Source organism: Poeciliopsis prolifica, unplaced genomic scaffold (genome assembly GCF_027474105.1).
Source record: "Poeciliopsis prolifica strain line A6 unplaced genomic scaffold, Auburn_PproV2 SCAFFOLD002, whole genome shotgun sequence".
In the NCBI taxonomy this organism is placed as follows: Eukaryota; Metazoa; Chordata; class Actinopteri; order Cyprinodontiformes; family Poeciliidae; genus Poeciliopsis; species Poeciliopsis prolifica.
Genome location: NW_026562377.1, coordinates 9,808,227 through 9,951,204, shown reverse-complemented (window position 1 = coordinate 9,951,204; position 142,978 = coordinate 9,808,227). Strand labels below are relative to the sequence as shown.

The following is a 142,978-nucleotide window of genomic DNA, read 5'->3' as shown; positions in this document are numbered from 1 at the left end:
TCCCTTGTATAAATGTATATCTCTATCTGAAAGATTCAAATTTTGATCGTGAATGGAAACTGTTGTTGGCTTTTATCACAGGAATTCAGCTGCTTCCTGTTCTACAGTTCTTATTTCATCTCTACCAGATTCTTCTGAACCTGATAAAACTTTCAAACATCCATTCATTTTTTAAGTCTTTGTGATTAATCTTTTAACTGCATCTGCTTTGTTGTCTGGTAGGTCTCACTGTGTTTCTGAACAGCTTTATGTAAATTGAAAGCATGTTTCTGTGCCATATCGTGTTTATTGTGTTGGTGTTTTGGTTTTGGTTCAATCATTTGTGCTGTTCCTATTTTATATGTCGAATTCAAATATAGGTATTAACATAATTATTTTTACATTGTGCCAAGCCCTCAAACTACAGTCATATTCAATAAATTAGAATATACATCCTGATGAGCCTTGATTGTCAGTTTGAAAGTATCTTTTGGAAATAACTCGTAGGCAAATGCTAAATGCATTTTTTTAAGTTCACATTTCTGTTTTTAAAAATTGTTTTATATTAGTCTTTTGTAATATGCTAGCTATAAATGTAATTTTTCATGACACATTAAAATCATCATAATTTAAAGAAATAAAGATATTAAATATCAGTCTGTTTAATGATGTCTAATTTATCTATATAATGTGTATCAGTTAGTGATAAAGTTCCTGAAATATTATAATTTATTAAATGAGTCTCTTCCTCTCTGTGCATTATGCAGCTTTATTGAAGCTACTAGAACAGCTAATATAACAGATTCATCACAACATATCTGAAATATGTTCAGATTTATTGAACATATTGATTGTTCTGTAGTGAACAACGGTTGGAATTATTTTTACATTTCTTATAAAATATTTATTTCTTTGTGAGTCGATTTGTGCAGAATGAACCTCCATTTGGAAGTGTGTGCCATTTTAACATGGATTGCATTGAGTCATTAAATTGCAGAAATCCATCTTCTAGTGGGAAAAAAATAACTGTAGCCATCTAAAGCTTGAAAGAAATATTTAAATGTTTGTTGGTTTTTAAATGCCAGGAAGAGGCTTCAGGAAAAAAACAACCTTCCCTAAACTTGACATAACTACAGAGCGAAGGTTTAACATTTTCAAATAACTGAAACTGTACAAGAATAAACAAAGTTTGTTTTATACTGACATACTGACAACTGTGATGGGGAAGTCCAAGGAGGGAAAGCACCAAACTGCACCAAATGTTTAACATAATACTATAACACTGCAATACAAGATTGTGGCATTTTCTATTTTTACAAATATTTCACACACCACGTTTGCATGTGCAATAAGTGTGAAGGGTAACGCTGTTCTTCTTTTAATGTTGTGACTTCCTGGGTATGCACTCCACTTGTATTTTTTTAGAGGTGTATTAAAAGACCTCTCTTTCAACTTTAGGAATTTTGGATTGAGACAAGCATGAACGCAGGATGTGGAATGTTTTATTATTTAAGGCTCAGACTTATTTGAAATTAGGCAATTTTAGATCGGGCCGCTCAGGTGCCTGGTGTTTTGCCTGATGCTCCAAGTTTTGATGAGCAGAACTTGAGGAAACTTTTTTGTTTACTGCCTTCAAGCAATAACAACCACAAAAAAAATTAAATTCTAAAAACCAGAAAATCAGTCATTTAGAGTTGTTTTTGCCAACAGATTTTATCCATCAACAGAGCAACAAACTTCATAAAAGAGGGTTTCTCCAGAGAGGCACTCACAGAGTGCATTGGAAAGGTGGAAGCAGACAGCAGAAGGGGAAAAAAAAGAAAAAAAAAATTGATCGTTTGTTCAGCAGGGGATTGGATATATGGAAACACAACAGAAAATGAGAAGGTGGAAAATTGGACAATCAAACACACACATAACAAAGCAGGCAGTTTTGGAGGTTGGTACTGATGTCTAATCAATTTGACTTTCCTCATTCCCAGTTGGGAATGCACACACACGCACACACCTACACACGCACACACCTACACACGCACACACGCACACACCTACACACGCGCACTTGTGCGCAACAGATACTTGCTCACACACACCATGGGAATGACAGCGGGGTACATTATGAATACTGTAATCGAAGGAAACATCTCAGACTGCTCCAGCATGTTAATATTGAATAATCACTCCCTCATTTCTCTCGCTCTCTCTCCAACTCCCCGATATATTGACGGAATAAAAATCAAGGCTGCTAAAAGAACAAATTAGAGGGATGGAAAAGGAACACTTCCCCTCTGGGCGAGAGGGGACTTCAATTACAATGGAGAGCCATGTTAGGCTAAAACGAAATAAATAAATAATCATAATCATAATTCAAAAAACCAGAATACAATAAAAGTTGTCTGGCAGATTTGTTGCTCGCCTTTCCCCAAGAATCAATTTGTCATATTCAGGAATGTACGTATATGAGAAGCAATCTATTTCACACTCTGAAAGAATTACTCATTTCCAATTTTCCTTGTTGACATTTGAGCTGCAAGGGCGGGAGCACTGTTTGCTTGTTTGTGTGTGTGTGAAAGTGATAGCTGCGATATTCTTTCTTCAGTTTCTTTTCTTCTTTAATTTTAATCTTTTTGTCGATTTCATTCATCTGTGTGAGAAACAGAGTGTCACAGCATATAATTGTCACTCTACAACTCCCATATCAATGACAAGTAATGTAAAAACAAATAAGAAAACGCTATTTAATCCAGAAAAAAAACTCAGTTTTAGACTTAGAAAAGAAATCTTGCTTTTAAAAAGAGGAAAAGAACCAAAATATGGGCAGACATCTACAGACATGGGAAATATAAATCAAACCAGAGCTTATCTTTACATATTAATATTTGATTGAAAACAAAAATGTAGGAACAGGCTGATCCACTGAGTTTTGTTTTACAAATAATCTATTTTTTGCACTTTGTTATAGAGTGCAGGCTACTGCTATTGCTCCAACATATAGAAATGACATCTTAGTAATTAGAGCTCATGAGTTAAAACCTCTGTTCAGCATACACCAGGCAGCACTTTGAAGAGCAGAAGATGTTCGACTTTTCTTGGTTCCCATGCAACAGGAGGTCTTGCCCACAGAATCAGCAGCAGTGTTCCTCCACCAGCCAGCATGCAGAGTATCCATGAAAACACACAATGATATTTGTTGTTTGATTATGGAAGTAGTGCTCTCGACTTCAATTACCACATTGGAGACTCGCCTACCAAACTGCTATTAGTAAGAACTTGAATTCGTGAGAGAAGAAATAAAGCCATTGTTTCATGCAGGTCAGCTCAAGTCCTTGTTCTGCTAAGTCTGGTTTTCAACCTCCAACTTCAAGCACACCGTGTTTTGCGGTACAGCCGACCGTCCAACTTCAAATGCATATAGTCCTCCATTAAAATTCATTCTTATTTCTTTTGATACAATCAATAAAAATTGTATTGAAGGGAAAAAAAGACCAAGAGTTGCAGATGCAAACTTGGACACAATATTTCTCAAATGAATGTTATATATTTGAATTTAATGGCAACACCATATGGTCTCATAATAAAAAAATAAACTGACTATTCTATTGATAAATTGTTTTTGAGGGCTTTTTCATAAATAAGTCCAAATCAATTAACTTATGTGATTTTCTAACACCCCTCTGTGTCACACCTCAAATATTTCTCTTATGCTGTCCTGTCTGTCTTTTTTTTCCCCCTCTTGTCCTTCCCCTCCCCTCCCTTCCTCCATCTGCTTGGTTGCACTGCCAACTGGGGTCAATTAATCATCAAATACTATTTGCATATTTACAGTGGGGCTAAGCTAAGCTGATTACTCCTAGTCCAATAGCCGCTGATTCAACAGGGCTTATGCAGCAACATAATGTGATGAGGATTTCAGAAATACGGCTTTAGAGCGATCTGATTGGATCTCAGCCCTGAAAGTCTAAATATGAGAGGAGCACAACATTAGTGACCTTCACAAATCACCTCTTTTATCCACAATCCCCACAGAGACGAATGATTCCCTTTCACCTTTCTTTTTTTTCTCTGTTTTCTTTTTATATGTTCATATGACATAATCAAAAGGAAACAAGTAAGTGCAACAATACATGCACAGACACCTTATGTGTCTCAGCAAAAAATACAAAATAAAGTTTTGTTGTGGGGATAAAGTGGGTGAAATGGATCGTGAAACATTGGCTTGTTAGCTTTTACATCAGAAACACCAAAGAAATTTGCTTAGGTTAAAGTATTACAAGGTAGGACTGTAAAGATTGGTCAAGAAAAACAAAATTTGTAATCGTAAACACGCAAGCGAAATGTTTAGTCCTTCAGTAAGATGGCAAGTCATTGCGATTTCCAAATCAACCTACTTTTGCAACAGCAGATTTGATGTTAAAAAAGAAGCCATGTTGGAGATGCCTACTTTACACCAACTTGTCAATTCAGCCCTGGCTGTCCTTGGAAATGTTATTCTGAGGCAGATGGAAGGCCTCCCAGTCATAACCTGAGTCGTAGTTTTGGGAAAGAAGCATTAAAAGTAATGGTTTGTTAAATTCATCAGATCGCATAGTGTTCAATGGACATCATATTTGACCATTTCTGATGTAACAATGTACACAAATTAACAGTATACATATTTGCAGAAGAAAAATATTAAGGTGTACCAAAACACTCAGTGAAAGCATAACCCCAAACCCAGAAACATCTTGAAAAATTTCACCAAAAGGGAAATTTTGACCAAACATTGACCAATATAAATACTCTAATTTTGTAAACCCATTTTCTCAAGGTTACCATACCATAAGAAACTCATATCAACCCACATCTACAGAATACTGATATTTCAGATTGCAACAGCATTCACACTGAACATAATCAGAAAAAGATCACAAGCATCAGAAAATCATTATGGACAAACTGGCATGTTAGGTTAGAAAAATGTCAGCTGGGGGCTTGTAACTGTGCACAACAAATCAAATAATTTAAGCATGGATTTTCATCTTACAAGATGAAGTTCCTGAAACTAAAATGTTTTTAAGTCTAAATGACAATCTAGCAGACCTTGATGAATTAGCTTATCACAAACATTGACTCTTAAATATTGATCAGGAGTACGAAGAAGATGGAGAATTGGAAAGTAAAAGGTAACTATAAATAAATAAAACGAATGAGCTGATCTTTCATAGTGGAACTATGAATTCAGTTGAATATAAAATATATGACATATAGATTTATATATGATTGCTGAAGTCCCATTTCTTTAGTATGGGTCTTGGCATATTCTAAAATATAATCTTCCTGATAGGCTAAACTGAGCATCTTTGCAAAAATACAAATCTCTTCTGAAGCACAGCTTTTTCAAATATTGAAAAAGAATAAAAGAAACATTTCCAACAGTCAGTTCCAACGCAATCATTTTCATTTAGTCTCCATTTCCTCATCCACTGAGAATCACACTAACTGCTCAGTATTCAGATGAAATTTGGCATGTGGGTTGATTTTCCACTCAAATGATAAGCACACTAAACCAAAAACTCAGTGATGCTGTGATTTTCTGTTGCGTAAATGTTTTACAGGACTGTATCCAAAACTAATTTCAAAATAACTGGGCCTTGGTTTGCTCTCGTTGTGGTTCTGAAGGTCTCATAACAATATTTTCAATTTCCAAATGCAAATTCAAATTCATATGTGATAATAAGCTGTGCATAGTCTTCATAAAATGAAAAAAAAGTCTTTCTGGCATAAATAAGTGTTGCTATTATTCCACTACAGCTGCTCATTATGGTGATCGGTGGGGCATCATTCAGTTGCTATGCTGCTTTGTTCTTTCTGTTTGGATGAGGTCACATATTTTGGATCAATTTGCTTAGAATAGTTCCAGACAATACCCTGATCCATATCAGATGGTATCTTTGTCTCCAAATTAATTTTTGCTCTATTGTTTTTGGGCAGAGTTGATAGTGGAAACAGCTTTACAAAGTATCGTACCGTTATTGGCAAGACAAAAAAAAACATAAGGAAAGTGCAGCAATGTGAAATCGTAAAGAGGCTAGAACACATTACGAGTAGATTAAATTGCATAGAGCGCTGCACGCAGTTCAGTTGTGATCATCCAACCTGTTCCCTCTTCGAAGGCGCCAAATATCGCTTTTCTCTCAGGTAGGCACATGTAAACACAGTTGCAACTTACAGCAAAAACATATTAAAACAATTTATGACTTCAACTATTGTAGTTTATAAAGCCTTCAGCACACTAAAGGACCTTTAGTGCTTTGTTTATAAGATTTCTTTGTTGAGACCTTATAACTGTTGAATCAGAGTGACTTTAACCTAAATTCTTGTAGCACAAAAATGGGCAGAGGCAGCATCAATAAGAAATCTGACCCAAACAAAATGACCTATTGCCCTAAGAAGGTGTGACTATGAAAAAGTTGGACCATGATAAAAGATAAAACAATGCTCAGATTTTAGAATATTTTTCTTATTTGCTAGAATTTAGTCAGAAATAGGATGTTAATAACAAGTGGAGCATTTTTAGGCACTGCAACTGGTTTTGAATCCCACAATTGTGTGGGTTTAAAGTAATCTTTTAATTCTTGCGACCTTTTTTCTTCTAGCTGGAAGCAATGTTAACATTTTGGATTGAGCTAAATTAATAAGGTCACTCCAGTAATTCAATTTGTCAAATAATCTTTGGAGGGAGCTAAAGATTATGGTGACAGCAAGGAGGTCCTGGTGGTTTTTGATAGGCAGTATGGACAATTACCCAGGGCTGCAATAGGTAGGGAAATGTGGTGCTAATAACAGTTTTTTAAAAATAGCTTTTCCCCCACTTTTCCAGTGGTGCCTTGAGTGAGTATCTGCATTGCATTTTCTGCAGGTGGAGCCAGTGAGGAGTTGTTTCCTTCCGACTATGGCAGCAGGTCAGAGGATTGGGATGCCCAGCATTTTCTCGTGGCTGTGTTGTCAATCACATTGAGTCCACTTGGGATAAAGCCAAGTTAATCTAAAATTGAAAGAGTACATATAATAATTGTACAATATTAAGCAAAAAGCATCCTGGAAATTTGAAACTACTGCTGGGAGCAATTCTACAGAACATCAGTGAAGGCTCTGAGGTCTGCTACACACCCCACACAGAAAAAGTACAGCAATTACTCAAGGTAAAGTTTGTCATATAATTTGCCATATTTTAAACTTGGATTGCAGATGTTAATAAGGACATTTTTAAAATTTTTGACTTCAAGTTAACTTGTTTAAGTAAGACTTGCAAAGGACATTGGTGCATTTTGTATTTTTTCAGTGGTTCTTTTATAATTTAAGACATTACAGTTTAAGCAAACTGCAAATCTGAATTTCAACACAGGTATTCAAATATAAAAAATGGCTATGGCTAAAATGAACAATGAAATCATATCTAACTCTTTGATAAGCTAATAATTGAAGTATAAAGATACTAAAATAAAATTAGAAAATCATATTTCATGATACTTGAAACTGTTAAATTAACATACACAATGACTCTAACACCACAACATTGCATGATCTTTTTCAGCTGCTATTCACCTTTAGGCCACTTCATTCACCCAATTTATCTCAACCGCCCACAGGCTTCCCCACCCCTCAATCACCCATTCCTCCCTTGTTTCCTGGCTTATCCCAACACCCCATACAAAGAATCACCTTTTCCCTTTTCTAATTTGGTTCCCCCCATAGCCTCTTTTGCAGCTTCATAAAACAGGGCAGGAGCGTGGTGGTATTACAGTGGGATTAGGTCTCAGCCGGCTTTAATTCCATCTTGTGAAATGAGGTCCATCCTGTAGCCAAAGAGAAGGCTGCTTACAGCCTTTATATGTACACACACACAAGTCCAAGAATCCTCTGACTGTTCACATGTAAGGTTTTAACAAAAAAATAAAATCTATGGGAAAGGCAAACATAGGAATATATAATTGTTGTTTGTTGTGGGGAGACAACAAACAGCAGAGATATGGAGAGAGATGTGGATGAAGAAGAGTTGAGGTATGTTGTGATCATATTGTTTTGTTAATGAGATGACATAAAAGCTTCTGAACTACGAGCAGTGGAAGAGTCAGATGAAGAAAAATGCCATTACTCTAGTCAGAACTGGCTGACATGCAGGACTGGCCTTGGTGGAAGGCATACTGTCTGAGTGCTGTTGTTTAAAAATAACACATGTACCTGGCTTTTGGCAATAAACAACCCAACTAAAGGACATACGAGTGTGACAACTCAAAAAAAATACAGCTAAAAAAAAAATTCCAATATATCAAAAGACAAACATGTCTGTTTAAGCTATGAAGAACATGTGCACTTGATTGTACTTAATTTTAATTTGATCTAAAGTCTAGAAAAATAGATTTGGCTTACAAAAATAGATTACACTTTTTTCCTAATTATCACATGGACTCAATCACTGTGAGGTGAACTCATCCACAACCGTTTCAAACAAGAGAAAGCAGCGTTATCAATCACAGATCTCTCACAGTGATTGATAAGCATGATTAAAGTCAGTGAATCAATCACTGTCACTTTAACAGGGAACACTTCCACTTCCTAAAGTATGCAAATTATGACTCTTTCTTATTAATTTAAAGTTTGGTCTTTGCATTCTCGGTGTGCCTGTTCGTGTGTGTTGCTGAGACAACAGATGTGTGAATGGTGTATTTTCAGTTGTGAAGGTGTGGAGTTTTACTGCCCCCTGGTGACTGCATTGAAGGAAATTTAGAAGTTTTAGGATTTGGAGTGTGTGTGAGTTTTGTTTGAGAGGAAATGCAGAAATATACTGACAGAGCTCAGGTGGTTCACAGGGTCTGAATATGTTCTGCACCGTTTCCGTCAGACAGAAATAGGGAATGTTGGCATTTATTTTCAGACATGGTGAGCAGGAGCTTGTATTCAGGACTGACTCCTTCCCTGTTCAAAGGGAAATCTCCCAGGTCTTGTTTATTTGCAGCTTACTTTTATTTTTTTCATAGCGCAGGTACAATGTATCTGACTGCACTGTAGAAATAAGGGCAGAGACAGAGAAGAGGTAAGTCAAAAAAGCTAATCTATGAGTTCTAGACTATTCAGACACACTATATTCAGATGTAATATTCGACAGTCAATATAACTATTTGAAATTGTCCCATAAAACAAATATCGGCTCATGATTTATTGCATAAAATGAGCGAGCAGAGAACAGATGGACTATGATAGGATTCAAATTTTGTATTTCTGATTAATAAACACTAGCGCTGACCCTTTAACTGTGTGAGTCTGACCAACAGATGTGGGACACGAGGCACAGATGTTAGCATGAGGGACCCTCCACAAACACAAATGTAATTCACTTATTTATGTATTTATTCGGCTGCTCATTTTTGAATGAGATCCACTGAGGACTGATGTTCACAGACATAAACCACAACAACAACAACAAAAAAAAAGCATATGCAAACATTATGAAGAGGTTTATACAAAGCTGAAGAGAGGGTCAAAATATTCTGAGTGAGGTGGCAAGGTGCCAGAAGAGGAGCTGAACTCATTTTTATGCAAATTGGAGAGTCTGCAGCAATTACACAGATACAGCAGTGAGTGTCCACTGGACTGATGTAAGCTTATGGCATGCCATGTTCAACCTGAGATCAAAACCAACAGTTGGCACCAGTGAGGAACATGCAGGCAGAAGGAAAAAAAGCATCTCTCTGACTACACCCATACGAGACCAGACAAGTCTCCTACCAGCTGCATGGAGAATAAAGCAGCATAGCACCTCCTCTGCACATTGCTTTGCAATGCATTCCCACTGTTTCACTGTGGTCTCAGTTACAAGAATGACAAGTTAAATTTTTGTAAACCTTTGTAATTGTGTAAAAGACAGTGATAAGGTGGGAAGTAAAGGAACAGCACCTATTGACCTTACAACGTGAACACTGTTTATCTACAGCTGGCTAGCTCCCTGAGCAGGTAGTTGAAGTAATTTACCAGAAATGATCAAACTATTAAACTCAGAATGGGAAAAAGTATGATCTTCTACACAAAAGGCACTTATAAATTAATCAAATTTGCTTCTGCATTTTTGTGTAAGTCTATGCATCACAATCTAAGTAATAATTGAGTTCTGCAGATAACATTGTGCCTCATTTTAGCAGCTGAATAAATAGCTGCTCCATTACTTAATTTGGATCCAGACTATCACATTGTAAGAATCTAATGCCTGCCCATACTTGTGATCCAAATTTTTTCTTTAAGAATTAATGGAGGATAATTTTGGCAAATATGAGTCATATTGATATGCAAGCTCTAGGCAGTATAGTCATAATAACCCCCAGTGTCAAAACTGCAGTGTTACCCATAGCAAGTCAATGTTGTCCTCAATTCCTACAGAAAGTGCTAAACCTATACAAAGGACTCTTTTGCAATGAAATGCTGCCAGCGAGCAAAAAAGTTTAACAATGAAACAGTAAGTAACTGAATAGCATTAGCTGTTTTGTCAGGAAAGTTTATTAGTTTTAGTAAGGACAAGGAGCATAGCAATTGATGATAACTGTATTAAACACACCCACATTTTTCTTTGAATGTTATTTTATGCTTTTTATCCTCCACACCCCACTCATCATTCCAACATGGAAACAAAATTACTGCCCACAGGGAGGCGAGTCTTTCCTGCCTCAAAGCTCTGACTAGTCACTAAACTATTTAGACTTCATTCTGTCTGAGCTCTGATCAAAACTTTAAGAAAACATTTCCATTAGGATATACCTTTCCTCAATGAGCCAGTTTTAAGATAATAAAACATTTTCTAAGAACGTACGATTGAAGAAAAAAATTGTGTAATGGTTTTTCTATTGTTGAATAATGAATGTTGGCCATAGCTGGATTGAACAGTTTTGTTTTTTAGTTTTTTTCCCATGGGGGTCAGCAGTTCTCTCCTGGAGTAAATTTGTTAAGCCTCTCACTCCTGGGAAGATTCACTATTGTTCCATGTTTTCTTCATTTGTGGACAATTACTCACTTGAGACCCAAATGCTTAGAAATGAATTTTTTTGATAGATGTCAAGATGTTGTTTCTCATCTATGTATTTCCAGAATTTCCATACATTTGGGACATGATGTTATGCTTTTAGCCTGCTTTACAGCGTCATGACCATTCTGTTTAAAAAATGTCTTGATTCCGCAGATCAAAAACTGAACCCCCAAATGTTGTTAATGACATGTACCGCATAATTAACTCTCATAAATTAAAAAAATTAAAATTAAAATGAAAACAAAATGAATTACAAATTAATCACTAATTAATGGAATACATTTTTTAACCGTATTATAAGTAGTACGTATACATTCTATGCATAACTTCTGATCTCTTCATTTGTTTCAGTGATGAACCCTGTTGCAAATGATGCTTAATAAAATGTAATGCATTAGTTTAGTGATTTATCAACAATTTCTTTCAAAATCTAATTGTAGAATAGGTTTTGAATCAAAACAACTGGCCAGAAAAGAAAGCTGTTGTAGAAATAAATGAATAAACATGCAGTAGTTTTCCTGGGCACTCCTAGTAGGCTTGAAGAAAGGTACGATATCGTTCACGACAAATCTATCAAAGGTAATCTGATGGTGAGCAAAATTCCACAAATCCCATAGATTATCGTGGCTGTTGTTTCTAAGACTGCAGCTTTTTTTCTTTATTTTCCTTTAAAGGGCGAAATATTCAGGAAGAAACAGCAGTACTATTAAGCTGCTTTGTTCTTTCATAAGACTGGATTTGGGAGGGTTGGAGCTGGATTTTCCACAAAAGCCCCATCGAGTGGGGACGTTAACATTTTCATTAGAGCAGAGAGGCTGCGAACCGTGAGTGGCATTTCTGAACTGTTTGAAATGGTAAGCAGAGCTTCTTTGGCTTCTCTTATGTTTAGTATTTCTGCAAAAGCCAAAAAAAGTGCTTGCTCTGACTTGTAAAAGAAAACAGGTGCCCTTCTCCTGCACTCAAACACAGCCAGGTACTCTTCTTCTTCAAAGGTGGTAGCTATATGCTTGAGAACAAAGTCTTAAAGAAGGACCAGTCTGTGGTTAAAAAAACAGCATTAAACATATATATCTTAAGGCTGAAAGTGTTATGCCCAGTCAACAAAATAAAGCAGCAATCTTCTTCTCATTCACATAGATCACACAGCAACTTTAATTTGTAGAAACTAAGTCTGGAGGCTATTTAAAAGATGCAGTGTTATAGTGTTATGAAACTTTTATGATGTATTATGCATTCGATTTGGTGATAAAATACTAGAAAATACAAATTATTTAACTGAGGCTTCTTGATATTTTTGAGAATAAATAAGGATTAACCTTAAATGATTAATATTATTTCACAAGAAAGTCAATTATATATGAATCCCATTAAAGACCAATATGTGAGTCTTCTGCAGCCTCGTAATGGCAGAAAATGTGGTGTTTTAACTGAACACAGGCAGAATAATTTAGAAAAAGTTTAATGAAAATGAAAATAACAACTTATAGGTCAAAACTGGAAGTAACAGGGAAGGTAAACCAATGGTGACCAACTTGCTACATGGAAAAATGAAGTTCAGGTGCAAATTGTCACCTGAATATCAGGTGACTATTTGTCTGTGATTTGTGAATGTAAAACAGGTTAAGTCCAAATATTGGATGAATAACAGCTAAAGGTGAACAGGGAGTTGAAGGGAAGTAATGACTAAAGCAGTGAACATGACAACTGGGGAAAATAAACTGGGAAAAAGCAATGAAGTCCCCTCCACATTCAGAGGAAAGCTAGGGGCCAAAGACCTAAATGATGACAGCATTCCTTTTCTTTGACATCTTCAGTTAACCTGCCTTTGAGCCAAATTTCTTTGTATATACTGTATTCAGATCATTATTTTATAAGCCAATCAAAAAAGAACCTTGCTTTGCAAATCAAGCTGTTGGTATTTCACAGCTTAATGGTCAAAATAAAAGTATCAAGGTTATTTTTCAATTAAATTTTCACCTAAATACTTGTTGCAACTCTCAAACTCGACCAGCTTATGTGTAGTTAATTTATTTCAACAGGGACTTGACTCATTGAGGACAGATGGGGTTTGGACAAAAAGCTGATCTGTACCAACTTGAGAATTTTTAATGTATGCTGCCGATGTCAAGATCCAGGCACCCGTGCAAGACGATGATGACATTTATTCAATAAGTTATAGATCTTACCCTAAAGATTAGGGTGATGCACTTAGGCCTTCCAACCTCAAAGACAGGGCTCATCTCATAAGAGAACTCCTGTAATAACAATAAGAAACTGAAATAAATTAAGTTCTAAGAAGTAGAATGCAATTAAAAATGTTTCCATCTGTTATCGAGAAAGGTATGAAAACCTTTTGGCATGACTTTTTCAGTAAAGTGTTACTAAAATATGCATTTTAAACAATACTCATTTTATATTATTTGAAAGAAATTAATTTTAGCTATAAATCTGCCATGAGCATGAATATTTCGTCACTGCACTGTGAAAAGTTGTATTTTCCAAGTCTTAATCGACTCCCAACTGATCAGGCAGATTAGAACAAGAACATGCTGTCTTCTGTCCTGTTTACAAATCAGTCTATCATAAAATCAGTCTGTGAGCATGTCATACAGTATCCAAAGATTTACTCCCTTCTTGCCAAACTCAGAGCCAATTGGTGAGTCGTTGATCTGCAGATTAATACAGCCAGCATCCTTCATCTAAACAACTTAAGTGTAGAAAGGCAAACAAGTTCGGCTAAGAAACCTAACAATGTTCTGTTCTAACATTCTCAGATGTTGGCTCATATTTGCTATAGAATTCTTCAACAAACTTGCATCTTTTTAATATTTATACCTTGACCAAACTTATTCCCTGAGAAGGACAATGTGTCCTCACACAAGCATCTGAGCTCAGGCGAGCTCCTGCAATAATAATCTGATTAGACTGAACATAAGATGGTTGAAAGGACCATTATCTGTTTAGAAATTAAAGTTATGTCTTTTGCAAACCCATCTCTTTGGAATAAGCCCTTTCTTCGCAGCCAGACAGCATCACTCTGTTTTCACCGATGAGCTCTCTGCAGCAGACGGCGGGCTCTTATCCTGCTTTTCAGCTGGGAGGGACGACCAGCCAATTACATCTTCTTCCCCTCTTAAGTCCATTAATCACCTTATTACAAAGGCCTCTCTTCCCTTAAAGGAGAGTTTTGTCCTGCCATCACACTTTATCACATTAGTGCTTAATTAAGAATTATGTCCTAGCATCTTGGTTTTAATTATGTGAATGCCTGGCACCATTTGTAAAGTAACTGTTGGGTGATGCACAGCAGTAGCCACAGCAGCAGCCACTGCGGGAAAAGGCGTGGAGGGAAAACAGGCGCTGGCCTTTTAACTGAAGTAATGAATTTCGTTTTAATGATGAAGGAACACAGGCCGGAGCCTTCAAGTGGCAACGCCTTACTCTGAAGAGCAAAGGAGATGTGAAGAATGTTTGTCACCTGGTGAGGCCAAAGTTGAATATGGATCAATGAGCAAGAGTTGAATTCGTTGACATTAGCAGCTGTGATTCTATCAGGATGATGAAAGGGTTGTTGTGAGCAGGATGTTCATCACTGCCTCTTTTTCTTCACAAAGAAATTCGCTTTGAAAAGGGTGGATAAGAGCCGGTATTCAGAGGAGCTGATGACATTTCTGTGTCTTCCAGAGGAGTTTTAGTTCTTTGGCTGCTGTTGAAAGGTGCACCTCTTATAAAGCACACTCAAATCCGCTGTCAAATCCGCTGTTGGTCGACGTGAGAGCGCTGATTTTATTCAACATGTGCAAAACTCTTGCACACGTATTCTTAGCCTTAGCCCACTGATTCATGTGAAAATTGGAGTACAACATTTTTTAATGTTGTTTTCTGCACCAAAAACAAATCATAATTGAAATGGAAAAAAATTCAAGGAGCTAAAATTTTAAGCAAATTCAGTTCAAGTTTAAAATTTGCTACATTGTTCACTCACAGTTTTTCACATTTTATCAGCGTACAACAACAAACATAAACCTATTCAATTAAAATTTAAAGTAACACTTTATTTGAAGGGGAGTGCATAAGACTGACATGACGATATCATAAACATGACATGACTGTTGTCATGAAGTGACATTTAGTAGAAAATTACACTTTTAATACAAAGTTGTACGAAATGCTGATGTCGATAAAGTGTGATGTGGATATTTCTTCATTCCTCGCTTACTTTCACAACCCTTAAAAAACTATCCCAGTGCAACCTTTATCCTTTGAAATACCTTGGTGAGTTATAGCTGTCCACCTGTGGGTAATTTAGTTTTCCAATCAGTGGTACAGATGCTGTGCTGATCTGTGAAGAACTTTTGCGACCACTTCACAGTTATGGACTCTGTTGTGTAAAGTCCAACAGAAATAAATTGAAGTGTTTGATTGTAAATTGACAAAATGCCTGCAAGACAGTGTGGTGACATGAGATTCTCATGTTATGACAACTTTCAGAAAAAAATCCCATCTGCTGCTAATATACTATATTGCATTGACCATTACAGATGTAATGCTATAATCTGTAATGTTAAAAAGTACCCATATTTTTTGCAAACTAATAAGCGGTGGTTCAGCAACAGGTGTGAGAGGGGCAAAAATAACCCCAGTCACCCTCACACACTCTCTGATCTCCCATTAAAAGGTTTTTAAACTGTAGGAACCATAGGACAGAAAAATGGACTTCCTCAATGGAAGAAAAGACAAAAATATCTTCTAAGTTTGATCTGTAAAACCCCTGGCACACAGAGTGTGAAGTAAAGTTACAGCAGGGATGAGGAAATGTTCTTGTTACTTTCAATCAACAAGAACAACTATGGTTGCAGTCTGAAGGAGGTGGAGTTAGAGGTGTTAGCTATCATCAGGGGGAGGTGGTAGATCTTCATACATGATGAGAGGATGAGCTTGTGCAAAGAATAATGATTTTCAGTGACGTCTTCCTTTTCAGGTTTCACACAAAAACACACTGAATAGATCAGTAAATAGGACAAATGATTGTTTTGTGCTGAATGGATGAAAACATTTCTCACACAACTGTCATATTTCCCTAATTATTCCACCGTGTCTGTACAACAGTCATTTCTCTTTTTCGTAAGCACCCAGAGACCATAATGCATGTTGAGTGACAGCAGGTTCAGTCAAATAACACCCTGTGCTGTAGAACAAATGGCCCCCGTTGCTTTATGCAGCCTATATTCAGCAGAAACGAGCAAAAGGCTGCAGGAGTTAGTGGAGCTCGATTTTGTTTTATGCTTTTCTTTTCCAGTAGCATTCATGTCAAGAAATTTTAATTAATTCTGCACAAGGCTTCCTAGGATTTGTTTTATACCCCACTCAGCAAGTGTTCCTTAAAATGTGTAAACAAACTTTGAAGTGTAAAATCCCCAGAAATCAGCTCCTTTGAAATTTTATTGAATAAATCGCAGATAAATGACTGAATTAATGGTTTTAACTCTGGATTCTTTGAAAATAATATTCCTCTATTACACTGGCAGCGTTTGTGAGCATGCTGATAATGATTTGAGCGTAGAGCACACACGCATTCACACTCAGTAAATGCATGCAAACTCACAACCGTGATATGGAGTTGCACATTTCGCACACACAGACACAGGATGGGAGTCTTCTTTTACAGTCACACAAGCATTTGTTTCCCTGTAGAAGTCACTTTGCATTGTTTTCAGTGAAATTCTAGTGAATTTATCCAGCCACAGGATTGTAGTGACAGGGAGGGACCGTTGAATGTCCTGCTTTGACGACCTCAGAGAAAGATTTCAGAACTAAAACCATGAAGGACAGCTCCATAGGTTTGGACATGATGAGGTGTAAGTATGCTGATGCCTCATCATAAAAAAGCAGAATCCATACTTTTGCTGCATTAAACCTTCGTACAGTATAATTTGTAAATAACCATTAGACAGTTCCTTTTGTGGCATCTCGTACCCACATTCTTAAATGTTGGCTAAAAATATGTAGATAAGAAAAACAAAGAGAGTTTAAAGCAGAGAGTTACAGGAAAATTATGTGAAAACCATCAGTCTCTCTCCCAAATGAAATATATTCGTACTTTCTAAGGTGGAAACAGGTTTCTGAGTGAATCTTTGGAAAAGAACACTTTATGTGTGGACATCTCATCTGAATCAATGCTGATCTCAAAGTGTAAGCTCCAGTCTGACCCTTGACCTTAAGTTTGTGCCCATGTCTATGTTACTTTTATTTATTTTTTTCACATGACAGTGTTACAGCACCAATAGGGCTGGTGAAGCTGCAACAGCATTCATTTTCCCTTCATTGCTTTGGTATAGATGAAGATATTCTTAAAAACACTTTACTTGGAATAATTTTGGCAGAGCACAAAGTGACAAACAACATAATAATTTAAGATGGATTTAAAGCTGTAATATTTTTTGTTTTCCTGTTCTTTGAGGATCAACATGTTTTGTTTAAATTTGTATTTTACTGATAAATTTTCTATTTTATATCTTGGTTTATACAAACATTCATCCTCAAACTGATGTATGTGCATCTAAAAAAATTCCTTTTTTATTTACCATTAGTAATATTGTAGTCTCAGAGTGTGCCGGGGTGAACATTGACAAGAAAAGTTGAATCTACCTAATTTAGCGCAGGTACAAATCAACTGCAACAAAGCTTTTGTTCTTCCAGCCTTTTCTACAGTCCTCTGCACTTCCCCTTTCTTTTCTTCCAACTTTACTGTCACACTGATGTCTAAACTTCAGGATGCACAGCTCTCAGTCTATAATTACCCTGAGCATTGCAATAATTTTCCTCACAGCCTCCATGAATGCACAGAGATGCTCACATCTTAATCAACACCTTACACTGCAGGTCGCAACAGGAAATAAAGCAATCCTCAGACAGGTGAGAGAGGAACAGGAACATAAGGTGCGGGGATGCGTAGTTCAACCTGCAGGGTGCTTACATATAACACCCTGCTGCAGCTTTGACCTTAAAATGAGACAGTTTTATTTCTTCCAGAAAGAATCTCATTTTATTCTGCCTCTGCATGGACAAAATTTGCAAATCTAAAAATATAACTTTGGGGGGCGGAAAGCACTAAAACTGAATTTTGATTGTTGTTTCATGTATTTTTCAGCCTCTGTCTCTCAGACCTGAAATTAGAAAATGATTGACAACATCATTAAGTTTTGCTGCTTTAGAAGATTTGATTTATAGGATGTCTGGCATTCACTGCAGAAATCGGGAGGAAAAAAGCTTTCTGACAGGTTTGATGTTAACTTAGTTCAATAATATAGTTATCAACATTTTAAATGAAATTAATCATAATTGCTAATCAGGAGGCACATCTTTGCGAAACTTCATACTTTTGGCTTACACATATTGTTTCCTTTTTAAGTGATCTTTTTTTTTTTTTTTTGCTTGCAGATGATTAGTATTTCATGGACCTTTTCTCAAAAACAATGCAAAAACTCTACATTATCTGTGGTAATTTTAATAATGTTGAGTTGAATCCCCCCACACAGTTATAGTACTGGATGATTTTCAAACCATCTGTCTTTTCTTCTCGCTCATCTTTGTGGAGAGACCGGTGTCTATCTGCAGCGGGATACACCCTGGTCAGGTCGCGAGTCTGTCGCACAATTTTTAAACCACTTTACAAATTAAAATCCAAAAAGCAGTGCATTTAGTGTATTTGTAGTCTGCACCCCTGAATCAGTACTTTGTTGAATGTTTCAATTACCTTTGCACATCTAGAGACTCTATGGTGACCATTCTACTTTGCAACAAATTACGCTTGATGTGCAGAGTCGGCAAACTGTGATTTTTAAGTTTTACTGCAGATTCTCAGTTAGATTTAGGTATAAACTTTAAGTGGATTATTCCGACACAGATGTGATTTGATTGAAAACATTTATTGCACCTCTGTTTTTTGTGTCTGTTATGCTGCTGGAAAGTGAAACATCACATCAGTCTCAAAAGAGTTTTTTTTTACAGCTTTTAACAGGTTTTCTTCAAAGACTGCTCGGTATTTATTCCTTACATCTTCCTTTCAAGTTTAGCCCTAACACTAAGAAAAGCAGGATGCAACATTTCCATTTTTGGGTTGTGTATTTCACAATGCTCTGTGAAATGTTCTGAGTTTGGGATGTTGTTTTATCAAACCCAATAGAGATACAGGTGCAGCTCTTTCAGAGTGTATCTCTAGCAGCTTTGCTCTTCTAAAGGTGAAGGTAATTATATTAATGTGGCACATTTTCAGCAACAAGACGATACAAAGTTCTTTTAAATAAAATTAATCATAATTGCTAATCAGGAGGTACCACATATTTTTGCCCATTCTTCTTCAAAGTCAGGGATTTAGCTTTGTAACTTAACTCCAATTTAATCTTCGCCACAATTTCATTACTGACCTTTTATGATTAGTATTTCACAGCTGTGTTGAGATTAAATTGTGATCTTTGCTTAATTCAAATGCACATCACACAAAATGTATTACCAAAACTTTTTAAAAAGCATTCTTTTTCCTTCAACTGTGCAGTTATGTGGGACTTTGTGGGCCAAATAAAATATATATGTGTGGTTGTTCCTATTACGACAAAATGTGGGAAAAGTATATGAATAAGGTTGTAAACCAAGAGGTTTCGTCTCTGAAACAAATCTAAAAGGGATGATTGTGTGCTTACAAAAATGACCTTTGTATGCAATTGAAAAACAAACCTATTTAGATGCAGCTGAAGATTTAACACAGAGTAAAGACCGTGACTTGACTCTACAGTAAAATGATGAGCAAGCTCTCCAGTTTAGGGTTTTGTGCAGTAAGGAAATACCAGAAGCAGCTCTGCTGTGGTCAAAGTCTCTACATACAAATGTAATTAAAAACCTTCTTGCAGAGGAATGAGTTAAAGATTCCCTTCGGTTCCAAATACCTTGGCATGGCAACTGGCAGGGCTTTCAACTGGCTTCTAATAAGCCTACTAAAAGGACCTTTAATATGTTTTCTCCCATAAATGATGACAACTCCCTTTAAGGTAACCCCAGTAATGATCTTTATCAAGGAGTCGACAAGAAAAGGTTCACAACGGGTGGAAGAGGAAAAAAACCCCGCCTATGCCGATGGTACTCGGATGGGCTAAAGGCTAATTGTGTCTGAAATGAGATTTTAAGCGTTTGAATTAACAGAGGCTAGAGCACACAGACAGGGAAGGAAAATGGGGGGTATAGGAGCAGGTCACAGGAATCAGCATGTCAGCTCTCACAGAGCCCGTCTCTGTTTATGCAGCTCTGAAAGTCGTGCAGGACGCTGTCTGGTGATTAATTGGAGTTGACTTAGAGGTGCAAACCAAACCATAAGCTGGTGTGGGCTCTTTTTTTTTTTGTTGAGACATTTGTACATCCTCCTCTGCAGTGACTTGGAACAGAGTAACAAATCCCCCCTGCATTTGCAAATAAGACCAACAAATGAGAAAGTGTAACACCAGTCTTATGAATGGATGGCTTTTCCCAAGTTCGGCTGCAGAAAGGACGATTAATTTGAGCATTTAAATGATAAAGAGAGGGGACAAGAGACAGGATCAAGATGTGAGGAACAGTGTTTATTGCTCCAGTAAAGGAGTAAATATGATGTAGCATCTCCAGCTGTGCACTCAGCTCTGTCAGTACGTGTGGTCGGCATGCAAATACAGGGTGATGGATGTATGTGGTCGAGTCTAAAAGGAGCGAGCCACTGAGGGGAGAAAAAGACGAGGCTGTGGTCGCTCAAAGACTAATGGGCCGATTAAGAGCTTCAAGGGGGTGGCCATTTATTTGTTGTGTGTGACTGGATGAAGATTCACTTCATTAATATGGGCTGGCACTTACCACCATTGTATGTGTGTGTACCTCTCTGGCAACCGTGGATCTCTTTCTTTATGTAATTGTGTTTGGGAACATTTTATTTAAACATTTATTTTTCCTTCTGGAACAAAAGTAAATCTTCTGTATTCAAGAAACGGGAGGATTTATTAAAATGTTCTGTCTGTACCAGTATTGGCTTTTGATAAGTTGTACGGGCAGCTACCCAAGAGGGCAGTAAACCCCAGATGAAAAAAAAAAAAAGTAAACTAGTTTGTCAGTTCTCTGGGCAAGTTTTCTTTTGCTTGTATGCATGTGCTGTCAATGGGAAGTTGGAACCCCCCCTGGCTGAGTTGACATTGCACAGGCTGTCCAAGCTCAAAAACTCTCCAATGTGACTAAATTAAAACTATTCTGCAAAGTAGAGTGCAGAATAGTTAATCTCTGTAAAAGATTAATTGTCAGCTATCATAAAAATTGATGACAGTTCTTGGTTCAACCAGTTATTAGGTTTAGAGGGCAACTTCATTTTGATGTAGACCCAGGTTGGATTGGACCTCTTTGTCCTTCTCGTAATTTAAATCACCATTTAATGTCATGTTGTATTTATTAAGGTGATCGCTGTCAGATATGAAAATGAGCTTTTCTGGCCTTTCTTTTTGAAGAAGAGAAATTATCCGAAACAGAGGAACAAATGAACTGTTTAGACAAAGACATCAGGGGAGTATTCTATTTATTTAGGCTTTTACAGCTTGTTTTGTCAAACAGCTTGTGATCCAGCGCGGCCCCCTGGAGGATGCCTCTGTGAATTGTTGTAGATTCACAGCACCCACAGTCATGTCTCTGCTAAGACTTTGATATTTGGTGGAGTTCATACAGAAGAGCAACCACTAATAATTCAGTCGTATCCCCATTTTAACGAAAGACCGTGCTGACAGATTGAGCTCGACTGAGTCATTATGGTCTGATACAGCTTCGGTGATGTGATTTACGAGGCAGAAATGTAATAAAAGCTTAAGGCTATAATGGAGCCTGTCATATCAACCAGCTTGTCAACATAATTGCCACTTTCATCTGCAATTAGATTCAATTGCATTCATGATTTCCATTTCCACATGAGCTATTCAGCTGTGAGATAGTCAACCATTAGGTTTAAGATTTAAATGTCATCCTGAAGGACATTTTGATGGTCACTCTGACACTTGTGCCCACCTACCTTGAACTTCCAGGGATGGGTTGTTTCGTTAGTGGCAGGAACATATTCTGTTCCCTAAACCCTTCTGGCTTTATTGCCTAAAAAGCACAAAATAGTTTCCCTTTCCTTTGTTCAAATGAACCACAGATGGGTCAGTATAAACTTTTGTCCTCTGATGTCCTTTTCAGCTTGTTTCTGCTCAGTTGTTCCCCAGCTCAACTGAATAAAGAAATCAAACTTTTGAGTTGTTAAAGTAATTGCCAAGCTGGCACGTCCCAAGCTCCTCAGCAAAGAGACCAGGGACACTTCAGAATGTTAATGGTCGCCCTTTTCCAACTAGGGCAGTGCATTCCTGGCATATGCTCAGCTCGTCGTCATTGTGTGCATGGAGCAGAGAGAAAAAGAGAGCTAACATCTCTGCAATTTGTCTACAAGATAAAGAGGTCTTGTTTATTTAGTGACCTTGCCTTTAACTCCCATCTACTTCTCAATAGCTCCTTAAAATTTCAGAAGTTCAAAGAATGAGAGAATTTTGGTCATGTGTGGGGACATGAGGGAAAACATTCATGGGCAAAAATCAGGCTGTGATGCCTTTTTATTCTTGTAGATTGATGCTATCAGCATGTATAATCCTGAGTTTTACTCAGAAAATGGTTTAATGTAAAAAAAATAAATAATAATGGTTTTAGTTCTGCAACAAGCAAGTAAATTTATCTGATAAATTTTTAATGAGCTCACACATTTTCAGGACCACTGGAGAAAAAAAAACTTGAAACTTTAATACAGACTGGCAACTGAGAGCAGACAGCGTTAAGGACAGATATGCAATTGTGCAGAAGAACTTTGCTTTTGGAGAAAGATGTCAATTCTAGTGTTTTCCACAAGTGATAAAAATTAGGAATGAGAAAAATTAGTACATCCCAATAAGTAATCAGCTCTTTAATATGTTTACATAATTTGTACCGCAAATATTTGAAGTAAGCAATATCCACCTGTACCAAACAAAATATGTTTTACAGCTGAATTCACACAAAATATTAATGTGTGGCACTAAACTCTGCTGTTCTGGAACATTAAGGTTCCTCATTTCTACAGGGGAGAAGAAGGCTGAACCAAAAGGTTATGCCAGTTTATGCATTTTGTCGTAGTGTGCACTTAACTGCATTACAGGATCTGAGTTACAAGAAATCAGATATTACTCACCTGAGAAAACGTCAAAAGGAGTGTAAGCATCAGTGGTTGTGAATAAAAATCAATTGACGTCCAAATGGCTACCTCTAGCATCCAGTTATTTATTTATTTAAATTGTTTCAAGTGATGAGACAGCAATCATCACTGAAAACAGAATTTTGAATTAGCATTGTCCAGTATAGACTAATTAAAGAACGATTAAAGAAAACTATATGGGCAATAGATTTTTTTTATTATTATTTTAAGATCGGTGCTGGAGCTTTGCAGTAATGAGCTAATAGATATAAAGTGACAGTTGCCAAACTTAGGAAGAGGTTTATGAGTTATTTATTTTACTAACATGTAAGTTGCATATATGATCATGACTTTAGTTTTCAGAAAAACCACCCCAAAAAAACAAAAATAATTTAATTACATTTACAGCGACAAGCTTTAATCATAACAACTAATAAATATCAGGTGTTAGTACCTCTGCATTCCAATTATTTGACCAAGAAAGAATAAAAAAGTTCATTGAATAACACAAAACACAAATGAGTTGGCCAAAAGCAGCCCACTTTAATCCCCATGAGTTAATTTTTCTTTGAATGGATCTCATTTGAAACACACCTCTGCTCAAACGTTTAAATTGCGACAGAATATAGGGAGAAATAATGTGACATTTACAAATGTGAATCACAACACAAGGCCTGCGGTCCGTGTTACAAGAAATCTGTTTGTCAGTAGTTTATGCATTTCTGTAGCACAGAATGAACATATGCAGGAAAAACAGGAAACAGGATTTGTGGTCAGCAGTACAAATTGAGTAATGGGCTTGTAAAACCTAACCAAAAATCAAGGTATTCATATTAATGATGAGCCAAGTTTGTGAATTCACTTCAGAAAAAAGACATAGAAAGAGTAGAATAATAGAAAAACAGACATACAACAAATTACAATATAGTTTTTTTTTACTTACAATTGAAATTCAAATACGGTGCAATATATGGTTTTATTTTTTTGGTTCCTACAAATGTTTCCAGTTGCTGAACTTCCTATGTTTTGGCAGGTTTAAGTACAATTAGGAGCTTCGTGATATTAAACCACAACACTGACAAACAGCAGAACACCAGGGACTAATTGATAATATCAGGAACGTAATTGTGAACATGCCGATTGTGAACGTGGAAAATTTCTGGGTCGTCATACGTGGCCTCTGCTTGTAGGAACCCTGAGATTGTGTTGGTGTGAGGAAAAAAAAAAACCCAACAAATTTAACGGGGAGCCACCACATGATGTTAACACAAAATGTCCTCTGATAACTACGTCACTAAACTTCAATGCATCCTCCAGACAAATCTACTAGTGTTTGCATTCAACATGTTTGCTCTATTACAAATAATTCTTTCAATATTTAACAAAGACATTTAAATACTGAGTTCCCGCTACAATACATTTCTCTTGTAACCCCGTTTCCCCAGTTTATGCCTGAAAATATGACAAGAATACACTTCGACTAAAAGGAGAGCCTGCAGCTGGATGATGCGGGTCCACCTGATGATATCCAGGCTACCACTAGCTGGATTTAAAAACGGATGTTGCTGGTCACTTGAAGGCTGCCATAATGCTTTAGTTTCTGTGGGAAGAACATGGGAGTGTGCCATAATTGAACAGATGCAACAAAGTATGGAACAGACGCCAACCTGGAGAATTATTTATATCAACACGAAGGAAAGAAAAGCACAGCAGCTGCCAAAAAAAAGTCTGAGAAAGAAAAAAAATTCTAATGTTGGAAAAAGAAAACAAACAAAAATAAAATAAAAAAAACAAGTTGCTGCTATGGTGCTGCCCCAAAGCAAGCAGAAGCACCACTGCAGACACGACTGCTCAAAAATATAAAAAAAGACCATGCATTAAAAGAGTGCTTTTATTTTCTGTTTCCTCCTCCTCCTCTCACCTCGGAAACATGTGTCTATTGAAACAGCACTCAGAGTTCCTCTTCGTTAGCTTACTTCCTGTTGGCTCAGCCACTGTCAGCTGACTAATAACATGGTGGAGATGATTTCTAATACACTGGGCCTGGGGCTTCGTCCTGAGGAAAACGTGAGTGGAGGAGTGTCTCCATGTAGGAAACGTAGCCGCTGCTTGGTGTGTAACTGTCGGCCATGTGCTGCGGTGGTGGTAGCGGTGGTGAGGAGGAGGATGGAGCAGATAGGAAGGGGTCAGAGTTCAAAGTGGCCTGAAAAGGGGTGGGCTGATGAGTCGGCGGAGGCTTGGAGACCAGAGGAGGCTCAGCGAGGTTGTCGCCTGTGTCCATTGGGGTCTCTGCGTCCATCTGAACGCTGCTGACGGTAGTGGGGGCTTCCTGATTGGTAGTAGGAGTCATGGAGGGAGGCTCCACGGTTGGCTGAGTGGTAATACTGTGATTCTGCTGTGCGGGTGCAGAAAGTGGAACCGGGGTGTTAGCCCCAACTGAGCTGGAGGGCAGCCGGCGGCGCTTCGCTGCTTGAGCTTCATCAACTGGGCGAACTTCCTCCTGTGGGGTAGGTAAAGCCTGGAAGCAGACAGAAAAACAAATAGAAAACTTCAACAAGTTGAAATAAGTCATCTTTACCACATTTTTATATCCCTGCGCTTCCATCATTCTCGATCCCAGGACGTTTTTACACAAACAGTGACTTAGTGACAGAGGTCAAAGCTGATGAAGTGGGAGGAGTTTCTGCAGATGCAATTGTTTTAGGACTCAGCACTCACATTGAAACTGCTATGGAAAATATCATAAAAGGCAATCCAGATCTCATTGTCAAAATGTGTGTTAATCAAAGCGTTAATTTTTAATCAAAGATAAAATTTCATTAAAAAAATAATTGCTAAAGTTCAGTAGCCCAAAAGACACCTGAAGTTTGAATTTAAAAACATTAATAGACTGTGGTGCCCTGAGGTCTTCAAGAAGGCCGCTCTACAGGCCGTAATAATAAAATTATATCTTGCTGTGCATTTTATTGCTTGTGCACACAGCAAGGAATTTGATATGAGTTTCACATCCATTTAGATTAAAAGCACGTGAAGTACTTTGCATATAATCAGAAGATGGCTTTCTGAAAATCTAAGCAATCTGGGTGGCTTGTACAACAAAAGCAACCGAGTTGAATATGCAGAGCTAGAACTGTTTTTGATTTTAAAACCAATCATTTAAAAAGAATCTCAATATAATTTCTGTAATGCTGATTATCGCCACCATTTTATCAACACTTTTATGTCGAAAACCTCTAGTGGCCAAACAAATGTTAGCATCAGATTATTTTCCAGTGTTTATGCTGAAATGCTAAAATCAACATAGTCAGGGCTGTTTAATGCTGCTTGCTATCATTTATCTGTTGGGGAACTATCAAATAAAGTAGAATTTGCAGTAGAAATACTGCCTCAAAATTCCTTTTTAATTCATGAACAGGAAAATCAGAGTTTAAGACTCATTTGAGTGACTGTGGTGCAGCCTGCGACATCACCTAGTCATCTGTGAAAGACAGTAATGCAGGTTTGTTTTGCTTTCTGGCCATCACAAGCTTGGTTAAGTAAAAAAATAGACATTAGAAGTGAGGTATGAGAACCACAGGACATTTGAACTCCAACATGGTAATGACTTCTTAAGCACAAGGGAGTCACACATGAATGCATTCTCTGTTTGGTGTCTCATTTGCTCTAAATGGACTTTAATTAGACAGCAGAAAGTAAAGTTTGAGTAAAATACTCACCAGTCGAGCTCTAACTCTTTTAGGTAATTCATGATCCAGCTGGAAGATCTCTGACTGTTTGAGCATCAACTGACTTTGATCCTGAAACTCCACCTAAATGAAAGTATTAAACAATGAATTAGTTAGAAATTTCAATCGTTTTTGCTTTTGTAAAACAGAAAATATTTGGCATCACTTTGAAACTGGTAATCATGAGAGGTTAAACTGGAAAGAAACTGCCTTCATTGCACAACAAAGGGGAACACAGCGGGGAATAAATGACAGAGAGGAAATCAGATTTGTTCTGAGTAAAAATTCAAATGTAAGCCAGGAAACCCAACCTGGGCCCGTCTCACTCAGCGCTACAACAATGGAACCATCAACCAACATGTGCTGCTGTCAAATTATCCTTGACCATGGCATTGAACCAAAGCTGCTCACTGACTGGATCAGAGCCTCACTTAAGCTCCTTAAATATAAATGTAGATTTTAACAATATTTCGCAAAAGAGGAAAAAGGTCAGGGTTCTGACTCTGGCTGCTTGAACAGCTGGAGGATTGTTTTTCTTTTTTTTTTTTTGTTTTGTTTTGTTTTAGTTTAGCGCTAAAACATGTCAAAGATACTGAATAGAAAAACTTAATGACACAAAAATGACTCTTGTGGAGGTCATTTAGAAAACTGCAACAGCAATACTAACAGTAATAAAACACCTATGAAAAAGTATTCACACCTTTGTGAATCTTTTTACATCCCATCACAAAGAGGAGATTAATTAATGTGGAAGCATTATGATAACTCAAAAGACTTTAAGCTGTAATTGCAAGGTAAGGAGGTTGGGTAAATATTGTTTTGGGGGGAATGCATATGCGAGTCGCTTTTCAGATTTATGGAAAGAAAATTAAAATTGCCACTCATCATTTTCACTATTATGTGAAAATGTCAGTGTCACATAACGTCTAGGTAAAACACACGAGTGTAAAGTGACATTTTAAAAATAGCATAGGTGAAATCACAAGAGATATTTTAGAAATTATGCAAGTGACCAATGGAAAAAAATAAAAAAATAAGCAGCTGGAGACATCCACTACAACAAATTGGATACAGAAACAAGAATCAAGGCAAAATCTGGAGAAGAATGTTTACATTTTCCTGCTAAACATGCATCTGTGTCTTTCTGCTTCCAAGTTAATTTGTGGATGTCCCTTTGTTTGTAAAAGTCCTAGAAATTAGGTCACTTCCACGTTTCCCCATTTTATAGAACCATTGCATGTTCCACATCACATCTTAAATTTGTTGTTACTGCAGTATCACTGTTTGCAAAGAATGACCCTGGAGTGCAGTAAGTTAGTGTCTGAATAGATGGTTACTAAATTGCTAGCTGTGTCCTTAATATATTTGGAGACATTTTAATGATGCATAAAATCTTTAAGAAGGTCAAGCCAAAACATCACGTCCAGTCAGACACAATCAACATTCATTAAAATGGATTTGAAGTGGAAATGATGAATGATTTTGTCCTTTAGAATTTCTATAGACTTTATCTGGTTTCCACATTTCCTTTTCAAAAGCAAAAAGACAATCTAGTTTCCAAACAGATGAACACTCAATTTTTTGCGTCGTATATTCAAGTTTGTTTTTTTTTTTTTTTTTTTTTTTTTTTTTTTACTAGATCAGTGTCTCATCTGCCAACCAGAGGAAGTGTGGAGTTGGCACTTACGGCATCACAGCAATGGGTCAATCTCCAAATTTGACCTATAAATTCTCCAAAGTGCATCTGTGCGACTTTATTCTTCACTTTATTTCTAAATGTGATTGTGCAACAATTCTCATGCAAGCATTTTTTTGTTATTAAAATTCTGTGTAACCCCTCGTTCCTCTGTTCAAAAAGCAATATATCAGCCTATTGTCACCTACAAAACTTTTTGTCTCACTTAAATTGCTGATGATTCAGGTTAACAGATTTCCACTCACCTGGTAGAGTTTGTGGACATGCTCTTTGACATAGGAAGCATTCAGGTTTTCACCATCCGGTGTACTGACCACAATCAGCTCCCCTGCATCAGGAGGACCGTTATGCAGACAGTCATGACTCTGGAAGAGGAAGGTCAAAGATGAGAGAACTGGAGGACAAATATAAAAGAAAAGCACTGAATTATAGAATTCTGCACAATTTCATTCATAGTTCTAGTTTTACATCTACAAGGGCTATCCTTATTTTCAGCTACTTACAGCTTAGTAAAAAGTTTGAACTTCTGAAATTCAGGGCAAGTATTTAAATTAGATTACTTGTATAGCTACGTTATGAATTCAACCTCCCTAGAAGCAACTTTTAATGATTTAATTTTGTTTCTTGCCATCTTTAAACAGCAAATATTAAAGGTTATCTATATTTGTATAGCGGAATACATTTTCTATACCTTCAGCCGTGGTTTAGTCGCTAGGATATATTTGTAGGCTTTGAAATGAAAATACCATACAGACTATAATCATAAGAATAGCTGCTTGGATTAATGGAGGAGAGGTCCTCCAAATTTTTCATATAAATATTCCAGACAAAACTTTCCTGAGTACTCAGTCTACCTTCCATTGCCTATAGCAAGTGGTTTCTTCATCACAAGAACACAAAGAAAAAATGAGATGGGGAATAAAAGTTTGCAAATACAAACATTTTTCAACATCCTTTTTTCTCTATACTTATTCAGACCTAGTAAATATTGAGATCAAATTCCAGACTGCATAACAACCCTGTTGGTGTAAACACTCACCACTATATTCTCTGGGTACACGTTGTCACAGTATGAGCCTTCTTCAAAGTTGACCTCGTAGAACGTCTGCGTTGCAATGCCAATGATGGTGCAGTGGTAGTACCAACTGTCGGATTTCCGCCCAATCACCTTGAGACCCAGGTCTAGACCCTGAGGAGCAGGTTTAGGGGCTGTCCGAGGCTTCAGACAAAAACAAGACAAGAGTCAGGACTGGGACTCAGCAAGAGCAATGTCTGGGTTATTCTATAATTATTAATCATGTTCAGTCTGGCATATAAAACCAAATATGAGTATCCCCAATTAGAAGTAAAAGTAATATTTAATGCAAGTATTTCAATATTATTTTTTAAAAGGAGTTTGAGATGGGTTTATCCAATTGACATGACACCGGCCTCGCCCCCTTGTGGAAGTAGAGCTGCCAGATTTGTACCATTACTGAACTGCAGTCAGAGAGCACACAAAATAATTCCAAGGGCCATAAATGGCCACCTGGTCACACTTTGAACATTCCTGATTTACACCAACGTAGCAGAAAAAGCAAAAAATGCAAACACACTCACCTTAATCACCTTATTCACCATCTGGATGCCCTTTTTATGTTTGTGGCAGGTGACTGACACCACGTAGGGCCAGTCTGCGGGTTTCATCACCACTCCAGCAATCTGGGCGCATGTGACATGGAAAGAGGTGGCGCAGTTCTCATGTGTGCACTGGATGCAGGCGCCGCGGTTAGGACTGGGGTTTGTTGTGTGGCAGAATACACATTTCTGTAAAGACAAAAAGCACACACTGAAACTTCAGTTCATCTTTAAGCATAGAGACATACTCTTTTCAATGCTGGAAACTCAAATTTTACCACCCATATTGACCAATTTTCCTCTTTTCTATCACTTTCTCTTACTACTCTCCATTTATACTTCATTTGCAGCTATTGGAATATTCTATATTTAAGACTAAACACTCGTTTGAAACTTTAAATCCTAACATATTAAAAAATATTTGACATGTTACAATTTAAGTTTTGTGTAATTGAAAAATCACTATTCCCCTTATCTAACATGATTCTTCAATCAGTGACAATGAAATTAGTATTTAGGATTAGAAGAAATGACTGGACATTCTGGCAAGGGAATACATAACAGCAGGATGACCAGCTCTCTTGCCAAACCTCCACTTCCGTGTGCACTGCGTAGGAAATCTCTTGGACCAGAGTAATCTGCAGAACTACAATTACAAGCAAATAAAATTATGAGCAAAGGACTAAAGCCTTTTTGAATTAGTATCTCTGGTGACCTAAATAACATCAATTCAACTCAAAAATGTTGTTGAATTTATGAGTTGGGTTCCTTACTGCCAGTTACTTGTGGTGCTGACTAACTTAGTAGTTTCCAAAGAGAAGAAACATCACATCATTTGTTTTGACAAATGTTAACTAAACAACACTAACTTGGATCAGTTGAAAACATCTACAATCAGAAACATTCTGTCTTTTAAATTCCCTTCTCTTTCCCTGTTTTATATAGCCTCTCCTTAAAAAATGAATGAAAATTAGAATGACTGAGCAGCTGAGCAACCAATCAATGAAAGAATAAATGTATTTTATCATCATGTCAATATTTCATTTTTGTTCCTGTACAGGTCAGTTTGCCTCCTATGATTGCTACCAGATAGCAGTTTTGAAACATCATGAAGACGGTGATATAAAAGCAAACAGCAAAACTCAGCAGCAACATTAATTGTGTTGCAGCTTGCTGCTGAATGTTCATATTAAGTCAGCAAATAAGACAGTTCACTATACATCTCTTTAAAAGTAAACTGCTGACTTTGGCTGCAAACAAGGCGATGCAATACCTATATAAAAATACATTGAAAGTGTGCATTTTGTTGACTGTGGGATTTTTGCGTTTTAAGGTTTTACTAACAACTTTGTCAAAATGAAATTGGTGTATATAAACTATAAACCTATATAATTTTTTCTCCCAATCATACTTTTGTTGGGAAATATACACCACAATCACTTCAAAAAAGACCCTTGGCTCCACTGAAATCTTATTATTTGGCAAAGGTATACATTTATTTACCTAAGACCTTCAGCAATTCCAAAGAGTACCAGCGTCAAGACTGTACGTCACGCTTCAATGCTGGTTAAGACGCAGAACCTTATTACAGTTTTCATCCTAACCATTTGGAACGGCTCTTTTACAATGAAAATATATTTCTGCATCAGCTTGAAGGTGTTTCTGACATTTGTCATTGTCAGAATGAAGAACAAATCAGTATTGACATCAGTTTCGCCTTTATCAATATATATTTTCTATTTTCATCTTTAAAATCTCTACAAATCTGGAAACTTAATTAGTATTGTAAAAGTAAACATACATATGATATAAACAGCTTATTCCAATTCTTGCATGATCTAAACTTGCATGTTGATTTACCCGGTTTTTACCAGCATGTCATTGCTAAATTTAAAGTCCTTTTGGATTGAACTACTTAAAGGGATAATTAATATAAAGACAAGTTGATGTTAAATCTTTTCTTAGTTCTGGATTCTGCAACTGAAGCAAAATTATGATTTGTTGATTATGATTTACAACTTCTTAACTATAAATACACTGCTGTAGAATGTAAAAAATGTAATCTAATTTTGGCCAAAATCACATCTTTTTAGGATTTTCACCATCCAACGATGGCCTATAAAATCCAACACAACAATGACAAGTTTCCTGAGAGGCAAATGTTGAAGAGTAAAAGGGTGACACGGTGACTGGAGAACACAGCGCAATATAAACTGGTTCCATGTGTGCGTGCTCACATTTGATCAGACCAGTCATCCGAATCATTAGAGCGCACAGCTTCTTCTCAAAGCTTTTTAAGTAGAGACGGAAGAAACCTTCTCTGACAGCGCATCAATGCAAATGTCACCCAGCTTGTCTTTGATAGATTATTCACAGAGAAGATGAGGCTGAGAGGTGACATTATTTGTGCGTTTGTGGTAATGTAGCAGCAAGTGCTACGATCACTCGCCACAGAGCAGAGACTACAAAAGAGGGACTGTAATAAAACAAAAACAGCAAAAGGAAAGAACAAAATAAGTTGTGTTTAAAGATGAGGCAGCAATGGGGAAATTGCCTTCAACCCACGGGATCGATGCAGTTCATTTGGCGCAGTGAGAAATGACAGCTGATTATTCAGCCATTCCCCTCAGCATGTCTGTTTTACTCCACTTCTCAAAAAAAAAAAACTACAATCTATCAATCCACCAGGAAAGGAAGCAGGGCAACAGAGAAAGTGACAGACACAAAGGCAATGAACAGGAAAGAAAGCAATCCGCTTCAGAGTAGGAAAAGACTGGAGGAGCGCAGGAGGCCCTGGAGACTTTATAAGCGTACAGAAAAAAATCATCATGGCGAGCACCAATACAGAAAAGTTTTTACTTTCCCCAGAGACGGCTGGTAATATAAAGAAAGTTGAACTCTGCCTGTTTAATAATAAACTATGGAATGAGACTTGTGCACACCTCGTATTTGTCTCCATCTGCACTTACCAAACTCTTGCGGGTTTCTGGGACAGCACTGACATCCACCGGCTCCCTGTCGATAGCGTTGACAAAGCGAGCTTCTGGCACACCGATGGCACAGATGACGTGGGCCCATCTGAAGTTAAAATCAGACAGGAAAGAAATTTTTAAACAAAAAAAACCTTGCTCTTCTAAGGACAAAATGTCAAACTCTTTTGCTATAAATGCATCTTTCTGATTAATTTAACATTTCAAATATATAAACTTACAAAAGGTCTGCAAGCACTCACCTGTTGTCTGTTGTCATCTTCAGTGCTCCTCCACGAAGGTTGCAGAGGCAGCATTCCTAGAACAACAGATACATTCTTTATAATCAAAGGTTTGAGCTGAAAAATCCTAATTCTTTTAGTACACCTCACATTTCTCTGGATATTTCTTGAACATGCATGACGACTTAACAAATTAGTGAAGTGAATTAGCCATTATTCTCCATCTTTGTGTGAACATCATCTAAGTGTTCACTCACCACTACCCAGGCTTCCGCTGTACACCTGGTGCAGGTCCAGGAATTCCTGACAGACTCTGGCTTCAAACCGTAACAACCTGAAAGAGAGGAGATGATGATTATTATATGACATATTATGACATATTTTTAATTTTGTATAAGTGGAAGTGTACAACACAGAACGGCCTGCAGGGCCACCTTTCCTGCGGTTCTCTGCTAGAACACATTTGAACACCAAACCTCCTTGCTAAGCAATTGTTTTTCCTGTTAATAAATAGCCCAATTTTCTCACTCCAATTCCCAATTTGAGGTTACCAGCAAACAGACCAGCAGATTTAAAAAACACCAGGACATGTTTCAAAGATTTTTAGTTGAATGTTCAGCCCAGAAGACTGAGGAACAAAAACAATGGGAATGCACAACTGGCATTTTTGACAGGAGTTCTTTCTGCTTTATGTATTCCTATCAATAGCAGCGCTGTTTCAGCAGCTCTTCCCAGGATGACTAACGAACCGGCCTTGAAGGTGTGTTCCAGGTTTAGGGATAATAAGAACCCAGGAGGGTTAATGTGTGTGTTGTGGACTTCGTGTATATGTGTTAGTGATGTGATTTATGAGTTTGTTAGTTTGGGTTCATACAAACAAAGTCCATCAGGCATTTCAAGAAACTCACATTATTCATTTGAAATCTATTTTTTCCATACTAGAAGGAGATTTTTTTTTTATATGTATGATTACACAATGAGTATTTATTTTAAATTAGTACATTTACAGTTACAGTGACAAAACGTAATCCACAAAAGTTTTATCTAACTAAATATAACTCGGTTTGAATGTTTATATGATTTAATAAGGCACAAAAATTAAGGATCTGAGAAATGTAAACAGTATTTCATTTAAATCCTAAATCATATTAGTTGGTTAGGGTGAAGGAAGCTCCTTTCATAATATTCTAACATACTTTCAGTTGCGTAGTATACTGTTTATTAATTAGCTTAGTACTTACTGGCATGAACTTGCATGGCGCAACATTTACACTGGATCAAAAGGCTGGATCCATCTTCCCCGATGTGGTAATTTGTGGGTGGTGGTTCTGTGTTGACTGCTCCTACACTGAAGCACATCTCTGGGACCAGTGGTCGAGTTGAAATACCATGTCGAGGTAGGGAGGTTTCAGGGGTCAAACTGATAGCATCTCTGTTTGGCTTGAATGGAATGGAAATGAGATATTCAATTTCTGAGTAATCATGTGTATCCTCCAAAAAAGTGTGTACGCAGCAGTTTGTGTTTCTACCTTCACGTAGGTACAGAAAAGTGAACAGACAGCACAGTATGGTTCAAGTCCAGCCACGGCAGCATTGAAGGACTTCTCAGCCAAAAAGTTTGGGGAGTGATTCCGCCATAAGTGTTCCTGTTTCTTCATGCTGCTATCCATCGGCATTTGAGAGGACAGCTCTGTGGACAAAGACACAAAAAAGCATGAGTGAAAACTCGTATTATTCAGTAAATCACTCTTTTGTCGTCTGATGGGTTAAGCTTCTTCCTAACTAACTTCCCACTCTGAGAGGTAAACACTCAACCAACTCTCCCTCCAACTCCTCTTCCTTTCATAAATTAATGAGACTGAGTCAACAGTTTAACTAGGATTCACAGACCACACACAATAGCGGTCGGTCACTCTTTATTTTGCAGCTTGCTCTTGACTCTGAGCCAGGTATTATTTAATGACTCATATGGAGCCTGAGTGTGTTTTACTAATTTTAGGCTTAAGGCAACCTTTAAAAACTTTTCATAGGTTTACGAACCGGGCACCAAGGCAATTTACTGCTACTGAAAAACTTAGGATTAAAGGTGACTTAAATAATTGAAGGCCCACAACTACTCCAAGACTTTATATGGTTCTTTAATTAGTAATGGTTGGCAGCCTAGAATATTCAGATTAAAAAAAACAAAAAAAAAAAAAATCAATTTAATCAAACCTGACTTTCCCCAACTATGAAATTGGAGGATTCTAAGTGGAGGCTTTGCCAGATGGAACGGCTTTCCTACTATTATTTGATGGTTTCTGGAACATCCGACAGGGTGCGTAAAGTCTTCTTTTCCTCTGAGTGGATAGCTAGTTGCTCACTGACCAAGTTTTTTTTTTTTTTTTTTTTTTTTTTTTTACTTTTGATGTCAAGCCTTATCCAATCAGGGATGTCTGATCTGGAGCCACAGCATTGGGAGCTCAGGGGTTGAATCCTTCTCAAAAGGCAAAGTTCTTAGCCTAACAATGGCCCTGGGTCTTCTTCTATTGTAGGGTTCATTGTCCTTTTTGATCTTTACTGGACTTCCTGCCTGAAGATTACAATTGACTTTCCTCCTTCCGCATGGGGTTTTCCACAATACAGAAATGCTTCATTGGTTAGTTCTGTTACCAGACTGTCTTGGGTCAATAATGATGTCAACATCATGTGTACAAAGAAAGTGCATGATCTTATGCCTTTCACGCTCTCAGACCATCTGTGGACACCTCCCCTTACTAAGGGCAGCTTCTTATCTGTTTTGACTGCCTCCATGCTGGCAGTCAACAAAAGTGAACAAAATCTCTATTCCTTCATTTAACTAAAATATATAATCATTAGAAAGTTAATCTGATTTAACAAGTAAAAATGCCTCATATTGAAACCTTGATTTAATACAACGGTATTTATTTAAAAGAAAGCAAGAATATTTTTACCATTTGAAATTACATTCATAAAATATCTGCTTTTTGTCTTTTTTCCAAAGTGCTTATACTTTATTTTTCAATCATATTATGCATGGAAACAAAAGGATGGTCTCACCTATTTTTGACAGCCCCAACTGCAGAAAGACCCCTTTTTAAAAACTACAATATAAAGCATTTTTAAAGGATACCTGGAGGGATGTCTTGAAAAGAAACAGCAATAAGCTCGAAGGCAACACTGTAGTCAGTCCTTATATAATTGGTGATGAACACAAACAGCTCAAGCATCAATAATTTGCCACTCCGGGTCAGAATCAATTTTGCGGCGTAGCCCTTGAGCTACTGATCCACTTTGTTTTGTTAGGCCTGGACAGAAGTCAGGCAGATCTTTTCACAAGATTTCCCGTTAAACTGTTGTCTGTTTTCCCACCACTGCTTCTCCTCGTCCTCATTCTTTCCCACCATCCAGTCCTCTGAAGGACAGACTTGTAGTCCCCGGCCACACAAGCTAAAGTGACTTTGAAAGCAGGTAATTGGAAGTCATGATCCCTGGATCAATAAGTGTCAGTCAGAAAATGAAAAGAAAAAAAAAGGGAGCGAATAGGAAAAAAAAGCCTTGCCGTCTTGATTTCATTTATTCCAACAGGGAACTTTAGTCTAGCTTGTTTTTCTTTCCTCAGATCAATAAAACAAATAAAAATGGTGTCCTCTTCACTTTGAGCACTTTGATGGAGAGAACAACTACAGGGATGAATAACAGGAGGGATTGAAAAATTCTGTTTGTTTTAGGTCATAAGAAATTTTTCCAATGTTATTTTATTGCAGCTTTTTTATAAGATCCCATTAAGAACAAATTTAAAATGGCAATTTAAAGGGAGCACAAATTTAAAACAAGTCTGCTTCTTTTAACTGTTACTTTAACTGTTTGTATGACCTGAAAAAAAAGTATTGACTTTGCCATTTGCAGCTGTAGTTAAGACTTATGTGAAGCTCATTGTATTTTAACCCTGTTCAAATTTAGATGAAAATGCAAAGCTCCATCCTCATCTCTCAACCATCTGTTTACTTAAATAGTCCCTTATTTCATCTGTGCAGTCTTCCGACAGCACAGATGAAGAAAAAATAAATGAAAACAAAATCACACACCTTTCTCTGTGGTTGGGTCTTGTTTGACGATGGACAGAGGCGAGCGCATGGGTGGTTTACTAAGAGGATGGCGCCGACTTTTCTTCACCTCCTTTGGCATTTTCATCTTAGTGAAGGTCAGCTGCTGAAGTAATAATAATAACACATTCTTTAAGTTTTCAGTATTGTTGAATTTAACAACACAGTTGTCCTGGGTCATTTGCTGCATGTCTTTCCCCTCTCTCTATTCTATTTCTTGCCAAGTCACTGCTAAATAAAGGCCACTAGTGAATGAAACATACTTTTTAAAAATGTAACTATTCAAAGGTTGTTCCAGGATTCCTTTCTTGTAACAAATAGCTTTTGTGTATCATTTCATCTTGATTAAGTCATAATTACTGCCTTTAAGCTCATGCAAAATAATTATTTATTTAGACATTACAGTTTTATGCATGACTTTTTACCTGAGCAGTGTTTATTTCCATGCTCATGTCTTCGTTCTTAACCGACATTGTATCCACGTTCCTATTGGCAGATTTAGCAAACTGCTCAAATGCTTCTTCAAATCCAGATATGGGCCCTTGAATGTTTGACATCCTCTGCTGCTTTTTCAGCTTCTTGTCCTCCACGAAGTTTGGTGGCTTGATATCAAGTTCTTGCTCTGACAAAGACAATTAAGAAAGGTGCATGCTTAAGGTAAAGTTGGGGATTTAAAACCACTGTTGGTTTTAATGAAATCATTTTTTATTATAATTCTAGTTTGGAATGTGATAGTCTCATCTGCGGGCACCCACTAACCTTCTGCTGATGGGGTGTGCGATGCTTTCACAGGACTGTCTGCTGCCTTTGCAGCAGCTTCGGCAGCTTTCTGTTCCTCCTCACGTTCCAAGGCCTCCAAGGCCAACATGGCTTCCCTAGCTAAACGCTCTTCCCTCTCCTGTTTGCGCTGAGCCTCGCGCTCCTCCACCTGACGCTGATACTCAGCTGCATTCAGCTCAATTCCTTCTTCCGCCAGCACCTTCACCTCCTCAAGCTTAAGGCGCCGAACCTGCTTCATCTTGTTCAATGCTCTGATGTGCAGAAAACACAGGTAATTATGAATATTGGGTAATAAAAAGCAGATCTTTGTATATGAAGTCTCATAAACAAGAAACTTCAAATCATAATCCTCTTACTTCTGAAGGAGGTTTTGCCGGTAGGTGATCCTGTGCTGCCTCCAGCTCTCCAGTTCAGGACTGGACAACTCTGTAGCCTTCAGATGATCCAACACTGTGATGTCTCTGCCTTGTTTCCATAGCTCGTAGCGACTCGGTTGCAGGCAGCGAACAAACACATCCATTGAGATTTTCACCATGTCCTTCCGGCAGGAACACTGCAGGGATAGAAAAAACAAGACAAAAATGAACACAAATGCACAGAGAGAACTTTGTTAGAGCAGAGAAATGCTGCAGGTAAAAAATGATGCAAACTCTCTGTAATAAATGTTTAAAAAGCTTCGAACCTGTGAATAAATGTCACTCTGGTGTTTTCAGTCAAACTACAGATGTTTGACTGAAATCCCAGAGCAGCAAGATTACAAATGTGTTGGGGCACAAATTATGCAGAACTCTTCTTTTCTCTCTTTCCATCAGATTAATTATGGTGCAATTGATGTATCTTGCCTTGAGCCTAAAAAGGCAATAAAGCTTTAACAGATTTATAGTCAGAATGATTTCAGAGAGCAATTTATTGTTTTAAAGGTCAAAAAGACACTGCATATAGGATTTAAAAAGAGGGATTCAAAATATCAGGAGGGTAAATCAGTAAACATGCAGTGACTTGCAAAAGTATTCACACCTCTTGAACTTTTGAACTTTCCCATTTTGTCACATTCCAACCACCAACTTCAATCTTTTTTATTGGCAGACTTGGAAGAGAGCATCTGGACATAAATTTCAGTTTTGCCTGGATTTCGAAATAGATTGGGACTTTGCCAAAAATCAAGTCTTTTTCATCTTCTAACAGGTTATTTTCTAGGACTCCCATGTATTTTGCTAGAATTGTATCCAGAAAAACATGCCGTATCATCTGACCAATGATGAGGCAGAATTTCATCTCTGGTACTTCACATATTTGCGGTATCCCTTCAATAACTTGTGGCAAACTGGGCTTCTTCAAGCTTTTGTCTCGCCACTCTTCCATTAAGGCCAGTTCTGGCGTGACTAATGCTTGTGCCATCAAGATTCTCCCACCTGCGCTGTAAATCTCCACAGCTGCTTCAAAGTTATGATGCGTTTCTTCTGATTAATGCTCTCCTTGCCCCAGGTCCTGGTCGATTTGCACTCGTGCCATACCCTTATATTCATTTTGGGATGATGGAACAACATGCTGAAAACTAGAAATGCTGCTTTGAAATTTCACCCTGTCTTCTCTGCTACTTTCTCCTTCACTTGTCTGACATTTTTATGATATTCATGATGTTGTTTGGATTATTTTTAAAACATTTATTACATTGAGATGGACTCCATTCGCAAATTTCAAACTTGTAAAGGCAATTGATTGCACTGTAATTTAAGTAGGGGTAACAGAGTTATGGGGGCTGAATATCAATGTTTTTGAAAACCTTGTTTTCTTTTCAGTTACTCTTCCAATTATGCACCACTACTTAATTATATTGAGAATTGAGAGTGCAATATGATGCAATGTAAAAAGGTTTATGAGATATGAATATGTTTAAAAAGCACTTGTATTTCAGTACAAAAAAAAAATGTGTGACAGACGCATCTGTTCACACTTCAAAATGTCTCCACATCTGTCAATGACAACATTGAACTCTGTGAATTATTCTGCTGAGTGAAGAAGGCAGCAGCTGTGTAATGTAGCAAAAGCACAGAAATTACAAAACAAACTGGCAAAAAAAAAGAAGAAAAAGTCCAGAAAGACGTGAAATAAAACCAGCAGTGATTCAACAAACAGAAATGAAGGTAGGATAGATGGTGGAAGGGTGAAATGTTTTCTTTTTTGCTTTGCTTGCTGTATTACATTCTGGCCCACCATCAGCCTGTGAGCTGTACTCAGAGCCTTATGTTCAATTATGGGAAAACACAACAGCTCAAACAGCCACAGCAAAACAATATCCAGCCAACATCTCATCTTGGCACCACTTGACAGGCGGAAACATTAAAATATGGTATTGGGTGGAGAGCACAGAATTGGAAGGGGGGGGGAGGTGCTGTGAGGGATTAGTCCATCTGACTGTAGCCATCATGAAACATGCAAAGGAGTGTACCAAAATGTGCTACTTTTCTTTATGTACAGCAAGTTGTTAGTATTTTCAAGGACCAAGAAAAATACATTTCATTGTCTGATAAGTACTAAACACATTTCAAGATGCCCAACACTTGAGATTACAAACATGCCAAGGCAGACAGTCAATGAACCACTTGACTCCTAATGGAGCTAAATTGTTTACTCAAAAGCAAACAGGAAGCCTGAGGCCTTTTAATGGACCCTTGAACTCAATGATAGTGCAATAAACTTTGATTTGTCTGCTGTGACCCACTGAGGCCACAAAACTAAGATTATCTAATTCAGTTTTATATGAAGGAGCACCTCATATGAATGAACTGACAAAGTATTCACAGGTCTTGATTTTTTTTCCATGTCATACTACAATCACAAACATCTATCTATTTCATTAGGTATTACGACCAACACAAAGCAGAGCAGTGAAATAGTAGAAAATTGTAAATGCTTTTACAAATATAAAAAGTGACATTCATTTTCAAGCTGCTATGCTTTATTCCAATAGTTCTACATTTTACTATCTTTAAAGATCCCATCACTCCAACAGTAAAATACATGAGCACAACAAAATACATTTTCACAAATTATCAGCAATATTATATGGATATATTCATTGATATGGGTCTGACGTTCACAGCATGGCAGAGGTATATGCAGTGTAAATCTGACTGGTTTAAAACATTTCCTGTGTGCTGGCGAAGTGGACAGCCAAGAAGAGAAGCATACGATGTAAATCTGTGGTAAGAGTCTACTCTCTCTGTCAACTCCCTGGATGTTCATCTGTCTGGCGGATAAATCCACCACCAATTCCCTGGTTTTCCTCAAGGAACTATAGTTTTGCTCACACTAGTCAACCAGGGGTCCTTGCCTAAGATGAGGCCGACTATGACAGTCCTCTGACAATTTTTGCAGATGGCAAAATGGGGAGTTGATGGAAGTCTGCAGTGCAGAGGGTGAAGAGGAACCAGGCCACTACAATTCCCTATGGGACCCCTGTACTGCAGACCACCCTGTCAGAGTCACAATCCTGAATCTTCACATTCTGAGGATGATGTAGTCCAGTGGACATGTGGTCGTCCATTTCTGACAGCTCCAGCTTGTCCCTCAGAAGTACCAGCTGGATGCAATTAAAAGCACTGGAGAAATACAATAACAAGATCCTCACAGAGCTTCCAGGCTTCTTCAGGTGAGTCAGAGCTCAGTGCAGGGGGTAGATGATGTAGGGATGCTTAAGTAAGCAGGCCAGAATTCATGGGAAGATAGATACAGGGTAATCTTGGAAGAAGACTTGTTAAAGGCTGAAGTTCATTTTCAAACAAGATGACGACAGTAGTACAGTGTTTTAGAGCAACACATGACAAAATGGTCTAATCAAAGTCCAGACCTGAATCCACTAGACTGAATACAAATATACAAAGTTGCAGCTGTAAATGCTGAAAGACAGTTTAGAAAGAAAATAAAAAAAACACCCACTTGAGGGGTTAAGGCACATTTTATTGCCATATCTTTTATCTTGCAAAATCTTTTCAAAACCAATATGCCATTTTCATTCCACTTCACTACTATTCAGTAAATTCTGTTGGTTTATCAAAATAAATAAAAAAAAAAAGATTAATAAAATACTCCAAAGTTTGTAGTTGTAACATGACAAAAACATTCAAGTAGAAAACTTTAAGTTGTATGAATGTTTTTGCCAACATATCTCTAGAAAAACTAAAAAACAGGAAAAAAAGAAATTCTTGTCAGACCAATTGCAACTAAACACGCTAATAAACTGAGGTTCACTCTCCAAAGAAAAAAGGCCAGCAATTTCTTCTGGAGAATGATTTCAGCTCCTCTCTCAGACAGGAAAGAAAAATAATTACCATGACTTCTTTGAGGAGCAGCAGCAAACAGTGACCGAGCACCAAACGAACAGAAAAGAGGCTTTCACTAAAAATCTAGCCAACTCAGAAGACAAAGTGTTTATACTCGGCAGCATGTGACAGACGACCGCCATAATCTTAAGGATTATTTTAACCAGCTGTGGTTCGCTGCTGTCAACCAATCCCACTAATGAACTTCCACAGTTTATAAAACCTAAAGCTATTCGTCTTTATTTCTTATGCAACCTATAAGGAACATTTTAAAAGTTTTGAAGAAGATTTTTTTAAACTATGGTTAAATCACAAAAGATATTTTTATGCCATTTATACCTGTATATTCATGTTGATCTGACTAGCAGTGAAATAACTGTTACATTCCCCCCAAAAATAAATAAAATGGTTGTTGGCTAATGTGCAGATTGGAAGGTTGAGAAGACAGTTAATTAAAACTGCACTGTCTCCTGAAGAACAGAGGTACATGCAAACGCAGCATGCGAAAACTGCTGACAGCATTCCCGCTTTGACCGCAGGTGTGTGTGTGTGTCTTCTCTCAGTAAGTCAAGCAGATGGATCAGCAGTTGAGGAGGCTGTATTTAATAAGAGTGGGACATGAAGCACGGCCTGGCTCCCCGTTTTTCTCTTCTCTGTGGTTTGCTGGCAGACCCAAAACGGTGACAAATTTCATACCGTGATCCATCGCTCACTGTCCTGTTCACTGCTGACAGAATAGGGCTCAGTTTGAAAAAAATTAAAAATAAAAGGGTGAGAGGCCAAGTCAGCCAAACAAGTTGTTAGATGACTGGCTGAATCAAAGAAAAAACGGTGGAGGCATTCAGAGAGGCTCAGCTTTTAACTACTCAGTAGCGTGGGTAAACTGAACACAGCTCCGTACATCTAACAATCTAACGCTTATTTAAAGTTCAAGTTTATTTATATAGCACATTTAAAACAACTGAGTACTGTGTACATCTTTCCTGCTGTAGTCAAGCCGTTTACTCATAATATTCTATTTCGTCAACAGGAACCTCAATGAGAATATTGATGCTAAGTTTTCTTAGGATGGAAATACACTGAACTTTCAGGGAGACATTTGCTCAGGCTGCATTTCAACATTTCTCTAGCTCCATGTGCTGCACTGTAAATTTGTAAGCCTAGTTTAGCAGAGCAGAAAAGACCCCTCTTCTTGATCAAACTGACAAAGTGAGCTGGAGATGCTCCCCTGAGCACTGGAGCCTGGGCTACTGGTTCTTAAATTACAAGTGGTCACATGGGTAAAGTAGGAAGGCTGGAAATGAGAAGGAGTAGGAAGGGAGGGAGATGTACTTCTGCAAACTGGCACCTCATAAATCTGACATGCAGCCAAGTAGAGCGAAAGACAGCGAGGAAAACCACACACACATCCAAAGAGAAAGAGAGGGAGGAGTGAACAGCAAAATGAAATGTATAGAAAAGAGATGAGTGCAGAAGGACTTTATTCCACAGGACATTGTAGTTGGACTCCCTTTCACAAACCTACCCATGCCCTGTCAATTTCATGCTCAACAGCCCACAGGCAAAGAGGCAGTTTGCGTCAGCGCAAGGATTCAAGTGTACAGTCGGTGTCAAGAACAGACACCGACTGTACACTTGTACAGACCTTGTAGAAGACTCTACTTTTATATATCGATGTAATCTATGTCTCTATCCTTTAAGGAGAAAGATAGCTGCTGTATCACATCAAAATCAATGTTATTTCAAGTCTTCATTTGTCTAGAGAGTCAACATTCAAAGGGTCAACCTATTCCTCAAACATGTCAACCTTAATTTCAATTACATGACTGTTATCAAAACTCTGAAATTACAAAGCCTCCCATGAACAAAGACACTTTGAACATAACTTGAAAGAGTAAATATTTGGTCTGTCTCGTCTTACCAGTGTGGCATTCTTTCCATAGTTGACCCAACGTAGAGTTGCAAAGTTTGTGGATTCAGCACAGTTGAAGCCGTGGTTGAAGCCAGCGTGGTAGCCGTAGGGGAATGTAATTATAAACTCCCCTTCATTCTGAGTTACCTGTTGCAATGCAAAATACAAATGAAATGATATGCAGTTCAAATGTAGAAGTTAAATAAATTCTTGGAAAGGCCAAATATGCCCATTTACCTGACCTTTACTATCTAACTGTTTTAACTATTTGTTACAACTGTTGAAACAAAATAACTGATAGCTACAAACTGTTCACAGTTCCTTGTAGAAGAGGTACTTTTGAACCAAATAATGGACTATTACAATTTCTCCATTGAAACATATACTCCTATGCTTCATCTGATATGTACGAAATTATAAAAATGCATTCAGGTAAAGAGTTTTCTATGGATATAAAAAAGAAAAAGTGGAATATTAAAATTTTATGCATTTAAAAGGTGTGGAAAGCCTGGCTTTTTGAGCAGTTGATCTATCATTCGCTGGGTCAATCAGTAGAAATTTGGGGCATTTTCGTCACTGGCTAGTGATTACTAGCTAATCCATAATTTATAACAGTTCATATTTAAGGCTAAAATTTTTTAGATGACCAAAAAGTGTGAAATATTTGATTATTACCCATCAATCTCAGTGAAAAACAGTCAGAGTTTTAGAGGCAATAAAGGAGTTTGGCTCCTGAAAAACATTTCTTCCTCCAGTCAAACTTAGCTGCATCTCCCAGAATTTAACATCTTCCTACAAGTTCCATGTTACTGTGGCATTGCTTAAAAATAAGTGAACACCTTAATTTCATTCTTTCTTTGCATATTGCCCTGAAATGTGCAACTGTGAATCCCGTCATCTTTGAGAAACTTGCCTGCCTGTAATCAAGAGACACATCAAGCCAGACGAAAACACAGGCATGGGTAGGGAGGCTGAAAGCGAGACATTAACTTCCTCACCTAACAGTAATGGTTCACATATCAAACCAACAAATCCCTCTTCACTCCAGCAAGAACAGAGGAGAGTTTTATTTTTACACATGAATCGGGAAAAGTTCACCGGCAGGTGTGCAGAATGCAACATGTTCACTGTGATAATGACATCCTGAGGGGGAGTGCTGGGAGAAGTTAAGTGGAGGGGGTCGTATGCTGGCTGTGGGGAACTTTGGATGTCTGCCCTGCACCCCCCCTTCAGTTTCTCATTAATTTTTGCACTGTGGAGGTTTGTGCTGCAACAGAAAGGTGAAAAGATGGCAATTCATTTTCTGTGACAGGCTCCGATGACGATCTTTACTCATGGCTACATCAACGCTGAGTCATTTGAAACAAGCCCAACCTCCTCTCTAATTTATGGATGACCCAGGAACGGGAGAGCGAGTGAGAAAAGATAACTTTACTGACATTATCTTAATTTTGATATTTCAAACTTAATTAATTCTCTTGTGCCACCCACTAGAGCCAGGCCAAAAATGAATTAATGACCATCAATAGAGGGTGCCAATCCATGCATCTTTAAGTGCCTGTCTTTTGACGAAACTTACTGGCTGAATAAAGCCCCAAATGATTCTAGATAAACAAATTGATCATGCTGATCAATAAAATGTCAGCTTATGTTGTGTATGCACCACTCACCTTGTCAAAGGGAATGCCATATTTCTTCAGGATGGATGGAGATATCAGTGTCATCTTGTGACGGAGGAAGGCATCGCAGCCTTGGGAGCTGCCAGGGAAGAATCCTGAAAGGGTTGACAGAGAGCATGTTACACTTCAAGAAGGTGAAGGAAGCAATGTTTAGATCTGCTACTAACATGCACCCTGGCTGGGTCAGATTAGGTTGACGGCCATGAGCAGTAAAACTGATGATCAGGCATCTACCAGTGTGGGACAGAACTGGGCCTGAGTGGGTTTTGTGGAGTCCCTAAACATCCTAAGCTATTTTGTGTTACAAGAAAAAGTATGATTATCATCTAAAAAATTCACATAGATTTCCAAACAACACTTAGATAATCCAAATGTATTTTGACACCCACAATTAAAGAGCTTTCAGCATGTGAAAAATAGCAGCGTTTATCACATTACTGTTATAATCCCATAACCTGGAAAGGAAAATCCAGTTTCCCCTGTGACACAGAAACAAATTAATTTGCTACCTTGAGTGCGTTATAATCGTATTAGCAAAGACCATGTAAATGCATCAATTTTGAGGATTCAAGATGGATTTCAGAAGAAATCTGATGGACTGCAGAACTAAACTAAAACCAGGTTCCATCACCTCAAAACTGTGATGCTACTCAAGCCAAACAAAGAGGAAAATCTTTGCCTGGAGATCTGTGAAGTAAAATTAATGCAAGCTAACAATTTTACAGGAAAATATCAAAGGTGACCTATTATGCTTCCTGGAACAGGTTAGGATAGGTCCATGTGCTATACAAAACACGGCCTTAACTTTTTAGCACAAAATTATTCTTAGATAAAGAGATGTTACTCTGGTCAGTTCTGCCTATTTTGAATCCCTTTCAGCATAGCTCAAATCCAAGTAAGATGCTGATGGCCACACCCTCCAACTCAGCTTTTACAAACACACATGATGTGCAATTATATAACTGCTCATCCTCTAAAAAGTAAAAGAAAAGCACATAAACCTGCAAAATGTGAATTGTGCATTATAAGTTCCCTTTATAGAAAGAGGACATGTTTTAGCAATGTCCTGGCTACTCTCAATACTTTATGCAAAATAATTAATGCTAAATAATATAACTTTTTTTTCTATTGCTGTACTAAAACTGTTGATCCTAAGTCCCAAAGGTCCTAACTAAAAACCCTTGTAGTGGCAGTATTTTCTAAGACTTGTTAAACTATGTGATGTGCAAAAAAAACCCAAAACAAAACAAAACAAAACCCATACTAATCTTTTAATGAGCAAACCAGAAATTGTTTAGCTGCCTCAACTTCTGATGCTGCCTGGTTTTTGGAAGATAAATCAATTTCCTTCATGGCGCATACTGTCTTGAGATCAGGATGTGCTGACATTTTGGAGGTTTAAAACCCGCGCTCGCCCTCTAAAACAAAGGCTCGTTTATGCTCCTAGACGGCCTCAGACAGTCTGTGTATAATCGAAAGAAAGAACTTTTTCCCCCGTTGACAACGCTCCCATTCTTTATAGTCTATACTCGCCTTTACTTCAGAGGAGGGGCTCCATCTAAGCCTCCCACCAGTTAAACTTTAAAGTGACTGACAGTATAATCGCCACACATTTCATCCTTCATTTTCACCACATTGTTTCAGCCTCTGTTCCTCCCTACAAAGCAAAAGTGGGAGAGAGTGGCTCCACGCTCTTGCTGCCCTCGTGCTTGTTGGAGCTGATAAAAAGGTGAATAATGTGCTGACAGAGCCTGGGTATTAATCCCCATTAAAATGCAGCTGGCTCTCCGAGATCTCCACAGGGTAATATTAACTTAAAGGTTTCACTCTGTCCTTTTGAATTTCAGAATTAGGCAGCTCTCTCTCTCTCTTGCTTTTCTCTGCGTTTTCCCTGCTTGTATACAAAGTCCAACATTTTGGGAGAAACTGTAAACTAAGTAATACAAGTTACAGGTGAATTTGAACCCAAAACTTGATTGGAGTTTTTTCTTGACTACAGTCTCTGAACTTTTGAACATTTCTGCAAAAACCAAAGGTGTCAGATTGGGACCTCCATAAACATTATGGCCGTGTGTGCCAACAGTGGCTTTAATAGGTCATGTGTTGGCCATTTAACAGCTGCTTCCATCCAAACCAACAGCTGTTAAGGTGTGATTTGAGGATTAATATAGAAATAAGAATTGTTTTATATGATGTGAATTACCGTAGTTAAATTGTATTTGAGCAAATCAAGCCACAGAATATATAGAATTGTACTTTTTAACCAATTTCATTGGGAAAAATGGGGCTTAGCTAACCCTGTTGCAATAAGAAATTAATCAATCACTTGATAAATTAAAATGACTTTGATCATTTCAAATATGATAATTAATTTTGAAGGGCTGTGTTGCTGACAGACTTTATAACCCATTTTATTTATATTAGTTTGTGTGATTTTCATTTCCTATTAATTTGTTATTTTTGATTGTTATGTTTTATTTTAGATATTTAAAATGTCTTCCAGTTCCAGTGTTGTGTTCTGTAATAAATTAAAAGTTTATTACTCTTTAATAGTGCAAACTCTTAATATAACGTCATAGATGATGTGAAAATGGTCTTATAGCAATAATTTCTTGGACATCCAGAAAAATTTGTTATTGTGGCAGATCTACTTTTCAGCAACTACTTGTTTCTTATATTCTAAGTAATGTGTGAGATTTCCCATCTATTCTATCCTTAAAGGACGACATTCATAACTGGTTTGCTTTGAGCATGTCGCAACATCACAGACTGTCATGCACTTCGGATTAACCCACTCTTCATCAGATCCCAGATCCCCCTCTCCCTCTCTGACTAACGTGCACTACTAAAGCTAATCCCCATTGATCAAAATAAGAGAAAGATGGGCACACAAGATCTTAAAAAGAAAGTAGGGGATGAAAGCAGACGTCATGTGTCACAGAAAGAAGACAGAATGGGTTCACTTCACTGTGTCTCGTTTATCCACCTCAGATAATGCTTCTTACTTTGGCAGCAAATACGGTAAAAAGAAGAATATAATTCAGATTATAATTTCACTGAGAAGGCCAACTCAATAAGCCCCATATACAAGTGCTGCCATGCACTTTCCAAAAGCCAGCAGGTGGCTTGGACAATGAAAAGCTGGGATCGGTGAATGGTGACTGAGTATTAGCAAATGAGAAGGTGACCAATCATTTGACCAATGCAGGAACGTGTGCAAAGGAAGGCAGCTATACGGTAGATTATCCATTACGTCAATGGGACTGAAACATACTTTGGCTTGGCTGTTGCAGACAACCCAATACTGTTATGCTGCCAACCCGCCAAGCAAGAAAGCCTCAGGTGTGAGGCAGCTGACTTGCATAAGAGTAGACCACCTGTTTCAGCTCAATTTTGTGATTTCAGTTAAAAACACAAAGACTACCTTTGTGTGGTGCATATTTATCTGTAACATTTTGGGAAGGTATCAGAAGTAGAATACCCCATTTGGTTTCCGTGGTGGGTAGTTTCTCTACTGGGTGACATGTCAAATCTAACTAAATTAAAAAGGCAGACACATTAGGGGCAAGCCTTTTAAAAGGGTGGTTGTCCAACACACATAATGACTATTTTGAAGCTCTGTGATATTGCTGACTTGATTTACATGTTGCCACCGACCAGAGTCAGCTCAGAGTGGGGCCTATGATGGGCCCGTTTGTACAAAAAAAAAAAAGAAAGAAAGAAAAAGAATAGCTTATGTTTCCTTCAGTAAACTAATTGTGTCACCATGTCTCTTCCTGAGGAGCATACTTGATCTTGAGATTCTAGTAAAGAAATGGCATTTTTTTTAGATCTTTATAAACTAAAGCAGTATTTTTTTCACTAATTCTACTTAGGAGGAAAACCTTTTACAAGACTCAGTAGTGTAGCAACAATAGTTGTGAAATTTATTTGAGAAAATAAAACTAAAACATTGATTTCTTCAAGTATTTTGGATAAGTCTGCAAGAAATCAATTAGTAATGGTATTCAATTTGTTTTCTGCTTTAGCCATGTTTCTGTAAGATTTGTGTTTAGACAGCAAAGGGTTCAGCTCTAGTCGTTGAACCAAATTAAATGACATCACAGCAATTTAGAAGTTTGAGCAATTTTCATGAACCTGTACAAAATGTTTTCTGAAAGTTTGAAAAAAGATAAATCCATTCAACTCCTATCAAAACATTTTTTTTCATTCGCCATCCTCTACCCTCCTAATCTGTTAAGATATTTAACAGACATTTTTTCAAGCTGCACTTCTCCCCTCAGCAAAGTGACAAAAGAAATCCCAAGAAAGTAGCATACTCCCACAGAATGCATGTCAAAAGGTTTTTGTAGGGCAGAGCCCCAGAGTGTGTGACTGTATTCAGTAGAAATATATTTCTCAGACAAGGAGGAACTGTTGTTGGATGTTATGTTGTCAGAAATAGAGCACTGATCTCTCCAAAGGTTAGCTGGATTTCCCAGCTTACATTAGTGTCATGGTGGAGAAGCTCCCGATTGACATATAGGAACTAAGCTAAGGCTGAAGAATGAACCTAAACTAAGACCGAGAAGAGGACATTAAGCATGGTGAACTCAAGCTGAAAAATATAACATTGTTGAAGCTGGATCGTGGAAACATAACATGGAGTGTCACATGAAGCTGGAAGCAGTCTGATTTCGGCTGTGGAACTGATGATCGGAGATAGACTGGGGATGAAGCTGAGGGACAGGTGAAGCTAAAGTGTGAAGCATTTTGAAAGCAAGTCAGGTCTGCCAGAAAGTGCTCACCTTGACCCCCATGGAAGATGAAACAGAATGTTTGGAGCTTGTTAAAATTCTCCTCCTATATGATCTACTTGTGAAAAACGCTGCTGCAGGCTGAAGCTGAAGGCCAAATAAATTTGAGTTTGCATCAGAATAATAACAAAAAAAAACCCCTCTAATCATAGCAGGTTTGGTTGTAAACAAAAGATCAAAATATACGACATCCAGGCAAACAGACTGGAATGATGCCAGAGCCTTATTAATAAAAACTGAGACAGCGAGATCGCACCCCCCCCAAAAAAAAAGAAAACTTCAGATCTTTAGTCTAGTCAGGTTGCAACAACACAATGAAGGGAAGATAATCTAAAGAACAACAAAAATAACCAAAGCTTTACACGAGGACTGCATGTGAGAAATCTGGACCAGGTGGTGAAGCAGTGAGAGATACAGTTTAATGACAATTTCCAGGAATAATCAGAGAAGCAGTAATAGCCTATGAGAAACCTAACCTAAATCGGCAGCCTAAAGCTAATTAACACAGCTTGTCTTAGAAATAAGGAAACACAATAAGCATGATCATTACATTTCTTCATCTTTTATGCACTAAACAACATGGCTTATATGTTCTTACTGAGTAAAGCCTGAACAGCATCTAAATGTGGTAAAGAAAAAAACTCATGCATAATATATGAAATTTAAAGTTGGTTCTCCTGGCTTACCTTGTGCAAGCCTCTCCAGTCTCTTGCCATGCTCAGGAGGAACACTGTACCTGCAAAGAGAGGCAATGGGGTGCTCAGTTATGTCTTTTACCGTAAAGGTGGATGATCACAAGCCTGACTTCTCAGCAACTTAATGCCCACTGTTTTCTACAATCTAATTTGAACAAGTTGCAAATTATTGACTTCTGCTCCACAGACCTTGTCAAGCAAAAACAATATTCACGGTGGTGCTTTTATGTCGCAAGTAAACAGCAATTATGCTTTGTTTGCGAAAGGAGGTAAATATCTGCATAGTAATGCAATCAAACTAAAAATCTAGCAATATTAGAAAAATAAAACAAAGCATGGTGATTCTAGTGGAATAAACAGGAAACAAATAGAAGCTCTGAGCTTTGGCACATCAACACACTCCACTCGGAACCAATCTGTATTGTTTGAATATTGCTGGCGAGATGCACTTCATGTCTACAAAGCAGTTTCTTTAATTGTTTGTTAAAAAATAAATGCACAAAGAAAAGTCCCCTCAGTGATGACATTTGTGAAAAATATATGAGGACATGACTGTGAAACTACTTTAAGAATTAATACTAACATAACAGCATCAGTCTCAGAAAAAATTGAGAGCTAAATCTTTTTGTGGTGATGAATATCATAAAATATTTGAAAGGAGAAAAGAAGAGGGGAAAGGGAAGGTGGTGATAGAAGAGATTCGAAAAAAATCTGGTGAAGGAAAAAAAGAAGAGAAATGACTGTTTTGAGAGTGTTGGGGGGTTTTTAGCCCTTAGCTCTGAGCAGATTCAGAAAACAAATTGTCCAGGGTGTTAAGTTTTTTCTGCACTGATGTAAGATTTGTGAAGGCCAGTGTTATGTTTAATATTTAAAAGGTGCAACTCCTGCTTTAAATAAGCTTACACATCCCTATCAAATTTTAAAGTCAACGAAAAGTTATTATTTTCCCTATTTCAATTAGAAAGTATAAATTCGCCACACATGTAAGTTTTAGATTACCATATATTTCTAGTATTTAAAAAAAACCTGCTGACCCCAAAACTTGTTTTTTACCCATTATATAGATGTGTATTATTTTCTGCCTTTCAACATTTCTCAGTCAGTGGAAGATTAATCAGTGAATCTGCTCTTTATGCACCAATAGACCTTTATATCTGATGAAAATCTCTGCTTTGCATCGTATTGTTCTTCAAACTGGTTCCATAGCCCTAGTTCAAACTGGCTCTTCAACATCAACTCCCCATTCCATGTCAGGACCGGTCTGCTTATCGTGAAGTGTTAAAAAAAAAAAATACACACATGTAGATCATAGAACTATTTCTCAGCCCAAAATCGATATGCTACAAAGGCAAGGATGTGATTTCAGAAAAGCTGAGAGCATAACAGAAAAATTGCAACATGATGAAAAGAGACATGATGCCCCTAAGTACGATTGATTTTGAGGGATGTTGTGATAAGTGCATTTCATGGAGCAAAGTTTTAACATTTCTTGGAGAGCAACCATTACCTGCCATTTAGATGGGCACTGCAACAAGAAGGAAGCTGAATTGGAAACATGACTAATTGCACAAAGTCTTACTCGCACCACTAATTGGTGAGAGCATCAGATTAAGCTCTAACAGAGCTTAATCTCATAATTGTGTGTGCTACAACAAGGACAATAGAGTAATCTCTAAAAGAGCTTAATCTTTAAATGTCATTCTGTTGTTTCACACTGTTCTTTTTACCTTTTGTTCTATTCAGCAAGCTAATAGGTTTCTGTATTGTTGTATTTCATAAATATGTCTACGTTTAATAATGTTTGAGATTGTTTTTATTTATTCAGTAATACATCTGACAATTTTCAAAAGTATAAAAAAGCAATTCATGTTACAGAAAGACCCTCTTGGCAGAAGAGAAATTAATTGACTGGGTAAATGTCTGCTTGGTCCTCCATAAATTTGGATTCTGTGCCATTTTATTCTTCCAATAGGCTCTCCGTCTTTGCCTCCTTTTCTGCTAAATGTTTTCTTTCCACTCATCCTTCCATTGACATGCTTGGATGCAGCCCTGAGTGAACAGCCATGTTCTTTAGCAATGACCTTTCATGGCTTTCTCACCTAAAGAGGAGGACAATGACTGTGCTGGACAACAGCGAAGTGAGAACCCCTCCCTATAATTGTGTAGGCTATAACAAGGACAACATTTCTATGATAATCTATTTTTATTGTTCTAACCGTATGTTAAACTATTGTTGTCGAAAACTTGATATTGGGTTTTCTTTAGCTAGAAGCTTCATACTGAAATTCAAAAAGAACTAATTTAAATGAATCAGTGTGTGTAAATCTAAATACAACTCGAGTTTCTGAATTATTGAATTAAATTAGGTTTTCAGTATTTTCTAATTTACTGAAATGCATCTGCATTCTACTATTCGCTATTTTTGGTTTAAAATCTTTAAATGTGCGATCATCCCTTCTAGGAATTTTATCAGAGCTATTACTGTGAAAATAAACTAACTTCTGTTACAGGGGAAAACTGCATTACCATAATGAATGTGTTGATACTAAATTTACAGCAGGTAGGCACTGAAAAGTCATAAAACATTAGTCCAAATATCAGATGCTGCATTTAGAAACTAAATGTATTTGAAAACAAAGTAGGAGGGAGGAAGTGAAACTCTAATCTGTTCATTTGTTTAAAAAAAAAGAAAAAACAATATAATAATATCCTGTAATTTTTTCCACTAGTTCGTGTAACTCTCCAGAGACTGTAGGCTATAAACACAGCCTGGATAAAACACCTCGTCTATTCTTCCTCGCTCAACCCGTATGGGTGCATGAAACAAACTGAGAAATGGAAAAAGGAGCAAGAAAGACAGATATGGTGAGAGGCAACAACACTTAATGAGAGACAAGAGGAATGAGGAGAAGCGTGGGACAAAAAGAAAAGATAAAAATAAAGAAAAATACAATTGAACAAAGTTAAAGGAATGGAGCCACACTGCCACCTGCAGACTAAAGCACAGACCTTCACACAGTCACACTGCTCCAGGATTTTTCCTACACCAACAAGAGTGCTTATCTGTTCTGTCTAACAAATATTAAAAGCTTTTAAAAAAGAATTATTGATCATAGTTATGTTAATTCTTAGAGCAGCTGAAATCTTTGAATCTATATAAAATACACAATGAGGAAAAAAGACAATTGTTGAGAATCAGAGTATTACCTTGTCCTGTGGCTGTGTAACAAAGACAATAAAAAGTAATAACTTCCAACTGCTGGCAGATCCCATCATCCTCTAGTGACAATTGGAAACTTTGCATCCATTCCAAATCCTGCCTGACTTCAGGCTATGATTTTTCATTAGCAGCCGCACTTTGCATGTGCCCAGCAGGCATTCTCATGAAGCGACAAAATGAGAATCCATGAAGCACTGATACATAGACAGGGGATCATTTTGCCTGGTTGACCTTTTAATGCCAACCTCACTTCACACAAAATGCACTGTAAGCTAGTGCATTTTCCAAACTGCAGCTCTGTTCAACTAGATGGAAATAACAAGGTTAAGCTGATGGCTTATTCTTGCATAAAACTACGCATTAAATAAGAAATTTCTTGAAATGCTTAAGACTTGTCCAACAGTAAAGATAGACTGTGATGTCAATGTACACACATTTTAAGACACCAGTAGGACTGTTTCATACAAGCAGCAACAAAAAAAACAAAAACAGCAGTGCAGCATGAGTCCACCAAATCCCATCCACCACTGTTACCATGGCAGCAACATGTATGTGACTCCAGAGGCAGTCAAGAAAAAAAAAAACCCATAATACAGAGAAAATGAAGGCTTTAACTTATCCCCCCCTCTCTCGGGGAGGAGTATGATTAATCTATGGTGAGCCGGTGTTCCTGGCAGGTGGAATTAAGGAGTCATCACAGGTTGAGAAGCTGCATGGCTCATGTGGTGATTCCCACACAATTGGGATACATTTGCACTTTTTTTTTTTTTATAGGATTCAGTAAACAAGCTGTAAATCAACAACTTCCCCATTTACATCGTGATAGAATTTTAAGTGCATATGGTCCTAGTTTGGGGCATTTTGAAAAGGACAATGGGTACAAATCTTAATTTGTAGTCATTCACACTCAATACAGACAAATTGTGGCTGCAAGAAAGTTGCTTCAACAAAACATCTGAATGAACTCCTCCAAATGTCTTTCTGAATTAATGAATGAAAGAGGCCTTGTTGTGAATGTAGGCATTGCTTTTTTGTTCTCTTGGATTCAAATGTAATGACTTCCTTGATAACCATTCACATGTGACTTTAAAGTGAATCACATAGGGGTGACTCATAAAAGGGGAGTAGGTGTGTTTCAGGAGCATGGGATTCTCTTTCTCCGCCTTAAATCCATCCTTTACGTTCAGGGTCATTTCTTTTTTTTGTTTTCATGTAAACATTTTAATTTGAATCACAAACAGAGTCAAGGAAATATTAGCAGGTCTGTGGATCATATATTGTGTGTTTAGCACATAAATTGGAATGGAGAGTTGACTGTGGAGGCGGCCACAGAGCCAAAACATGCATTTATGGGAGGGCAAGCACACAACCAGCAGTGCTTTGCTACTCTTTGTCTTTCTACACCTGCTTGCCATTTGTAAGCATACAGCGAAATATCACTGAGCTCTCAAACACAAACATTAAGCTGTGCTATTGCACCAAAAATGTGTAGTTTTGCCTTCATATCACAAGAGCACAACAAAAAGAATCCAGCAATATCATGTAATAATGTGATACCGCAGGAATGTGGTTAAATAACTGACTATGACAGTCATAGTGGTTCTTTCCTGAACAAAACATTAACTTCATCTCCAAAATGCCACACCCAGACTCCAAACTGAGAATAAGGACTATTATTACCCTTCCTGTCCTCTGAGTTCAGAAATGATAATGGTGCACTACACAGGGGGGAATGAAAACTGATGGAGACATAATGGACTTCCTGAGGAACACTTAAAAAAATATTTCACTTACGTCAGCCATTCCCTGCCTTCCACTCACATGCTCAAAGGATAATCCCTCATCTGACAGCAGTCCTCTGTGTGAGCGTGTGTGTGTGTGTGTGTGTATTGGAGTAACAGGGCTGACAGAGAAGCATTCAACATTGAAAAGAAGAAGATAAATTGATGGAGTAAAGATGAGGACAAATACGACTGCCAGTCAAGGCTGAGATCCTTTGCTTGTCCATCTTAGTGTGTGTGCAAGTTGAAGCAGCAGTTATGATGAGCACTGACTTTGATGGGAGCAGAGTTGCTGGGGGAATAGACTTAATTTCACAAACCGTTGCACTGAGAGGAAAGGAAGAAAAAGACAAAGAGGGTGTATAAATGTGTTTTAAGAGACTGTGCTCTGTTTAACTGGCTGTAATTATCCCATCACACACAAGTATGGAAGTGAAATTGATTCAGTTTCAGTGTCGGGGAGGAAAAAAAGGATGTGGGAGTGCTTGGTAAGAACTCAAGACAGAGTGAAAGAGAGACATCAGACAGAAATGAACAAAAGTAGAAGGCGGAGCAGAGAGCAGAGCTATTTAAAGGCGCTCATAGTGAACGAAAGGTCCATCAATCTGGGAGCTAATTGACTTTTAGAAATGACATGGGTAATGTAAAGACGAAATAAGAATAAAATGAAGTAAACTGAGACATGCGTCAAAACTGAGAAGCAGATATTTCCTTCAAGACAGATAAGATTGATTTTGTATAGAATATCTTTTATAGGGCTGCAACTAACAGTTAGTAATTTCTTACTCTGGGCCTTGTGCTTTACCATTGCGCCACGGCAGTGCAAAATTCATTTTAATATACATCACAAAAAAAAATATTTAGAAGGACTACACTTGCTCTAAGCACTGTGCTGATTTGTGATCTGCAAAACCAATATATATATATATATATATATATATATATATATATATATATATATATATATATATATATATATATATACATATATATATATGTATATATATATATATATATATATATATATATACAAAGTGGGACTCACCCTGAATGGTTAACTGAAGGGCGGACAATCCTAATCCAGAAGGATCCATCAAAGGGTCCAGTCCCACCCAACTACCGACCAATAACCTGCCTCTCCACAACCTGGAAGCTCATGTCAGGCATCATAGCGGCCAAGATAAGCAAACACATGGATAAACACATGAGCACGGCACAGAAGGGTATCGGTGTAAATACCAGAGGAGCCAAACACCAACTCCTCGTAGACCGCACAGTTGCCCGAGACTGCAAAACCCGACACACCAACCTGTGCATGGCTTGGATCGATTACAAGAAAGCCTATGACTCAATGCCGCATACTTGGATCATTGAATGCTTAGAGATGTATAACATCAACAGGACTCTGAGAGCCTTCATTGCAAACTCGATGAGGCTGTGGAAAACCACCCTTGAAGCCAACTGCAAACCACTTGCACAAGTGTCCATCAAATGTGGCATATACCAAGGAGATGCTCTGTCCCCGCTACTGTTCTGCATAGGCCTGAACCCCCTCAGCCAAGTTATCAACAAGACTGGCTACGGATACAGACTCAAAAATGGGGCCAATATCAGTCACCTACTCTACATGGATGACATCAAGCTGTACGCCAAGTGTGAGCGAGACATCGACTCACTGATCCACACCACCAGGATCTAGAGCACTGACATTGGGATGTCATTCGGTAGAGAAATGTGGTCGGCTGGTCACAAAGAGGGGGAAGGTCATCCACACAGAAGGGGTCTCACTCCCAGAAGGAACAATAGCAGACATAGAGGACAGTTACAAGTACCTAGGTATACCACAAGCAAATGGCAACCTCGATGAGGTCACAAGGAAAGGAGCCACAGCTAAATACCTCCAACGAATAAGGCAAGTCCTGAGAAGCCAGCTCAATGGCAAGAACAAAATCCGTGCGATAAACAGCTATGCCTTGCCAGTAATCAGATACCCTGCTGGAATAATTAGCTGGCCAAAGGAGGAGATAAAAGCCACAGATATTAAGACCAGAAAGCTACTAACAATGCATGGAGGTTCCATCCCAAATCCAGCACCTTGAGAATGTACACGAGCCGCAAGGAAGGAGGCAGAGGACTAGTGAGTGTGAGAACCACTGTCCAGGACGAAACAACTAAGATCCATAAATACATCAGGGACAAAGCCTCAACAGACAATGTGCTCAGTGAATGTCTCAGACAACAGGGAACGGAGGTTGAGGTGCCAGAGATACCATCATGGGAGGACAAACCCCTACATGGGATGTACCACCAGCAAATAACCCAAGTGGCTGATATCAGTAAATCCTACCAATGGCTGGAAAAAGCTGGACTCAAGGACAGCACAGAGGCCCTCATCCTGGCAGCCCAGGAACAGGCCCTAAACACCAGAGCAATAGAGGCCCAGATCTACCACACCAGACAAGACCCAAGGTGTAGGTTGTGCAAGGAGCCCCTGAGACAGTCCAGCACATCACAGCAGGGTGCAAGATACTGGCAGGGAAAGCGTACATGGAGCGACATAACCAAGTGGCAGGCATAGTGTACAGAAACATCTGTGCAGAATATGGACTGGAAACCCCAAGATCAAAGTGGGAAACACCCCCAAAGGTGGTGGAGAACGCCAGAGCTAAGATCCTGTGGGACTTCCAGATCCAGACAGACAAAATGGTAATGGCGAACCAACCAGACATTGTCGTAGTGGATAAACATCAGAGGAAAGCCGTTGTGGTAGATGTAGCAATACCAAGTGATTGCAACATCAGGAAAAAGGAGCACGAGAAACTAGAGAAATACCAGGGCCTCAGGGAAGAACTGGAGAGGGCCTGGAAGGTGAAGACCACAGTGGTGCCTGTGGTCATCGGGGCCCTCGGGGCAGTAACCCCCAAACTGGAGCAGTGGCTACAACAGATCCCAGGAACAACATCAGACATCTCAGTCCAGAAATGTGCAGTCCTTGGCACAGCCAAGATACTGCGCAGAACCCTCAAGCTCCCAGGCCTCTGGTAGAGGACCCGAGCGCAGAGGATAAGAACCACCCGCGGTGGGTGAGAAGGGAATTTTTTTATTTTTATATATATATATATATATATATTTTTTTTTTTTTTTTTTTTTTTTAAATTCTGAGTCAAAGAATTATATGTAATGTCAACTTGGCAACACTTTTCAGTGTGGAAGTTGCAGCAAAGTGAAGAAAAATTAAGGTCAACTATTTTGAGGGTAAGAAAGGTGGTTGAAATAAAGCCAGAGGAAGCACAGCAATGGAAATTTTGTACTTTAAAAGTATAAAATCTTCATCTTGAACTTAGCGTATCCTCTAATACATATTCTTTAAAGCACACTTTGTGAACTTCAGTTTCTTTAGTTTGTTTGTAAAAAGTAAAAAATCCAAAATCTTTGTTAGATTTTTGTCTTCAATGTCTTTAAACCACATACCTCTCCAAACATGAAAAATGGGCAAATGAACATACTTTTGTAGACTTTAAGACTGGAGAAACTATAATTTTGTCTCTGTTTGACAACAGAAAAAAAAGCAATGTTATATTTTTACTCTGACTCTCACAGTCAGCCCTCCACCCCTAATAATAATTAATGACTGGTCACAGCAGGGATGATGGGAAATAATGAATACTGTGTATATAGCTTCCTATAAACTTTTTAAAGAGAAATCTAAATCTGGCAAAACTCTTAGCATCAGGTCAAAGTTTCTTCTTAGTCACATCATAAACCTTGTTTTAATCATACACATTTGCTTAGACCTTGACAGCAAGCTATAGCAAACGCACAGTGAGAGCTGTGAAAATGGAAATCGATGATTTTAATGAGTTCTCATCACAGCGGAAACTGTAACAGACATCCTACAACACACCAGGAGGGGGACAAGAGATGGCGAGGACAGGAGAAATAGGAGGAGGTGACAGTGTGGAAGGGGAGAGCATACTGTGAGGAAAGAGAAGGAAGAGGAGGAAAGCCAGGAGACAAGCACAAATGCACGCACAGATAACACCGTAATTCAGAAAGCTGGATCGTCCTTGTTTCCCTCCTGCAGTGCCAAGGATGGAAAACATCATGGGGGGAAGGAAACGATTTAAAAACACACACAAACAATCTAAAGAGAGAAGCTATTTCAGTGAAGAAACCGGAACATTCATGTGTCTGAGAAAGCCTGAGCCAAATATAAGAATAGAAAGCAATATACAAGCACAAACATCACAGCAACTACCCGATCTATAAACAGGGGTTGGCATGTCAGAGGTTTAGTGCACTTTACAGATGGTTCAATTATCTTTCTAAATAGTTTTAAAAGTTTACTGCTCTAGGATGATGTTACATCAAACGGGTTAACAGAGCCATGAAAAAGCATCAAAATCAACTAGTTTCTATGCAGAGATTAATAGTTAAGAGTAATAACAAATATTTTAAATTTCCCTCATATTTCCCAGGAGTTTCTCTTTGCCACCTGCACCAAATGCCAGGTGCTCTGCATCAGCAAACCACAGAACTCTGCCTTTTGAAAAAAATTATATCATGAAAAAGTGACACATTTCTTAGCACTGCAAAGATTAATTTCAGCTATTTGTAGATTTAAAATTTATAGTCAGTGTAGTTTTATTACAGATTGCCTAATGGGTTGCAAAAAGTAATTAGAAACTCACAAAAAAAATTGTTTTGGTCTAATAAACTCAGTGATTTGCACGTAGTTAAAAAAAAAGAAAAAATAAGCAAGCAAATTTATAAAGTACTCATGCGTTTATGTTAATAAAAAACAAAAACTACAATCCTACTTTCAAACTCAACCTAAGCCGTGAAAATTATTTTTTTGCTGTTTCTAATTTGATCACACTTTAAATAAAACTATAATTACATTTCACTTTGATAAGTAATTGTTTAGCAGAATCTCTTCTTTCCTATCTGATTTACATACAACCAACAAGACACACCATTTGACACAGAAGTACTTCCTTCTAAGCTTGTTTCTGTGTTTTGCTGCAAAGTACTTGCATAAATCACTTTCATAATTTAATATGGAATAGAAAATAAATATATTTTATTGTTCCACAATGGGGACATTTCTGATATAACTGCAGACTGAATACAGAATTTTGAAAGTCACAATGTTTGGAGTCTGACAAGGATGTTTTCTAATCATATACTTATTTGTGCTGCTTTTCATTCATGATTTATTTTACGTGTTACGTGAACTCTTCATACGCATCACTGAGTGAACAAAATAAAAAAAATGAAAAAGAAAATAATTGCACAGTATGAACACCAGGTGGTGCAGTTTTTTACTATGAGATTTCATCCATCACAAAGTCTGCAGGTCGAACAACAAAGACTGACTAGAAAAGGTAGTTGTTCCTTTTGATTTCACAATGTCTTTTGATTTCAAAAGACATTGACTGTCTTTTCAGAGAAAGACAGTCAATGTTTTGTAGGCTTAGCCAAGTAAAATAAGGTAATCAGCCTTTCCTTACAATCAGAAATGAGAAGTTAAACAAAAGCAACACATTTTCTGTATAAAATAGTTTACGAAGAACAGTGATGAAAATCAGGACATATCCCCACAAAACTAGCAAAGCCCAGTTGTGAGAGTGCCGAGGAACACCAGCAGTGATCCACAGTGTTCTGCATTAAAAGAGCAACTAAATTTGATTTAATGGTTTCATTTAACATTTTAAAGGATAACATTTAAATTTAAGATTTTAAAGAGCTGTCAAATTCACTTTGTAAAAGTTCAAAGAACAATCTTCATAATTAGATTGTTTTGTTACCATAGCTACAAGGTGATGCTGAGTTTAATCTTTGAGTTTGAGCTCTGCTTGTTCACAAACACATCTCAGTAAACTACAATCATCACCGATTGCTTTTTAGGTCGGCCAACTGAACTACCCCCTTCTCCCAGAATTTACTAAATCTATGTTGAAATGCTGTTAGTGGTGCTCATGTTCTTTGGCAGGAAGAGGGGCCCATACATTCTGCTCACGGTCTCATACAAACTTGGCCCGGCCCTTCATGATGAGTTAACTCCGCTGCACTGCACAGAGGTACAGAGATGCGCAACAAACGGGATATTGAATTTAATGCTGTTAATGTGGTTTTAGTTTTTTTTTTTTTCATTTCATGTTTGTTGAGTTTTTAATAAGAAACTGTTTTGGTTGCCTGAGCTTTATGGGACGCGGCCAAACGCATTAACTCTGACAAAGTGGTCAAAGCATTTGATATGGTTTGATGCATCATGTAACCATCAAAATAGTAATAAAAATAATAATAAAATAAAAATAAAACCAGAGTGATGCGTGACTACGAGGCGAGCACGAAAACTCCTCCACAAGCTAAACTGCTTAACCACTAACGCACCATTGGGGGCCACATACATAAACTTTATCTGCGCAGACACAGAGTCTCACGCTGAGCACCGTGTTGAGATGTAAATATCCATACAAATCAGCCTGTGTCCAATTTGAGTGAAAGGAGGCGCACATGATCCGCGTTGAAGTAAACTTCAGACTTCAGTGTGTGATGTAACGCACCTGCGACATGACTGGCTTTGTGGTCTGTTAATCAACTATAAACCCATCTTTTTTAGGAATAATTCTGCTCTGCCAATGAAATGCTCAGAGCAACACAGATGCTTGCAGTCTGGCTTATTTAAAAAAAAAAGAAAAATTAAGCTTTTTCTTTTCTTACCACTATTATCCTAAAAACAAAAACAACCCTGAAGATGTGTGTGATTAAAAACAATAAAGACTGACCAGGACTTTGGCTGCCCAAAGTGAAGGTAGTTGATGCTGTAGAGGTCCATGTCCTCAGTGTGCCAGGCAAAGGTGGTCTTCCACATGCCAAAATAAAGGTACGGTGTGTTGACTCCTTCAATGACAATACCGCACTCCTGCTCTACCATATCCAGCAGAGTGTTGAGGTGGCCAATGTTCCACTCATGAATGCCCTGGACAATAATGAATACATTTCATTATTAGTTTTTAATGATTAGATGTGTGTCAGTCATGCATTTGTTGTCATACTCTGGTCATTGTACTGTATATTAAGAACTCAGCAGTGGTGGGGATAAACTCTAAACTAAAGAGCATTTCTCTGCATTTTTGAGTGAGTGGGAGTCAGTGAACTATTTATCAATAGTTAGTATTAAAAAAAACATTCTGAAAACAACTTCTCACATTTAAGACCAGGTACATTGTCATTATCTGCAGGTCTTTCTAAAATACACTAAATGGCACATTTAGGTTCATCTTATTCGCCTTTCCAAATGAAACTAGCTGCTTCTTGCACATTGCAGTGACAAAACTACTCCTCACCTCATCGTAGATGGAGCCACTGACATCAGCCCCATAAATGGGTGACACAAATGTGAGGTTCTTCCAGTACTTCCTCTCCAGGTCATCAAAATCTTTGTGGCGTGGGGTGCAATATCTGAGAAAAACAGAAAAAAAAAAAAAAATTGTTTTCTAAATCTCTTGTGAATTTTTGATCTGAGCTTTTTCACTCTGCCTAACAGTTGTATTAGATATAGGTTATATTTTGGGGTACTTTAAATATGACTTCCAAACAAGAGCGGCAGGACAAATTTAGTTAAATAAGCCTTCTTATTTCTGAGAAGGACAAGTTCAGCTAAAGCACTGCTCTTTTTTAATCTGAGCGCATCGGTCCTTTAACAGTAACACTTTACAAATTCATTCATACACATGCCAGCAATAAACCATATCTGATTAAAATAATTCAGTATTTTAATTTATAATTCTTACTTTGAACCACCAGAAGGTGCTATTGACATATTTTCAACCTTCAACAAGTAGACCATTGGTAAAAAGGTAAAAAGTCAGTCAAAAAAAAATTTGTTTATTGGTCTCTAAAACAAAAGAATAACTAAAAAGGGTATGACAAGAAAAACTTTCAGTACTGGGTCTTTTCACTGAAGACTGTAGATTTAATCCAGTCTAGCGTTTTCATAGACTATCTTGTAAATCCAAATTTTTGGGTCAGAAGAACCTATTTTATTTTATTTTTCAATTTTAATTGAAAAAGAAAAAAATATGAACTTTTTTTGCCCCATGCATTTATGATTTTGATTTGCAGACTGTTCAAGGGCACCAACTTGCTGATTTAATTTCTGTTTGTATCCTACATTTGAAAATGTATGTCTAGTCACTTCATGAAAGATTATTTTATGTAAAGATGTAAGGAAATTCACTGTTTTTTATCTTCAATTGCAGTAAATATAGTACAGTCATTTCCAAATTGTATTGCTATTTTTTATGAACATTCAATAAGATATAGTTGACATAAATGATTGGAAGTCATTTTTACATAATCAAGTACTTTATCCCTTTTGCTACAAACATATATAAACACCTACAACTTACATTCCAACAAATCTTACATTTTCTCATTTCTCATTTTCTTTCCATTTTTTGTTTTAGTTTTTTTCTCTACAATATTGGATCCCACAGATTTTTCTTCACTGTATCAAACACTGGTCTTTGACATGTTACTTTTTTGTACATGTAGGAGAGGAAACTTTTAACTTCAAGAAATGCTGCTACCTTAATGGTTTAAATGACGGCGAACTTACAAAAACGAAAGCAAAAGCAACTCACTTTTTGCTGTTGGCCAGCTTGCGATATTCACCCACAGTCATGGATTTCTTCTGAATGTTGTATTGGGTAAACAGCCCAGACTGACCAGTTACCACCTGCATGATGGGGGCTGGGATCACCATGTCTTCAATAGTATCATAGGATTGCCGAGGTTTCCAGCCCTCTGGGGGAATCACCTGCACATGGATAAGAAAGGTTTGTAGTTATATGAAGAAAATTAATATCCACCTGACCTTCTACATTATTCTTTAGACTGGAAATGCACTTTAAAAAAGCCTTGGTGTGGAGACGAGACAATGTTTTTAGGCAGCACTACCTTTGCAAGGCCGGCACGATGAGCTCCTTGACTCTCCATGTACACGATATATTGGGCAAAGTCTTTAAACTCCTCCATGGTAGGCCTGAAAGTCATGATCTTACAGCTGGGGTTCTTGGCAGCAGCTGGGGGAAGAGGTGGTGGACCTGGTTCGACCTGCTGGAGTGCAGATGGCTCAAAACCTGGAATGGGTTTGGAAGTCCCAACAGGGTCTACAGGAAGAACTGGGGTGATATCTGGAGCTGGGTGTACCTCTGAGGTCACTGGGATACTGGGCGTTTCAACTGTTGCTGACTCCTGGATGGGAACATGATCTGAAGCTGGACTGGAGCCGAGAGCAGGAAAAGAGACCGGTCCAGGATCAGGGGGTGCAGTGGGGGCAGGGTTTGGAGCCGACACTGTCTCCATGGACTTGTCGGTATCCATCAGATGCTTACGGGGCTTGCAGGTAAATCTGTGGGGCACAGCAATGACAGTTGATTATTTAGATGTAACCTACTTTTAAAAATACTAGTGAAAATCAAGTAGTATGTTATGTAAAAGCCCAGTTTAAGTAAGATAAACGCAGTTATGTACATTTACAATAAACCATCACATCAAGCATTAAGTTCTAGCTTCCTATAATAATCATGTCTTTTATTGCTACAAACCCAAAGCATAAACATGTTAATCGATCATAAATTGATTCTGTGTCATTCACCAACATTGAGATATATTCAGTGTAATTTTTGCAGCACTAGTGCTAAGCTAGTGGTGCACTAGCTTGGCACTAACTAGTGCAGCTAGTGCACCACACAGGATAATCATGATTACCTGGAAGTATGAACAAGAAAGAGGAATGCAAATTTATCCTAAATGCACTCCAATATGATTTAGTTTTGTTTTTATTGTTTAAAACTGTTGTTAAGTTGCATAAAATGGCTCTGCCTCAATCTCCATCCAAACGTTGTGCTGGAGAATATGGTTTACCACTCCTTTTTGGTTCATTTACCTCCACTGATTTATAACATGAGCTGACTTACTTGACATGTCAAGTGTTGTTAATGATCTGTGCTTATTTATTTGTTACACTCATACAATTGATTTTTTTTTTGTATTAAAAAACAATTTTAAGCCACAAGCCAGAAAAAACAATGACACCAATATTTTTTTTTTTCCACAGTGGATGTTTCAGTGCTGCCTCGCCAAGTTTTAGAAATAACTCATTGCATCAGTTGGGGTTAAATAACTTGTTGCCATCTGAAATCACTCATGTCGGAAGCTTGTGACTATTTTCTCAGTTACATCCAGACAGATACATTTTTTTGTCCAGGCAGTGTATAATTTTGTCATTTTGTCAACATTTTAATAAATTGGTAACACTGTTGCTCTGCTGCAGCAAGGACATACTGGATTCAAACCCCTACTTGGCATCTTTCCTCATGAAGTTTGCAAGTGTTCTCTGTGTATGGGTACTCTTTGGGTTTCTCCCACAACCCAAAAACATGACTTTTGGATAATAGGGCTCTATAAATTCCCCTTAGGTGTGAGTGTCTATGTGTAGGTGCATGTACGATTGTCGCTTCTGTGTTAACATTTGATGGCCTAGCTACCTGCCCAGGGTGTACCACACCTCTCAACTGATTTTATGTAATTAAAAGAATAAAGTCACACCATGATTAGAACACGGTCATATTACTAGAGTAGTTATATTATTGGCAGATTATTGGGAATAATGCCAGAAGAAAGTCGTAAAAGAGCTTTGACAGTTACCAAGATCTGACTTGACCAACTTGGCAAGTTTGTCATTCTTTCTTTGAAATGGGCAATTGTTGAAATTACCTGCTGACAATAATTTGCTGCTGATGTGTTAAAACATTACATATTTCCTTGTATGTAAAACTGTTACCAACTATAAATTCACAGGAGGCTCAATATTCCGAATTTTAACAAAGCTTGGTGTAGAATTTTTATTAAATTCAGTCATAAACCTTGTATTATCGCAACTTTCTCATATTAAAAAGAGTTTTAAAAAAAAATCTTTGTCTGGTCCTAGTATTAAGTCATAAACAAGTGACTGAAGTTTGAAGAAAAAAGCCAAGAAAACGACCAAGCTTACATAGTCCGTGAGTTTATTATGAATGCAAAATGTTATGAACTTTTCATCTCTTGCTGAAATATGTTTCGAATTCTGAACTATTTTTTTTAAGTTGTATACCTTTTGAAAAAGAAAAAGCTGAAAAGTAACCAGAAAAAGTCAAACTAATTTTTAAAAGTTTTACTATGCTAAGTAAAAAATACATCAATCTGCACTATTTCTCTTTTGAGAATCACACAGGCAAAACAGTCTTTAACAAATATTACTAGATCAACTTGCAATTGCAATTTGTTGTGATACTTAAGACAAAATTTGTTTTAAGTTGTTTCAACTAATTTTAATCTGTTTCAACATCGTTCACCTACAGCCACTGTACACCCCCCTGGTCCAAAAGCAGCCTACAACAGCTCGCTCCATCAGGAGGTGGTCCCCTGAGATGGAGAGTGCTCTGAGAGACTGTTATAACACCACAGACTGGGATGCACTGTTCAGCCCGCATGGCGAGGACATAGAGGTGCTGACACACTGCCTGACGGACTATCTGAACTTCTGCGCAGATGTGGTATCCCCTGCTAAGACTGTCCGCTGTTACCCTAATAACAAGCCTTGGGTAACGCGGGAAGTCAAAACTGTCCTCAACAAGAAGAAGGTTGCCTTCAGGAGAGGAGACAGCGAGGCCATGAAGGCAGCACAGCAGGAGGTGAAGCAGTGTGTGAGGGAAGCAAAAGACAGCTACAGGAGAAAGGTGGAGCAGAAGCTGAGAGAGAACAACATGAGGGAGGTCTGGGAAGGTGTGAGGACCATCACTGGCCTCAACACAAAGACCAGAGTCGTTGAGGGAACAATGGAGAGGGCAAACGAACTGAACAACTTCTTCAACAGGTTCAACGAGTCTGTGCCCCCTCAACCCCCTCTCTCACTGCAGCCACCTCTACTCCTTACCACACACCTCCCCACAGACAACAAAACACTGACAACCCCCCCACACACCTCAGCACAACCTCCACCCCACATCACCACAGACCAGGTCAGAGAACAGCTGAGGAAGCTCAAGCCCAGGAAAGCAGCAGGGCCGGACCAGGTGTGTCCAAGGCTGCTGAAGACCTGCGCTGCTGAACTGGGAGAGCCACTACAGCGGATCTTCAACCTCAGCCTGCAGCTAAGGGAAGTGCCCACCCTCTGGAAGACATCCTGCATCGTCCCAGTGCCCAAGAAGAACAGGCCCAGCGAGCTGAATGACTTTCGGCCCGTGGCACTCACTTCACACCTGATGAAGACGTTGGAGCGGCTCTTCCTCGGCCTCCTCAGACCTCAGGTGGAACATGCTCAGGACCTCCTGCAATTCGCCTACCAGGCAGATGTTGGTGTGGAGGATGCCATCCTCTACATGCTGCACCGGGCCCACTCCCACCTGGATAAGGGCAGTGGCACAGTGAGGATCCTTTTCTTGGACTTCTCCAGTGCCTTTAATACAATCCAGCCCCTTCTGCTCCAGGACAAACTAAACAGCATGGGAGTGGACCAGCACCTGGTCACCTGGATCCATAGTTACCTCACCAACAGGCCGCAGTATGTCAGGCTAAAGGACACCGTGTCTGACACTGTGGTCAGCAGCACAGGAGCCCCTCAGGGCACAGTGCTGGCCCCTCTTCTCTTCACCCTGTACTCCTCTGACTTCCACTACAACTCGGAGCTGTGTCACATACAGAAGTATGCTGATGACACAGCCATAGTCGGATGTATCATTGCGAAGGTGTGAGGACCATCACTGGCCTCAACACAAAGACCAGAGTCGTTGGGGGAACAATGGAGAGGGCAAACGAACTGAACAACTTCTTCAACAGGTTCAACGAGTCTGTACCCCCTCTCTCACTGCAGCCACCTCTGCTCCTTACCACACACCTCCCCACAGACAACAAAACACTGACAACCCCCCCACACACCTCAGCACAACCTCCACCCCACATCACCACAGACCAGGTCAGAGAACAGCTGAGGAATATCGCTGTCTGGTGAGGGACTTTGCTCTCTGGTGCCACACAAACCACCTGGAACTCAACACCTCTAAGACGAAGGAGCTGGTTATAGACTTTGGGAGGTCCAGACCAATGCCGAGACCAGTCGTACTAGAAGGAACGGAGGTTGAGGTCGTGGGCTCCTACAAGTACCTCGGGCTGTGGCTGGACAGTAAACTGGATTGGTCAAAACACACCAGCCACCTGTACGGGAAGGTGCAGAGCAGGATGTACTTCCTGAGGAGACTGCGGTCCTTTAACATCTGCAGCAAACTGCTGTGGATGTTCTACCAGTCAGTGATCGCCAGTGTCCTCTTCTACACCGTGGTGTGCTGGGGAGGCAGCACATCCAAGAAGGACACGTCCAGACTGGACAAACTGATCAGGCGTGCCGGCTCTGTGGTCGGCATGAAGCTGGACTCTCTGGTGACGGTGGCAGAGGCGAGGACACTGAACAAACTGCTGGACATCATGGACGATAGCAGCCACCCTCTACACGCCGTCATCAGCAGCCAGAGGAGCCTGTTCAGTGACAGACTGCTGCTTCCCAAGTGCCGGACCAATAGATTCAAGAATTCCTTTGTCCCCCACGCCTTCAGACTGTACAACTCCTCACTGGGGGGTCGGAGGCGACACAGGACAGAGGGAAGAAGGAGTAGTTTTTCTACAAATGTGAACTCCATATTTATCAGGCCAAACCATACAGTGCAATACCATATCACTGGTCAATCTATCCACCAAATTGCTATAATTTCCTTTTGTGTTGTATTTATATTCTTTGTTTTGTATTTAATTTGTATTTTTTTGTATTCTTTTGTGTATGCTTACTGTGTGCCACATTTTTGCCTGTGAGCTGCTGGTAACTATAATTTCCTGAGGGAGTCTTCCCAAGGGATCAATAAAGTCAAGTCTAAGTCTAAGTCTCTCTTGTACAGATAAATTACTAAATATTATCAGATTATCATTGATATTTTAATGCAGGGGGAGCAAAAAATGTATGATCCCTCGGGAGAGCATTACAGAAAACAACTGAGAAAACATGTTTTACATATCCGAATCTGATGCATACAATGTGTAAATATTAGACATTTATTTCTGGAAATTGTATAAAAACGTACATTCTGCAGTGCAAGTAGATATTTTATGATAATTCAACAATTGTTGAAAAGCCGGTCTGCCTCTTTAAGAACACTGCATCTACATAGGACTTTCACTAGCAAATATATTTGCATGTATTAAATTACGTCTATTTAAAGTGAAACCCCAGAGTAGTCAACTTTACAACATTAAAATTATTTTAAAAGTCCCACTTTGGCTCCTTATTACAGTAAAGTAAGAAACATGTTACATTGTAATAGCAACAAAATGTTTTCACTTTTAATATAAATGTCGCAACAACCGCGACATTTATATGTAGGGCAGAGTGACTTCCTCACGCAAATGGGGCTTACAACTTCAAAGGTATTTGCATCAGAAAATGGAGAAGCATTCCTCATTAGATTTCAAAAAGCTGAAGAGTTAAAACACTCCTTTCTACACTTTATAAAGAAAAACATGCTATCCACCAACTCGCCAAAAACATCTACAGATTGCTTTTGGAAATTACTTGTCACAGATTAAACGACCGTTTTCTAAATTCTTTAAATTAAGTCACGTTTAATAACGCACAAAGAAACATTTACTGGATAAGAGCATAGAAGAACTCCTGCCGTTCAAAACCACAACAGGAAGGGGCCTAAATGGTACCTTTAACTCCATTTGGGCACGAAACTTCCATGTTGTATCCAGTTTACTTCCTTAAAATGGTCCTAAATGCAAACACTCGTTAAACACGTTTATTCTTGAGCTCGTTAGAGATTATCAGCTTCATTCAAATAAAAAGTCTCATGTGGCATTAACAAAGTGAATTATTGTTACAATGCCGTTACTGCTGCTAGCGCTGCTCAGCTGATACCACTAGCATTCTATTCAAAACGACAGCGGCTAAAATATTGCCACACTAGGCAACTGCAATGAACAAAACTAAGGCTACCCTTCCATCTTTTTAACAGGAAAACGTTTAAAAACGCACACATGCACAAAACTGCGAATATAGTAAGTACAGCTGTAATAAAATTAGCTAGCTTATTGCTAACAGCTACTATATCTGCAATTCGAAAAAAAAACAAACAAAACGTCGCGACGACAACCCACAGCACAGTCAAACTACAAAGTCTGGGTACTTTATATTTTAGTGAAATACGCTTCGGAAACATTACCTCCTGCAGAAGATTATTGCCCTCTGTTTGGTTCAAACGAATTGGTTTCGTTTGGTTTATCGATTTTCTTTTAGCTTTAGCAAGCAGCTGTGGCTGAGCTTGTTTGTGGGTTTGGGCCCTAACAATAATGGCTTCTGATTGGTGGAGTGACGTTGAGGACAGAGACTCATAGAATTTCTGTAATCTCATTGGTTGATCACATGAGTGACAGTGTAAACAGCGACTCAAATCCTCCGCCTAGTAATATTCGTCATCAGAGGGTTGTAACCTACCAACCAGACGCCACGCACGTATTCTCTTACACGGGTTAGCGGCGCTCTGGAGTCATGGCAATACACACAAATATATAGTCCTGAAACGCATAAAAAACATTTTCTTAATTCTTTATTGAACTTAAAAGGTTTTACAAAACCGTGAATGATTTCGCCTATAATTTTGGGCTAGCCAAGTAGAAATTTAAGGCTAGAATTTTTTTAAACCAACAATTACTTCGAAGGTAAAATGTAATAGACATGTTCAGTCGATTATTACAGTACTAATAAAAATATCTATATTCAGTTTAAATCTTTTAAAAAAATTTATTATTGAACAATGACAATTTCTGCAACAAACGTGCAGCGAATGCTAAAACTACGCATGAATTCTAAAACGGACTAAAAAATTTTTTATACAATTTCAGAAAAATATACATTTCCCAGCATTTGCAGATATTTTGGCACAAGAAATGCTTGCATTCAGGACAATTTGCACATTGCTAGAGAGTTTGACCAAACAGAAAAACATAACGGACAAAAGCGGTTGTCACAGCCAGCATCAAATATTAAATGTACTTAACTTTAAAATACAAGCATTTCTTGTTTTTACAATGGAATGAAATTTTATAGATGACCACTTGGAAGACACAAAACTAAACCTTCAAATTACATGACAAGGAAAACATGTATGCATTTTAAACTTTAAAAAAATTCAAATCAAGTCTCCAGGCTGAAGTAGGTTTGAGTGTTAAGGATGAAGTCTAGAGAGCTAGATAGATGGGATATCTACTTTACACTCTTTTAAGCATAACCATATGTTTGGACTATTTAAAGTGAACCATGAAAAGAGTAACCTAAAAAAAAAAATCTGTCAAAAGAAAAAATACATATATTTTCAAGCTATTTTTTTCTTAAATTGTAATCAATTTCAGAAAGTGAATATACAATTCTAAAAAAAAAAAATTCTGTTTGACAATTTCGGGTGAACAGTACATGTTGACATTTGATGACACAGCTTACAGATAAGACACTACTCTCCTCTTACTCAAGTCCTTTAAAAAAAAAAGGTTGGTTTTGTTCTCATTTTAATGAGCCATTACAAATCTAACTTCTTAGTTAATTAATCACATCAATGCATTGTCATGAAATGATTGTGTCAGGACTCAAGAAGTGAAATCATCAAATGTCTGAATGTTTCATAGGAGCTCAATAAACATAACCGATCACAACTAATTTAACAAGAAAACCAATACACATCAAATACCTACTAATAGCCTTAGAGAATAGGATCTTTAGATGATGTTGGGAAGCAGATTACCTCTTTTGACCAAATATTTCTTCAATGAGTGCAAAACAAAGGAATTTGGGGGAAAAGATAGGTTAAATTTAAATAAGGATTAGCAGTAGCTAAGCAAAATATGGAGTATTAATTGCCATTAAAGGGTAACGGTACAACCAGTTCTAAATGAATTCTCAATGAATATCAGTCAAACATAACAGCTCAACAGTAAAAATGGTTGTATTTTAGCCCACAAACACTGCAGCTTTATATTCATAGAAAATATATTAAGAGAAGCGGACTCTTTATTGCCTCAAACTGGAAATTCCTCCGTACAGATTTCATTGCGCTTCTTTGAGGGCTGAGTAGACTGGAGTTATGATCATCGCCCATTGCTGTAGCCTGGGAAAAGCTGACTTAGAATGTCCTGCAGATCTTTGTTGACAGACATGGAGTAGTTTTTGCCCAGGTCGTGTCTGCAGGCAGGGCAGGTGTAAACTTCTGCCCTGAAAGACCGCTGGAGGCATTCCTACAAACAAAAACATTGATATTGATTTGTAACCAAGCATTTTATGAAGATTATCTTTTGCCAGATTAAAATACAAATAATTAAAAAAAAATTTAATTAAAATGTGCCAACCAATCACATTGTCAGTGTCTAAAAACAAAAGCAGGAGAGAGTGAAGGCTCCATGCCCTTCTAATCAGGCAAGTCTGAAAACAATTGGTTCTGGATTTTACTCAGGAACATCAGAGTAAAGAGAGTTTAATACACATACACACTTTAGAGGCTACAAATGAGACAGAACCATCAATCAAATGTGAAGTTAATATCGAAGATTTCTGGGTCCTCACCTTGCAAACATTGTGTTGGCACTCTGTAGTTATAGGCTGAAAGACCACTTCTTGGCAGCAAATGCAAAGGAAAACCTCTTCAACCTTGGTCAGAAATTTCTGCAGGAAAAAACAAAATATAAACAAGATGTCAGATGACAAAAGAAAACCTTTTCAGTAAAGTATTCACTTTGCTTTTAACCAAAAGTCTCTTCTGAGGTGAAAACTGGGTTTCATTCATTCAGCCTTCAGATTTTTACAAGAAGACGTCATTGGCATCAGCTTTTATGATCTAATTCAATCCTATAAGCTTACCAAAACACAGCTAGCAGACAGACTAGATTCAAAATGTCAGATGGATTCATGAAAGCAAATGGTTAAGTGTTTTCACCAGTACCGCAATGATTAATGCATTTCAGCTTTACAATCGTCTCTGCAGAGAATCAACATGCATTCAGTGTGAGATCTGGATTAATAAAAAAATATATAGCAGGAACCTACAGATATGATTCCATTATTCCAATCCATGTTACTGAAAGCTGATTGTTTCAGTTGTTTTAAAATATACTGGGAAAGTTCAAAGCAATATTAACTGGAGATTTTAATAGTTATCGGGCTCAGTGAGACCACCTGATGAAGACTGATTTCTTCTGACCCAGCAAACATCTGAGGCTGAGACAGAGCTGCTAATATGACTAGAGATATTACAGGTGTAAACCAAGCACCAGTTCAGCACTAGATGTTTCTGTTAACCTAGTTAACAGAAACATATCCGGTACCCCGTTTCAATGAGGGAAATGCATATGTAGATCTGTAAGTGAATGTGCAGAGATATGACAATGGATACTCTATAAAGTTCCACGTTACCGGTCCAAGAGATAGTGACTCCATAGCTTCATCCCACAGCTTCTTGTTTGGCTGGTCATTTTTAATGAGGGATTTCTGCTCTTGGGAAAGCTTGTAAACTTCCACTTTGATCTTCTTGGAAGTCTTAGCAGGCGAGGTCTTAGAGGATTCTGGAGAAAACAAGTCAGATTTATTTCTACCCATTTATTTGTCTAAGTATTTAATATTTTTGAAATAATCCATCAGCTCTTCTCAGAGAATGTGATCATCTCTGTCAAAACAGGGATTTCCTATCTGCAAATTCCAGAAGTGAAAAACAAAGAAACAAAAGCAAAAGGTGCACAATCCAACCAGCTAAAGCCATAGAGAACTTGCCCTGGAATTTTCTCTTCCTCTTCGCCTTATTGGGCGTCTCTTCCTCCTCCACTTCATTTTTGTTCTCCTTCTCCTTTTGATAACCGGCAGGATACTGAAACAGCAGCCATCACAGTTAGTTTACTGAACTGATAATAAGTTTACAGAACCTATAATCATTTGCTTGATATAATCAGCAAATGATTATATAATTTGCTTGATATAATTAAGCAAATGATTATATCATTTGCCTGATATAATCAAGCAAATGAGAATCAAATGGTATATCGTTACGATGTTAATTTTCTGATGCAAAGCATACTGCTAAGCCCCTCACCTGCATGACCAGGCCAAGTTTCTTTATACGCTCCTTCCCCTCTCTGGTCCATGGTGCAGGCTCATCATCATCGCGCTTCAGCAGGTAGCGCCACACCAGAAAACCAGACTTGCCTTTGTCTGGCCAGTACTTCACCACCTGTACAAAGTAGAAGATGCAAAGAAAATCATAAACTGATGCTCAGGGTCAAAGTTTGGTCCTACAAACTGTCACTGTCACCTCACCCCCATCTACCTTCTTCTCTTACCTTGTAAATCCCGTCATACCGGTTTCCTTCCTCAGGGCAGAATTTGCTGTGCTTGCGTCCTTTGCAGCTGCGCACAACCCTGACCGGTTTGCCTTGCTTCCAGTTCTTTGACTCTGCTCCATTTTTCTCGTTCACAGGGACATTGCAATTGAGAGCCAAAGCCCTAATGAGCCATAAAAATTATGTAAATTTAAGGAACCAGACACTGTGTTTTGTATTGCACATTTTCTTCTGAACACTCTACCGGTTCATGTGGGTCAGAGTCTGGTCACATGACTGCTCAGCTGTCCTCTTGTTCCCAGAAAGATCTCGCCCCCCTGAGCCAGTATAGGTGAACTCATTGCCATCATCCTTTATCAAAAGATAGCAAAAACATTGAAGTCAAAAATCATTTAGAATTATTCTCTTCACATAAATACTTTATTTTCAGATCAAAAACTCTTTAATTATACCATGGTGTTTTACAGCTTATTTTTTTCAATTGTAAATTAAGGTAAACTTGCAGAAGGAATTATTTAAATAAAAGCCAGTTTAAGATATTGTGTGTTATTTGTATGAAAAAACAAAAAACCCCAAAAATTGGAAATCAAATTTGGTATTAAAAAAATGATTTGAGAGGCAGGGTTGACTTTCTTTCTTCTAACTACTCCTTTTAATTGAAAAACTTTTTTCCCATAGCAACACGTGACATGTTAATTTTAAACTGTAAACAAAGTAAATAAATATTTAGAAAACATCATACCACATCATCTTCATAGCCTCCTGCCAAAACAAGAGAGTAAGCTCCATCGTTGCTCCTGCCGTGGATCCCAGCAACATGAGGCCTGTGGACACCGGCTTCACTGACCTGGGAATAAATAAAGAATTACTGAAAGTCTACGCAGATAAGTCATTTGAACCCACTTTCTTTACTTAATTTGTGTTAAAAATCTTAACATTAGTCACGTGTACTACATTAACACACGTAATAGTCAACCTTTAAGCAGATTATTAAATAGTATTCTTAAACTAGCAAAGTGGATTTCAGTGACAACATAGTTGGACAAACCTGCACTCTGAACTTCCACAGGGAACCCACAGGAACACCTGGAATTGGACCATGGTGGTTGGATGGGACGATGGTGCACTGCTTAGTTCGACCCACACAGGCCATTCCCTGCAGAGGTTACCACAGTGAGCTACCACAAACAATAACTACTCAAAACTGTCTTTGCTGCAATGAACAGATCTGCTCTGTGTCACCTTTCCCCAGTCTCTCTGGCTGGATGAGCTTGCAGAAGCCATCTTCGCCTTCTTCTTGCTTTTCTTCAGCTTCTCTCCGGCCAGAACAACTTCACTGGTGTCGTTACGGCAACCCGGGCAATACCTAAAATGACAAAACATGTTAAAAGTTAAAATCAATTCTACATCCAAGCACTTCAGTAAAAAAAAGGCCAACTACATTTGATCACCACTTTAACAGATCAAACCTAAGCTACATTATTCTACATTCAGAGATTTGTAATTGGCTAAACTTTACACTTTGTAAGAGAAGAAAAAGTTTCTGTCCCAGCTTTTATTCTGGACTTGTATTGTGCTTCCCTATGCACAGTAAAGCACTTATATCATATTTAAGCAATAAAAAAAACATTAATGATTATTAATTACATTTAAATCAGTACAAAAAATATATATATAATATATGCATTTTATAACATTTAAAAAAAAAACAGATATTACATTGAAAACTAAAGAAACTAATGGGCTACAGAGAAAAAAACCAATAGCTCTAGAAAGTACTGTGTTGGATATAATGAATACACTCATAATTCAGGTTCTACTGACCAATCTTCGTCTTCAGGGATGGAGGTGAGTGGAGGATTCAGACAGTACGTGTGATAGGCCATGTCACACTCGTCACACAGAAGCTGCTTGTCTGGATCCTGCTTGATGCCACAGATGTGGCAGTTGCACCAACGGCAGTTTTTCTTCAGATCATCCTTGCAATATTTACATTCAGGTCCATTTGATCCTAAAGGACAAATTATAATTATCAAGTAACCATTTATATAAGAATATCAGCAGAAGACCCACACAGTTGATTTGAGAAATAAGTCAGATCGATCTTCTAACTCACTTTTTAACGGGCTATCGGTCCCAGCTGGCAAGTCACTTGAAGAACCGGGCTCCTCGATCTTATAGATTTCAGTTATGAACATGATCCGGCAGTCATTAAGAGAGTCGCCTGCTTCCCTGCAAACATAAAAGCAAATTGGTAAAAATGTGGAGCTCAACACTGGCAGCAGTATTGAGCAATCCACAGAGACCACAGCAGGAAATTCGCCTCTACATACCAACCGTTGTGCCATCACAAACCACACTAACGGAGATACTGATACTGCGCTCATCTGTCACCACAGATGGCTGCAATAATTCCCCAGATAAAACCAGGCAAAACTCATCCTGGAAAAATAACTTGCATTCGTACCCAAGGATGATCTTGGCGTAGATCTCACGGATCGTGCGAGTCTCCCGCTTCCTCTGTATCTCAGCATCGTACCAGTAGCCACGATCCTTGGGGTCATCTGGATTATAGTTGACCATAACAACCATTCCTGGCTCCAGCTGATGCCACTGGTAGACGGTGCGGGCCCGTGGGCGAACATCTTTGGCCAGCAGCTGAATCACGCCATTTTCTGGATAACTAGAACAGTTTGTGTGAAAGTGTAGTGTAAGTTACATGCCCCTCTCAGGTGTTTCAAACAGCGCTGCACTGCAGTGCATGTAATGGTGATCAGAACCAACAGGTACAAACAGCTACACTGCACTGATGGAAGTTCCCTTCAAAATCCACACTGCCCACTGACACACAGACACAGATTTGTAACCACGCATGGTTCTACATTTTTCATACATTTATCAAGCAGAAAATCTAGCAGGGACATATAGGAACTTAAAGGAAATATTGTATTATGCTGTTTTTGTTATGAAGTGCAAAACCATAAACATCCAAAAATACAAAAAAAAACCATGCCAAAATTGCTGACTAAAAATGTAAAGGCATTTAACTGGACATAACTGGTAAAACTCCAAATAGCAAAAAAAATTAATGAATATCTTACTCTTCATATTTAACGTGGTACAGGATCTCTTCTTCTCCATCATTGGACTCTTCTTTGGGCGTCTTTGTTGTTTTAGTGACATTCACAATCTGGGCCTCAAACCATGCTCCCATGTTCAGGTCTCTTGCGTCAACCAGCTCATTAATCTTTGGACAAAAACAGAAGATGGTAACTGACCACGTCCATGAAGCTTAAAACTAAATTTTGGAGACTGAAGAATTACCAACTAATCTTTCTGAATAATGTAAAAATGCATAATTAAGATCTAGAAGTCAGTTTACAACATTTTTTTTTAAGTTAAATGGCTACTTATGGCTACGAGTTATTTTCTCCCAACTTTCTGCAACACAACATAGACATAAAACAGATTTAATCCAGTCTATAGTCTTTATAAATTACCTTGTAAAATCCAAACCCAGGATAGATGAGCTCCACTGTGTTTGTCTGAGCAGAGGTCCCAGCAGTTTGACCCTCGACCTCGCTGTGGGTTGAGTTCTTGTCGGACTCGCTCTGGGTGGAGCCGCAGCCTGAATCGGAGTCAGAGAGCTCGGCTTCTTTGTCTTTGTTTTTGTTTTTGCTTTTGCTTTTGACGACATCAGCAGCAGGGGCCTTCTGCCTAACAAGCAGCTGCACTATGTCGTTGAGGCCAACGTTGTAGTCAAATATGGTGTGGCCATCTTCCATCTAAGATCCAACACCAGTAAAGAATTATACTTTAGTTAAACCAGATCAAAAAAGAGAAAAGAACTATTTAACCCACACCATCTCACCTGTTTGCCACGATAGAAAAGTCTCTGCCTCTCTGGCTCAACCTTGAACAGCTCCACAATCTTGAGACGCAGCTCATCCACCTTGGTCAGTTTAGACAGGTTATCCACCCGATGGGTCTCTTTCCCATCCATGGTGCGAACTTGAATCCACATTGCAGCTGCCCTGTGAAACAACCAATTTGCACAAACATGGCTGAAAGTCTTTTTTGTCAAAACACGGTTATGCTAACTCCAATTGTATTTATCTTTGCAGAACAATCTTCATGTGAAAAATGATTCCTAGTAGCAACTCAGTGAAAGAACATCTACTCCTTTCAACCAACACATTGCTGCAGATAGTAAAATTACCGTAAGTAATAACATAATACATTTTATTGGTGGAAAATATTCTCAAGAAATGAAAACAAAAAGGATATTTAAGTAATATGGATCCATTTTTTTTCTTCTGTAAGGCAAATAAATGCCATTATCATAACTAGTCTTTCCTCCTTTATTTTGAAAAAGTAAACAATTGAAACAGCCTTATATTTTGGGATTAACTACTTTCTCCTGTGAGGTCTCCAGCCTTTTCAAAATACTGCAGGAGGATTTCTGACAGCATCACCTGATCTTAAGTCTTTTTCACATCTTTGTGCTGGCTCCCACTTCAAAAGATATTTCAGTTTTTAAAAAACACAAAAAGGGTAAGCATTTTCTCATCCATGTGACCCAAATTTTACACACTTGCTGTAGAGGTGAGGTGAGTGAACAGAGCAGCAGATCTGTGCACAGATCTTTCACTGCACCTGCATCCTGAACTTTCTAAAAGCTTGCCACTTTACATTAGGACTTCATAAACCTAAATTCAATAACTGATTGCAACGCAGACACCTTCCTGTCTCGCTCATTGGAAACAAGGCATAACTTATGATATCAATGTTGGACAATGTCTCCCACCCACGTATGAACTGCTGCTGAACTACAGAGCACCTCCAGTGACAGATTGCTGTATCTCGGGTACAAAAAGGAGCGCAACCACAGGTTCTTCCTCCCAGCAGCTGTTAAGACTCTATAACATAACTGCTCTCAATAATCACAAGAAAACTAGACAACATTGCAGTTATTTGGGGTTTTCTTATTTCAAATTATAACCTCTTGTTAGTATTCTATCGTTTTTGTCCATAGTTTGTGTCTTTGCCACTTCAAAGTGCCATACCCTGCTGCATATTTATTTTCATACAAGTATGCCATTTTTAATAAGTTATAGTGGACTTAGACTTAGACTTGACTTTATTGATCCCTTGGGAAGACTCCCTCAGGAAATTATAGTTACCAGCAGCTCACAGGCAAAAATGTGGCACACAGTAAGCATACACAAAAGAATACAAAAAAATACAAATTAAATACAAAACAAAGAATATAAATACAACACAAAAGGAAATTATAGCAATTTGGTGGATAGATTGACCAGTGATATGGTATTGCACTGTATGGTTTAGCCTGATAAATATGGAGTTCACATTTGTAGAAAAACTACTCCTTCTTCCCTCTGTCCTGTGTCACCTCCGACCCCCCAGTGAGGAGTTGTACAGTCTGAAGGCGTGGGGGACAAAGGAGTTCTTGAATCTATTGGTCCGGCACTTGGGAAGCAGCAGTCTGTCACTGAACAGGCTCCTCTGGCTGCTGATGACGGCATGTAGAGGGTGGCTGCTATCGTCCATGATGTCCAGCAGTTTGTTCAGTGTCCTTGCCTCTGCCACCGTCACCAGAGAGTCCAGCTTCATGCCGACCACAGAGCCGGCACGCCTGATCAGTTTGTCCAGTCTGGACGTGTCCTTCTTGGATGTGCTGCCTCCCCAGCACACCACGGTGTAGAAGAGGACACTGGCGATCACTGACTGGTAGAACATCCACAGCAGTTTGCTGCAGATGTTGAAGGACCGCAGTCTCCTCAGGAAGTACATCCTGCTCTGCACCTTCCCGTACAGGTGGCTGGTGTGTTTTGACCAATCCAGTTTACTGTCCAGCCACAGCCCGAGGTACTACTGTAGGAGCCCACGACCTCAACCTCCGTTCCCTCTAGTACGACTGGTCTCGGCATTGGTCTGGACCTCCCAAAGTCTATAACCAGCTCCTTCGTCTTAGAGGTGTTGAGTTCCAGGTGGTTTGTGTGGCACCAGAGAGCAAAGTCCCTCACCAGACAGCGATATTCCTCCTCTCCGTCGTCCCTGATACATCCGACTATGGCTGTGTCATCAGCATACTTCTGTATGTGACACAGCTCCGAGTTGTAGTGGAAGTCAGAGGAGTACAAGGTGAAGAGAAGAGGGGCCAGCACTGTGCCCTGAGGGGCTCCTGTGCTGCTGACCACATTGTCAGACACGGTGTCCTTTAGCCTGACATACTGCGGCCTGTTGGTGAGGTAACTATGGATCCAGGTGACCAGGTGCTGGTCCACTCCCATGCTATTTAGTTTGTCCTGGAGCAGAAGGGGCTGGATTGTATTAAAGGCACTGGAGAAGTCCAAGAAAAGGATCCTCACTGTGCCGCTGCCCTTATCCAGGTGGGAGTGGGCCCGGTGCAGCAGGTAGAGGATGGCATCCTCCACACCAACATCTGCCTGGTAGGCGAATTGCAGGAGGTCCTGAGCATGTTCCACCTGAGGTCTGAGGAGGCCGAGGAAGAGCCGCTCCAACGTCTTCATCAGGTGTGAAGTGAGTGCCACGGGCCGAAAGTCATTCAGCTCGCTGGGCCTGTTCTTCTTGGGCACTGGGACGATGCAGGATGTCTTCCAGAGGGTGGGCACTTCCCTTAGCTGCAGGCTGAGGTTGAAGATCCGCTGTAGTGGCTCTCCCAGTTCAGCAGCGCAGGTCTTCAGCAGCCTTGGACACACCTGGTCCGGCCCTGCTGCTTTCCTGGGCTTGAGCTTCCTCAGCTGTTCTCTGACCTGGTCTGTGGTGATGTGGGGTGGAGGTTGTGCTGAGGTGTGTGGGGGGGTTGTCAGTGTTTTGTTGTCTGTGGGGAGGTGTGTGGTAAGGAGCAGAGGTGGCTGCAGTGAGAGAGGGGGTACAGACTCGTTGAACCTGTTGAAGAAGTTGTTCAGTTTGTTTGCCCTCTCCATTGTTCCCCCAACGACTCTGGTCTTTGTGTTGAGGCCAGTGATGGTCCTCACACCTTCCCAGACCTCCCTCATGTTGTTCTCTCTCAGCTTCTGCTCCACCTTTCTCCTGTAGCTGTCTTTTGCTTCCCTCACACACTGCTTCACCTCCTGCTGTGCTGCCTTCATGGCCTCCCTGTCTCCTCTCCTGAAGGCAACCTTCTTCTTGTTGAGGACAGTTTTTGACTTCCCGCGTTACCCAAGGCTTGTTATTAGGGTAACAGCGGACAGTCTTAGCAGGGGATACCACATCTGCGCAGAAGTTCAGATAGTCCGTCAGGCAGTGTGTCAGCCCTCTATGTCCTCGCCATGCGGGCTGAACAGTGCATCCCAGTCCGTGGTGTTATAACAGTCTCTCAGAGCACTCTCCATCTCAGGGGACCACCTCCTGATGGAGCGAGCTGTTGTAGGCTGCTTTTGGACCAGGGGGGTGTACAGTGGCTGTAGGTGAACGATGTTGTGATCTGACTTCCCTAGTGGGGGGAGGGGTGTTGCTCTGTATGCATCCCTCACATTGGCATACAGGAGGTCGATTGTCCTGTTATTCCTGGTGGGGCAGTCAACAGCTTGGTGGAAAGTGGCCAAAGTAGAGTCCAAGGTCACATGCTGTTGTATTATTTTGTAAATTTGTCCTTACTCTACAGTCTGTTATTCTTATGTTTACCTTGTGCGAATCAGCACTCTCACATTTTACTTTGACTTGCTGCTTTTCACAAGAGTTACTTGACTGTGGGACAATAAGGGATATTTCTATTCTCGCCCCGTTTCATCATTGCTATCAACATCATTGTTCATTTAGATTTCATGGGCTGCAATAACCAACTCATGCTCTGTTATCTTGCTATCTGTCATCTTCCTGCACAGAGTACAGTATGGTGCCGCTGCAGCAGTGGGCTGTCATCAGAACTATTAGAAAGGGAGGGAATAGGCTGGTTTAAATACAGTGCGGGAAACTGGGCACCAGGCCACTCCCATTTTCTTTTAAAAGCACATCCGGACGCGAGGGAGCGCTAGCAAACAATGTGCCTTTGGTTTCTGAATGTAAAACACGGTAAAATGTTAGATTATTTGGGTTTTACACTGGTATATTACCCGAATACAACGCACTTGAATCCCAGTGAGTGATGAGGGGAAAAGCTCTATGGCTGCTCGGCTTCACTGAGACGCTCTATGCGGTCCCTAAATAATCGCTCGAAAGCGAACAAAACATGACCATAACATTAACAAAAAATGAGGAAGAGAAAAATAAAATAGCTGAACTAACTTAGAATCCGCAATTTACCTTAGTTTCTTTTACCGTTTTCTTTTTGAAAGAGCAAACAAAACCACCAGATTTATTCACTTCAAACAAGACAAACAGGAAAATGGGCAGTCTTATGTTAGCATACGTGAAAATAGATGAAAAGCAGCAAACTATTCAGCTAGCAAATTTAACCGTTGGTAGTGAGAGTTACAGTTTCAGCACAAATACACAAGATAACTTCTTCCCAATCTATTTTAGAGCCTACAGCAAACCACGTTACAAATAAAATACTTTTTTTTCAGCCATTTTTACAACCACATTACATATGAAAAAAGAACAATGGAAAAAGATTAATAACAGAATTTGACAAAGCCTAAACAAGATGTGCGGCCTTTTAGTGGTTCTGCATAAAGGGACAACACAGGACTTAGCAACTGAATAGAGATGCAAATGAGTACGAAATTAACAAAATGTCGAAAGTTAACAGAAGTGGCAAAACAAGATTTACCTGTGTGATCGTCCAAACTAGAAATCCGGAAATTTCTTCTTTCACAGGGTTTATGCGACCAACTCTACTTCTGTTGGAGATTGATCAATGAGTTATTCTTCAACACTTTGTTAACCCGCCTGCTCTAGGAGTTCCCCATGCTGATTGGCTGCTTCTTTCACACTGTTCAGATTTGATTGGTTAATAGAGCTGTCAATCTGGAGAGGGACTGGAGCTTAGTGTCAGCGCGCGAAACGACATTCTCGTGGGTGCAGTTCTTCTTTGGGACTTTATCGCGAGAGAAAGTCCTCCGCAGACTAAACATATGGTGGTCTGGTAAACAACTTTGATTGTAGATGTATATCTTATCCAAAGTACGGTATGTCTGCTTTATAGGGTTTTCAAGAAATCCCAGCTATCGTTTTTTTATTTGCTTGCAGAAAAACATAAGACTTATTCGATGTAATTAATTAAGTGTAATTATAATTATATCAAAAACAAATATCATTAGCCCCCAACTATTATGTTTGTCTTTGTGACTTGTTTGTTGTACTGAAACCTGACAAGTGGTAGATAGTGCCTGTCAATATGGGGGTGATGAGGTAGGACCCTGGCAGCACAGGAAGGAAATGAAAAGAAAATGGTCGAACATGTTGGATCTCATGCAGTGAGTCATTGTACCTTTCATCACAGATGATAGCCACATTCTAACAGATATGTATGCATCATAAATGTACAAAATTATTAATGAAACAGGTCTGAAATGAGATGTTAGCCATAGCCTATATAAAATACACCATATGTAGGAGAGGTTGATGTCAGAGCAACAGCAGACATCCAACAATTTAATGAGAGAAAGAAAAATCTGACATTATCATTGATTGCAATACAATGACTCAATACTATCCAGCATTCTGGATTGAAAACAAAATAATGGAAGGTTAGAATAATAACTACTGGTACATTTTAAAACTCTGGCTATTTTAAACATCCACCAGTTTCTTTTGTAATACTGCTCTTCTTTAAGATGAAAACTGTTATAAACTTCAACCATCAATGTGCAATATATGAATATATACAATATTTATATTTATTTGCAATTCAAATAAATATAAATATTTATTTTATAAAACGAAAATGTATTTTCAGTTATATTTTATAAAACGAAAATTCCCTATAATTAGGAAAGCATTTTGCAATATCTTGTTTTATCCCTGCACAAACTGATAAGTAAAGCAAAATGAGAGAAATGTAAATAATTAAAAGTATGGATAAATATATTCCTTGCAATTATCCTATTTATATTTGCAAAGTTTCCCCAAACTGGACTAAACAAAACAAGAAATTAATAAACACTTTGATAAGAATGATGGACATGAGTTGTGTAAATATATGAGGGGCCCCTTGTATAAAAACCCTGATATTCACAAAGGCATTGGATTTAGGTTGGAACAATAGAGCAGTTCCGAGAGAGTAGTGTGGTTTCTAAGAGCACTTCTTGTGTGTCTTAAAATAAATATTCTTACATTGATACTAACAGAAAATATCTACCTTTCTCTAAAATGAACAAAGAACCACATTGGACACTTGACATCTTGACCTTTTACTGCACAAAAAAATCTTTATTTACTTCTTGAGTTTAAATATATGTAATGTTAACCTCTAAATATTAATGTTTTTCAAGATTTCATTAAATTCCTGCAGTGTCTTGGTTCAATTGCTGAAGGATTTCAGTTAATGAATAATATCAAAAGACTTACAAAATTAGCCTTCCTGAGTTAATCACTCTAAAAAGCTACATTACAGAACAATGTTTTTTTTTTATTTTTTTATCTATTTATTTATTTTCATCTACATGGACAGAAATAAACAGGCCTTTTATTCCAACCCTAAAGGAAAATAATCACGGTTTTTGGTACAGTTCCATCCAATATGAAAAATTAGGAAACTCAGAGATGCATCTCAGCTGTACGGCATCTCTGGTGTGCTTGATCCAGGACAAAGTTGCTTGGGATGTGCTGAACAACACTCCGAGCTCAGTGAGGACGACAGGAAGTGAACGCGGCAGGCTAAGTCATCCAGGAAATCTTTTTGTAGTTTTGCTATTGCTTGAGATAGAACAACTGGCAGCGATTGCACTCTGACAAGAATGGAGTCCAGTTTCTCTTCCAGAGCCACGATCCTCCTGTCCAGCTCTGCAGTTCGATGCTGCAGGTCTAACACCAGATCGTACATCATGTTCTGAGTCTGAAACACAGCAAAGAGATTGTACAGAAGTCTGGAAATATTTTGATATTTTTCCAGACTGTATCTATGCTTTGTCAGCATAGATACAGTCAGTCGCGAATGCTTTTCAGTAAACTATGCAGATAAAAAAAACAAGTTTTAGTGAGAGCTAAAACTTAGAATTCTTCAAAAACCTTGTGTCTTCCTGTATTATGTTAGGTGTATTTGTTATTTGGTCATTTGAGCATTATGTCTTTAGAACCTCAATGGATCTCCACTAAAGTTAAAAATAAAATGCAATATGCCAATTGTGTCCAACATTTTAGCAATATATTTTATAAAGTCAGCTAAACATGGACCCTCAGAGCAACAAACAGATGTCCCAATACTTGTATTGTCCCAATATAAGTAAATATGTATTTCACTCATCAAAAACAGCAGTTTGATCATAGTTTTCTGGTGTATTTCTCCACCAGAAAACTAGTAATTCAGAAGAGATTACACAAACCTTTGCAAGATCTGCAACAGTATTTGCCTGGTCAGTTAGTTTCCTTTGCTCCATTTTGAGTCTTCTCAGTCTGAATTAAGAAAATAACATTAATTTTTCTTAAATAGATTTAAGATTGTGTACAGTTTATCTTGACATACTTTATAATTAAAAAGTACCTAGTTATACTTCAAGAGGGAAACAAAAAAAAAAAACTAATTTAATCAAAGAATGATACCTACTGGTGGATGGCCTGCAGAAATTTCCGCTGATGCTGCCGCACACGGGCGTGGTCAATCTTTTTGACCAGCTTTGTGTTTTTGTAGATGAGCCAAGTCTCCCTTAAAACATTTGCTGCTGTGTTTTTTATCTGAGAAGAACAAGAAAGCACTGCAGGAGTTTTAAAATGGCAGAGATTGTCTTTTTATGACTGGCACTTTGTAGGTGTCATCTAGTTTGATAAATATGTTCATTTCAAAATGGAAATCCAAAGTGAAAAACTGACAATATTTATGACGGAAAAAGATTTTTCTTCAAAAAATAAGCAGTATTGTGTGCAAACAGACCTTTTTGTAAAGTTGAGTATCCATCATAAAATTATGGACATGTTTTTCAGCTCTTGTGAGCTCTGACTTCCTTGCAACAACAGCCACCACCAAAGCTGTACAACCTGCCCCCTGTGGAGAGGAAGAGCTGCGGTTGGCATCACAACAGATTCATTCAGTTGTAACCAAAGATTAATTTCGATATTAATTTCAGTACCCATTAATTTCAGTACCCAAAATGTATTCATTCTCACCATAATTCCTGTCAAGAGGCAAACTCCTTTCCCACAGTAGGTGTGAGGGACCATGTCTCCATAACCAATGGACAGGAACGTGATGGAGATCAGCCACATCGCTCCCAGGAAGGTGCTTGTTACTTCTTGCGCATCATGATACCTACTGAGCCAGAACAGCAGGGGCTGTAGTAGCATTTAGTGTTATAGCTAACACTATAACACTGCACCATAGATCACCATAGACCTGGGTGCCATATGTATTGGAATAGTTAAATTTTCAGGGTGGAAGCATTATTCAACAAGAAGCTCTGTTGTTCAAACTGAATGTTTGAGTTTCAGAAAGCTTATGAGATGATTTAAAGTAGCCAGTTTCATGCCACGGACCCAGAATAAGCATGTCTCCCAAAAGTGTTTGGATCACTGTCAAGTTTTAATCATTTGATCCAAAGTATAACCATCAGAAGGAAAGAAATTGGTTAGGATGATTGGGAAGAACCTAGCCAAGGCTCAAGAAGAAACATCTGTATCACTTTTCACAGAGAACCTGGTTTTGCATCTCAAATTGGAAACTATGGACAAACCTGTAGAAAATTTCTATACTCAGGTGAGAGTATAGAAATACTCTTTGGTCATAAATATATGAAGTATGTTGTGGGTAAGCCAATGTGAGGCTTTGGAACCTTCAAACACTCTGATGGTAGCATCATGCTGTAGCATCAAAATGGATGCAACAGCATCCATTTTGATCCATTTTGAATAATTAAGATGGGAACAACCTCTTCAACTTTGAGTCAAATATACTGATGAAACGTCAACATATCTGGTTGTTAGTCTAAAGTTAGTATTTGAAAACATAAGAGCAAAGCTTAAAAGCCAGGTCTGTGCCAAAAAACCAAACAATTTAAATTATTTTACTGCTGATTAGAAAGGTCGTCAAACTAACAGTCCGATACACACAATTTCTGTTAGACTATAAATTATAACAACTCTAAGATGATACCTCTCACATACACGCACTGTCCACGCTGCAATGATCCAGCAGGAGACACTGAAGACCAGCAGGACAGTCCCGGGGCAGATGGTCATCAGAGTCTTCATCACAAAACGAGTGTCGAAATTAATCTTATTGAGGGCCCCAATGCTGCGTGAGGAGGCATCTGTGAACAGCTTGCTGTGCAGCAGCATGACACGTCCGATCAGGTACAGACGCAGGAACATCGGGACAGAAAGAAGGATGTCTACATCGGCATCTGCTACAGCTGCTGTGTAATTGAAGGCCAAGCGGGCAGTCCAGGTGAACACATACTGGCCTGGGATTGGATGGATGGCACAGATGAGGAGCTCCAACATAATGAACAGGATCCTCTCAAAGGTCATTGCTATCCTCCAGTCATCTGCTCCATTGTCGACCATGAACAACTATTACAAATTAACAAAATTAATTTAAAAAAAAATCCTCAATTATAAGATTAATTCAGTGAAAGTTAATCTAATCTATTTTACTTGATCCAAAAGTACTGGTGGATTAAAATCAGTTTATACTTAACACTAAACCACGGGACGATTATTTATTTAAAAAAAGCATATTAAGCCATCAAAATATAGGTATATGGAATAGTTATATTGTTTTGTTTGTTTCTTTTGAAGCAGATTAAATTATGAAAAGCAGATTAGCCCAATGTTCAAAATGACACTGTATTCTTTTTCCATCCCAACAAGCTGACGCAGGTTGTCTTAACATTTCCAGAAATTTAGAGATTATTGATTTTAAATTCAAAATAAATTTGGAGCCCAACTGTTTTGTAATCACAGCCAATTTTCAACCATATTATATTATATATTGCATATATTATTATATGTTTGAACATGCTTATTTAAACAAAACCTTCTTTATGTTTGAAAAAAGAATGTTATTCAAACATTATGCCTATAATTTTGCAGAAAGTAAGGATAAAATGTGTGAATATGGGGAACATAAACCATGATTTAATATTTGTATGTATTTTTCCTTAATAAATGCCCATTTCTCATTTTAAAGTTATTTGCTTTTAGTCTTTTCTGAAAGCAACACTGGAAGTGTTGAACAGTCATCAATCATACCTGTATTTCCCTAGCATGGTACATCAGAATGAGTCCAAGAAGAATTGCAGTGGAAATGCTGATCAAACCTTTCAGCACATAAGAATAGATGGATTCCTGTTCACAATGGAGAGAGAATATTAACATATCAGTGGCTTTGTTTTCATGAAGCTGAAACCTTAGAAGATGACTGTATTTCTTATTCCACAAAATTGCCTTCAACAAGGCCAGCCTTGCTTGTGGTGTGCAATAGTACATATTTCACATTGAACATGTCTTTAATAGAGTGACCCAATCACATCTCATCAGTTATAGGTTACCTTAGTGTAAAAAGTTCTTGAAAGCTCTGTCTCGATGACCATGGCGATGATACCAAACATCCCACAGACCAACGCGTAGTCACTCAACTGTTTGCGCTTCCCAAATAGAGCTCTCCTCTGACCCAGCCGGTAGCTGATGTCCTTGGTCTTCTTCTGTGGTTTGTTTCCCTCTGTTGTGGTCAGGTTCTCACTGTTGGCCTTACTGGAGTTGTCTCCAATCACCTTGGAGAAGGCGTCCTCAAGAATAGCACTGTGAAGCAGCTGAAGTTGCTGCTGGTCTGAAGGAAAATCTGCAAAACTTGAGCTTAAAGTGCCCAGGCTGCTGAGTGGTCGCACTGCATCCCCGTTTTGGACACTACCACTTCCTAAGGTATCAGGAAGTGGAGGGCAGGGTTTAGGGAGTGACTGTTTGGATCCGATGAGATGCTGAGAGGGTTCCTACAAAAGAAGGTGTTATTGTTCACCAAGCATTGTATTGCCAATTGTTGCAATCAAAGACAGCATGCATAAAACTCCGAAATCATATGTGAGAAGATCTTTTTTTTTTTCAATTTAAACATTATAGAAACCCTAAATTAGCAGGAAGGACGCTGAAAAAAGACAACATACCTGACTTTCTTGCTCTCTTGTTCTCTCCACCAAATCTTGGTTTTCAAGCAAACTACACTGGCTGGTGGAGAAAGAGGTGAAACTTTTCTGACTGGCTGGTGTAGCTGATCTTTTTCCCCATGGCGTTCTAGTTAGGCGATTGTAAGGAAGATGGCGGCACTTTAGTGCAAAGGATGACTCTCCAGATGGCTTCCATGTTTGATCATCAGTTGAGAAACAGTGAGAGTCTTTCCTTTGATGCTGCTGCACCAAAAGTGGTTCTTTGCCAAAAAGGTCTCTCCAGTTGACATCTAAACTGAGTGCAGAGAGTTTTTTATTTCTTATAGCACACTGGCCTGAATTTAAAGAAATGTTGAACAATTTAGAATGAGTTGCTTGGCTGAAGTTTTCGACTTTTGGATGATTACAATGCTGTTCTTTATCACCATCTTGGCCAGAGCACTGAGGCACGATGATGTTCCTCGGGTGGTTTGTAAGAGGTTTGCGAAGATCTTTGTGATTTGTTTGCTGTGCTGAAACTTGGCAAGTGGTGGACGGGTATGTGCTTTCCAGGAAAGGCGCGGTATGAGGTGATGAAACACTTCTCTTAGTTCTGCCTCTTGGGACACTTTCTTTATTTGTTTGTGGCTGTAAACTTAAGATGTCAGAATGTTGGAGAGCATCAGGACAGGGGCAGCCACATCTGTCCATATGGTTTGGATTTTCCACAATGTCTTCCGCTCTTCCTGCTGAGGGTGGATCCTCCCCACAAAGCAGCTGCCAGTCTTGGTCACTCAGTTGCGACAGCAAAAGGTTCTGTGTTTTTGAAGGCGACCTCTGAGCCAAGCCTCTTGGAGGATTGATTCCATTCGACTTCTCATGGAGGGAAGATGAAGCACAGCAGCGACTCTTCTGAGGAGATGAAGATGCTTTGTCTGGGCTTCCAGAGAATGGATTATGCTTCTCCTCAGGACCTCCTGTAGCAGAGTGTTGATGTTCTCCATCTTGGAAGACTTCACCTGTTGAGTCAAGGCGTCTTGTTGCATTGGTGGGTTTAACCAGAATCAACCTCATGTTATCTCTGCAAGGCGGAAAAGACATGATGTCCATTTGAGTAAAAATCACATTCACTTATGATGAAACGAAAAAAATGCAAAAGATATAGAAATCTCTATGTTATAAAAATACCATAGATGTTCCCAAACTTTTTAACCATCTAATCTACAATTATTGAATATTATTGAAAGACATTCAGCACTGAGTATTGGAGTTGAGATCAGAAATCAGTGTCTACGTCCTGAGCCATAAATATGCTGAAAACCAATTAAAAAAAGATTACAAAACTTTTTAATCTAAACACCATAAACATGAGGTTGAAAATGTGTCTATAAAAGAACAGTTAAATGTTCGTAAATGTTGTTGAAAAATTGCTAAGGTTTGATAAATAAGTCAAGTTTTACTTTGAATAAATTACTGTAGACTATATTTGGAGGAGTTGAAGGGAATAAGGAAGTCATATTTTGTATTTTCAGTATAAAAACAAAGACCTGTTTTAGCCAAAAAGATGTTCGTATTTATCTGTTATTTGAAAATATTTATTATTATCAAATAATAAAAGAAAGATTAAAAAAATTTCAGAAGTTTAAAGGAAGAATTTTAAGCATTAACAGAATAAAAGTATTTTTGCGCAAGGAAGTTGTAAAGACTTTTTGTCAATGACAGATCTGCACAATGATCTTTATGCATCCAGAGGCCAAAAGTATATTCAAAGAAAGTATTATGTTTCAAGAGGCATTTGTTATAATTTTTTAATAGATTAGTGGGACCCCTTTGTGTTTTTGAATTAGTTTCAAGGCTTGTATTCATGGTTGTTAAAGTAATCATTTATTTAATTACAGGTTGTCTTTACATGAGGTTGTGAGCATGAAACAAACTGTCAAAATCAGATGTCCCCCCTGTGCCCTGTTTTCATTATTTATCAATCTTGGCAACCATAAAAACTGAGAAAAGCTTCACAGGTTTAATTTCCATGTAACACAATTCATTAGAAATTTGAATCACGACACTTTATGATCTGTAAACAGATTATAACTCTAAACACATAAGCTGTAAAATAACTGAATCAAAAATAATTCTGAAGTTAGTTATTTTTCTTTGAATTATGCTAAAACAGTGAAATAATGGCATTTTTCTTAAAATTATATGTTGAATTTTGAATTCAGTCATTACTTAAAGGCAAGCGTAGAAAGATTCACTTGTTTCTCTTAACATTTTCTCTGTAAATAAAAATTGCTTAGAATTCTCCACAGCCACAGGTGATTCTTACCTCGTTCCTGCTTTTTCTTCGATTCTATTCAAACTTGAAGAAGCAGCTTGCAAACAAATATTCGCCCCATCAACAGTTGTGATGTGTTAAGAAGAAGAGCAGCCTGAGTGGGTGTTGGATAGCCGGTTGCCTGCTCCCAGTGTGGACACTTAATGAAGGAGCTTTAAAGATGCTTTCCTTTGAAAGAAATGATTAGAATTCAAAATGAAGGAAGAAATAAGCAGCAGCTGTCTGATGAAGGGTTGCCATGCAAATGGAGGGGAGTGAGAGGGTGCAGGTCGGCGACAGTGAGGGAAAAATAAAAAAAAATCTGTAACATCAGACCACAGCGTTAAGGCGGGACATCACACGGAAATAAATTGGAGGGAGACAGGTAGACTGGGAGGGAAAACAAGGCCAATTGCTCGCATTCATAACAAAGTGGCAAATAAAAGGTCATTTGAAGATGTTATTGAAGCTTGTGGTTCAAAGGCCTTTTGCTACATCTCTTATCTCTTCCGCCACAAGAGCCTGACGCACTAAAGTGCTCATTTTTAAACCTGGCTCTGAATGAATCATGCCATCCTGCACAAGGCCTCATCACCTGTGCCTCAGAAGATCTAACAAATGCAGTTTCAGGTCCAGTATAGCAATCAGTGTTTAATGAAGCATGTTTGAAATCACCAATAAGAAAGAAGAAAAAACATTGACTCAGGTGGAGGTTATTCAACCAAATTGTTGTTGGTTTGGGGTTTTTTATGTGAGGCAGAAGCATTTCTATTTTTTTAATCAGTACGCAGCCTGTAACCCCCGATGTACATTTAAGATATGTAGAAAATGTATGTTCCCTAAATGAAACTGAACTGCTTGAAATGTTATGGTCTTGTATTTAGTTAGGATCATACAGACCTGTCTGATTTGTAAAGTCTGTGGCTTCATGTGTCAGTAACTCAGTAATTTATCAGCTGATGTATTAGATAAAACCTTTGTGCACAGCACAAAATATTACCAACAATGTAACAATATTTAACACAGTGGTTTCAAAAGATTTTCTGGGCCCCCTATGATTACAATAAAATCCCCCCCAAATAAGAAAAAATTAAATAAATCAACTGGGCTCAAGCATTGTTCAACCAGACATAAACCTATACACATATTTTGTTTTCAAACTCCACTGAAGTTTTTTTTACACTTCAGGTTGCAACAAAACACACAACAAACACTTCTGTGTAACTGTTATATTTTTTCTTCATTCATCCATAACGCTTTCCTCGCCCCCCTGCAATAGCACCCCAAGGGGCGCGCCTCACACTTTGGGAACCACAGATTTAACAATTCATATAAAATGCATTTCCAACATTTTACAACTACAAGGATATTAGGGTTTTGTATTAAACTATTTTTGATCATCTTTCAGGTCTGAATAAATAAAAAGGCAAAGAAAGGCGAGTACAAACAGCATTTGATTTCCCAGACTTTTTAAGTTTCTACAAGACAAAAACATTTGCATTTAATAAAGGTAGTGTCTTTACACTGACCGTGAACCTTTTCATATTTAGGGCTCTTAAAGTTATTTATTTATTTATTTTAACTTTGTGAAAGTCCTTCACTCCCTCATATCTCACAAACTTTACACTTCAATATACTCCCCCTTTTCTTATGATAGCCTGTCCAAAATGTGTTTCTGACAGGCCATCTCAACAAAGATCACATTTCATCTGCCTTTGCTTCACAGCACTGTCCATTCTTTAGAGAAATCAGTTTATAGTTTGTCAGTCATTGAAAGATAAGGATCTCCAGATAGTCCAATGTTTGACACTTCTAACACATTATTGAAGACAGGCCAGTGGATGAGTTAAGGAGCAGATTAAACATGCAGTACTTTGATGTTACATCTCCTAAACCTTTACCTCAAGACTGCTGACATTGGTATTAAAACCAAACAGCTGAGTAACAACATCCTTTATTGTAATTTTGGACCATATTTTACATGTATTCTCTTATTTTCTTAGAGCGTTACTGGATTTTGGTTACTTGTAGATACATTTGACTTGATTTGAGTGGGATATGAAATAACCAGCATCCCTTTTGGCAACTGCTGCTTTTCATTTAAAATACAGTGAGAATATTGAGATAGAAATGTTAGCAATCTTTGTCAGTACATATAGTTCAATAAAAGGCTTCAAAAGCTTCTGTTTTTCTGTTTTGAAAAAACTGTGGTAAATGAAATGATCAAACTGCTTGGCAAACTAAACTTCTAATGTAAAAATCTTAGCGTTATCTGATACATTTCTAAAATTCCATGGTTGGTGTGCTGTATGTATGCTGGACATAAAACTATACTATCCCTCCATTTTGAAAACAAAAGTGACCTGACTGGTTTCCTATTAGTTTGTGTAGCACAAATAAAAAACCCCACAAAATGTTGATGATTCAGCTGTGAACTTTAATAAGTTATTCCCAAAACATCTGGCTTCCCACCTTCCCAGAAGGGCTAAAAAATAAGTAATTCAATTAATGAGATGCTGAGTTTGGCTCATTGAAGGCCGTGTTCACAAACATGATAAACAGTTGTTATTTTGGAAGATGAAAAGCAGATCCTCTTACTACTAAATTAAACAAAAGAGTCAAGTCCTCTGGCACAGCATAAGGTGTTGCCGGGTGATTGCTGATGAAGCATCATCACTCACACTTTTTTTTTCAGTGAAATTATTAGTTTTTCAAATCAAAGTCTCTAATTTGCCTAAGCAAGCAGAGTTTCCAAGTGACATTGTGAAAACGATGAATTCACTTCAAGTTGTAGGAGGCAAAACGCTGGTTCAAAGGGTTCTCAGGAGATTTGGCCCACTCTTTTTTCAGCTGTTGCTTTAGCTGCGACAACCTCATGTTGGGGTTCTCCATTTTTAGTCGGGGCATGTTTGCTTCCTCAAAGGCAGTAAAAGCTGCTTTCATCCGCCGCTCTGGATGGCGGTCCAGGTCTTCCGGCCCCGTGCTGAGACACAGAAAAACAACAAGAGTCAATGATGACAAATAGCCAACAACTTGTGATGACAGCAACATCATCATGCCACACGTCTTCCACCTGAGCACAGAGATGGCCTCCTCGATTGTTCGGGCTTCCACACTTCCTTCTTCAGCTATGACTCTGTTAATATTCTCCTCCAGAGGAGTCTCCAGGTGGCTTTTCTCTGTATGGATGGAAGGGTTTGAATTTTATTTGACACAAACACATGTGGTCCAGGATCTCTAAACCAAATATTACCTTTCGGCTTCATCTCCATTTCTTGCTGCTGGTCATTTTGAAGTATCTCCTGAATTTGAGCACGAGTCACTTTTCCACCAGCTGCTGCCTCCTTCTGTGCTTTTCCTTTTATCCTGGCGTTCTCCTCATCAAGGAGCCGCTGGTTTTCCTTTTTCCTCTCAAGAAGCTCCAACCGCTTCTTCTCCTTGTCGTCCTGGAGGAAAAGAAAGTATTTCCACTTATTTTATCAACACATTAAGCTAGAACTTCTCTATTAAATATAAAGTGAAATGGTTATCCTTAAAATGTTTCCTATAAAACAATACTGTTGAGCGTCATTTGCTTATATATGGTTTGTTGATCAAGTATTCACACATGACAAACCTTTTCACCTTTTTGTCACAGTACGAACCACAAATTTCAGGTCGTTTTGTTAGAATTTGACTGGGTAGACCAACACAGTGAAAAGCATAATGGTGAAGTAGAACAAAGTAGACAGATGGTTTTCAACATTTTTCACAAATTAAGATATGAGAAGTGTGAAATGAAATGTTCCTGAGCCAAAACAATGACGAGCCATCGTCCCCAGCAAACACAGCTGCAACTCTCTCTCATCTTTGATTCTGGCTTCCCTCTTCCTGCCTTTACCACGTTTTGTAATGGAGGTTGTGTCTTCCGGTTGTTAATTTAACACTTCATATTTGGCAAGTTAACATTTTCTGCAACGGTCATTTTGCACACTATGTAAACAAATAAAAAGGGGAACAAAAGGCAGACAAGAGAAAACACAACAGTCAAAGAGCTGATTTGAATAACAAAAGACGATAGCTGTGTCCTGTGATGAATTTGGGTGTAAACTATGATTTGATATCTCTGCTCACCTTTCTCTGCTCTTTTTTAAGTACATGTTTGTCTGTTTCTTGCCAGAGAGCGTCTTCTTCTTCCTTCTTCTTACGGGCGTCTGCCACTGCCTTGGCCTCAGCCTTGCGGGCTTTGGCAGTGGCCGCTTTGGAGTTCTCACCCTGGAACTTCTTTGGCATCCTGACAGCTGCTTTTTAGCTGAAAGAGAGGAAGATGTGAGATGATGTGAAATAAGAAATAGGAAAAGTTTTCATTGAAACACTCTGCATGTAGTGAATTTCTTCTGTCAAAGTTTAGATTAAAAAATGGAAGATGTAAATGGCATATTTATGTTTATGTGCACAAGTATCACTAATTACTTGAGCCATTAGCGATATTGGAATATGAAGTTGAACCTGAGTTTTACAAAGCTTCAGTACATAATCCTACCGCAACATCAATCCAGGAAGACAAAGAGTAATTAGGTCAATAACTGCAGAGATATAGGTGAAATTAGACTGCAAATTTAAGCTTTACAAGGATTCAGATAGAGCTTAACATAATGTCAGACCATGCTGTACAGCTCTTCAGGTAGGGCTTCCTACAAGGTTCCGGGGCATATTTATGAGGATTGAACAGTTCTTTCAAAAGAGCATTTTTGATATCAGACACTGGTTGGAAGATCTAGCTTTCAGTCTTCATCCTAATTCAATCTTATGAGGTATCAGCTTGTGCCCGAGGGTGCAGTAATGTTTTCCAAACAGTTCCAACACAATCGGAAAGCAACTTTTCACTTGACAAGGTTCAGTCAGGGAAGAGCTGTTGTACTAGCGACAGCCAAACCTAGATGACATATCCACTCAATTGATTTGTAACTTCAGAAAACACGTCTCCACTGATCAAGATGTCACTTGAACTAGATGATGGGCCGTGTCGCAAGTGTGTCCAGTCTGGTATATGTAAAACGTGCTTGAAGGAATAGTTTAACTAAATCATACTACTTTTACTGGAGTAAAATTATTATGAAGTGTAATGACTCTTATTTGAGTAAAACATATGGATACTATACTCACTGTGAGCAACTTCACTGAATGACAAACAGAAATATTTTAGCCAGCATGCATGAGTCGCAGTCATACAGTTTACATTAGTGTGAATCCTCTTGTTTGTACAAAAGCTTTGTTCTGTTGTTTTCTTTCTCCTGAGCCTGTTGTATCATTTGTAAATTAAGAAGCTAAAGTGAACAGGATACATTGTCACGGAAAGTACCTTCGCTGACAGACATTCAAGCTCCTGTATGAATTAGTTTAATAACATTTTACAAAGAAAAAAAATCAATTTGGCTGCATTTGTTATTTTGTAATGTCTTCATTTTTTTCATTTTACTTTTTAAAATACCAGAACTTCCATCCTGTCTTATATTTTTTATTGCCTGGTAATTTCATTTATAAATACTTCATCAAATGTTATGTTCACTGACTCAGTACATTTTAGTAAATACTTTTTAACCCTTGAATAATTTCTTGGATGGCTACGTCTTGCTCTTACTTGAGTAAAATCATGTTGAAGCAGTTCTACTCGAGTCTAATTTTGGGGCGCTCTACCCATCTCAGGTCAGAATACTCCTAATAACTGACTGGAATAAGTTGACACAACCTATTGCACAAGTGCATCTTGAAACAGTTAAGAGTGACCCATTCTTTGATTTTTTTTTTTTTAGAAAAGCTCTGTGGCCTTTGAAATGATTGGAAGACCTTAATTCAATGATTTGAATGAGAGAGTCAACATACATAGATAATCACAATTTAAAAACGACACTCAACCACTGTTACATCGCTGTTTAAATTTTAAAAACTGCATAACGTAAATGTGGCATAGATAACAAACAGTACACAAATCCTTTTGTGGATGATGCAACGCGTGATGGAACAATGATGGCACATTCCAGCATTAACAAATGCCTGTCAAGCTTATGTAAAGGAGGATAACTGTAAACAATCTCCATGTTAGTTTATGCGCCACGGCTTCCATTAAACGACATCTACGACAGTTTACGACCGTAAAACTGCATCTATTTTTGTTTTTTTTTACTTAGGATCAAAAATAATTAACCTGATACAAATTATTTTTGTTATATTTCAAGCATGAGTAGTTTGTGATGCTCACTTAACAAATAGACTGGTTAACAAACAGACAAGCATGCAACCGATGGGTTACAAACTCATAAGTTGAAGCTCAAATATTCTAAAAAAAAAAAATACCAGCGTCGTGTTTGTCAGGAGCGACTTAGCATCAGTTAGCCGTTGTTACCCTGATGAAACAGGCTTGTTTGCTTATCAAGGAGCTCACCGCTCTTTCAGCCACTTCACTAATATGTAACTACACCAACAGTCGTCACACCACTTAGTTGTTCAAGAACAAATCGTTTTCATACCAGGATGAAAGGAAAACCAAGTCTTAGGTAAAAGACAGTTTTCTGTTTCGAAGAGGCATCCGCCACCGCCTCCTCGCGCAGCGCGCACAATGATTGCGTCATCGATGCCTTCATTTCACAAAATACAACATTGATGTTGATTTTATTTTACTGAGGAGTGATTATATATATTATATGTTTACTTATATATTTTTATGCTTAAAACGTATTAGCTTCATACGTTGTTTTTTGCCGCAAGATAACTTAATCTTTATGGTTATTTTTGATAAATGTCAACTAATGAACCAAAAACAAAACAAAACACACAAAGATACAACAATCCATTTAGCTTTTCATATTTCTTTTTGAATACATAATATAATAGACTTAGGTTGTTTTTTTTTCGATGCAAGAAACCAGACTAAAATCATTCAACATGTCATCAATAATACCAATTTAAAAAAAAAAATCAACATAAAGCCTTACACACATTTTGTTATTGGCTGATTCTCACTGAGGTGAATAGTAAAAGTAAATTTTCCTTGAATAACTTTTTGAAAATTACTTTTAAAAACACTTTTTTGTTTGTTTGTTTTTTACTTTTATTTGAGTACTATTATTAAAAGCTCTCATGTAATAATTTCCTCTGAAGAAGCCGTCACTAACATGTCAACATGTCTCACATCGTCATCAGCAGCAAGTTGACTTCTCTTTAAGTCAACTTATTGGAAGCTTGCATGACCATTTGTGCTTTCTCAAAAAGTTAAAAGGCACTCCCACTACTAATTGTATCAGCAAATATTTTGTTTCAATTGTATAAAACCTCCGTATTGCATATATATATATATATATATATATATATATATATATATATATATATATATATATATATATATATATATATTTTTTTTTTTTTTTTGTTGTTTTTGTTTTTCCTACTGTAGGTAAAAACAACTACAAAGAGGCCACAATGAAAACTAGACTATGTTTAATTATTATGGACAATGTCCCTAAGTTACATCTGTTTGAATCCACCACTTTAAGAAACTAGAAAACATTTTTCAGATAAATTATCATGCAAAGTTTTTTTTTTCTTTAGTACTGCTGAGTGTATCCAATTATTACACATTCCTTTGTAATTATTCATTTGTGTACTTTAATAGTCACAAATATTTTCCCTTAGAAAGTAAAGCGTACAATTAAAAAAAACTGCCAAAAAATGTCCAAACTGCCACATAGATAAATTATTTATAAAACAGTCACTTTTGGTGAAGAACAAAAAATAAAACTGAAGTTTTAATTTCATTTTTGTCAGTAGATTATTTAAATATCAAAGAACAGATGATATATCTGCAAATAAAATTTATAATTGAGCTTTCCAAGATGTGAGTTCAGCTAGGACATAAAAAGGTGCAGAGCTCATGATTGTGTCCCCAACTCAAAAGTCGTCATCACTTTCTTCTAGCAGGGCTGGTCTCATGCCTCCCCTAGGAGGTCGATTACTCAACAAAAGGACCTCCAAGCTTTCATCCTCCTCCCTCCTCTCTTCTTCTTCGCCTTCCTCATCTTCATCTTCGTCTTCCTCATCATCCTCTTCTGCATCAACCTCACTGTCATCAGACTGAAACAGGAAGCAAGCAGCAATAACTACATCACCAGTAAAAGGTTTAAGTCTATCTTTGATAGGACTGTGGGATGATATAACATGTCAAACTATATTTTTCCAGGATAGTTAGACCACTAGACACACACAAACACACTGTGGAACCACTAAAATAAAAAAATAAACAAAACATGTTTTTATTCTAACTAAACACAGAACCTTGGCCAGGTTTTACTCCTATATCACAAAAAACTTTGAAAAGAAAAAAAATAGCATTTGAAGGAAAAATACATTCTTACCCCAGGCTGCTGATATTAAAAATATCAGCACAATTGCTTAAAAATTAATATAAAGCTTTTTTGACAACATTTTTTTTCCACATGAGGGTTAAATAAAAAATTTAAGAATGGACGTTTCCTTCTAATACATAGGGGGGACATGAGGATTAACTGAATCCTTTTCCTGAACAAACCTTTCCTTTCCGCTGTTTTTTGGATTCAGGAACTGACCTTCTGGAGGCTGCTAAAACCCCCTTTAAAATCCAAGTGACAACGACAAGAAAATAGCAAAAGGAAACAGACTGATGAAACAGCAAACGAAGAGACAAGCTGGAAACCAAAGAAGGTGGTAAATCTGGTCAGAGTTTATAACAGAACAATCTTTAAATGAAGGTTAAAAGGAAAATCATTCACACTGAGCACTGCTGATAGTTTGGCGCCAAACAGGAAGCAATGTAGCCTGTTTTCAGAAACACTGTTTTGTATCAGCGTGAAGATAACATCACTTACGTCATCACTGTCATCACCCTGCATGTTACCAACGAACCGTGGTCCTCTTCCTTAGCAGAAAGGAAAAACCACAAGCAATTATGAATTTTCAGGACAGAAAAGTTTTCTGAAAACCATGTTCCATAAAAATATAATTTTAGGTGGATCTGTAAAATCAACAAATTATTTAAACATGTAAGAGGCTAGAGAGAACAACCGGAAGTTCCTCTACTCTTCTTGATGTTGGTGACTAAATGCTGTGCATAATGGTATCAAAAAATCCAAATGAAAAACTCTCAAAGTTTTTTTTTTTAAAAATTGGTTATCATGGGATGGGAGGAATGAGAATTAAAAATATAAATTTTGTCTAATTCTTAAAGGTACTAGTTTTTCATATCACTATCTTGGCTGCAGTCCATCTGCATACCTGCCATGGGGGCATTTCTTGAGGGCTGTGGCTTAGATGGACGAGAATCTTCAAGGTCGCTATCTGACCCTTCGTCCTCTGGAACATCCAAATCAGAATCAGAGTCTTTCACTGTCAAACACAAAGACAAAAATGTTTAGACAGAGAAAAAAAAGTTGTGTTTTAATTTTGATTTAGGCATCTGGTTTAACTCACATGAGCCCTTCATCAGATCTCTCTCCTCCTCCCTTAGTTTGTGTTGCATTATCCTCAGGCTATTTTCAGTTTCCTAATAAGTACACAAGAAACCCCGTTTTAGATGAAGAACCAGTTAAACATTTTTAAACTTGGAAACAAGACTCAAGTATTTCATGTAAAACTTAATAGTTAATATACAAGTTCCAGACAATAAAGCAACAAAAGGAATTAATGAGGAAAAGTGAAACGCAGGAAGGCAGAAAGATGCAAATACTGCATTACATATTATATATATTTAAAGGGAGGGATTATCAATAGGATTAAGCATTCTACATAGCATATCTATTCCATCCACACACCTCAAACCTTTCCTGCTCCAGCCTGTGGTACTCATCCAGTTGCGACTCCAGGTAGGTGAGGTTTCTGAATTTCTCCACAAAGACTTCATATTGCTTCTGCAGCTCTTCTTCTATCTTTTCAAATTCATCCATGAATGCTGGCCTGAAAAATTCAAACACAATTTTCAAGAGAAATGTTTCAATGGGTTTTTGTTTCACAAGACTTATTTTAAATGGAAATTGTAAATCTTAAGATGGTTAAACGTAAAAAAAGAAAAAAAAGAAAATAGAACTCACCTGACACTCTGTAAAGTCTGCAGCCTCTTCTGATGCCTCTCCAGATCCTGTTTCTTCTTCTCTATCTTGGCGTCCAGGCTTGTCTCGTCTGAGACGACATTACTAAGCATCTCTTTGATTTTTTCAACAAATTCCTGGTAAAAAAGGCAATATGGCACAATCACAGTTTAAACTATTTAAGCAAATGAAGATGAAAACCAAGAGAATTATAAAGACAAAGACTCAGAAGACTCACCAGAGTTTCTTTAATAGCAGCTCTCAGTGCCTTTTCTGTCTCATTGATCTCAAGAGGTCGAGCAATGGCAGCAGTTCTCATTTCCTGTGAGCACCAAAAAAGTGAAGACGAAAAGTGAAGACGAAATAAAAGCATTAATGATGGTTACTCATGAATTAAACTGCCTTAAATCTCTGTCTGCAGCACTGCAGAACGAGATTTAACGTTATGTCAACTTCAGAGCAACGAAGGTACTCGCAACGAGAATGACATATCTATAATGCAGGTAAAATCTCTTCTCCGATACTAAACTCGAAATAGTCAAGCTTTATTTTTTTACCAGTATGCTATTATGAAACAATAATAATCAACTTTGCCTCACCCTGAGCTCTGCCTCTTTCCCCAGTAAATCATACAGAGATGCTCCTCTGGATGTGATTTCAGATGCCAGCTGACGAGCTGCTTTGAGCTCAGAGATCTGCAGAAAAGACATGAAGAGATCAGCTGACTCACACTTAACTCTTTCTTCTTTAACAAAGTAATTAAAGACTTTCATTACTTCAGGGAAAAGAAAACATGAGAAAAGTAGACATTGTAAACAATGTGCATGAATCAACAAAAAAATGTGTGCAGGCTTGGCAAATAGGTATGTGTCAAATTGTTGTTCAGGAGGATACTGCAATCAAAGAACTAAACTAAAAGGTACATTTACACAAATATCAGATACAGCATTTTCTGCTGTTTAAATAGTTTAAAATCTCTGACACTGAAACACAACCAGTACAACAAGAAATCAACTCCATCAGCCATTAAAAGCATTGTGAAATTCTTGATAATCTTGAATAAAGTTCTTACAATAAATGTAAATGAACTACATTTTCAACCCTTTTCAAGGACTCGTTGTATTTGGATGGGTTTACATAGAAAGAACGCTGTTTACCAATTAGAAAGACAAAGTTATTTTGACTGCACATTAAAATAACTGTCATATTAACATCTAAAGCACAGTTATATGTCGTTTGTTTTTTTTTTCTTTTCTTCAATCTTCTTAAAACTGACATTTAATTAATTAAGTTAGTGGACGATCAGCAACACACATAATTTGAATGATAATTGCGCCTCACCCTAGAGCCGAGATCAAACTTGAACTTGTTGCTATCTTCTTCCACAGCATCCTCCAAAGCCATCTGCTTGGTTTTCATGGCATTGTACAGCACCGATGTGATCTTGAGCATCTCTTTCACTGCATAGCCGTCAGCCTGGTAGAGATGCTTGGTGTTTAGCTTGATGTGAGCCTTGGTTGCCTGCAACCAGGTCATACAATGATTAAAACAGAGTGGTTTTTTAGTTAACTACGGTAGAGAACATATTATCTATCGGAATAATATTTCACCATGAATTGAACCACAGCCTTAATGAAGAATATTCTGTCTGACTCTGTGTCCACATCAGTGGGAATATCAGCGTGAGGCTCGTATCTACAAAAAAGAGAAAATAATTTGAGAATCAATGATTGTTTTAGAACAGCTCTTTATTTATTAATCAGGATTAGAAGAGATACTTCTACTGGTAGATAGATACAATGAGGGATGTGAAAATACCACATGAAGCAAAGAGCTATCTGAGCAGAAGTGTTGTTATTACATGAAGCATTTCAATTTTAAAAGCTGAAGCATACCTCTTTACAAGCCATATAAGGATTTCTGCCACTAGGGTGAAGTTTGGTGTTATGAAATTTTCCATAGATATGAGGCGAGGGTAGCCCAACGCCCTCATCATTTCTGTGAAGTCTGCCAAATCACAAACAAACTCACTTATATTCTAACATCTGCAGCAAAATAAAAGATAAAAGGTGGAGAAGTACAAGGTGTCACTTACTTTTTAAATCTCTGAAGGACATGTTGACCTGAAAGAAAGAAAAAACGAAAGGAAGAAAAAAGAAAGGACTTTTTTCATTGTAATTTATCAGAATGGTTGTTTCCTGATTTATAATCCAGTACAATTGTATTTTTAGCAAGCAACATTTCACGCTTGTTTTCAGTAGTAGAATAAACGAAAGCATTAATAAATATCTAGTTTGTAGATTTAATTTCACAGCTGTTCTAGCTAAGCCTGTATAGCTACTACTTAGCTCGAAGTTAGCTGTAAGCTAACGATCTGTGTCGCTTTGAGTTGCTGAAGAGAAATTAATCTATAATGTTGCATATTTTACAACTCACTTCGCATATACTAAATATGTCCTAGGGTGTTCAAAGACATCATTTTGTTACCTGGAACCGTTACAAAGACACTTCCGTGGTCTATGCTATAAATGGTCGCTATGGAAACACATTCTGTTCTACGGAAAGTCAAAGCAGTCAAATGTTCGAAGCGAAAATTGAGAACAGTTCAATACCGCTGAGAAATGGAAATTAAAATGTAGTTCAATTTAACCAGTAAGCTTGTTTCTAATATGAAGTAACATAAATATTCCTCAAAATGTTATAAAACATTTGAAATATGTACTTTCTAATTTATAAAACAGCAACATTGATTGGTGTTCATCAGGTATTACCAGACCAAATGATGCAATCACAGAAATCTTGTTATATCGCCATTTTCCTACAAGTAACGTCTTTCAGCACTGTTTTTTTTCCTCCCATGGCACAATATCTTACTTGCACAATAATATATTGTGAAAACATCTTATACAGATGTCTTAATTAATTTTAAGCCCGTAAATTAACTTTTGTTTTAATTTGTTACAAATTATACAGATGTGTCTTTTCAAGTATTAGTTTAAGAGAGATGTGGTGTTGTGGTCTTCAGTAAACTCCTAAATAAAACAAACACTGAATATTTTTTGCCTGCTTTCTTGTCAGACTGGCTACATTTTAGTGATTTTTTTCATTCTTAAAATCAGACAGTGACACTGAAACAAAAAAGCAGTTACGTTCCTTTGTATGAATTAACTATGGGGCTCAAATTAAATTTTTCTATAGGGCTAGATTAGTTAATAATAATTTGAAAATATATTTTTAAACTGACTATGACTATACTTGTTTGGTGCAAATTGGCTTGATAATTTAAAACATTTATGACAAAACAACAGCAAGATGAGAAAATTTTCAGGGGCAAATATTTTTTGTTAAATCACAAGACTGATTCTGCCCCTGTGATGGAGAAACATATTATTTTGACTAAGCTATATTATAATAAAGATAATTTTATTGTTTTGAGAGCTAGGTAAAAAGTATGAGATAGCCATTATGAGATCCAAGTCTCTTTGTTTTCAAATATTGGCAGAAACGAGCTTCATTACAGGATGCTTCAATAAAAAAAATACTTCCAAATATAAAAAATGTAAAAGAAAAACAAACAAAAAAACGGCATGTCTATTTGTTTATTGATACAAAAATACAAGTTATAGTTTCTAATTTTGTATGGCTGCAGTACTGCTACAATCCACTAGACGGCGATACCTGCTCGAAGTTCTCCTTCCGACCAGTCCGTCGGAACTATGGGCTGTTCAACTGACGCAGAGCATGATGGAGCAAACTGGTGAGCCCCCTCACAACAATAACACCCCGGCAGGTAATGAACCGCCTGCCTGCGGCCTTCACAGCAAACGACTCAAAGAACTGGAAAATGCCGCCCTGCAGACCAGCTTGATATCACAAATGGAGACAGAATCCGGGGCGGACCCCGGGAGCTGGACGGAACAGGAGTCCGGGCAAGGTGAGCAGCCGAACGGGTTGCCCTTGAGCCAGCAGCGCTCGGCGCCTCTGCAGCTCGGCGTGGACATGGAGGCGGAAGAAGTGGAGCCGGGGACAAACGTGGCCAAGCAGCGGGTGGAAGAAGAAAGGACGCTGACGGACCATTTAAACAAACGACTCCTTTCTTCGTTTCTGGAAAAACTTAACGAAAGGGACCTGGCGCTCCCTGGCGTGCAGCGCCTGGACTGTGCTGTAGCCGAAGAGGATTCGAACAGGGCCGCGGATGATTGGTGAGGCGCCTCGGCCTGACGATTCGCAGCAGCACGGAGACGGTTGGACGATCCAGGACCAACGTGCACGGAAGCACAATCTTCACAACATTAAAGACTGACATACTAGTTTGATTTATGAACGCTTACAGCTAGAGTGTCTGTGGATATTATGTTTTGTCTGAATGCTTGAATTATTAAAAAAAAAGCAATAAATGAACACCATGTGAAACGAAGCTCCTTTGTACTTGGTGTACTCATTGTGTATCTGGCAGCCATGATGGTTTCAGCTGCTTAACATCACCAGATGTCAGTGTACTAAGAAGAAAACTCACATGCCAGCTCTTTCATAGTTTGTTTCCTTCACATACACCAAAAGTTACTTTTAAAATTACTGTAGAAACGTGACACCAAATATATTAAGGTTTACTAAAATTTATTTAAAATGCAGAAAAAAAGCTGAATAAATGTAATTTTAACAATAAAATGACTTAAGTAGTTGTTGATTGTATTTTTATTTGAGTTGTCACGGAGCATAGGTGGTGGACAAGTGGTTTCAAGGCATGGATTGTTTTACAAAAAGAAAAAAAAACACAGTTTAAAACTAAGTATTACATTTAACCACATTTATTTAGATTCACAAGGTACCTGGGAAATTGATCTAAATGTATTAAATAGTGACAAAGTAGTATATTTTTTAAGTCTTTGACACTTCTACTTTATTACAAGTAGACATGATTAAATACAGTGTTTTAACTTTTTAGAATGAGTTAAACTGTAAATTCAAGTGCTAACACATTCCTTAATTTGTTACTTTTATCGGCTTCATAATTTTGAAAGTAACACAAGCCATCGCAAACAATTTACAGTATGCAGACAATAATGAATTGCTTTGTCTAAGTGTAAGAAACCTATGGATGGATTTTGAGAATGAAGCAGAGGCTTCTATATGATGAGACAATTTTCCAAGTAACATAAACTTAAAATAGAAAATTGTTTAGATTGACAACTCTATTGAAAATTGTAGAATAATTTAAAAATAAGAGGAAGAAAACATAACAGTATTTTGAAAAATACATATTTTTCAAAATGGTAACTTCATACAAAATAAACGTAGTAGTCATTTAAGTCGCTGCTCTTTGTGTGTTTGTCAATAATAATTTTACTGTTCACTTTTCATATTTTTTGAAAACCAACCCAAACTGTTTTCAATAAAGATTTATCAACTGATCTTTTGTATTTGACCATGCTGACTCAGTGTTTACATTTGAGTGTGAAGCTGTGACCCACTTTACTTTAAATAATAATAATAAAAAAAACAGGCCTGATAACAGAGCATGAAATAAGGAAACCGTTACTAAATTACAGAAAATGTACACACAGATTTAAAACGTTATCTCTGCTTCCCGTCATTCTTGTGTTGACATGTTGCAGGTGCACATCTTTCCCGAAACAGCACATACCAGAAGGAAATTGAAATATTTCATCACATTTTACTGTACTGTATATCATCTATATTTATAGCTCTGAAAGAACAATGACTCTAACTCTGAATGTGTGTCAGGCTTTTGAAACTTCAACTGATAAGATAAAAAAAAACTTTATTGCTACTGCAGAGAAAATTTCAGTAAGACTTGCTATGAGTAATTTGGAGGTTAATGCCATTTAAAAATCACATCCTCTTTTTTCTATTAACAGTGCATCATCTCTGGGTAGGCTCCTCAAAGGTACCACCAGTGGGTTCTCTATTAATTTGTCCTCCTGAAAAACAGATTGAAATGATAAACATATCTTTCAAATACTTTACTGGTTATAATATTCTAATATTTGTAAAAACTTGACAAACAGTTCCAACAACTCTACACCAGTTTTGCCATACATTTGGTTTCTTTACCTGGTTATTTCCTATGTGAACTGCAGATATCAGTTGGGTATTCCTGCATGTATTCTGAATGAAGCAGGGAAATGCCCAGGATATTACATTGCTCTTAAAACAACAAAAAAAAAAAAAGAGAAATATTGTCAATGAATGCTTTTTAAGACATTTATCATCAATGTAAAGCATATCTATATAAGCTTCTAAAACATCCAAATTAAGTCAAGCTTATTTCACATACATATATATTTATTAGCAAAAAAAAAAACTTAGGGACATAAATAAAGAAACCATTAGATATAAATGATTACATAAATAATCAGGGAATCATTTATGACACTTCCATTCATTAGACAATTATTTCCCTTTAAAAAAAAATATATATTACTCTGCTTTCTGACGAGATCTCCTTCTCCTTTTTATTCAGGTCCCACCATAACAGCCCCTCTTTAATTTGACTCCTCTTTGTTGGCCCTGTGTGTGATAGAAACATGAGAGTTTGTTCATGTATATGTAAAATGAAAAGGAAAAAACATCCTGTTCTAGTAGCTCTGTATAAAAGCCCTTGACTTAGCATTTTGACTGATATGAGCTACATCTTCTTGTAAATATTCACACCCACTGTGTTTCACATTTTGTCAAGTCACAACTATAACTATAGTGTTGCAGTTGTGACATCTATAACATTATAGAAGCACAGTTAATACAGTGCTTTATTCAATGTACATGAATAAAGCAATGCAGCCTGACTTTGAAATTGAAGGAAGTGATACGTAGTTTTTAATATTTTACTGCAAGGAAAATCTGAAAAGTGCAGCATGCATTTGTGTTAAGCAACACTAGTGAATATTTTGTAGAACTGCCTCTCACTGCATCTTAAGGGGTGCAGTGAGACTGATTTGGTTAAGGAGGACATTTGTAACAAAGTGAGATAATTACAAATGCACACACTTCAGATTTTTATTTCTAAACAAATAATGAATACAATCTACTTCCTTTTTTTACCTGCTGATGCATTGCTTTGTTATGTTTGTTATGCTTGTCATATAAAACTTTTTCAAAATAAACAGATGTTGTCTGGTTGTAACATTACCCAAATATTTTCAAGGGATCTGAAATCATTTGCAATAAAATGTGAATCGGACAGATTTGATTCAAAATGTCCTTGAAGTTTTCACAACATTGATTTGCGTATCTCATTATCTTTTTACCTGTTGCATAGCTCACTATCATTCCCACCAGAATGACTGTGCTGGTGGCCATGGCTCCAAAATAGAGGTAAGACATGGAATAGAAGTTGAGGAGGCCACTGTTTTCAGAAAAAAACAAAAGCAACAACAAAAGAGCCAAGACATTTTATAGTTTTTCATCATAATCGCTCTACATAGTCTGTGCTTTGAAGTCATAAACCTTTCATGTGAGTAGTTAAGCTAAGATTAAAAGAAAAGATTAATGTTATATGATCAAAAATAGATCAACATCTGAAAAACTGTGTTTGCTAACCCTTGGTGTTTTGGATGAAGTGGGGTCAAGATGGAAACCTCATCCAGGTTAGAGCTGTTGTTTCTTGTGCCATTAGCAAAGCTGCAGCCGTCTGTGAAGCTGGGCAGGACACCCATGGTCTCCACACTGGGTGGGTGAAGAGTTGAACCCACAGCCAGCCACAGAGAGACACAGAATCCTGCCAATATCCCAGAGTACGCCCCCTACAATAAAGAACAAAATACCCTAATAATCGGCTGCAGTATTAACAGTGTCTAAAAATGAATTTGTTCCTTTCAGCCCAACAGCATGCTCTGATTGTTTTTTTTTTCTCTGGATAAAAGAAAACCCAATAAAACCCTGAAGGCCTGATTTCAAAAAGGCATTGGACTGAACTTCAGCAGCAAACAGAAGAACAAGTACTCTAAAATGCAGCCATCATAAAATATAATGCTTCTCTCAACAGCTATAAAAATATAAAAAAAAAATGTAAGAGGAAGTCAGTCCAACTCCAGCTGTGTACAGCTTCTGAGATCGATGTGCAGAAGGTCATGTGTACATTAACCTTGTGCAAAAACTATTAATTTTTTTTATGATGTAGTCTGAATAAGCATCATAAAAAAGTAATTCCTATGCCACAGCTGGGTTAATGAATAAGAAAACTTTCTCTCTGGGATAAATAGTGGCTAAGACAAATTGTGACATTTTCAACAAATGGACTTTAAAACACAGAGAAATGCGATTGAAAATCTTTCTGATAAAAGAGTTTGCTGTACACATAACCCTGCAGGGATTCTAGGACCCAGTTGAGCCTTCAACTGTTTGAAATTTTAATCGTCAGTAGTCTGCTAATTGCATTAGTTATTTTTTTTAAAGGTTTGAGTTAAAAAGTGTCACCTCATTCACGTCACATCTTCACAGTTTAAATTTCCAGCCATCCTGCAGTAATAGGACCACTTGGGTCCCCAAACAGTACCAATTAAATGATATGTTTTATTTTATCCCTGTACATACATCGATACCTATTCAATCTAAGCCTTTGCCTTCAAAAAAAAAAAAATTTTTTTTCATGAAATTTTATTTTTACCCACCAGTTGGCAGCAGAGTTAATGTTCAAGTGGTAGCAGTAGTTCAAGTGGTTAGCTTATTTAAATAAATAAAGATAATAATAAAAACTTTAAGTGTTTCTTTTTGTTTTGTTTTTGTTTTCTTTTGGGTTTTTTTATATTATTTTTAAAGCAAATTTTCTTCCAGGAACAAATTTGAACCCAAGTTTGAGTTTATCTGGGGCTTAAATGCACCATACATATAGAAAATCTATTTGTTTTTGCCCTTCTTCAATTGTGGTAGCAATTGTATTTTACTACCACAAAGGTCAGGGTTTGTATTTTGTAAATTATGACTTTTCAAGGGGGTTGGCAAACACTCACCAGCCTGTTTGTTCCTGGGACAAACATTCCCAAAATGAATACGCCCAGAACTGGACCACTGACCATTCCCATGACAGTGAACGAGCCCTGAGGAAAGAAGACAAACAACATTCCGGGTTCAAAACAAAATGAATTACAATCCAGGAGTGAAGATGAAAGCAATCGATTGAAACTTATTTCAAATCAGAAAATAATACAACCAATTGGTTGGATGCAAGCATCACACTCACAACTGTTTTATTTATTTACTTAATCCATCCATTCTGTGGGAACTTTTTTCCAAGGATCATTTCCAAAGGTCAATTCAATTGAAATGACTCAGGTCAATTCTTAGTAACCTTTTCTGGGAAATATGGGAGGAAACTGGAGTGCAGATGCACAAAGGAAAGATATAAACTATGCACAGGAAGTCCTTTGGAACCCAGTAGCTTATTGTTGTCTTGCATTCAAATATTTCTGTATAACATACCTGAAGAACCCCCCAGTCCAAGAAGGAGGAAAGAGCTGCTACAGTGATACATCCAGCTCCATACAGGAATGCTTTAAGAAAGAGAAGGACAAATGTTTACTCTACTAGACTTTCTTTGTCTGTTTAATAGAAGAAGTAGTTTGCAGCTTAGATAAGTCTGATCAAGTTCAACCTGAAAGGTCAACTTGAACTCATCAAGATGTTTGAAATAAAATATTTGTTTTTAATACTTTCTGTGTTAATTACAAAGTTGATATCAGGAGGCTTTACTCTCCTTGAAAAGATGTTTTGTTCCTGGTGGAATGAAAGATGACTCTCATATGAATGATCATTTTGATTTTTTTATGAATTTAATTGATTTGTTTACATATTTCTATACACTTGCACATGAACTAAATTAAATTAGCATTAGACTTCCAGCAGCTCGATTTCAGCAGGATTTTAAACCTGTCTTTGGTATGTAAGATTTTGAGACTTTTCAATCAATCTTTGCACTAATTTGAAGAAGTGGTGCCAAAATCAAACTCTGTTTCACTTGCTTAGTAAGAATTAACCTACACAGTCCTTTGGAAACAAGGACCAGCTTCTTCTGTTTCATCTGGAGCAGATAAGGTCTCAGTATATCCTCCATTGTCACTGCAGCCATGGCGTTGATACTCGTGGAGGCAGTGCTGTTAAAAACAATGCCAATCATTTCACTTCTGGATGTCATAAGAGTTAAAAAAAGTTTATGCTATATGTGTGTCACAGCAGTAATAGGAAGAGGACTTAAATAAAATTAATTGTTTCAGATTAGTCTTATTTATTAAAATATGTGTTTTTTATGTAAAAATACAAGGCCTTTAGCTTTTCTTAAATAGTTAGATTATGCACAATGTTTCATAAAGAGGTTAAAACCAACCATGTCAAACCATGACATCTGATACATTGAAAGAAAACCATGCAAGGGGCCACCCAAAATTTCAAATTGTATTACAAATATCTCCAGTTGAAAAAAAACTTCAGGGTATTTTTTACTCTCGCTCATGCTTATTTCTGTTTTATTGAAACACAAAAGTAAAGTACAAGTAGCTCAGGTTTATGGTTTAAGGAATATGTTTGCATCTGGCAGCAACACTGAGAAAAACTCATACCTGAGAGTCCCGCTGTATGCACAGGCAAGAAAAAGACCTGGGAATCCTGGATGATTACTGAATATGTCCAACACGAAGAATGGCATGTACTTTATTAGAAGAGAGCAGGAGAAGTAGAATAGAGTGTTACTGTGTTATTTTTGATAGAAACACTTCATACATTGTATAGGAAACCATGATCACCCCTGAAATTACATATATAGTTGGGAAATAAACCTATGCATGGTATCATCACCAGGAATTATATCATGAGTACAATAGAGCATAACGAACTTCAAACTTAATTTTGTATTACAAAACATGGTTGGATAAGACTGACTGGAGTGCAACCACCACTTCAGTAGTATCAGAAATTTAATTAACTTTGAAAATTGGATGAAACATTGGACTACTTTTGAGTTACTGTAAGACAAATTCATCTGCCTTTGCCCAGAGTCATCAGCATACCAGATCAGGTGCAGAAATCCTCCCAGATTTCAGCGGGTCGCAGAGGTTGTAATAAGCAAACATGACGATACCGCAGGTTGCTGCGCTGCTCACAATGAGGCACAGACCGATCTGATTTACAAACAGAGCCCTGGAAAATAAAAAGTGTTCTTTATTACAATTAATCCTGTAAATGTGTATGATTCTAAACAGTCAAGTGAGGCAAATATGGGAAAAGAAATGTCCGTTATCTAGTATTGATGATAAGTTGCAAGGTTCAAGCAGATCAACTGAAAAAACAACAAAAGCATGACAGGAAATCTACAAAAACTCATAAATTCAAAAACCTAGAGTCATGTGGCAAAACAGCGCAAAGACAAATACATAACACTATCCAATGATGGTTGTTATTATTTTGTGGTGCTGTGTATTGGATTTACTTTTTTAAAAAACATTTTACATGTAAAACAATATTTTTTGGAGGAAATAGAGTTCTGTCAGTTGAATTGAGATTTTTTCAGACACTTGAGTAACTTCAATTAATCTCTGGAATCTGTAAACTGTGTTCCACGCTTTTGTTCTGTTAACAAGATAAATTACAACTAACTTGTCCAAGTATGATGGACTAGCAACCTGTCCAGGGAGTTCTACGCTTCTTGCCTATTAATTAGCCATTAGCTATAAGCTCCAGCGTCCTCATGATCAACTGAGGACTAAGAAGCAATTAACAATGGATACATGTGAATAATTTATTAAAAACAATCACCACTTGGCTTCTTTCTCTGATTTGCAGGAAATGTAGCGCTGAACTTGTGCTTGGTTTACCCCGTACATGGACAACCAAACCATGGAACCCCCAACAGTGAGGCTCCAGAAGGTGTAACGTTTTCGTGGATCCACATCAAAACTGTGGATAAAGCACAATTTGAAACCTATAACTAAATACATTTTGGATTGAACGTTCTGTTTTTAACTTGAGGTATTAATATGAGATGGAATGTTATTTCTAATCAGTGACTTTAATCTTAATACAAAAAGATTTTTACTCATTGAAATTAAGGCGTGATCCGTTGCTGGCAATCTCCAGTACTTGTGCAGGACCGCCAACCAGAATTGTCCCTTGGATGAAAATTGCCACAAAGCCTGATAACATGATAACAATCTGGAACACGTCGGTCCAGATAACAGCCCTCATGCCGCCCTGCACACAAACATTAGAGGAGAAACACAGAGTGAGAAACCTGGAATGATGTCAAACACAGCTCTTCACATGCAGGGGGAGAACATGCTCCCCTCCGAGAAACCCCAGGCCAGGATTTGAACCCAGGACCTTCTTGCTACAAGGCAGCATTGCTAACAACTGGTCCACTGCACTGCCCAGTGAAAGAACATTCAATATAAGAAAGGTTGCAATACCCCTGCTTGCGTACGTATTTACGCCCTTTGAGAATGCCTTATTGTTCTCACCAGTGTGGTGTACATGGTGCAAATGATCCCCGTGGAAAAGAGAGACACCCAGATACTCAGTCCAGTAGCTGCAAAATCAAATGGGTTTGATCATTAATACCAAATGTTGATTTATTTAAACAACTTATCACTTTACAAATTTAACTATGGTAGAATATGCGCTACTTTTTCAAAGACAATGAAAACAACAGCAGCAGAAATAAATTCAACTGGTATGAGATGGTGATTTGTTTAGCTGTAATAACTGTCTAAGTAAATGTAGTATTTAAAATATATTTTATGACAAAAAATTGTAGCGTTTTACGCTACAGTAAAAGTAAGCAAATATTAACAAGAATTTTTCTTATTATGAAATTAATGGCTAAAAACATAAAACTTTACTGCAAAAAGTTTCTGGATTAATAAATCTTGATTTTATAAGTACTAAAATCAAGATCCATTGGAAAAAATCTTTAAAATGTTAAAAATATAATGAGATTTCTAAATAAATCAATAAGAACAATCCCTCTTTCTTTCCATGCAAAGCAAATTTCACTCTCCTACCTTGATTTAAGATCAAGGCTGGTGCATAGATGACAATCCCAGTGTAAAGCAGCTGAGAAAAAAGAAACACATTGCAAGCAAATCTTTGGGTGAAACTAAATCTGAGCATTCTCAGATATAAGCTCTTAATGTGTAACATTCTGCTCAGGAGCATTAAAATGTGAGATTGATGTCCCTACCGTTGCAAGAATAAACTGGACGCTTCCCAGCAGCTGCATCCCTCTGCCAAACCTCTTCTTTAGATACTGTGACAGGCAGATGGTTGGAGTCAGAACATCACAGGGTAACACACATGCTTCATCTTTCCTCACCTCACATATTAAGCTGTGTTTATTAGCAACAGGGGAATTTTAATCAGCTGGAATTTAATCAGAGACATCATATCTATACTGTAATTTAATACTATTTAAAACTGGAAAATCGGGATATACATTGGAGTTGTTTGAAATAATAACCCAAAATAAACTTTGATTTGGTTCATGGTCACATAATAAAGAGCGTACAAAATGTCAATTCTCTTGTCTAACATTCAGTTCTTGGTACTCTGGCCAACTTACAGCACATTCCTGTTCACTTTATTAAATTACTAGTGCAAAAAAAGTGGAGGCTCATTATGACCTGGTTGGTGCTGGTGATGCCCAGTCGAAAGAAAACTGGCAGGAACAGGTAAGCTGTCAGCAGAGAGTTGATGCTTTGTCCGAGGCACATGTAGAGGAATTTGAAGCCATAGCGAAATCCCTCTGAGGGAACACCCAAGACCTGGACAGCTGACATGAAGCTGGCACAAAGCGACAGACCAACGGGCACAGCCGGCATGCTCCGGCCTCCGGTGAAGAAGGCCTCTGCTGTTGCATCCCGTCGCTGTTTTTTCAGAGCCTGAAAAAGCCCAATCGCCATGGAAACTGACAACATGGCAGCGAAGACGGCGTAGTCAGCCAGTGCAAACCCTGGATTACTGGAAACATTTTTCTCCATTGCTGAATTTAGGTCTCTCTGTCTTTAAGTCTCTTCTGAATCCAGATGTTTAGTTAATCTGTCAGATCAACACAAAAACAGAAGCATGTCAGTAAGTTGCATTGATGGCTGAGGATCACACGCTGAACAAATCTGTTTACTTGACCTAAAATTTACCGCCAATCTGATAAGTAGGTAGTTACTGCAAGTTAGTGCTAGTTATGTTCACCAATTGCAATATGACCAAATACATGGTCATATAGACTACAGATACTGAAGCTATTTTCAGGAGAGTGGAATATAAAGTATGAATTTTGTTTAAAAATATTCAACTAAGTGTTATTATTGGTGCCTCTCAGCAATAAGGATCTGGGTTTGAATTTCAGCTGTGGCCTTTGTCTTTGTTTGAGTTTGGATGGTCTCCGTGTGCATGTGTGGATTCTCTCCAGTTACGTTTGCTTCCTTCCACTAAAACTCTGCAAACTAGGTTACCTGGTCACTTCAGTTTGCCTTTTGATGTGACTGGTTGATGAGCCGCCTGGTGTCTCCTTCCTGTTGACCACTGGAAATAGTCGCCAACCTGAAGGAATTGAATCCAAATGTAACTCATTTAAAATATGGATTACTCACTTCAACACTCGAGTTGTCTTAACATGCACTTCAGTCGTTTTTCAGGTCTTCATGGTATGAGAGAATACCAGGACAAGGATGAGTGAGAAAAAATAAAATAATAATAATATCGAGATTACTGATGAGTTTAAGTGTCTCTCAATCTGACTGAGTGAAAAATGTGAACATCAATAGTAAAAAATGTGAACATAAAAACACAATTTGGTAAGATAAATATGATATATGTTATTCCTTTACACTATCTGGCTGGGTTTAGGCAAAAGAACTGTTCCATTTGCATGATTCAGAAAATATTATTGTAAGAACATATATGTTTACTCAGGGCAACATGTCCCTGGTTCAGTTTAGACAATTTATCACAAAGATATAGTTACAATTCCAATAAGAAACTGTTACCACAAGGTTTATTCGTAAATGTATATTTTTTTACTTGTCCTCCACAGAAACTGTTTGAGAAAGGGAGAAATCCCAATGTAATTTATGACACAGAAACAAATCTTATGACAAAAAGATTCAGAAGAGCAGTAAGTAATAACAAGTTAGAAACAAAAATACCTGATTTCAAATTTCAAAAATGTATGGAAAAATTTACATTTGCAATGTTATGTAGCTTTTTGCTTTTCAAAATAAGAGTGGGAATGCTTTTAAAATTCAGCACATCATCAGAAAATGCACCTGCTCCAAGCTAATGACTTGTGATAAAACTTGAAAATGTGCAAGAAAAGAAAGAAGCAAAAAAATAATACTTTTAGCAACATTTTTTTAATTCACATTCAGATTGAGTTTGTCTATAAAAGTGTTCCCAGTTGCAAATTTAAAAAAAAATAAACAAAAAAAAAAAAACTCCAGCATACAAATTTAAACACTGCAATTTAAACACTAATGTCACTTTTTATTTATTCAGAAAGCAAAGCATTATCAAACATCTTCACCATCTGAATAACCAACGTCAAAGTTGCTTTTACTCACACTGTAGGCATAAAATAATTTTTTTAATCAATTAGGTGGCTAATTCCAATGTAATTGCTTCTAAAAGAGACAAACTCCATTTTATGAAATAATGCAATAAAGCACATTTAAGACTCACCCTATGTCAGTTCAGTCCAGCCTGTGAAGTAAGAATGTGCTGACAGCCAACTTCACCCCTCACCAGCTGGAAGATATTCATGCGCCTTCTCTGACACACTTGTGTTTGTCTGTGAGTAACGCCTCAGCACATCTTGAGACCTTCTTTAAAGGAAGACACTCAGAGGAGAGGGTCAATAAAGGTTTGAAGATTTACAATGTGCAACCAGACATAAACATCAAATGCTGATAAAGAAATCAGTGGGACCTGAGCTGGAGAGAGGGCATAATTAATCTATTTGTATATTTATGGGACAGCATAAATGATGCAAACTAAACATCAGTAAATCCACTATCTTATCTTCTTTCGAATTCTGAAGCCTTTAAATCTACACATACAGTAAGTGATCATTAACTCCTATTCAGGAAAGCTGTTGTATCCCAATCGCTCTCTCACTATCAAGTCATTCTGTTCAAAAGACCCAAATATTAATGGCAAGTACAAGGAATACTTTTCAGTTACAAGAGGCCGTGTTTATGTCCAGAGATGTGTTTTACAGTTAAAAGGGAAAAAGAGTTGATTCTAGTAAAATTTTAACAGAGATTTACAAAAAAAATGCTAAATAATGAGAAAACTGAAAATGCAGCTGCAGATGTCTGATTGACTTTTCAGGCATTCCTTTGAAGACATTCTCGTAGTAATCAATTCAACTAAAGATTAACTCACGGATGACTTCCTACAGCTCTTGCTGGGATATTAAAGATAGTTACGGCATAGTATGTGAAAGACATTTCTTGTAAGGCTTTCGACACACCCTTACACTGACACTAATTGCTGTAAAAGAGCATTTTTTTTTAGATGACTACCATGTGTATCTGTAAATTGTTTCTATTGTGGTTACACGCACTGGTTTTATTGTATATAAATAAAACTCTGTAAGAAGCTTGAACTCAAAATGTAGTTCAATCTTAAGTTTAAATAGTGTAATAAAACTCACTGTTTTTTCAGGTGCTTTGTTCATCACAAGCTTTAAACGTTTGACAGTAAACTCTTGTCTATCTTTGTCTTTTACAGCAAACCTTGACCCAAATGAGACCTTTTATAGTTTGTATAAGTTATGACAATGATTAATGATCAAAAAGGTCATTTTAGAAACAAAAATCTATTCAGTGCCTTTACTTAATTTACTTTTATTCCAATACAGTAGCAGTTTTCTACTATAGTATTCAGTGCATTTGAAGACTCTGTTCAGCTTGTGTCAGTAAACGCAGGTTGTTGTGGCCAGTAGGAAAATGCTGTTTTTTTTTTAATGAAACTATTATTTAAAAAGTTGTGAAGCCTAAAATGTGTCTTTTGACTCTTACTAACCTTTGTGGAGCAAGAAATGGGAGAGACGTTCAATGAGAAAACAACATATCTGACACCCCACATGCAATAGAGCGAACATCACACAGTGGTGTATGTTTGATACCCTAGTTATTGTTAGATTTAAAAGAAACTTTGTTTCTCTTTTTATGTGTACTCAAGTTTTCATGGTTTTTTCCCATTTTATGACTGTTCCGGTACAACAGTTTCTGTTGATGACAGCAGGAGGAAACTCTCTGTCTCGGCAAACATGAGTAGAAGTACAGACATGCAAGTCTGGGCACAAAATGCCCCAAGTGAGTTACAGCAGTACAATGGGAAAAGAGGTAAGCAAGAGGTTTGAACAAGGCCTAGCATTCATCAAGATTGTCTTTGGTCGTTGAAGTCTTGAACGCTTTTCGTATTTATCAGGTCATATTTATCCAGCATGTATTTATTGTTGATTATCTCAAACAAGGCTGACATTAACAGCAAGAAGAAGAAATCTGTCAGGAGCAAACACTTTTTCACTCAACATGCTTTCTTATCCACTGTAACATAGCATACACTCGCTTTACTTCATCAGTAAAATATATGTAGGGATGCTTGCAGTAAAATAAGATTTGAATATGAAAAATGTCTAAATGATCAAACTGCTCAGCTTCATGTTTTCCTGTCAGAACAGAAGGAATGGCCCATGTCATTGTCTTATTTTGCATTAACAGGAAACTGGTGGTTAATATGAGTTGATCAAATAACAAGGAAATCTAATATGGACATATGATTGCAGGAAAAATATGTTTCCTCATATTTTTATTACGAGGAAACAAACTCCACTAAAGGATTCCAGAAACTAATTTGCGCATAAAAAATGCAATAAGCATGAATTATACTCATAGTTCAAGCTGGATGTGAATGCAGTTCAGACCAGGTGGTTTTGGTAAAACTAGAACAGGAAGTTGCGCTGCTGAGAAGCGAAGCCACACTGGGTTGTCAGCTGGGTTTCTTTTCCTGAAATGTCAGATAAATCGATTTCTTCAAAGATGGACGTTCGCTTCCACAGAACATAAACTTCTCTCATGATCATTCCATCATCAAGAAATATTTTAAAAGAAAATATAAGAGTTCTCTTTCTGTTTCTATAATCACATAATCATGGTGTCTAATTTGCTTATTGCTGCTTTATTTGTTGTTCTATTGAGCAGCAAAAAGAGAATTTTGCTCTTTTATAATCAAGCTTTTGAATACTGCAAATTGTGAATGGAAACTGTTCATATTTGGAAGAAAGTTGACCGAAATACAATAGTTTTCATACACAGAACATTAGAATGTTTTGAAGGCTCTGAATGTTCAGATATTTTGCTGTAAATGTGTCAGGTTCTGTAGAGGCTCATTCAAAAAGAAAGGAAAGGATTCAAGAAGTTCAATTTTAGGAGAATGTGCAGCATTTTGTGGTTAAGTTGTCTAAGTACTGAACAGAATATCATTTTGTGTGAGACGGTAAAGTTTTCTTCATGTTTTGTGCCTATGAGATAAAAAAAATTAAAAAAAAACCTGACAGCGATAAAACACTGTCGACGTCTTTGGTGTGCTTGTCAAAAATCAGGAAATCAGATAGAACTTCCTGTCAACACCCTGACATGCTGACACTGACATACAGAGAGTAAGAAACGCAGAAGTTTAGAAAGGAAAGCACGAACTTACAGGAACAAACCGATGAACTGAAGAAATAAGGACATCCAATGTAAAAGGTAACAGCTTGACCAGCAACTTTAGGTTTTAATAATATGTATTATTTGGTGCTTGATGTTAGGACTATCAGGCAGTTGTTAGAAATGATGTGCTGGGTAAGGTTGACTGTTCTCAACTAATAACATTGAAAAGTTTCTGTTTTGACCTGCTGTAGCTGTGTGTGTTCAGTGAACGCTTCCCTTTAAACATTTTAATGTTTCAATATTCCCTTTACTCTGAATTCTGTGATGTACAAATGTTATTTCCTGTGTCAAATAAGTAATTTAAGAGCCAGTTCTGAAACTTGAAACAATGTGATATAAGATACCAAAGAGTTTCTGTATTTTACATACTATATTCCTCTTTATGTAGCAAAGTATGGCAATCAGTTTCACAAAAACCCAGTGGGAATTCCCAAAGGTCTTTGAACATTATTAAATGTGTGGTGAGTAATCACCTAAAAGACAGTGGGATAACAGTGTACAATACAAGCAAAGACAGCTACCATTTTGGTGTGAAGTTTCATATTGCTTCAGATTCTCAAAGTTACTCTTTTCTGTTTGCAAGACAACAGAATCAACTTTATATTCAGATTCAAACAAAGCAACTAATTGGCCCAAAATTTACAAGATTATCAGCTGATTAAGCATCTTGAGCAATAAGCCAAGCAACAGGAAGTATGAAAGCTACTAACAGACATGACTGAGAAGTCAGAGAGTCATTAAAATTAGAAATTACTGCCAACAGTGGTCTTGTTTGGCCCTAAATACAAACTTCATAAAGAATTAGAAGAACTGGATTTTCTTCCTGACGATGTCATGTGAAGAAGAAATCTGCCAAAAAGACGCTGACAATAATCCGTTACTTTCACTCCAGTTTTTTTTTTTTTCTTTGATCTAGACAAGAGCAGGTGTGTATCTTCCAAAGCATTATTGATGTGTTGATGTTGGAACTATGAGAGACATGCAGCTGCATACGTGTGATGACCTGTTGATTGCAAAACTACTTATATCCTTATTTGAAGTATTATTTAAGTAGTTGTCTGTGTGTCTTAACTGCTTTGTAATTAAAGTACAGAACTAAGAACATGTGTAATTTCTTGGAGCTGAACATGTAACGTGTACTGAGTTTATTGAGTATTCTTGACATAATCTTGTTACAAATTTTTGACACAATACAATCAATAAGGTTTGGAAAAAACATAATCGAAGCAGAAAAATACATTGCCTCTTCAACCTTATTATATCTTTAATAACAAGGCCATTAAACTGAATATTTTTAAAACTGTCCTGGCCATATGCTGTAAGCATTGCTCTATGATGACACATGTTTTAACAATAGCAACTAGGCGTTTGGTCGTTTTGAGTAAACGGGACTTTTGAGGTTTTTTAAAATGTCTTAGGGGACCAATTGATTTAAGAGATTCATTTGTCACCAAAACAAGTTATGACAGAGTGAAATGGCATATTTTGTCTCATTTAACCCTGTTTTTGGTATTCATTGCAAAACAGTTGACCAAAGTAAAACGTCAACATATCTGTCATTTAAGCACATTTGTCATCAGATTTTATTTACAATAAGACATGACTCACATACTCTGCAGGTGGACAGATATTTTGGCCCAATTTTCCTTTTTGCTACCTACTTGTCTAGTTTCACCAATAATTTCAAAGACACAAAGCAGACCACGGAAAAATGTGCCAAAAAGCTTTAAATGACTGTCAGAAAGTTCGTGAAAAAACAACAGTTTGAAAAAAATAAACTTTACTGGAAACAAAGAACAAGAAACCTAATGTGATCGTCTCAATGTCTAGCACATCACCTTACATATTAAATGGTGTTTCTTCATCCACTTTAAAGATTTTTAGTCTAGCTTTTTACATGTAATGAGGACAATGTTACATTCAAGCCTCCGTTTTATGTTTATATTAACATTTTTTTATGGAGCTGGATAGCCATTTTCGCTCACATTTAGAAAAATCACAGTTCTATTCGTCCCTAGAACAGTAACATAAGAGAAGGGGAAACATTTGCCTCAAAGTTTTTCTAATCCATAGATAGATCCATAACTTTTTGGAAGGTCAGTGCAAAGAATAACCCCACAAAGGTCTCATTTCTCATTCTTGACATTTTAGCACCACTGACTATCAAATTCTTCTTCAAATAATATTTTTGCTAATTTGTCTGAGGTTTTCTCCCCAATGGAGGAAGTGTGCATTAAAATTGGGTTCTCATATAATTCAACTGAAGCAAATATCTGAATGCAACTGTCAATTTCATTTTCAGACATGCCAATGACTTTCAGAGAGGAAGAGTCGACCCCCCTGGTGTTGAGAGACCGGGGGGGCAGCCAGAAGTCCAGTTCGAGCTTGGAAGCCGGCTTACAAGTACACATCTACTTCTTTCCTGGCACAAAGGATGCGACAGTGATTCAAATTTCATCTGGACAGATAAGTGCAGAAAATGTTTGCATCCAAGCAGGAAAGAAAAGTGGTAAGAATGAATGGATGAATAAGACTCTGAGCAGGAACTTCTTGTTGGTTTGAGGTGCTGGTTGTCCAAATAAAGTTATGTGTAATTATATAATTTTTTACTATCCAGGAATCTTACCAGTGTACCTGAGCCTTTTTGGTTTAGCCTCTGCAGATCTGTCATTTTGGTATCCGCCATCACACATGTTTGACTCAGATGAAAACTTGGTCGTTCATTTTAGAGTGAGGTAAGTTCAATATTCACAATTCAGTTTTAAAAAGCCACGTTAATACTTTTAGAACTATTTCATGTTATCTTTAGTGTTATTATTACTAAATCAGTTGAAAGGAAGACAAAATTACTAATAAATGCAAATCTTTCAAGTGAACATTTTATAAATGTGGAGTGTTTTAATGTATAAATACCTAGTTGAATTGATTACTACGAGAATGTCTTCAAAGGAATGCCTGAAAAGTCAATCAGACATCTGCAGCTGCATTTTCAGTTTCCTCATTATTTATTATTTATGCATATTTAATGCATAAATGTTGAAATGATTTACATTTAGAGTTAAAAGATATTTAGTGGTGTCTATTATTATACCTCCACATATATGTCAGAATGACATGTGGGGAAAGTAAATTAGTAGTATAGCATATAAGTGCAGCTCACCAACAACAATATGACCATCTGCAGTAATAAAGGAGAAAAAGTTACCCCACTGTGAAAATATGTCTAATTATTTAACCTTTTAGGAACTGCACTTTGCATCATTTTGTGTAAGCTTTGGACTTCTAATAACGTTTGAAATCTTCACTGAATACAAGATTGAGTTGATTTGAAATATTATTTCCTTCAAGCTTTTGTTATGGATTCTGCATTACTAAAAAAAATCCAGAATTTCAAAGAATCAAATAATCTATACTAATTAATGTGTGGTTCACATTAATTTCTGTACTTGGAAAGGGAACAACTAAATGAAAGAAATGTAATTACTTGGCTTACATTTCAAAAGTAAGGCTCTCTATGACTCAGAAATGATAATGGATCTTTTTTTCTTCAGGTTTTTCTTTGGGAACTGGTTCGGCCAAGGACCAAAAACTTCATATCGCTACAGCCTGACAAAGGACAGAATCAGCCTGGTGCTTGACTACAATGTCATAGATTACCTTTTTGCTCAGGTGAAGTACATGAACATCATGCTTATTAATATTAAAGTCAATAACTAACTTCATCGTATTTTATATCAGCGTATTAATGATGTACCATTGCAAAAGAAGGCAGGCTGGTAAAAAGTGACGTAAACACATGATCTTTCTTATAGTTTAAAAACATTCTTAGACATTTTATTGTCTCGTAAGATCTTTTAAAGGGCACATTTGCTCATTCAGTGTATATGAAATGGCTAAAGTCAGAAGTTAACATCCACAATTTCACACATCTTCAGTTCCAGTGAATAGACTGAAACAAAAAGTGTGTTTAGAGCAACTTTTCAAAGAAATACTTATTAATGCACTGACATTGATATAAAAAATTAACATAAGCTAGGGTTATGGTTAGGTTGAGCAGAATCTATTTTGTGGATCTTTGTCTTTTTCAGTGTAAAAATGTAGTAAGGAAAAACAAAAGGCTGAACATTGCATGTTTCTCAGAAAGTAAGGCACGTATGGCACATTAAAGAGTGTACCCGTTTTGTTTTTTTTTTTGGTGTTCAGTTGAGAAGTGACTTCATTGCAAGTGAAGCAGGAATCGTTCCACCTTTGAGCGCCCAGGAGGAATGCCTTGGCCTTGCTGTGCTGGACTTGTGGAGAATGGCTAAAGAACGACGCCAGTCTATAAGAGAGCTCTGCAAAACTGTCAGGTACTTACAGCTGAAAAAAGCTTTATTTTATTTTTCATAATAGATGACAAAGTGTTTGCACTAAATCTCGGTTTTTCAGTTTGAAGTTTTTGATGTGATTGTTCTTTTTATATTTGTATGCATCTAGCAAAAGAGCACTTAATAATTCATATTATGTGCTCTTTTATTTGAACCACTATAGTATTTCTCTTTAGAAATCTGCTATATTTGTTAAAGTCTCTTTCTTTACATGGATTGCCCTTCTTCAGCTATAAATCATGCCTCCCCAAGTCACATCGGCATGAAATCCAGAAACGCAACCGCCTGGACCGCTTTCGAATCAGGAGCACCCTGAAGCGTTTCCTGAAAAAGCTTGGCAAATGCTCAGTGGACGAGTACAGCCTGAAGCTCAAATACCTGATTGAACTGGCTGGCATCGAGCCGTCTCTCGGGAGTGAGACCTTCCGTATCAATCGCTCTTCCTCCCACTCAGAAGCAACTTTCGCCTTTCTGAGAGTCAGTGGGGAGACAGGAATTCAAACTGCTCAACTTGATGGTGCCCTGGTAAGAGCAAAGAGTTTGTACACAAAGAAAGGTTATTCAGATGGGTTCAACATTTAGATCAACAAATTATAATTTCAGTTAATTGGTCATATTTCTCAGTGTATGAAAACTATATTTTTTTAAACATTGGTGCAGTGCCAGTGCCAAATAGGACCTTTGGGTTAAGTGAGATTTCAGAATTACAGGTGACGATATTTAGATTTCAAGGGGATCCTCCGTTTTGAGAATTTTGCAGTTCTCACTTGAATGACAAACAAAGTCTAAGAGTTTCAACAAGTCATGCAGTTTAAAACATTAGCAATAACGGAGTCAACCCTATAAAATAAGCCAGCCCATACAAGCCAGCCCAGAGGACAAAACCTTGAGGTGGCCCAAAGTAGGTTAATACAGTGTCCAAAGACTTTAAGCCAAATATTGCAAAAGTTTCCAATTGTAAGATTGGAAACAATAGGACATCAATTTAAGTATGTAGACATCTTCATATGGTTGCCATTTTGTTCCAGGGTTTAATTGTTCCATCTTTTTGGTCAAATGTTGCTTTGTTACCCTTGGTTGAGAAAGAGTTTTTGTTATAAAATAAGCCCATCTGCTTTTTTAGGAATGGCAGACCTTCTGTGATTTCCATGAAATTGTAGACATCAGCATTAAGAGAATCTTAAATGAGATGGTCCCACAAGACAGTAGGATGGTAACAATAACTCGGAAGGATGACAGATGCTTGGTAAATACTTCTTTTCAAAAACTTTTCTTAATTTATATTTTATATAAAAGTTTTGCTTCTGTATTCTTACACTGTTTGATTTGCTCATTTGCCATTTTAGGAAGCTAGTTTCCAGAGTCGCAAAGAGGCACTTTCGTTTATGTCGCTGATTGACGGCTATTTCAGACTAATCACGGACTCAAGCCATTTCTTCTGTCAAGACATCGCTCCACCAAGCCTTCTAGAGGGACTCAAAAACTATTGTCATGGCCCTATCACGTGAGTCCCTTTAAACATTTGTTTAATTTGACTATTATTTTGACGTGAACATGTTTAAGATATCTCTTTTACATTTTGTGAAATCAGATCAGAGTTCGCAGTCAACAAGCTGAAAAAGTCAGGATGTACAGGCGGTACCTTCATTTTACGGCAGAGTCCAAAGAACTACAACAACTTCTTCCTCACGGTTTGTGTTCAGGTAAAGACATCAGGCGAAAAGAATTATACACTCATGAATTTTCAGATGGCTTATGCAGCTCTTTTGTTCATTTTAATAACCTGACATCAAAAAGAGAACGTCTTTGGATTTATATACTGTTGAAAGATCCTTTGAAAAGTATTAAAGGAGTCACAATTTAGGATTTAGGATTTTTTATATATACTACTTCTTTATCTATAACCTATTGTAAATTGTGAATTAAATCTATTTATTCTTTTTCTGCAGACCCCTCTTGGACTTGATTATAAGGACTGTCTCATTATTAAAAATGAGAACTACAGTCTTCCTGGTCTCACAAAGTCATTTTCCAGCTTGAGAGAACTCACCAACTATTACCAACACAACAAGCTGCTGTTGGCCGAAATACCCGTCAAGTTAAATCGCTGCTGTCCGCCTCGACCCAAAGGTACAAAGTTATGTGAGTTCAGGGACACTTAGGTAAATGTAAAGCTTGAAAGACAAAATGACAGCTGAGGTGCTGCCTCATCAAATGGTTCAATTGAAATGTCTGCTGTTATTCGACACAGTATTATGGATAAATAGGCTATTTTTTGAATTAGTTGAATACATTTCACAATATCCGTTTTATCATATAAGCTCAAGATTGTTTTGTAATAATGATTAGATCTAAAGTTACAGCCAATGTATGTGTTCAAGTGGAAGTGAACAAATCTATTTCCGACTCTGCAGAACTCACAAATCTCATAATTGTACGAAACAGCAGCTTGTTTGAAGCTCAAGGTTCTCCAACTTCTGAAAGAAACAAGTTCAGTCACATTCAGATCCACATGATCAAATTTGGAGACCTGAACTGGGTAAGTATTGAGATATGGGACCAAAGGTAACATAGCACAACATTTATCTTTGGGCTGTATGATTTTTATTTTTGTTCTCACTTAAGTCTCTCACAGCAATTAGTGCAATGACTTTAGTATTTCATGTCAGGGTGACAGTCTTGGACAGGGCACCTTCACCCGAATCTTTAAAGGCTACAAAACCGAGATCCATGACGGAGAAAAACACATGACTGAAGTCATCTTAAAGGTGCTTGATTCTGCTTACAAGAACTGTTGGGAGGTGGGTTTTTCTGAAGTAAAGCAGAATATGTGAGTCATTAAAAATTCAGCAAATTCAAGTTCCCTTTTTTTGTATGTTTTGTGTAACATTACTATATTTTTTTTCCTCAGTCACTCTTCGAAGCTGCCAGTTTGATGAGCCAAATTTCTTACAAACACCTCCTCCATGTATATGGAGTCAGTGTACATGAATCGCAAAGTAAGTTCAAACCAACTAGATTGTTTCAACCCTTTTTATTACTATTATAATAGTAAAATGAAGTGTTTTAACTTATCCAAACAGCATGTGAGATAAAAACAGCATCAAATTTTAGTGAAAGAGTTTAATTTTCTAAAATTTAATTGATGTTTTTAGTAAAAATCCATTGCGTTTGCAGCTATATTTTACACGTCCAGTGATAATTTAGTCACCCTCAGTCCTCATATGACCCTCCTCAGTTCTTGTACTTGTGAGTGAGAATTTGTATTTGAAGCCCAGCTGTAGAAACAGATCTTGCTGTGCCGTTACAGACATCATGGTTCAGGAGTTTGTCAAGTATGGAGCCCTTGACCTGTACTTGAAAAGAGGAACATCTGTCTCAGTGAGCTGGAAACTCAGTATAGCCAAACAGCTTGCATGTGCACTCAACTTTCTGGTAAGAAAGACATTTCACAAAGAGGAAAATAGAGTCTGCAGAAAGTCAGGTTAAATTTGTTTATGTGAAAGCTTTAAAGGTTTTGGAAATAGCTCGCAAAACACAATAGAATAAAACGTAAAATATTTGTGCTTAAGATAAAATTGCAATTCCATTACAGGAAGAGCAAAACATTGTTCACGGAAATATCTGTGCTAAAAACCTGCTGCTGGCAAGAGAAGGTGACCCCTCACTGGGCAGCTCTCCCTTCATCAAACTGAGTGACCCGGGCATCAGTGTGGCCATGATGGGGAATGATGGTAACATTAAAAAATATATATATATTTCACATCATGTCTTGAACTAATAAAAAGATCAGAGTTAATTAGTGAAATTTCTTTTTTCAGTTATTCTGGACAGGATTCCCTGGGTGGCTCCTGAGGTGCTTGATGCCCCAGATAACCTGACGCTCGAGTGCGATAAGTGGAGCTTTGGTGCCACTGTGTGGGAAATCTTCAACGACGGAAACTCCCCACTGAGAGGCTGGAACTTAGATCAGGTATCGTCATTCATGTAAAGCAGAGGCTGTGCAGCGTCACAAGTCACTACTTATTCAGTTGAGACTGAGTGGGAACACTTTTTAATGTTCCCTAATAATGTGTGCAGATAATCAGATTTGCTTTATTATAAATGTAAATTTGATTTAATCATGTGCAAAAGACTAAATGTGTTTGGAGGACAGAAAACTATAAGTTTTTTTTTTATATTCTTATTTTGTATTTTTGTGAATCAAGTCTTCTCAAATTGTTCTTGTTAGGTGGATTCATATCTTTGTACAGAAAACAATAGAACCAACTGTAATCTGAAGGGGAATTATATCAATATACTGAGAACTTTTAGCTGGCATTTCTCTTTTAAAAAAATTTGAGCACAAGATTTATTTTAAACTGTTTGCATAACACTAATTCATGTATCTAGGAGCATTTGCTTTTAAATGCTTTTATGTGTTTTAATGGTACTTAAACTTTAAAAGGTTAGGACAAAATAAAGCAATAATATTTTTAATTGCTCACTAATCTTTTGTATAAGTTTTATTGCATTTAAGTCTAAAAAATTATATTTCATTTCCAATTTTGGCTCCAAACAATCTAAAAAATATAAGACTTGAAACGAATAATTGCATGTATTCATCCATACTGCTTCACATGTATATTTCTGTTTGTTCTTGCATTGGTAAATATGTTGAAAGCACTAAACTATTGTAATAGTGCTCTAATAGTCTAATAATGTCAGCCACTGAAAGCACTTTCACAATAGAGCCTTATTTGGCCTTATTTGCCCACGAGGGGAACACGTTCATGCACAGATCGATCAGTGGGCGGCTTTGGGTTATATGTCGGACCAGCAACTTTCCAATTGTCGAGCACTTCTAAAACGTGCTTGTTTGTGTTTTTGCTGCAGAAGAGGAATTTTTATGAGAACATGCATCAGCTGCCTCCTTCCCAGTGGACAGAGTTAGCAGATCTGATCGCTCAGTGCATGGACTATGACGCCGCCTTCAGACCATCGTGTCGCAGTATCATCCGTCAGCTCAACAGTCTCATCACATCAGGTAGTAACTTACTCTGAAATCAAACATTTTTGCTAACCAGCACCACCTGTGGGAAGCAGTGCTAGTCCCAGTCAGGCCAGCTGACAGCTTTGCCTTATTTATATGTTTTGTGACAGACTATGTAATACTTCACGCTACTGAACCGGTGACACAGAGCCCCATGTCCAAAGCTCTGAACCTTGTTCCACATGATCAAACGCTGTTTGAGGAAAGACACTTATGCTACATCTCCCCACTGGGAAAAGTAAGTTTGAAACAACAAATTATCTGCTAAATCTTGCATCATATTTGACTTTTGCAGAATGGTCATTCCCAGAATCATCTGGTTATATCTGCAGGGAAACTTTGGGTGTGTTGAGCTTTGTCGCTACGACCCTTTGGGTGATAACACTGGTGAGCTTGTGGCTGTGAAAAAGCTCCAGCCTAACAAAGGCTCAAATCTTGAGGATTTCCAGAAGGAGGTTAAAATGCTCAGTGTTTTACATTGTGACTACATCGTCAAGTACAGAGGAGTCTGCTACAGCATGGGTAAAAATGACATACACACTTATGGACTGGAACAAAACAGAAACAGAAAAAAGCCTTGAAATAATTCTTAAGAGAATAAAATTTAAAATATAAAATTGTTGCTGAATAATCAAATCCTATGTTATTTATTAGATTATGTCTAATTAATTATTATTTATGTTTAATTAATATTATCTCAGGAAAACTTGCTTTTAGAGACATTTGAAACTTACCATGGTATAGATGCACATATGACATCATGCTGGGCTACCCTGGTTTACTGAATTGCTTGATTGTTTACAGGTCGCCTTAGCATGAGCTTAGTGATGGAGTATCTGCCTTATGGCAGCCTTAATGGCTATGTGTGGACTAACCGTCATAACATCACCACCAGGCGAATGCTGCTTTTTTCTTTTCAGATTTGTAAGGTAACGTTCACAGACATCAGCCTTTTCCAAACACATAAAAAATGAACGGGGTTTATATTTGATCAACAAAAATGTAAATCTTTACTATCACAAAGTATGGCTCATAGTGGTTGAAGTATGTGTGAAATATACCGACGTGATTTGAATTTTTATGTCCATTGCAAATATGCAGTGACATGCAAATCAAAAATCTCTAGTCTAACAGCAACATCACATGCAAATTCTGACTGAGCCAGCTGATATGTTGGTCAGCTTGTTCTCTCAAATCAGTGCTACTTTAGTTCAGATCTTAACATCAAGTAGGAAAAACATTGAAATTTTTTCAGTTTTAAATTTAGTAAAAATGTTGAGGAAGCCCTTCTGTTTCCTCCAAACCTGTAATGCAGCAAATCCCTAGGATAACAATTTTGATAGGCCTTTTTGACTAGTAGTCCAACCAAACATGCAATAACAAAAAACTCTGAGGTAATAATCCTGTCTGACTGAAAAAAGCTCACTAATTGCAGGTTTGAACATTTCTTTTCTGCCTCACATTCTTCTGTGCTCACCTGTTTTAACTTTTGTAGGGAATGGAGTACTTGCAGACGCAGCGTTACGTCCACAGAGACCTTGCAGCGAGAAATATTCTTGTTGCCAATGAGTCGCTGGTGAAAATAGCTGATTTTGGCCTGACGAAGGTACTTCCCTTTGATAAGGAGTATTACCGTCTCTCACAGCCTGGACAGAGCCCCCTCTTCTGGTATGATTTCTCCTGTTTGAAATATACACGAGTCAACAAAGTATAACTACCAGCATTTTTTAACCAAAAGAATTTAAACATCACTTATAATATGTAAAGCACCTACTATCTAGATCAATATATGAAAACATTTCCCTCTTTCTGTTGTACTGCCTGATGTGATCTTGGCTTATAGGTCACATTTAAATCACAAATTTAAGATCAAGTTAGAAAAAAAAAGTGGATTTGAGTGGACCTACTCCTCTTCATGGACATGTATGCACTTGGGTATCATTAGAGCTATTCTGTTTGATAGTGAGAAGTGACATGACGACCACACTTTATAGCTGACATGATTCTTGCAAAAGTTTCAACCAAAAATTTTGTGATCAAAGTTCTTGAACTGAAATGTAAAATAAAAGTCTATATGACTCTTCTGATAAAACCTCGTTGCTCCATGTTTTGCAGGTTAGCTCCAGAGTGCCTTAATGAAAATAAATTTTCCCACAAATCAGATGTCTGGAGTTTCGGGATCGTTCTCCATGAGCTCTTCTCTTACTGTGACAACAGCATCAATCCCAAAAGAGTAAGAGAATGGGACGTTGTTACGTTCAGGAATGTCGGGTGTCCAATGTTTATTTTTAAATTACAATAATATTTTTTCTGCTCAGCTTTGTTTGCAGGAGATTGGTCAAAATGTCCAAGGTACATCTCTTTCAATGCATCTGGCAAACATGCTGGCGAGCAACTGGAGGTTGCCAGCTCCTCCCAGCTGCCCTCTGCAGGTATGTTTGCTCTGTCTCGGTATTGTGCACCACCTGAATAAAAAAAAAACATCTTTACAAATATAATTTGTTACATCTAATCGTTTTCCCATATTAATCCCAGGTCTACAGTTTGATGAACGATTGCTGGACGTATGACTTTGACAAGCGTCCAACTTTCTCTGACCTGTCAAAAAGGGTTGAAAATATGATCCAGGATGACAGATAAAACACAAAAGGCTAAGAAAGAGGCCTTGCTGAACCACGCAGACATTAACAGCAGCAGTATTGAATTATACATTTTATTTATTGTCTTCCTAAGCAGTATTTTCTTTATTTTTATTCTGTCCTGTATTTGGAAGCATGTGGATACTTGGTAATGAGTAATGGGATTGTATACATTAGTTTCAGTGAAAGCAGCAAAAGTTACTGTACAGCTTTTTAATTCTCACATTATATTTCTGGAATTATTTTATTTTTTATCCTTTTAACATACAAAGGAGTCAAACAGAACGTTTGCATTTAACATAAGACCAAACAAAAACTTTCATTGTATAGATATGGATTTAATTTCAGTATAAGTGCTTTGTTAAATAATAATTATTTTTAATCTCTGCAGATACTTTGTAGTTATAGCATTTGACAACCACTGACAGTTTGGCTTAAAATATATGTATGTGTGGAGTTTCTCAAAAGTTCCATTAGTGTCACTGAATATTCTCTGGCATTTAATTGTAAATGGTTAACTTCAAAGTAAGTAAAATCCCCTCTCAGCGATGCAGTTTAATTAAATTTATATATATATTAGATATATATATATTATCAATCTCATTGTTTACAGAGAAAAATTGTTCAAATTCATCTCGGTGTATCAGAGATTTGATTGCAGGTGAAATAGCTTTCAGGTTTTATTAATATTTAATATTATTGCTTTATACAAATATATAATTTAGAATAATAAGGATTTTGATTTATGCTTGTGTTTGAACAGATTTGTTGCGTAAATATTGTCCTCTTGATTCTTTACTTCTTTCATAAAAACAAATTTGAACAAACCTTCTTCTGATATACATTTTGTCTTGAAATTTAATTAAAGATAAGTTTGCTGCAAACTTTTGCCTCTGTCTGTTTGCTGGTAATGCATGATGTTTCTTTACTTGCCTCCACTGTCACAAACTTCATTTGTATAACAGTGTTTCTGTAGGATCCTACTGGGTTGGACAGGCAGCCTGTTGATTAGTTTTAGCATTGCTGCTGCCACCTAGTGACTTACCTAGTGACATCACTATTTAAAAAAAAATAAGAGTAGTTTTAGATAACATAATTAAATAAAACAAAACAATTAATTGAATTTTAGATAGCTTTCTGTCAATCATCTGGAGATTTGCTATAACATAAAATTGTCATTATATGGACAATATGATGAACTCAGCTTTCAAACACTGGGACATTAAGAGTTTTTCCATTGCAGTGGAGTTTGCTACACTATAAGCTTAAACAGTGTATAAAATCCTCAGGCAATATTCACGATCCCAGTTTTCTCTGTATTTAGTCTCATAGTTAGGATCATCTGTTACTCCTGCTCTTGATTTACTGATTCACAAAGCCTAAATTATTCATTGTTTTTACACACTGAATGTCTGCTACCAGGTCTCAAACCTTACAGGTGTCATGCTGTGATTGCATGATCTGTTTTGCCAACTTTGCTCTTTTTTGATTAACATTAACCACGTTATGTTTAGACGACACATGACATGTAGCATAGAATGACAGGAATGCACCAATAAACTGTATGTCATTCTTTTGCCATGACAAGTGAAATAAACTGCAGTTATTTAACAAAAAATGGTTTGTTTATTATCCTTCTAATTTTTAGCCTCTGAAAAAATGACATTTAATTTTCTTCTAAATTACTTGCATTTGGAAAAAACATATCGTTTCTGCTCAGGTTTTACTTTCTCCCCCTTACATTTCATCTCTAAGTTTGAACCTTAATCACTTCATCTATTCAGACAAAGTTTCTGGTTAAAATCAATACTACATTATGTTTTTTTTTTAAAAACTGACTTACCTTTATCTCTCACAACCTTCTTACAGCTAAAAGTGGTTCCTTCTTTATCACTTCTTACTGTTAAATAGCCTTGCATTTTCTGTTTTGAAACCACAATCCAACAAAAGCCACTTAGACCCTTCAGTAATCTTCTTATACTTCAGTCTACGGTTATATCATAATCGCAATTATGTTCCACAAAATCTTTATGCAACCAAATACCAGTTAGAGCTTATGAGTCAAAGTTCAAAACCAAACTTTTTGTGAAGATGAGAAAAGAAGAGGAACAAAATCCTCTTAATTCTTGTACCCTTCCTGATGGCCACAAAGACAGGAAAAAAATTAGCTTTTTTGTGCAAACCTAAGGAATGAGACCTAATTTAGAATTATTTCTTAAACACACACATGAACACAAAAGGAACTTCTAAGTCAAAGTTATTTAAACAATCTTAAAACTCTGCCTTAAGGTTAACTGATTGTAATTTGAGGCTTCCCTCAACCATTCCAGGAGTCAGAAATTTGACTGACAATACAGTTATCTGTCTTTGTCCCACTATTTTCATGATAATGTACTTTGCTTCTCCTTATGATGACATTGTGAACTTTGATATCTACGGTGTACTCTCCTCCTTGTGGAAACTCGATGAACTTACAGTTGGAGTCGATTTCAATGAAGTCTGGCTTTGGCCATAAAGAGGATTTATTTGAACAACCCCTCACAAGGAGAACATTGACATCAACCAGTGTGAGTTTCAAAGCAGTTATTTACATTGAATTCTTTCCTCAATCCAGTCAATTACAGAGAGCTACAGAGTGCATTTTATCCTCCGAAAAGGATTTTAAATCATAAAAAAAGTGCTTTTCCTAACTTGGTAAAACATAATTCTCATGCCCACTTGAATCATGTTTCAAGTGGGCATACTTTAATTAGATTTTAAGTTTAAGTCTAGTTTAAACTTAAAACACCTCTCTTTAAAGATTAAAAAATTAAAAATTTGTAAAGGAACTTCTAGATTCAAGATCTTTCAACATTCAAACCAAAGATATACAGAGGTGTAAAAAATAATAATCCACTTTGGTTGAGAAACATTTTTTGTACAACACTGAATTAACTGATAGTTTTAAATAATGTAAAATAAAAATGTAGGTATTGCAGTAATGAAAATGATCTAGTTGTAATTTCATATTAAAATCGATTGTAACATTTCCTCTTGAACATGTTAATTATCTGTGAAACAAAACCACTGTGGAAAAAAAGAAAATCTAATCTGTGTGGAACAGATCAGTCTTGAGACTCTGGCAAATAGCAAAATTCTTTTATTTCTGTCGTTTGCAAACGGAGAACACACAGCAACCAAAGCACAACAGCTGTACCTACAATGAGTTCTGACTTGGAGCTGCAAGCTCTCACAATATATAGGAGTCTTTATGCAACATGGTCTCTCCCTCGGCTCAGTCAATTCCAGTTGAACAGGTTTACTGCACAGTTATGTAGCCACAAGGTGGACAGGATACAACCTCTTCCTTACTGAAAGGTCAGTTTATTTAGATGATAAACATCTTCTTGTTCAAAATATGGGAGTTTCCAAAAATCAGGATGCTAATGGAACAACTTTCCATACCAAAAACATTGTCAGACCTTCTAGGTACTCTCAGCTTGTGAGATCCAGTGGAGAAATTTGTTAGACCTCAGGGCTTATTCCATCTTACTGTTTACCTAAACTATCTTTTGTTATCTGTTAATAAACTTTGGCGCTTTGCTTTGGTACTTGTGGTGAGACATTAGTCCACTCATCAGTGGACTTCTGGGCCGACGTGTAAAACAGTGTTAAAAATGACAAAATGTCCTACTGAATTATCTTTAGGTCCCTAAAGATAATCGTCCTGGAATCTTTAGGCCATGGAGAAGATCCAGGACACGCTGGAGAGACTCTCAGGTGGCCTGGGAACGCCTTGGATTCCCCCGGAAGAGCTGGAACATGTGACTGTGGAGAGGGAAGTCTGGGCCTCCCTTCTTAATTAATCAATTAATTAATGGATGGATGGAAAATAACAAACTCTATTCAGCAGCAAGCTAACCTATTGCTGCCAGGCACGTCACCCTCACATGTAATTAGGAAGAGGTTAAATAGCTCCATTCAATAAACCGATTGTAGGTCAGCCACATTGTCTGTTCGCACAAACTTATCCTCATTTGTCCACATTTTAACAAAAGTTTGTATTACTTTCACAATATGACTGACCGTAAAAATTAGCCATATTTTCATGTTTGAAAATCACTGTTTCAAACATGAAAATAAATAGAAAAGAAAAACCATGTAAATATTTAGACAAGTCATGCCTAGCATTCGCTTCCCTGGTTTTCTTTCTTTAGCTTAAAATAGAGATTGTCTTTCTTCTTATAAACCTGCAACCTACACAGTCATATACAATAAATAAATTAGAATTTGAGTTCAATGAATCCACCTTTGAATGATTAAAATAACCCTTTTAAAATAACCTTCAAGCTTCTGAAAAGAGCCCAAATGATTAAAAAAAAACCCACCCAGCCGTTTTATGGCATCTTGAAGTTACAGTCCATTTATCCAACAGACTGGAATCCTTATTTTTGTTTCTTTCAGGGGTTACATTTCAAATGTGGATTATGAACTTCTTTCCACATCAAATACAGATCAGCTGGTAGAAATCTGTGTACTAATAGAAGGTCTCTCAAATAGCAAGGTTGAAGATGGTCTGCTCCTTTAGATGGCATATTTAGCCCTAATGTTTTCACACCGATGTGAGAAGAAGGTGAAAGTCCTGCTTTGGCGAGACACATCCCCATGTAAGCATCATCAATGGGGTGGATGGGTATGGACTGCGACATCTTGTATATCACCAAAGCCGTGTAGCTGGACAGAAGGTATCCCCCTCCTCCACAGTAAGGTAGGTATGTGTTTGACTCCTGCACCTGGACTGGAATGAAATATTTGCTTTCCTTCCATCTGACGACCTTTTCGTTCAGAAACAAGTAGCCAGTGAAAAGGTGCTTGCTTCCATCATTGTCAGGGAGGTGTTGGAGATATTCTATCATGTTGTCAGTGTGGGCAAACACATCGTCGTCGCTGTTAAGCAGGAAGCGAGCATTTGGACAGTTTCTCTCCATCCACCCATAAAATAGCATTTGTTTCAGTGTGAGGTTGTGAAACGTGTCATCAAAATCCCACTGGAGGATGTCATTGAAGTCCTCTTGTTCTGCTTCCAGTAATTTGTTTAGCTTTTTCTTCTCGTAACCCGAACCTGATGTTCCTAGGATGAATATCCGTCGAATCCACACACCATTATGGAGCCTCTCTCTGGCCCAGGTTTTACGCAGCACTTCCCGACGGTCATAATTCAAAGGAGAGCTTTTGATGACGAGCAGAAGGAAGACTTCTTTGGACCCGTTATCTCCCCCACACTTGTCTAGCAGGTCTAGCAGCAGGGGAAAAGTGCGGCAGTGGCGGTAGTACAAGAAATTTTTTATAGTATCGGGAAGAGAGCTGAAGTCTTTCATGTCAGCTACCAACATGTTTGCTTCACATTTTGGAACAAAAAATTCATGTGTGTATGGTTTGATGACAGTTTCTGATTGATTGTCATCATGAAAGGCATCACTCAGTGTGCGGCTGGAGAAATTGTGGTTTGTAAGGTCAGGTCTGTACTGACAGAAGTAAATGATCATGCAAATAGCTCCCAGCACAAAGACAGCCGCAATGTTTCCTTTTCTAAAAATCCTGTAAGAAAAAAGCAAAAGAAAATAACACAAAATATATTAATTGTTAATAAAACTAAAAACTTCATGCATTTATTTCAATGTAAAACTTCTTAAATCCGTTTCATTTGTTTTCTGAAGTACTAAGGTTGAACTTGACTGGAGATTTGAGCATCAACTGGTCAGTGCAAATAACTAAAAAAAAAACTTATTTTCATGAGTAAAATTAAAGGATTAGACATAGTTTTTCTTATCTCCATAATTTTGTCCTTCATTGATATTAATTTTTGTAACAATGTCTAATAGCCTTCATAAACCTCTACACCATCAAGTTCGCCTGTAATCCAGCACTACAATTGCTAACTTGTTGAAGTTAGCAATTCAACCTCAAGTTGAACTGCTAACATCCGGTTAGCAGTTCAAGAAAGCTACTTATTTTATGTGGTAAGATGACTGCAGATTTTTAACTGCTAACTTCAGGTTAGCAGTTCAAGTCTGTACTGATTGTCTTTTTTTGCAACTTCCATGCGACTCAAGCTGGAGTCTGAATCCCAAGTCAACGTCTCTTTTCGAAACTGAAGAAGATTTTTGCAAAGACTTCCTCTTTTGCAGAAGGCTCTATATTTTATTGTTTTCTTGATAGACTTTCCTATAAAACTAGTCCAATTTAATATTAGAAAGATGCATAAAATATTTTACTTTTAACAACACCATAACCCCTGACTTTTCACTACTGGTGACGGGATGGTGTATCAGGATCTTCCTTGGACTGTTTATATATGTAGCCGGGGCATTATGTCCATTATGCACTCTTCCATTTGCCCATATAAGGAAGACGCTGTGTTTTAGTGCAGCTGATTTATTACGGAGACAGGTAATTGGCATTTACATTTAAAAGCGGGTAGATCGCTGAGAGGGTGAGAGTCCAGGCTGATTCCTCTGCAGGTATGGTTAACATGAAGCGTGCCCTGGGTTGAGAATTATTTCTGATGGCTCCATTTTATTGTTGCAGGAAACCTCCTCTTGGAGAGGACATACAGAGCTCTGCTAGCTTTTAGCGAAGGTAAAGGCAGTTCATTATTACTTGGTTATTTAAAATATCTGTTTACTTCTATTCTCTGTTGTGTGCAGGTTGGCCTGCTACTGTTTCAGTTTTAGTTTGTTTTGGTTATTTACTGATTAAATTCTTTATTCTTTTGGGAGTTTTTATTGTTCAGCCCTCCAGGCTCGCTTTTAGATGGTAACCTGTGCTGTCCCTGGTCCCAAGCTGTTTTATGTAGATCGAGGAGACTAGTGGAAGGGGAGTTTTTTTTTGTGTTATTCACCGGGAGTTTTTCTTTTGTTGAGTAAGTGTGTCTTTCAGCTACATTTTAGGTGTATTCAGTTACATTTGTTTTTTTTTTTTTTTATTATTTCTCCCCCAAGCAGTCTGATGTTATTTAATCAGAGTAACTGGTCATCAGCGGTAAGGTTTCCAGGGCCAGCATAGATTTAGGATTTTAAAGTGGTTGATATTGTACAATAAAATGAATTGACTATTTATGCTTAGTATTATTGTGAGTAAATAAACTGTGGTTAATTTGCATCAGTGCCTCTGATCATTTTCTTTACAAACTTATGTGTGATCTGGTAAAAAGACAACACCAGAGGATTTAAGGTTCTTCACACATAACTAAGGCCGTAACCGAGGTCACATATATATATATACTTTTCTGACAAGTTGTTCTTTGTAGCTACTTCTAAGTAAAGATCTCGCCATAATCCAGGCAATTTGGCGTACACCGAGGTTCTGTTCTAGAGCCTCTACCGCTTTTGTTGCATTTGCTCTGCATTGGGCAAGAGCTGTCATCCTTATTATTGCGACACACCTTATTTAATTGCGCACCTCATATATCATCCGCGTGAAAAATCTAAAATCCAGTTTGTTAAAGCGCTAAGACTCTATTGTACTCTTAAAAGTAAATGGTGGACAGTTTTCTTCAATTAAATGAAGACAAAACTGAAATTGTTACCTTTGAAGCAAACAAAAGGAAACATAACCTTGTGAGAGCGAGTCTCTCTCCCTCTTTGGAATTGAGATGAGTGTACTCAGTCTCTTAAAAGCCAGTTAAAAGTATGAAATCTGTTTTTATGTATTTATTTTCCTTAATGAGTACAGAAATAAGTCTTACCTCATAACAGCAATTAACATATTTGATGAGGCCACCTGGCTTACATGGGAAGCTTACGGGTTTCCGCTAGGCTCTCAGATCTCGTAGAGCGTTCGGTACACAGCACACTTCCCTGCAGCTTGCGGAAAGGGGCTGGGACAGACCACTGTAAGTCTCAGACCTTATATGGAAATGGGACTATTGCGTTCCGGAAATGAAGGGGGCGCTAGTGACACCATTTCTTGTACTAGCCGTGTTTTAATAATTATAATAATAATAACGCATTTTATTTGAGAACGCCTGTCAAAACACCCAAAAACACTTTTAACATTTAAAATTAATTACAAATTAAACAGTAAGGAAATGACATACCACGTGTTACGTCACGTGGTATGTCTGTCACGTGGTAATTCCCTTTTTCATTTTTAAATCTTTATTAAATCTTTGTTTTCGGATGTGAAAATTATATTAGTAACACACAATTTAAAATAAGCAATAATAAGGAATCATTATGGAGATGTATGTATCTATCCTATCTATCCCAAACAAAAGTCAGAAAACATAAATTAACATTTTAGAGACAAATGTACACTAAGAACACATTTATCAATCC

At 37.6% G+C, this 142,978-nt stretch overlaps 8 protein-coding genes across 15 annotated transcripts; 1 reads left to right on the top strand and 7 right to left on the bottom strand.

Moving 5' to 3' along the window:
• Positions 1–23,793: 23,793 nt before the first annotated feature.
• On the bottom strand, positions 23,794–72,250 carry kdm4b (lysine (K)-specific demethylase 4B). Of its 4 annotated transcripts, none has more exons than XM_055046233.1 (23): positions 72,134–72,250; positions 66,036–66,237; positions 65,784–65,942; positions 65,468–65,643; positions 64,169–64,283; positions 63,608–63,801; positions 51,807–51,856; positions 46,316–46,419; positions 44,655–44,792; positions 38,768–38,964; positions 38,391–38,662; positions 38,057–38,253; positions 37,614–37,737; positions 35,055–35,215; positions 34,767–34,965; positions 33,783–33,859; positions 33,547–33,602; positions 33,284–33,392; positions 30,297–30,503; positions 29,737–29,916; positions 28,943–29,062; positions 26,993–27,085; positions 23,794–25,794 (listed from the first exon to the last, which is right to left on the bottom strand). In XM_055046233.1, exons 2-23 carry the CDS (start codon positions 66,207–66,209, stop codon positions 25,306–25,308), a joined length of 3,591 nt encoding a protein of 1,196 aa, XP_054902208.1. In that variant the 5' UTR covers positions 66,210–66,237; positions 72,134–72,250; the 3' UTR covers positions 23,794–25,305. The 4 variants fall into 4 exon arrangements, with proteins under 4 accessions (XP_054902208.1, XP_054902218.1, XP_054902191.1 ...); XM_055046243.1 differs by having other exon boundaries at positions 65,784–65,939; XM_055046216.1 differs by having other exon boundaries at positions 65,784–66,237.
• A 252-nt stretch (positions 72,251–72,502) lies between these two features.
• uhrf1 (ubiquitin-like with PHD and ring finger domains 1) lies at positions 72,503–85,138 on the bottom strand. The gene is made up of 17 exons (XM_055046180.1): positions 85,042–85,138; positions 80,155–80,317; positions 79,784–80,068; positions 79,385–79,530; positions 78,751–78,966; positions 78,400–78,515; positions 78,108–78,294; positions 77,526–77,649; positions 77,332–77,439; positions 77,026–77,130; positions 76,528–76,634; positions 76,284–76,446; positions 76,037–76,174; positions 75,721–75,814; positions 75,367–75,515; positions 74,521–74,619; positions 72,503–74,195 (listed from the first exon to the last, which is right to left on the bottom strand). The coding sequence occupies exons 2-17, from the start codon at positions 80,305–80,307 to the stop codon at positions 74,049–74,051; spliced, it is 2,337 nt and encodes a 778-aa protein (XP_054902155.1). The 5' UTR covers positions 80,308–80,317; positions 85,042–85,138; the 3' UTR covers positions 72,503–74,048.
• Positions 85,139–86,921: 1,783 nt separating this feature from the next.
• On the bottom strand, positions 86,922–93,882 carry kcnn1b (potassium intermediate/small conductance calcium-activated channel, subfamily N, member 1b). Its single transcript, XM_055046166.1, has 10 exons — positions 93,828–93,882; positions 91,523–92,582; positions 90,914–91,351; positions 90,615–90,710; positions 89,515–89,933; positions 88,533–88,677; positions 88,300–88,410; positions 87,976–88,103; positions 87,755–87,824; positions 86,922–87,267 (listed from the first exon to the last, which is right to left on the bottom strand). The coding sequence occupies exons 2-10, from the start codon at positions 92,573–92,575 to the stop codon at positions 86,983–86,985; spliced, it is 2,745 nt and encodes a 914-aa protein (XP_054902141.1). The 5' UTR covers positions 92,576–92,582; positions 93,828–93,882; the 3' UTR covers positions 86,922–86,982.
• Positions 93,883–96,231: 2,349 nt separating this feature from the next.
• On the bottom strand, positions 96,232–100,421 carry ccdc124 (coiled-coil domain containing 124). 2 transcript variants are annotated; one of them, XM_055046203.1, is made up of 5 exons: positions 100,322–100,421; positions 97,929–98,106; positions 97,069–97,261; positions 96,889–96,994; positions 96,232–96,798 (listed from the first exon to the last, which is right to left on the bottom strand). In XM_055046203.1, exons 2-5 carry the CDS (start codon positions 98,085–98,087, stop codon positions 96,594–96,596), a joined length of 663 nt encoding a protein of 220 aa, XP_054902178.1. In that variant the 5' UTR covers positions 98,088–98,106; positions 100,322–100,421; the 3' UTR covers positions 96,232–96,593. The 2 variants fall into 2 exon arrangements, with proteins under 2 accessions (XP_054902178.1, XP_054902168.1); XM_055046193.1 differs by lacking the exon at positions 100,322–100,421 and adding an exon at positions 100,149–100,286.
• A 906-nt stretch (positions 100,422–101,327) lies between these two features.
• cluap1 (clusterin associated protein 1) lies at positions 101,328–107,673 on the bottom strand. Of its 3 annotated transcripts, none has more exons than XM_055048262.1 (13): positions 107,585–107,673; positions 106,002–106,029; positions 105,802–105,913; positions 105,517–105,601; positions 105,248–105,427; positions 104,506–104,601; positions 104,145–104,228; positions 103,910–104,043; positions 103,634–103,775; positions 103,293–103,365; positions 103,098–103,208; positions 102,692–102,741; positions 101,328–101,921 (listed from the first exon to the last, which is right to left on the bottom strand). In XM_055048262.1, the coding sequence occupies exons 2-13, from the start codon at positions 106,021–106,023 to the stop codon at positions 101,739–101,741; spliced, it is 1,272 nt and encodes a 423-aa protein (XP_054904237.1). In that variant the 5' UTR covers positions 106,024–106,029; positions 107,585–107,673; the 3' UTR covers positions 101,328–101,738. The 3 variants fall into 3 exon arrangements, with proteins under 3 accessions (XP_054904237.1, XP_054904228.1, XP_054904246.1); XM_055048253.1 differs by lacking the exon at positions 107,585–107,673 and adding an exon at positions 106,394–106,465; XM_055048271.1 differs by lacking the exon at positions 107,585–107,673 and adding an exon at positions 106,343–106,364.
• A 910-nt stretch (positions 107,674–108,583) lies between these two features.
• On the bottom strand, positions 108,584–120,217 carry slc5a5 (solute carrier family 5 member 5). Its single transcript, XM_055048237.1, has 18 exons — positions 119,585–120,217; positions 118,360–118,447; positions 117,532–117,946; positions 117,093–117,158; positions 116,914–116,965; positions 116,371–116,438; positions 115,950–116,104; positions 115,670–115,810; positions 114,925–115,054; positions 114,478–114,566; positions 113,903–114,015; positions 113,345–113,415; positions 112,876–112,962; positions 111,467–111,669; positions 111,175–111,272; positions 110,352–110,437; positions 109,982–110,074; positions 108,584–109,848 (listed from the first exon to the last, which is right to left on the bottom strand). The coding sequence occupies exons 3-18, from the start codon at positions 117,886–117,888 to the stop codon at positions 109,753–109,755; spliced, it is 1,905 nt and encodes a 634-aa protein (XP_054904212.1). The 5' UTR covers positions 117,889–117,946; positions 118,360–118,447; positions 119,585–120,217; the 3' UTR covers positions 108,584–109,752.
• A 2,327-nt stretch (positions 120,218–122,544) lies between these two features.
• Positions 122,545–135,634, top strand: jak3 (Janus kinase 3 (a protein tyrosine kinase, leukocyte)). Of its 2 annotated transcripts, XM_055048229.1 has the most exons (24): positions 122,545–122,658; positions 124,925–125,131; positions 125,240–125,357; positions 126,174–126,291; positions 126,826–126,971; positions 127,220–127,514; positions 128,113–128,235; positions 128,336–128,493; positions 128,581–128,692; positions 128,939–129,119; positions 129,404–129,528; positions 129,659–129,790; positions 129,901–129,988; positions 130,300–130,424; positions 130,585–130,723; positions 130,811–130,962; positions 131,865–132,015; positions 132,132–132,259; positions 132,354–132,543; positions 132,826–132,950; positions 133,517–133,689; positions 134,137–134,254; positions 134,340–134,453; positions 134,557–135,634. In XM_055048229.1, exons 2-24 carry the CDS (start codon positions 124,927–124,929, stop codon positions 134,659–134,661), a joined length of 3,321 nt encoding a protein of 1,106 aa, XP_054904204.1. In that variant the 5' UTR covers positions 122,545–122,658; positions 124,925–124,926; the 3' UTR covers positions 134,662–135,634. The 2 variants fall into 2 exon arrangements, with proteins under 2 accessions (XP_054904204.1, XP_054904194.1); XM_055048219.1 differs by lacking the exon at positions 122,545–122,658 and having other exon boundaries at positions 124,857–125,131.
• A 2,147-nt stretch (positions 135,635–137,781) lies between these two features.
• On the bottom strand, positions 137,782–142,499 carry LOC129379706 (N-acetyllactosaminide beta-1,3-N-acetylglucosaminyltransferase 3-like). Its single transcript, XM_055060525.1, has 2 exons — positions 142,387–142,499; positions 137,782–140,237 (listed from the first exon to the last, which is right to left on the bottom strand). The coding sequence occupies exons 1-2, from the start codon at positions 142,404–142,406 to the stop codon at positions 139,100–139,102; spliced, it is 1,158 nt and encodes a 385-aa protein (XP_054916500.1). The 5' UTR covers positions 142,407–142,499; the 3' UTR covers positions 137,782–139,099.
• Positions 142,500–142,978: the final 479 nt, after the last annotated feature.

Bases quoted from the DNA above. Each gene is read 5' to 3' on its own strand.
- kdm4b (XM_055046216.1), bottom strand. From the start codon at position 66,209: ATGGATACCGACAAGTCCATGGAGACAGTGTCGGCTCCAAACCCTGCC. The intron at 46,420-51,806 runs GTAAGCCAGGAG...CAACCCTTTCAG, and splicing joins ACTGGAGAGGCTTGCACAAG to GATTCTTCCCTGGCAGCTCC. The intron at 38,965-44,654 runs GTAAGACGAGAC...CTATCCCTGCAG, and splicing joins ATGGAAAGAATGCCACACTG to TGTTCCTGCCGGAAGGACAT.
- uhrf1 (XM_055046180.1), bottom strand. From the start codon at position 80,307: ATGTGGATTCAAGTTCGCACCATGGATGGGAAAGAGACCCATCGGGTG. The intron at 77,440-77,525 runs GTGACACAGAGC...TAACCTCTGCAG, and splicing joins GCCAGAGAGACTGGGGAAAG to GGAATGGCCTGTGTGGGTCG. The intron at 76,635-77,025 runs GTATGATGTTTT...CTTTTGATAAAG, and splicing joins GAGGCTATGAAGATGATGTG to GATGATGGCAATGAGTTCAC.
- kcnn1b (XM_055046166.1), bottom strand. From the start codon at position 92,575: ATGAGGTTGATTCTGGTTAAACCCACCAATGCAACAAGACGCCTTGAC. The intron at 91,352-91,522 runs GTATGTTGTCTT...CTTCTTTTGTAG, and splicing joins CAAGAGAGCAAGAAAGTCAG to GAACCCTCTCAGCATCTCAT. The intron at 87,268-87,754 runs GTTTGTGTAATC...GCTGTGTTTCAG, and splicing joins CTGTTGCAGATCTTGCAAAG to ACTCAGAACATGATGTACGA.
- ccdc124 (XM_055046203.1), bottom strand. From the start codon at position 98,087: ATGCCAAAGAAGTTCCAGGGTGAGAACTCCAAAGCGGCCACTGCCAAA. The intron at 97,262-97,928 runs GTGAGCAGAGAT...CTTTTCCTCCAG, and splicing joins TTAAAAAAGAGCAGAGAAAG to GACGACAAGGAGAAGAAGCG. The intron at 96,799-96,888 runs GTGGAAGACGTG...TCTGTGTCTCAG, and splicing joins GAGGCCATCTCTGTGCTCAG to CACGGGGCCGGAAGACCTGG.
- cluap1 (XM_055048262.1), bottom strand. From the start codon at position 106,023: ATGTCCTTCAGAGATTTAAAAA. The intron at 105,428-105,516 runs GTGAAATATTAT...ACCTGGTTGCAG, and splicing joins AGGCTGTGGTTCAATTCATG to GCAACCAAGGCTCACATCAA. The intron at 102,742-103,097 runs GTATGCAGATGG...CTTTCTGCTAAG, and splicing joins AAGAAATGCCCCCATGGCAG to GAAGAGGACCACGGTTCGTT.
- slc5a5 (XM_055048237.1), bottom strand. From the start codon at position 117,888: ATGGAGAAAAATGTTTCCAGTAATCCAGGGTTTGCACTGGCTGACTAC. The intron at 112,963-113,344 runs GTATGTTATACA...TTCTTTCCTCAG, and splicing joins TGGACTGGGGGGTTCTTCAG to GGCTCGTTCACTGTCATGGG. The intron at 110,438-111,174 runs GTAAAAAGATAA...TATCACACACAG, and splicing joins GATAGTGAGCTATGCAACAG to GGCCAACAAAGAGGAGTCAA.
- jak3 (XM_055048219.1), top strand. From the start codon at position 124,900: ATGCAACTGTCAATTTCATTTTCAGACATGCCAATGACTTTCAGAGAG. The intron at 129,791-129,900 runs GTGGGTTTTTCT...TTTTTTCCTCAG, and splicing joins CTTACAAGAACTGTTGGGAG to TCACTCTTCGAAGCTGCCAG. The intron at 129,989-130,299 runs GTAAGTTCAAAC...GTGCCGTTACAG, and splicing joins CAGTGTACATGAATCGCAAA to ACATCATGGTTCAGGAGTTT.
- LOC129379706 (XM_055060525.1), bottom strand. From the start codon at position 142,406: ATGTTAATTGCTGTTATGAG. The intron at 140,238-142,386 runs GTAAGACTTATT...TTTTTCTTACAG, and splicing joins ATGTTAATTGCTGTTATGAG to GATTTTTAGAAAAGGAAACA.